This window comes from Cyrtonyx montezumae, unplaced genomic scaffold, assembly GCF_038088225.1.
Source record: "Cyrtonyx montezumae isolate F1298 unplaced genomic scaffold, pur_monq_1.0 scaffold_3, whole genome shotgun sequence".
Lineage (NCBI taxonomy): Eukaryota > Metazoa > Chordata > Aves > Galliformes > Odontophoridae > Cyrtonyx > Cyrtonyx montezumae.
Window position 1 is genome coordinate 77,493,688 of NW_027072034.1, and position 144,179 is coordinate 77,637,866.

The following is a 144,179-nucleotide window of genomic DNA, read 5'->3' on the forward strand; positions in this document are numbered from 1 at the left end:
GAAAGCAAGCTGTTCTGTAGGACTCAGACCCAGTGCAAAATCGACCTGATGCTTTGCCTCATGTTAACTCTGAGTAGTAGCTGTTCCTTCAGAAGGCCTTACCTACTGGATGTACCATTATTTATCATGCTTCTGTGCCTGTCTTTTATTATCTATTACAGTGAGCTGTAGCTTTGATATTGCTTCCGGGGGCTTAAAAAATGGCTGATTTGAGAAGCCTGTGGGGCTCTCCTTGCGGGATGCTGCCTCTGTACCATGACAACCTCTTGGTTTGTTCCAAGCACAGAGGCAGTTCCCTGCACAGCCATGAAACAGACACCACAACCAGTCTTAATTTCCCAACCTTAAAACGTGAGGGTTGGCTTTCTTCCTCTGTGTGCTGTTATTCTTTTAAGCCATTTCTGAGGAGGCATTTTTTTTTTCCTTCCTACGTGTGGTAAATGGAAGCTGAACACCAGACCAATGCACAACATTAGATTTCAACAGGACCTGTATGATTCCTTCCAAGAGTGTTTCTTTTAGCCGGGTTACATGCGGAGACGCGTGCTGACCCCATGGAAGGTTTCAGATGCCTATGAGGCAGCATAGGATAGTTGTTTAAAGTGAGTGCTGATGCTCTCTAGGTCCCGACCCTTTGCTTCAAGGCCCATACCCGCACACAGAACCCCCCAGACCTCATGGGACGTCCTGCACCAGTTGGATTCTGCAGAGGTATATTTGCAGTATTACAGTCGGCAACAGCACGAGCTTGCTGAGTGCCCTACTTGTGTTCATACGTGTTCTTTCAAACTGAGATTTCAGACAGGCAAGTGAAGATATACTTCAGTTTTATTGTTGTTTAGGCATGGATAGAAACATCAATTCATTTGCGCTTCTGGTTCTTGAAACGTGCCTACAGTGAACGTGGAGCAGTGAAAAACGCGGCTCCTAGGACTGACGATTTAAAGTGCATAGGAGATCTAGCAGAATCCCAAAGGATGAGAAGGTGCTCTCATTCCTTTCTCATAGCTGTGGAAGTTGAAGGACTTCTCTTCTTCCACCATGCTCCCAAGACAGTGGTACGTCCATTTTCAACCCTTCCCTATGCTTTCCCTGATGACCTTTGGAGGTTTCTTCTCTGTGTTTAAAAACTTTGTAGTGCTATAAACAGACAGACAGTTGATTTCTGTGTACTCCTTCCCAGCATTATGCTGCAACTTTTCCTGTTTAGAGTCACGCCCACTGCGATTCGTTAAAAAAAATTGTGTATCGCTTGGCAGTGATCTCGCACCAAAAGAAAAAGATATATTTGTATATAAAGTAACTTCTTTGAGTGTTCACGTTTTATTTTGGAAAAAACAGGTGTTTAAAAATTTTAGAATTTTTTTAACAAAATTCTAAAAAAAAAAAAAATTAAAAAAAATCACAATATTTACAGAGATAACAATGGCTTAGCCATGCAAAACAAATCACTTTGGTTTTTTCCCCCATTTTACTTTGGTTTAAATACTGACCAAGATTATAATTATTACTTTTTTTTTCTTTTTGCCAAATAAAACAGTAACAAATCAAAAGTTTAGAGGCATATAACAGGATTTCCCTCTAGTATTTTGTACAGCATAGAGTCTATAGGACTTCTTATGTATTTAATCCATGCCAATGCACTACAGGAAGCTTTTATTAAGACATCAGTCACTACTGCCCAGACATATAACATTTTACAAATTTACAAGTAACAGTGTTTTCTTCCCCCCTAAATAATGCAAAAGTGGCAAAATACATTTCCTAATGTCCATCTCTTTCTTTTATTTATTTCTTTATTTTTGCCTACCAGTCTATAAAAACATACTTTTTCCCTGGGTATTTGTAAAAGGACACCTGATGTTCTGCGTGCTTTGCTGTTCCTCTCCATCAATCCACCTATCACTTTCTTCCCAAAACCATCTTTCCGCGCAGAATGAAACTTCCCTCTCCCTTAAGAACAGTTCTCTATCAGCCATTCACCTGAAACCTTTTTCTTATCAGTACCGTTCTAAAAATTTCCTCAAGCGTAAAACATGTTTATAAAGTTACAAACTTGAATGTAACTAAAGATACATAGACATTTCATTGTTACAGTTATATGTACTGTTTGATAAATTAGGTACCAGTTAAAAACACTAAAATTATCTCAAGGTGCATTCAATATCTGTAGCATAGTTAACAAAACACACAAAAAATATATATATTCTATTCTTGTGGAAAAAAAATGCAGCTTTGATATAACCTTTTTCTTTTTTTTTAATTCCCAATTCTGACTGATATCTTTTTTGAAATGAAGAAAAGGTACAGTACTTTAAGGCAGTGGATAACATAAAGGAATCAAAATCAACCCAGAAATCCAGTTCCTTACTCTAATTCTAACATGAAGGACAACAGGTGATGTATGACTAAAACGCACGCCTTGCTCTAGAAGGAAAGGACCACGGGCCACCATCTGCACGTAGGCTATGAATGTTTCATGGTGTTCCTTTGCTCAGTCCCCAGCCTTCTCCATAGAAACTCTTTATTCCCTTTCTGGATTTTTGCTTTTGCTCGGCTTTCTAAAATTCTCACTCTTATTAACAATTTGGTTTATTTTTGTCACAGCTGTCACCTCCCCTCTTTACCGTGACTACTAAAAATGAAAAAGGAGATCGATATTTTCCTTTAAGACAATCTTACACTTTAGGTATTTGCTACAAAGCAGAGGTTTCATGATAACAATCAGAATTAGACATGTACCTGCCCAAAGGGTGTCATAAAAACAATTGAAATAAAACCATTACACTATACATCAGAATAACAGCAACTCCCAGAACAAAGCCTTACAGTGTATAAAAATAGCTACGTAAAAAATTTACATAAAGGCAAACAAAAAGAAATCTTCAGTGCAGACATTTACAAAAAAATATTTTAAACAGAACACAACATGGTGACCTATTATCATGGCTGTTGCCAAAATTAGTTATTCTGTGGGTTGGGTTTTGTTTTGTTTTGTTTTGTTTTTAGCTTGAGATAATTGTGTCTAAAATCCACTGAAAACTTGGTAGTATGATCTGTTTAATACTTGAACCATGAATAGCTGTCACTTCTTTGTATACGTTTAAATACAATCCACGTTCATGCTTCAATTGGTCTATATGTATTCTCTGAAAACACGAAAGATAAAGGCAGTTAAACAGGTTGAGATTTAAACTTGTTAACCAACACAACTGCTTGGCATCTGACCTCCAAACAAAAAGTAACATTACCAGTACTTTCTTCTCCCATTAAATGAGAATACTTTATGATAAGGACAGCTGCTGCAATGGTAGTTTCTAAAGCAAGTAAGTCTATCTGGTAGGTAATAAGGTAATACACTTATGGATAAGTTTTCATTTATTTAGAACTACTGACCCTACAAAACAAAAATTAGAATACAAGATGGCACTGAAGGCCCCTGATACCATTTGAATCCCTACGGTCAATAAACACATTCAGCTAATTTCATCTCCACCTAATCCCCTCAATACTGCAACGCTGTGGGAAGCACAAAATCCAGGAAATAAATAAATAAATAAACACAGAACGACCCCAAGCAGAGGAGTTTGCAGAATGTTCCTGTAGAAAGGCCAAGTACGTACACTGTGACTTTTTCCAAATCCAAATTTATTTTCTACTTTTAAGTCACTCATAGGGTATTATTTGGGAATTCCCAATCCTGAGGAAGTCCCAAGGAAAGGGCACACAGGAATGCTGCATCTTTCATATACTCTGTAATCATTCTGCTTTAGCACAAAAGTAGTGGGGTTTGTTTTAAAATTTCAGATAGTGCTAACACAGTGAAATGGTGCATAATCAGAGCTGTATTCTTATGTAAATGAGAAATGTAATCATTCCACAATGTGCTTTAAAACCCTGCAGCCCAGAGCAGGTATCCAGCACTATTTAGTTATGCCCCCTGAAAATCAGGGCCATCCTTGGCTTTTCTATTGAGGAACTCCAAACACTGTGCCACTGAACATGTGCTACTCCTCTTTTAATGATCAGTTGATGATTAATTCAAGAAAATTCAGTACAGCGAGCTACCACAGAGTTCATTTAAAATTACTTTGGTTGCTCAGAAAAATGGTTCAAACTCCCACTTTGAGTACCAGCTTACTAGACGTGGCATGTAGGTATGCAGTAGTGGTGTATAGATGTGTGGGCACTGGGTGGTGCTGTTGGTGCTTTGTTGTGCCCAGTAACTCCAGACAACTTCTGTGTCTATTTTTGCACACTTTATTTTATACAGATCCCAGCTGGGCAAGCTTGTATACCTGCTGCACTTTTACTAGCTTAATATACAGTGTCTGTTCCCAAGAGCAAATGGAGAATAGTACCAGTACTACGTGAGATCCTGAATAAAAGAATGATTTTATTCTTAGAAAAGGTCCATGCCTCTTGCAGTGTTGATGAATAAAGCCCACCAAGAAATATTGCTCACAGTAAAGCAAGAGCGCTTCAGTGAGCATTTAAAGTCATAACTCTAAACCTTCTAAATGGTTCCTATACTTCTACACACAAATGCACAGGTATGTATATATCACAGTAGTATAGTATACATTTATTTTTGTTCATCTTCCCAAATGCATGAGTTAAAATAAAGCCAAGTACTAACTCATATCTAAATAGTACATTTCTTTAATATGCATTAGGTTTCTTTAATATGCAGGTTAGAACTCGCAACTGGCTGGGGACTCGAGTCTGTTGTCATACCACCAGAGACAAAACCACTCCACTTCCTACATCCAAAGGGTAAGTAACAGACCCGGGCTAACCCTGTGATAGTTAGACATGGATTGCTAGAGAGAAGAGGTGGCTAGATGTTAAATTTTGCAGTACGAAACACCTACCTGGAATGATGACTGACACGTTTTGTCTCTTAAGTCTCAGATTTATGATTGTTTTCTTCTAGTTTTTTATTTTCTTCTATATTTCCAAGATCTTTGTCTACATGTTTTGATGCTGTCCTAGAATGAGAAATTAAGGTCATTTTTGCACTTCCATAGCACTCTGTTCCATACTCACATTAATGATGCTGCTCTTCCCCTCTTACAGTTCTGTTTGGAGTGGAGCAATAGGCTTGCATACGTTTGTAAACAGATCAATAGCACCAGTTTCCCCACTGCAGCAGGAAATTCACATCTTGGGAAATTCAGAATTATTCTGAGCTATCAAAGTATGGTTGAACCAGTTGTGCAGATCCATGTATCCTGACAAATTAATTGTGTAGCTAGTTTCAATAAACAAGAGTTTGCTTTAAGGCGTACTAAAATGTTACAAGTGTGGCTAAGATATCTTGATCAACATAGCAATCTTTTGTGTACTTGTAGTAATTGGCTTTCAGAGGCTGTGCCAAACAGCAGCTCTTTAACTGTGAAGAAATTAATGAAAATTCAGGCAGCATCAAAAAAAAAGAAAACATTCTGTCTTCCAGATCTGTGCTGGCTCTGACTGACAAGGTTTGGGTAAAGAAGGGATTGTGTAAATGTTTGAGGGGGAGAAAAGAGGTATGCCTCATTTAAAATAGCAGGTTGCCTTTAATACGAGTGGTGGAGATGAATTAATGAGTTAAGTGCTTAGTTTGGCTTAGCACAATAAAACCACTAAGCCATTCATTTAATGTGTGAGAAGCCTCACTGTCTGCCAAGGTGAAAGATTCCTGCAGAGCTGCGATAACATTTTGAAGGCCACAATTTTTAAAATGCAAATGGGCAAATGTGTTTGAGTGGGACAAAGTAAATCCCTCGTGTCAAAGCAGATTATGGTATAGGCATTTTCTCTGTGGATAATTTGTTTCCCCTACAGAAAAGTAACATCTGTTGCGACAGATTTATGCATATGCTCACCCTTGCCTCAGGGTAAAGATCTGTGGTGACACTGACTTGGAAAATGCAACGAAGACACAGGTAGGTAGGCAGGCAAGGCAGTGTGACGTGGCACGCTGACACCATGCAGGTATGTGCCTCACAAAATTGCCAATTTGAATTTTTTTACTGTTGGAGCGTTTCAGTGCATATCTTCCATCTGAGCAAAGGCTGCGATTCGGGGCTGAGCACAGTGCGTGCCCTGAGCTGAAGGAGCCACAAAAGGTAATGTCAGTAGAGCACTATTTAGTCCTTATCTCAGCAGAGCTTCTACCAGGTTCCAGTGCACCTGCTCCTCAGCACCCCTGGGAGTGCTGTGACAGGTGCTGGTAGGAGCAGTGTGTGATGGGCAGCGCCACAAGGTGTGCAACTCCAGGTCCCAAATACCACAGAGTACACTAAATGGGACTGCTATAAAGCAAAAAAAAAAAAAAAAAAAAAATTTGGAGTAGGTTACTTCCTAGGTTTTTCAGATTTGTAATGCTTCCAAGTTGCATTTACCCTTTTATGATGTTCTCAGACTGCCTCTATTCTGCTTGTATGGCTGTCAGAAGGGCAGGTGTCTGTGCAGACCCAGTTTTGCTGTAAAATCTCTTACTACACGGATCCAAACTACCAATCGTCACAGGGAAATCTAATTTAAAAAATGCCAAATTTGAAACTCAAAGTAGCGTGTTCGACAATGGTAAGTTTCTATTGTGATGTAAGCTTCCTACTTTTTTCCAATATCTAAAAGCCTGGAACACATTAAGTGTACAGGAGGAAAGGATGTAAGATGTGATGAAGAAAATCCAATGCTTTGGTAGAGAGTGACCTCCTCCTGTGATCTTAGTAACCCTTCACAAATCTCTTTAATACTAGTTAAAGAAAGAAACAAACAAAACAACCAAGCAAACAAATAAAAGCTTAGGTAGAGCACAGAATCTGTCTTGTCACAGATAGCAAGTCTTTTCCATAATGAAGTCTTATAAAACTGGAGATAGTAAGGAAAGAGATGAAAAGCTGAAAGAATCTGGAGCTGGGCAACTGCCAGAGCTGGTGTGAGCTGCATGTGGAGAAGCAGCACTGTGCTCATCTGCTCTCACAGTGCTTTATGTGAGTGCTTGGGGCTGCTCCTGCAGACAGGTGAGTGGAATGGGCAGACAACTGGCATGGCTCAGCATGATGCTATTTTTGGCCTCTTATCCACAGTTTCATAGGACCTAAAGCAGACTGATTCTTGAATGACCTGACATCAAACGACATAGGAAACTGTAACTGGCATTACTGTTCTTTAACAGGTTAAAATGGATCAGTGACTACAGCTAGTAGGTCCTGCGTTGCTATCAAGGTTTATTTTTCAGGTGCTCTGCTGTAGTCCTGCATTCAATGGAACCATGGTGTTCCCCTCACTAAATGCCATCTCTTTTCCTAGAGACAAAAGGGGTGAGAACGGAAAGCTGAAAGGCAGAGCATTCTGACTTTTAAGGACAGGCTCTCCAGAATCCTGATGGAGTACAGTGAGTATTGCTTGCTGAAATCAGAGCAGCAACAGCTTTCTGTGTCTGAAAGCCAGACGGATTTAGATTCTCAGTGCCTGAGACTGAAACAGCTCAATCCTAGTGGCTTGGTGATCTTGCTGATCACCAAATGCTGATATTGTTGATATGTAGGCAGATTCACCACCTCAGTACAAACTCTATTCCCATGTTTTTTAGTGATATCTAAATAGCACTGTTCAGAAATGTGATCCTAATTCAAAATTTGGACTGAGTTGCAGAAGTGTGATCCATTAGCAGTGCTGTGCCAAGGGCAGAGGAATGGGCAGCCCTGGCACAGCACCAATCCTCAGGGCTCGACAGATGTTGCCAGGGCTTGCAACAGAGTAATGGCTCAAAACAGAGTTTTTGCCACTTGCTGAAGTAGCTTGAGACCTGAGAATGGTCCTCTGCTATCTTAACATTCAACAACAATTTCTTAAGGTTTTTTTTTTTGGCACAGTGACTGCTGACAACTTGCCCCACTTGTAGATCAAGAGAGACCTCCCAGTGACATTTGAGGAGCTGGGCAACTCTGTTTGAATGGACTCGAATATTCCAGGGAATTTGACAAAAAAGGCAAGACTTTGTTCCTGTCATCTCACATACAACATGATAAACAGAGTCAATAAGCCCCTATTTTAGTATACTTTGTCCACATTGCCCCATTCAAGGCCAGGCTTGACGGACTCCTGGGCAGCCGGATCTAGTGGCTGGCAACCCTGCCCCCAGCAGGAGTGTTGGAACTAGGTCGTCTTTGAGTTCCCTTCCAACCCAAGCCATTCTAGAAATTCTGTGACAATGCTCTACGATATTGTGAAAGTTGGATGTATTAATACAGGCTTACTCATATCTCTTGGCTGGGTTGTTTTTTTTTTTTTGTTTTTTTTTCCCCTAACATTTTTTAAACAGATCATTTCAAGCTCTTGCTAAAATCATGACTCATATTTTACATTTATCTATACTCTCTCTTCAGGAAAATAATTATCCTTGGGGAATGCTAATCAAAATGTCTCTATAAGCAGTGCCAAAATGAGGTCTTCAGGTTTCCTTTTGAGTGTGTGTTGAGAGGCCGTTATTTTCATGTGTTTTGTTTAGATGCTCTTGATAACATTATTCCTAATGTAAAGACCTTTTTTCTATCTCCATTGTTTTGCTTGCTTTAGTGTGTACACAATGTGTACAAGTTACACACAAAAAATATATCTTTTGGGGTTTAACTCTTAATTTCTTTTTCTCTCGAGCCTCTAGGCTTAGCCTGAATTCTGCTTAAGAAGAAAATTTGCAGTGCCTTTTGTCCTGTTATCGACCTTGTGACAATGACAGGTAAGAGAACACACAAAAATGTTGTTTGGAGTGTTGAAGCAAGAGGGAAGAACTTCATTGTCAGCAATACCTTTGAAAGGCATGTTAAGATACTGAACTGTAACGCTGTAAAAGATTTTCTAGGAGCTGAGCATCCCACCCAACCAAACCTGGATAATTTGTAACCTCTTTCCATTTACCCCAATTTTGCCTTCTGATTCCTACAATTACTTTCTACTGTCTATCAGTAGGTAAAAGGCAAGAAGAAAAACACTTCAGTGATATAGAGTGATTTCTGTAAATTCAGGTTATGCCATTTTATGTAAGTTTTGTGATGTTAACTTCCAGAGCTGTTTGCAACTTGGTCTTTTCTCTGGAAGGCAATTGCATGAAAAACAATGCAAGTGCTGCACCTTGCTGAAAACACACAGCAAGTTGTCTGTATATTTGCCCTGCTATATTTGGTTTCATATGCTAATTTCCTATAAAATATCGGTAAAGCAGAATTGCTATGCTTCAAGTGTTCAGTTTCAGAGAGAGAGAGACTAGTAACATTCTTGATTACTGTGATCTAAGGAGAATTTCAATATTTTGTTGTGCACTGAGCATGAACAATTTTAAGACTGCTGCTGTGCTTCAATTTGCCCAGCTGCAAATACTTTTGCTGCATTTTAAACTACTTTACTTTAACCTTTTTCCAGCATCGTATAGATGGAGATTTGAATACCTCGAGACCCAAAGAGCAAAAATGGGCAAAGGTTCTATCTACATGCAGCACTTCTGTGCCTGGAGAACAAGGGTATAGGGTGCTAGGTGCACTGGTTTCTTTCTAAAACTTTAATTTGTATAGATCTCAGTAGATTCTGGCAATGTGAAAATTCTGTATATGAAGGATTTATAGAAGATAGAAAAAATCTAGCAAGATTCTTAAGTGCCATATTATATCCTCTGTTCAGTGCTAATTAGTTTAAATATGCTTTTTGGAAAATAGATGAAGCTGTAGAAAACAAATCTTTTGGCCTTCTGCTCAGATGAAGGAGTAAAAAAGCATGCTGGGACAGGGAGCCTCAGCTCTGAATGTGAGAGGGGGCTGGCTGCATGATATGGAACACAGATGGGTCCCTGATTTATGGGATAATATTCATAGTGAAAAGAATACGTGGCAAAAATCAGCTTTTGCATTGAGTGGAGCTGAGACTGTGAGTAACTCTATAAATGATTTATTGTGAATATATTGCAAGGCTGCAAGTGTAAATTCTAATTTGTGTGGATGACAAAACAGTAGAAGATTATACAAACCACAACACTCATAATGACAAAAGTAATATTTTTCTTGCCTTGGCAGACTTGGAAAGTTCTGTGCTGCTGCCTTCTCAGACTTTCCTTTGGCATCACTTTGGGGATAGAGATTAGGTGAGTTATGGTTCAAAGGTGGGTTCAAAAAGTAAATACTACCTGTTGGCCTGCATGGAGATGGACAGCTGTGACACAACTCTTTCTGAAGGTGTAAGGTGCTTTTTACAAGGACTGTTTTTATTTCTATACTACAATTTGTGCTGAAAACTTTGTCAGAATAGGTACAAAGACACATAGGTACATAGACACAAAACTTGCTCTTGCAAATACAGCATGTGCAAGTTAGGGAGGATAAAAACAGATCAGCTTAAACGTATACCCAAAATATGAGATTGTCAGTGACAATTAATGGCTTCAGAAGCCAGCAACAGTGTATGAGATGGGAAAACTATTATTTAACTATGAAGGGGTTTTTTTAATATTATTATTTTGTTCCCAGTGAACCTTTCTAATAAATTCAAGCTAATTTTACTGAATGCTTGCAAAAGAGAAATCGAGCACAAGAAAAAAGAATACAAAATATACCATTTAGAATATAATGTATCCTATATTTGAAGAGGAAAAAGCTATCTTAAATCATAAGCTCATTTCAGCAAATGACATCCTGTAATCTAGGTTTCTCGTCAGCTCTCACCACACTATATATATGGTGCAGAAAAAGATACTTCACCTTCTCTGCCCTCCTTGTATCCTACCACCTCATGCAAAAGCCCAATCACTGGCTCATTTTATGACTGCACATTCTCATATTCAAAACAGATGAAAGAAAGCGGTTCTAGACATTATTACAAGAATAGCAAAGCGTGAGAGAAGCAGCTCAGCATCAAAGGAGTAGATGATTTTAGTTTTCTTTTCCAACCTAAATGATTCTATGGTTCTATTATTACTTGTTAATTTGTAACCAAAAGAAGCATAAGCTTTGCAAAAAAAAAAAAAAAAAAAGTGCTTTTTATTCCCCCATTTATAATATCTGAATCTGGTTTTGTGTCCCGTCATTTACAGCAGTTCTTTATTTGCAGAACTTCCAAAAACTACTCATTTATGTGTGGACTACAATCCTTATGTAATATCCAAAAAACAGTATTTTCTAAGAAAAGTAGATAGAGAATTCCTTGTTACACTTTCTATCACTGTTACATTTGAGCTAAATTTAATGGAAAGTCACAAAAAGAACTTTAATATTTTTTGTATGTCCTTATTATGCATAATTTCTTGAATTTACCTTTTTAAAAAGTAGTCAGAAGGAACCTTTCAGACAGCAAGCTTATTTAAAGTTCTCCCGAGGGACATGTATGTGGTGATAAGGCCAAATAGCACACAGTCATTGCCATCTTAAAACATATGGAGAGAAATGGCTACTTTTTATGAAATAAACTAGATGATCTCAAAGTGGGCCTGAATGATAACATAGAAATTTGAAAGCCAAGCAGGCCTCACTGGCTAAAACATACGCATCTGAATGACTTCTGCTACAGAAGTTCTATGTTTACCATTTTTACTTCCATAGATCTCAAAGTATATGTGAATGAATGGACTAAGGATCTTTCTCCTACCAGAGATAATTTATACCTATTCTGCAATTTAGTCCATGTTTTAAAGCAGAAACATTATCCAAATTTTAAGTGTAGACAGTTTCTAGTAGCTGTAGAGCCACACAGGAGGTAACATCGCACAGTTAATTCACAGGAGCCATATAAGCACAGATGTGGCTGTCAGGAAACAGAACAGTTTCAGGTGACTAACTATGAAAAGTCTCAGAGTAAACTGCCCTTCTCCAAGAGAAGAGTCCTGTTAAGCTCTAGGGCAAGCCCATCAGAAGTGTCAATTTTTTTTCTCTATTAAATGCAGCTACTTGTCCCCAGTCAGACCACTGGAATGCTGCAGGAAGGAAAACAGGTAAATAAATTTTAAAAAATAATCATAAACACAAATATGTAAGTTTTAAATTCTTACTTTGATTTCTTCACATAGAGCCAGTAGACAATGCCTGCAACCAGGGCAACCAACAGAAGACCGACTACAATCCCCACTATTAGCTTCGCCTGGTCATTAACCTTTTCACTATTGTCATCTGAAGCAAAGAAGAAAAGTTAATGAGTTAACCTATGATGAAGAAGAGTACTACAGCATTTTAAAAAATATTTGCATTAGAAACAAGAAAAGGAGTCAAAACATCAAAACAAACAAATAAAAAAACAAGTTGTTTCAGAACAAGCAAGTGAAAAAAACACAACACTGAAAGCTTCAAGAAAAAAAAAAAAGCTTCATGTTGTTAGTCAGTCATGGCACTACCTGCTACAGATGAAGTCCTATTATGAGGGACTGTGGAGATTGTTCAGTGACACTGCGTATGTCTTAATCTGAGACAATTAAGAGAAAGGGCTGTGGAGATGGAAATTCATACATACCATTTCTATCCTCTGGCTCATCATACTCTGGAATACTTACTGAAATGAAAAACGTTAAAATTAAAGATAAAACATCTTATAACCTGAACGTTACTTTTAATTATTGTAAAATACAGTGACACTAAAACTGAATGCAATATTTTCCAAACACCTTTAGGAAAAAGTCATTATTTTATAACTGTGAGATATCCAACTTGATACTCTTGTTCAATGCTGTAATATTTATCTCAGAAATATTTATGTGCTCCTCTTTCTTATTAGCTTTGTACTGTATTTCCTCATTGAAAATTGAAAGACATGCCATTGATGATAAACATTAAGAAATAAAAAATGATTATGGGACAATAAATAAAGACTTTGTCTTTTGTAAATAATACTTTATGTACACCAAATGTATATTCTTTTGTGCCATCATGGTGTATTGTTAATTACATAATACATATAAGTAAATGTGTGTGTATTATATATAAAACTTATGCTTTATAAATACATATGTATTGTATACTAACACAGTATATGTAATTAATACATTGTATACCTGATATAACTTTTGTGGAGGACTATGTGACTTCATCCAGAAAACTGTCTAGACATTGTGTACTATTAACCCAGGCTCTGCTTGCCTCTTAAGACAAATGGTAACTACCTTATTACCCACATTATTATGCACAGCCAGTCTTCATTGGCATGTGCAGTGTGGATATTCTAAGTGAAACTATAACTTCTAGTAAACGGTCTTTAGAAGATACTCACTAGCAGAGACATTCAGAGAGGTCACAGTCCTTTCTAGCTGATTTTCTGCAATGCATGTTAATGTTACATTTTCCTCAGGAGCAATTATAATTTTACTGGAAAATTTTCCATCAACATATTTGGTCTCCTCTGTCTGAAAAGGTAAAAAACAAACAAACAAAACAAAAAACAAAAGAAGGTCAGTGTCCTTGGAAAACACAAACAACAAAACATTTATTACCACCTGTATTTAGGCAGCAAAAATATTCAGAGGGAAATAACAATCAACCATATTTCAATTCTCCAAATAACAGTAGAAATAATTCATTATTTTATTAAATGGTAATGTGAATATTTGGATTGCTCAGTCTTTTCTTGTAGTTATGCAAAATGCAGCAATAATAAGTACTGCAAGAAGACTTACCTATAGAGATATATTTTTTTTTTTAGAAGTTCAGCACACTCTGTATTAGTTTTTATTTTAACAATATATCCAAGGGAACAAAATTCTTCAAGGAAACTCCAAAATGAGAATGCTAAGTTTGCATCTGGATCTTTCTCTTTTATGTTTTTATAAGGGGAGTGACCAAGAGGATTTCCACTTTCCAAGATTCCAAGCCATGAGTTGTTTCCACCCAAGAATCATTTTGCCAAGCTATGTATATTTAGTAATACCTGCAGCATCTATGCTATAATGGTGATATCAAGGTGCTCCTTAAAGCTGCTGTACATAATTCTTAAAATAATTAATTGAAATTATTTCTGGACATTAGTTCTATAGACTTAAAACAACTCCTTACTGATAGCTGCAAAGTAAACACAAATTTTCACAGTTGTATGCAATTAGGACTAAAGCAAAACCTTAGGAAGTAGTGAAATCTACAGGAGCAACACTATACTTCTAATCTTAAACTGCATTTATACATGTCTGATTTATTTTTCCTGTCAAGTCAAAATATGGCAATGCTGTGCATGTGTTTTGCTTATCAATATGAAAATATTCCAGTTTGCTCATTTTCCAGATATTTTTCAAGCTGCTTAAATCTCCTTATTTTTCCCCAGACTGATCTCATTTTGGTTTTGCTTCCAGTAAGAAACAATGAGTATAACTGTACAAAAAATAACTATTTACATTAGGATAAAACTGCAAAGTCCATTAGTAACTACAGTGAGCATATTTTCTGATTTTTTACTTGTAACACTTCACACTTCCCCTAGTTAATGGTTACATCAAGTACCTTATATTGCCTTCTAACACAATTTTCACAGCCCCATCATTACTTCAAATCCTTTATGTATGGGCAAAGCCACCACATCATCCAAGCAAAATGACTAAATAACCTAAAAATATACATTTTTAATTGTAAACTCTTCTTTTTCCTTCCAGCTTCATCTTGTAGGTGATAGACCTTGTGTACCTTTGTCTGTTGTATTCAAAAGCCCTTTACCATCAGATATTATCCATGTAGGTACAAGGTAGCTATTGTCCATGCAGCCTGTGGTATCACTTAACCCTCCTTCTCTCAAATAAATAAAACTGATTACACTTTTTCAATCTAATTGCTTGGAACTTTTTTCTTTACTTGAAATCACATCTCCTATCTTTTGGTGAATAAAGTAGTAAGAGAGATACTTGCCTTATTTATGAGGCTTCCACTACCAGTAACTGTCCATTGCACTGCCGGTTTAGGAAAACCTTCCACGTGACAGACAATTGTTTTAGACATTTTATTTGTGTTGGTTTTCTTTGTCATTTTGATTTGAGGCTTTCCTATTAGAAAAATATCACAGTTAAAGATTTTATCTGAACAGAACAATTAATAATCATAGCTTTCTTGCCTCCTTACCTTCCACAATCAGTTTAAGTGTCTTTCTTTTCTTTAGCCCTTCAACTTCCTGTAGAGTGGTTTCACAGATGTAGTTTCCAGCATCTTGATACTGCAGACTTGAAAATGATGGACTTGTTTTCATTCTGGTATTGTCCTGATGGAGCAAGGAGTTAATCTTTTGAACTCTAATTCAGAATACATTAACCTCTACATTACAAAAGTGATTGACATTAACAGATCAGTGTCTTAAACTTCAAGTGTTTTCCTGTTAGTAACTACATTCAAATAGTGGACAGGAATATCACAGCATGAAAACTGGAAAGTATTGGAAGTTTATATAAACCACTTCTCTTCATCACTTTCAAGTCAAGGGCACAGATGGGAACAACTGTTGTGAGCTTTGCCAGTAGGCTGGTGAAAAACACTACTGGTACAAGCTGACACATCGACAACGCTCCTCTAGTAACTGAGCTTAGGAGTTCCCTACTAAACACCCTTACGTATCAACATTTTTTCTTATTTTCCATCAGTATTGGTGTTCTTCAAATTTGCCATCTACAATAGCTATCTTTTTAACCACCCACTGAACAGCCAGCAGCCAACAACTAATCTCTCAACCTGCCTTGTCCTTCTGCCAAGTTTACTGGGACCAAGATTAAACTTATCAAAAAAACTGATAAATTCAAATTCCTTCAAAGGGGTTCTTCTTCTTAGCGTGATCTGTTTCTAAAGGGCCTTCTACAGACAATTACAATAAAATTGCATTTGTGTTACAATGTTCAGTAGTTCTCTCTGTTTGAGAGTTGAGCCAGTAACTAGAGTAACTAATTTTTAATCATCAATTTAAAATGGTATCTCTTATTTTAGCAATACATGTAACATTCATTTTAACAATAGTCTTCAAAAAGCCAAATCAACATAATTTCCATCCTCCCAAAACACTGAAGTATCAGCAGTAATATGAAGTGATGAATGCACAGATGAAGTGTGAAGTAGATGAATCACTGACCTTTATCCAAAACACAGTTGCATTTCTACTAGAAGAAATTGTGCATGACACAGGCAGGGCCTCTCCAATCTGTTTTGTGACTTCTCCACTAGGAGTAAGCTGCAAATCTAGATCTGGGACACAAAGAACATTTGTCAAAATGGTAATCTCGGAATGCCTGGGCCATTCCATAGGCTTTCCAAGGAAATAAAATGTGACTAATTGCACTCATTAAATTAAAGATTTCATTTGCTCAATAAAATCTAAATCAAGCTTAAAAGAAAGGGAGAAGACAGGATTATTCTAAAATAGGCATTGCGAGAACATTCACTTTTTTGCTGTAATTACAGGCTAAGAGGAAAAGTAAAAACTTACTAATCACTAGACAAATTGATATCTTTTTCACCTCTGTACCACTGAAATAATGACAAAGGGAGATGCAAGAATCTGCAGGAATATTCAGCATAGCAGTATGAGTTTCTTGAAAGAGGAACCGCAGGCTGCTGTGAGGGAATCTGTTTCAACCAGATTTGAGTGCACTTTCAGGGAAGGGCTCATGATTAATTTGAACGGTTACTTAGTAAAATATGAAGAAGAGGATAAGAGGACAAGGGATAATTTTCTGATATCTGATAAAACAAGTTGATTTTTATGCTGACCATATGGAGAGAATGAGAGTGGTCAACACAGTGTGTGATAGATGATTCTGACTGAAGAGACGAGGTCTGAATTATAAGGCTGGGCGACCACACATGAAGCCCTTTGATTTATTTGTTTTCATTAGTAACTTAAAAGTCATTTTTGTGTAACTTAGAGCACAAGCTTTCCCTGACCTGTTTTGGCTTCAGAGAAATTGCAGAGTCAGTGATAGCTGTGTTTGACACTAGGTAGAGTGAGACCCAGTAATAGAAAAGTCAGGAAACGCTGCTCCAGAATTTTCACAGTATATGGATTTGGCAGGCTAGTGATTGCTTTTTCAGGAAAATCCTACAATGAAAGAAAAGCAGAGTTTGCCAAGCTAAGCTTCTATTTTGCTTCCCTTCTCACAGCACCTTGCTTGTGAGCCAAGTTGCCTGGTCAAATAACTATCACAGATGCACACACACACAATAGCTCAAATGGCAAGCATACATGGTTTCACCAAGAATATAGTACCAGGAGAGCACTGTCGAATAGCCTTTTGGCTTTTAAGCAGAGTTTAAATAAAACAAACAAACAAAAATAAAAATTGTAGCAAAATCACAGTTGGTAAAGGAGAGGGAAAACAGCAAGTTTTACTTAGCACAACAGTGAACTTGACCACTACTTCATTCAGTGGTTGCCCTGGGAACACTATTAAAAAGCAGGACTTCAGGGAGACTCTATGGTCCATCCAGTACTATTGCCTGCATTATTATCTGTATTACAAGTCTAATGGCTAGTCTGAGAGGTCCCAGATCTGTATGAGTGAAAGAAACACCTTAAAGAAGGGGAAAAATTGTGGTTTTTTTTTACTTTACTCTTTCGTTCCCTTGCCTTTTCAGCTAGCAAACCCAAGCAAACTAACAAGCTACTCCAGATTTTATACTGGATTCACAAAAAAAAAAAAAAAAAAGATAAAAAGTATGATTTTTGTTTCTTCTTCCCCAGTTCCTTGAGGCAGAAGGGTGGACTGAAGAAAAAAACTACATTTTTTTTTTCCCTGCAGAGGGACTCTCCAACATTTACTTAAACTTTTCATTCTCTGTAGCAAAATAGCACCTCAAACCCAAGAGATCACTGAAGAACATTCACGAGCATCTTCTTTCACATACATTACAGTAAGGAGAAACTCATTACATTTTCAGCCATTATCTCAAGCAAGACTGAAACCGAGCTTCAGTGCAGTCCTTCCACTAGTCCTCTGCCAGAGTAGCAAGCCTGAGCCCCCCCACCCTATCTCTCTGGTACTGTAAATGACACTGCAATCTCTCTCACACGTGGGTCTCTGTTATTACAGATTTTCAGGAAGATTTACAGTATGCAAGATAAACTGCGTAGCTCAGAGTGCTGTTTTTTGAAGTTCTTTTATGAGGTAAACACAGAATTAACCTACAATTTAGCATAGGATTCCCTCTAGGGAGAATCCATAGAGCAATTTGACTTCTTTCTTTTTTCTTTAGACTTGCTATAAAAATGCAGTATTTCCCTGTATTTGGTGGGGAACTCAGATGCCTGAATGTCAGTGTTCAGCTTTCTGTGAAGTTCATAATGGATTCACCAGTGTAAACAAAACTTTGTATTACCTACCTTTTATATGGAAATAAAAAGCCTTACATGCCAAGATCAGAAGTGAGGAAATGAAAAGTCCTGACTCAGAGTGAACGCTTTTACAGCATAATATTGTAGAAAGAAATACTAATCCATACAAGAAAAGTAATAAAGTGAAGGAGGGAAATAAAATTTAATAGGAATGAATACGTATTATTTTAAGGGGAAAAAAAAAGCAAAATAAAACATGAAGTCATAAAAATGTTGAAGATCTGTCATCAAAACTATATAAGTACATCAGAAGCAGAAAGCTCCCCCAAATAGTGGGCTATGCTAAAAAACTAACGTAATAATCAACTGTAAATAGAAAAAGTATATTATAAAGCATTTAGGGGTTTTCTGGCTTTTTCACAAGAATTAACTTTTAAAATATCTTCAGAAATGCTTTAGACCAGCATAAGGAAAGACACAGAAGTAGCATCAAGATGGATTTATCACACATACAAAGGTTTGGGCATTCAGGAGATACAGAACTGCTTTGGGCCTCTAGGCCTCACTTCAGCAAAGGCTTTAATGCACCTAAATGAACCTAAGAGAAACAAGCCCTAAGTGAAGAAAGGAAGCAGGGTACAAGATTGGAGCTATGAGTTCTGAGTAGATGCTCTAGAACACACCTACGTCAAGAAAATACATGCTTCTCTCATACAGTAGAACTCTTCTGACACGCACAGAAAAGAGTAGAGAAAGGAAAATTGGATCCTTATAGATAACCTGAAGCCACAGAAACAATATTTTAGAGAGATTATTTACAGAGAAACACTATTTACAGAGGTACTAGTTATGCAAGCTGCTTGGAACAAAAGAAAAAAAAAATAGGGCCAATGATACCACAGCAAACTTCCAGCAATCCAGCTTTAGTATTGGGCAGGTAGCAGCAGAAGCATATAGTACTTACATATCCCAATTCTTGGTAAAGAAAAGAGAATAGATAGTAAAACAGCAGACAACCTTGTTAAATATAAGATGTTCATTGAATTAAAGAGGGTAATCACAGAACTGTAGGGGTTGGAAGGGATCTCTAGAGATCATTGAGTCCAACCCCCTTGCCAAAGCAGGCTCCCTAGACCAGGTTGCACAGGTAGGGTCATGTACAGATATATTCTAGACATATTGTACTTCTTCCAAGAAAAAAAGTATTGACATAGCATCAAACCGTAGAAGAGCAAAAAATGTGGCACATCAAATGCCATGTAATAAAAAAGTCCTTGCCCTCTGTGTTCCATTACAAACAGTCGATCTTGTTGACCAGGCCTAACAAAGTAATAAAGTCGGTTTAGAAAGGGACAGAGGCACCTCAGCAAGCAGCCATCTCCTTTGCTGTCAGCAAAACAGGTTTTCTCTACTCTGTATTGGGACTTCAAAAGCAAGAAAAACCTTCAACGAGGAAAACAGGACACTTGAGAATTGGGCAGAGAGGCAGAAATACCAGAGTTTTCAAACTGTTTGCAAGTAGGTAGATTCTGAAGTTGAAACACTCTAATCAAAACCACAGTTGAGAGGGAAAATTAACATAGATATTCATTTTCTGTCTACTGTTGTAATACTTTCTATATGAAGTTTCTTTTTCTATGAAGTATAGTTACTGTGTGATTATTTTAAGTCTGTTATTGATTATGCCCCTTTGAACCTGTAAACTATTAGGAGGCATTTATGCTACTGGTAAGAATAGAGACCCTCAGTGCTCCCTAGGAAAACTCAGGACCATTGGACTGGATCTCATTTCACACCCTGTGATAGCATGGTAAGGTTTGAACGAAAGAGGTCCTGCTCTTGCACTTTCCCAAAAAGAGAAAATTAAAAGCAGACATTAAATTAGTCGCTTCAATGGTTAATCCGCATCAGTGGTTGCTTCTAAAGCAATGCTGATGAAGTATGAGTAAATACTCCTGTGTCCATCTAAAGCAAATTTACCAAGCTCTGTAGCTCTCTTGATTCTGAGAAAAGATTAAGAAAAACAAAACAAAAAACAAAAAACAACAACAAATAAACCAAACCCAAATGCTATGTGAACAAAATGAATACCTAAGCTGCTTCGCCTTACATGTTAACCTCGTTGAGATAAGATGAAAGGACATCAGACTAATATGAATTTGACTACAAAGAATGACCTTCAGTGTGAGACGATGTGTGTCTGAGCACATTCTAAGGCATGGCTGGATCAGAATAATTTACTATATCATGACAAGTGAAGTATCAGAATTTTCACTGTACATGACTGTGCAAGAATATATAATATATGAAGTTACAAAAAGTGCATCTCTAAGCCAGGAAATTGAGAAAGCTTAGGCACGAAAGCAGAGATGCACTAAAATGGGAACAAACAAACAAACAAAAAACCAAACAACCTAAAACTACTTCAAGCAAGTCACATCCTTCAGTTCTTCTGTAGGTTAACTAGACTGACCTCCTTAAGTAAGGCAGAAGTGCAAGACAGGTTTTGAATCCTTTCTATAAGTACAACATGCAGTAACTTACAGTGCACAGTGATGGTGGTCGTGTCCATCATGCTTTTGTCCATCAGAGAGCACTTGTATTCTCCTGTTGCATTTCGTCTCACATCTGTCATTACATAAGTATCTGTGCTTCTTATACCTTCTGTTTCTCCCTACAGATGGAAAATAAAACATTTATGCAATGAGCCTGCTAAAAGCTTTCTTTTTTTTGTTGAGGACTTTTTGAAATTGTAAGGCTCCTGAAATACACAAAAATACGTTTAGTTGAATTCAGCATCACTGAAATGCAATTACCTATTAGCAACACTAATGTTTATTTCCTGCATGACCACAGAGTTTATAAAACCCTACAATTAAGAGCTTACTTTTTATTTATTTATTAGAGTTTTAATTGTATAACTAGCATACTTAAGAGAATATGAAAATAAGAAATCCAGCAGTCGATAGAAAGAAGACTAAAGCAGTCTGCGAATAAGGGTTGGAGAAACTGCAACAGCAAAACAAATGCAGTTCTTAATTTATATCTCAAACGGTATGTTCAGTTCAGAAGATTGTGAAGTGAAATTGTACAGTATTACACACATTCAAACAGCACACACACCCCTATCCACATCAAGGCATACACTATTTTACACGCAATTATCCACAGAAATTGGTGCTTTGCCCCACTACCCAGTTTCCACCAGATAACAACTGACTGTCTTAGAACAGCTTTGAAGCATGCACAGAAGAGAGCCTAATTCATATATGTGAATCCAGAAAGCGATTTACCAGGTTTGTCACAAAACCCATGAGTCTTGCAAAGGAATTGCCAATTGCAGCCCCAAGTAGGAGGGAGACTGAAGATCAGACAGACTGCAGTGTTCAGCTTGCTCTCTGTGAACTCAGAGCAAGGAGAGACACCTCACACTTCTTCCCTGGCATGCAGTAAATTCCTACAATGACTCACAGAACCAAAATGTCTGAAGAGGACTTCAACTCCTAGTTTCCCTCGCTAGCCTTCAGCAATTCAAACATGCCAGGAGCCCAAAGTAGAAGAGGATTATATTTGAAAGGCTACACATGCAGTTTTTTAAATACTTGAAAGCATGCCACAGCTTTTGGCCTCTCTCACATTCAGCTCTGCTCAGTGCTGCAATAGGAACAAAAAAGGGATGCAAGATTGGAGAGAAGCAGCACACAGGAAGAAGGTAGGAATCTTAAAATACAAAGCCACATCTGTCTGCGGATTCCAACAAAACTAAGATTAACAGTATCAAGCCCTTTATCTTTCTTGATTTTCATCTTAACACATTTGGCAGATTTGTTCTACACTTTCTCTTGCACCATCACACTGTTTCTTTTTTTTATGATGGTATGCCACCACACAGTTTAATAAATACAGAAATAAAAGAAATTGCAAGGATTCACTGGTGGAAGTCCAAAAAAAAAAAAAAAATCCTGTATTTTCACTGCTGAACCTTTGTCTATTGTGACAAAAATAAGATGGTTTTATTCAAATCTGCTTTTGTCAAAACTTCTTAAAAAATATATATATGATGATGTGAAATGAAGAACAGCAATTTTTACTAGGTTCAAACAACAAAAATCTTTGGATGTGGGAAAGAGGCTCTTTCAAATTATTTTGCCAGCTCAGGTGAGGCATTCTCAGAGGTTGATGTAATGGCCAATGTCTATCTTTCACTGTAGCTATAATTCCTTCCTTCATTTGTTTTAGAGTCACGTATACACTGACATGCATCAATGTCTGTAAGAAGGAATGATACAGAATATTTCACTACACAGTGACAGCAAGGAAGGACTTACTGGAATGTAAAACAGGAACTCCTGTGGAGGAGGGTTGCCATTCCCTGAGCACTTCAGAGTGATGTTATCACCTTCTTTAATGGTATTACTTTGTGACAGCACTCGAATAGTCACCTTCTCTGTTGGATCTGTGAAAACAATGTCCACACTTAAGAGCTTCCACAACAAAACACATAGTAACGTGATATGCATGTCTGCAGAGTTCACAATTTCATCACTGAGCCGGTGAAGTTATTTGCATGTGTTGATCTTTTTACAGAAGAGCTGAAGTTCATCATGCCTTCCATACTTTGGTCAGTTCAAGCAGCCGCAAAGAAGCCATACAACAAAAAAGTCATTTTTCTCCACTAAAATACCCTATCACTGAAACTGCAATGACTACAACTCTATGAAGTGCTTAAGAGAAAAAAATATCCAACCCTGATCAGTGCCAGCAGTTTCACAGCATGATTTCATTATGAGGGATTAACTTGTCCTCTGTGAAGCTTGCTATTTGGAGGACTCCAGCAATCAGAACAACAACAGAGGCTCTCAGTGCCTTACGTTAGTATTAGATATTAGCCTTCTTCCATTAAAAGGAAGAAATATGAACTAAGCAACTCTATTCAGCCTATTCTATATGCTGATCACAACAAGCTTTCACAAAGATAAATTTCGTGAACATAATAGGACCCTTAACATAGTCAACAGAACTGTAAATGTAACGTACTTCTGTCATGTTCAGTGAAGTTGAACTATAACTTACATTTTACTTCAGTAATTTTTTTTTTAAGGCAAAGACAAAGTATATGTTAATAGATGCTATTCTTCCTAAGTAGAAGCCTAAATATAATTTTTCATATACAGAGCAAAATGAAGAGAATTAAAGGAAATACTATGGGCAGATAACTCTCACTGATTTAATTTTAATGAATAAATAAAATTCCAAGGATCTAATTTTCACTGATCTAATTTTAATGAATAAAATTCCAAGGTCTAGCATTAAGACACAGTATAGTGCACCTTATTAGACACCAAAAATAAATAAAATTCTAGACAGCAGAGTAACCCTTGCCTGACAGCTGATTCTCTGTGTTTAGTGAAGCATGGGCTCTATGACCCTTGTGACCCTTAAGGTACTCATCACACTCATCTTCTGCTATAGGATTTTTCAATAACAGGAGCTGCAGTTCATTGTGGCCTCCCAATGAGTGAGAACCCTAGGGCAGATTTGCATCTCTCATCATAGGAAGAGTGGAACCAGACATCAAAAGGCCCCACCCTTTCTTCCATCCCCATCCAGACATCTACCTCAGCAACTTTAGTGCTGAATCACAATTTTACCTACTGAGGAAAGGGAAGTCCAGCATTGCTGTTGTTGTGGAATACAAAGGATGTGCGTGAGCAGTTGGCAATAAATCACAGGCACTCTTCTTGGTAGCTTCTGGGCCAAATACCCTAGAGCCAGTCTACTGCAGGAACTGGTCTCACCATTTTTCGTTATATACCATAAAAGAAGTAATTATAAATCCTGGAATTGCTTAGGTATTGTTTCTGAATTTAAAAGGGATGAATTACACTGAGGAAGTCTGAGGACCTCATCTAAACGCTAACAAAATTTAGGGATTTGATTTAGTAGTTGGGTAGGGATAGTGATAGGAGGATGGTTGGACTAGATGATCTTGTAGGTCCTTTCCAACCTTATGAACCTATGAACCTATAAGTCTTTAGGACTTTTAATTTGGAACTGTTTTTTTCCCCACAGAGATGAACTGAACTGGATTAAAAACTGGACGCAGTTAAGCAAGAGTGACATTCATAAATTCTAAACTGAAAAAAAAAAAGACCAAACAAAAAAAACCCTACAAATGTAAATAGCAAAAGACTAACCAAATTTCTCTCTAAGGTGAACCAGTCAGCCTTCTGAGAAAGAAATCCAGCGAAAATGTTCAGTTCAATGCTCATGCAAAGCAGCACACAGCACCATGTTTCTCCTTCACTAATAAGCATGAGCAGCTTGGTGAAGGGCTCAGGGACACATACCTAGGTCCAGAAGCAAGCACTGAAGAGCAGCTACCTAGTAAATGAATGTCCCCATCCCGGACCCACTGTGTCCACAGCTGATGTAATTCCATATACTTTAAATAAATACACAGATGCTGGAAGCAGCACGAGTAAAAAGCACCTTTAACTCTCATCTGCTGTGGAAAGGAGTTCATCCAAAGCAAGACAGACACTAAACAACAGGGCTTGATTGGAAATTTTGCTAATACATTTTTACACTAATTAACTCTGAGCAGAACCAAACAGAACTGCAGGCTAGATAATTTAGGTACAATCAGACATTATCTAATTGTCCAGTGCCAGGAGATCTTCTGCATTACTCAGGTTATTGTATCCAGCTGTCTGGCTACAGTTGAAAACAAGAGCCTGTAGTTAAGTACTGATAACTACTGCTAGCTGACCTACCTATCTCCAGCTAGCACTGCATTCTGCAGGAGCAAGCTCATTCTTCAGTGGCTGGCTGCTTCCAGGAGGTCCACTTAAGAATAGAACTTGGCACAAGCCTTGAGCTAATAAAAACAGTAAAACATCTCTTAAATACTAAGTAAACAGGTATATTTGAAAAAAATAAAAATAAAAAATCCTGTGTAGTCATGGTTCAAAGTTTCCTAACTGTAATTGTAAGTTACAGTAAATCTCACTAGATATTACAAAGAACAGCAGGCTTTCTTTATGTTTTTTTCCAACTTCTTCAAAAATGCAAAACATAATAGTTTGACATATAAACTGAAAAGGAAAAAAAAAAGCTGAAAGGAAGATTCCCATTTCTTAGAGGTCAAGTCTGGCATTTTTTTTTTTAAATCTGAATTTTAAAAAAAATCACATTTGTTGAGAAAGAAGCCAATTAGGATCACTGAACCAAATTTAAAAACACAGCCAAATCAAACATTACCATTAAATAACACTAGTCAAGCAATCTATCTGTTGAATTTCTGGATGCATGTTCATAAAGAGTTTCAGAAATTCATTTGGAGCTGTGTTTGAGCACAGTATGGAATTAAAGTTACTGCACATGAAGATAAGCAAAAAGGAAATGGGGATTTCCCTTACTATAAAGGTAAAGTAAATCTTGGAAGACCTCTTTAGTAGTGAAGGTTGTGCTTGCCTCCCACTGTTGGCTAATTAGCAGCACAATGCTTCCCATCTCAGGAGGAAGAGCTTATCTTAATTAAATTGCATGTTACTAAACCAGGATTAAAAGAGCTAGTCTAGCAAACAAATCTTTAATACTGTGTGCATGTGGTATCTGATGCAGAGATTATTATTCAGTGCTGTGCAGCTTTCTTTTCTTCATATTGAGTAGCTCTTAATAGCAAGTACATGTAGTACAAGCATCACAGAAATCTGCAAGAGCCTCATCCTCATCAGGTGAAGTACCCTAATGCACGGAAGTGATGGGGAAATGGGGCATAACATCAATAAACCCATCTGACTGGGAAAAAAAAAAAAAAAAAAGTTCTTTCTGCATGTTACAATTATTTCCTGTAGATCTTTTCCATATGCAATAGGAGCTATTTGTGGTCACAGGTTCCAGAGATAAAACAAAATCAGTGGAATTTAGTACACAACTTTAAAACAAGAAAAACAAAACAAAACAAAACAACACTCTAGCATAGCAATGGGATCTGACTGCAGACTAGAAATATCTATATTTCTCAGGATAATGAGGCTTTCTTTTCCATTAGTTCTAGCAGTTGTCATTCTGAAGATACACTTGGTAAAAAGAAGGCCTTAACTTAATCTGGTTTCTTTAGGACAAAACAAGGAGTAATTCCTCCATGATCTGATCCCCTACTTCTGCTACTCAACAAACTATACCTGCAAAGGAGAAACAAGCAATGATCTAGGTAGAAAACAGACTGCCACTTTAAGTCCAAAACTCATTTTCAAAGCAATGAAGCACGCCTACTGGCCGCAGAAATCAGATATGCAGTATACATTTCCTTCATATTCAACTGGATTACAGAGTTGTTAGACTGTGTATACTCAGGTCTCATTAGATATCTAGACCATGTACTCAGACTTTATTATTCCCAAAACAGGGAATTTTATTTATTTTTTTAATAAGCTGAGGTGTTACCTAAAATGCGCAAAAAAACCAAGAGTTGACAGGACATCATGAATATCTCCTGTTTCTCTTCTTTCTGTTACAATCTTCTGCCTTCTACAGTTCTTCACAAGTGTCCCTTTATAGGACTCTGAAACACTTCTTCCACACTCTCTGACAGCTAGCACCTCCTCTGACCTTCCAGGACAACTGCTTGTTTTCTTTATTCAGAGAACTATGATCTCTATGTCAGTCAGTAATACAGTAAGAAAGTTGCTTTGGGATTTACGCCAGCTGAAAGTAATTATTCACACACATTCTCAAGTTTAAAATTAGAAGTCTACCAATATTCTAATGCCACATTTTGAATGTAAATATCAGCATCTTACAGCTGTAGAGAAGCTACTACATTTTGGTGCAAGGTAGTCTGACAGCATTAACTGGCTGGTGCTGATTCTCCTTTGCAAGAAATGAAAAGGATCTCAGTGTACAAATAATTATACAGAGTATTTAATGCATATTTCAAGAGGCACACAGAGTCATACTCATCAGCCCCATCTTCTGCTGAAGTTCTGAAAAACCCATTTCACAGTAAATTTTTTAATTATTACTTTCCTGTTAGCAGTCGCGCCTTGATAATCAGTATTCTGCTTTTAGAAAGGGAGAAAACCCAGGTAAATCTAAAGATAAATAAAAATCACGCTGACATTATATTTAGATCTCCTTGCTGCAAATCATCTTTGAAAACACCATCTCAATAGTCAAGAAGCAATATCTTAATTTTTAAACTGTCAGGATTATTTCTTTTTCCCCAAAGGTAAGACTTTGTGCAGCAATAGATACTTTTTAATAACTTACAGTGAACATCAAAAACAACTGGTTCAGACTGTATTGTTTTCTGGCCAGATGGTCCATAATATGTCACAATGCAAGCAAATTTAGCATTTGCATCTTCTTTTGTTGGCATGTACTGAAGAGATGATGTCATGGTGAAGAGTCCAGTCGATCTGTTCTCAACCTTTCGCAAATTTATGACCACAGCTGTAAAGGAAATATTTCATTATCACATGGTCAGAATGTATAACCTTTTTCCTACTGCAGATCCTTCTTCCTTGCTTGCTCTCTATTCATAGTTATCAGGTAACATGATACATTACCCAAGAGACCACACAAAGAGTTTTCCTCCAGTATTGCCACTCTGACATACACTAGGAATGTTTTTATCACCAGCATACTCCTAATACACTGTAAATTTTAAATCAAATCAAAGCAAAGAACTGCATTTTTTTCTTTGTATTAATACATATCTCTAAAGCAGTAAGAAGGCCTCAGAAATGCCAGCAAAAACAATTTTTAAGATCACATTTATAACTTAATTTTGTAAGCATCCATGCTTTATGAAAACTAAAATGTTGTGGTCCAATTAGCTCGTCAAAATTGAAGTTGAAAACCATGGGGTAAAGAAGCTATCCTCCTAAATAACCTGCTGAATAAATATCTGCATAAGAAGGCTATGATCTATGTGGTCCAAACCACAGTATTTGACAGGCATAAACCTGAAACTACTAGTTACATAGGTTCAATAATTATTTTACAATAACATTAACAAAGTCAACTCTCCTCCCCACAGTGCATTTTGTAATATGTAAAATAGCACAGAGAAATTATATGGCATAGCATAGTTCTCTGAGGGGCACCCAAAAAGTTTCCTTCCAGTTTCGTATTTCTGTATGAATAGTCTTCTTCAAAGGAACAATATTTCGGACTAAAACAGAGCAACTCCAATAAACAGAGTTCTTCAACATACATCTATCTGTGCATTCAGGGACAACATCCATTACCGCAACATACCTTCTTCCATAGGCTGCAAAACTCTCCCATTTTTGTACCATGTAACATTGCCTTCAGGATAACTATCTCTCACAACACACTCCCCAAGCTGCAAAAAAAGATAGGCATTAGTCACTGTTTCTTTTCGCTATGTTTTATCAGATCTGCTTTTGCTTTGGGTAAAACTTCAAGGCAGTTCAAAGGCTTAGCCTCAGACATATTTTTTAAAATGAGGTAAATCCCATAAGTGAGGCTTAGGTACAACTTGGAAGAGGGTTTGGTTGTGGGTCTAGAATCAGGATGAACCTTGCTTGCAGGGTTATTAGGGTACTGGTGAGGAATCCACTCTGTGCAGAGTCTGGCTACACAATGTGATCTCTCACAGCCACACATGCACACACACCCTCTCGCAGCCTCAATCCATCATCTTTCTGTCTTGACTGCAAAGGAACTTCAGGCAGCCTTTAGTCACATAACTTTGAGGGAGAATGCTGCTCTTACCATTTTTAGCTTCTCTGTTTCTAAGAAGTCTGCTTGATGCAAGATTTCTGGTTGAGAGGGTTGTTCTAAAACATAAATAGGATAAAGGTACTCATGACAGAAGCACAAACAGTTTCAGAAAGAAAAAACAAACGTTATCACAAGATGTGTGAACCTAAGACTAATTAGAAAAAGCCTGTACGGATACAGCCTTATCTAAACTTTGCCTTTAAAAGAAGGAGAGAGATACTTCTATCTCAGTATCAGCAAAAATACTGGAGAGGAGGAAAAAACACTCTCTAAAATGTATCCTAATTTCCACAAAATATTCTTTGCATCCTGACAATATATACTGCAGCCAGGCAGACTGTTAAGTGTCCGGGAAGAGATAACTTGATCTGATGTATCTGATTTACAAAATACACATGCTGGAGAAGGAACCAGTGGTACAGAAAATACACCAACATTAAAATAGCTTTACTAGGGATATTACTATAGCTAAGCTATCACTTTATAAAGGAACAAATTCTAACTTATCATTCTCCCAATTTCTCTGTTGTTACAGTTAAAAAATTCAAATGACATATATGTAATTAACTGATTTTAAATTGGTTAAGATTTTCTTAAAAAAAAAAACAACAACACCTTTTTCTTCAGTGCCATTACGTCTTCTTATTTACTCTTATTTATGGTAGACGGACCTCCTAGCTTGCCAAAGTGGAGGATCTATCAGTGTTTCCATCATAAAAAGTGCTTTCTAGAGACTACATAACGTTTGTTAAAACAGGTTGGCCTGAAGCCTGGAATGCAAATTTTTGTATCCAAAAGAGACAGTTTTTCCCACATTTTTTTTTTTTAAGTGGGGAGAGATGAGGGGGCAAAATAAATCAGTGTTTCCACAGTCAAAGAAAGTCTGCACTTTAGCTCTACTGCTGAAGTAAGCATGTGCATTATATACATTTACACACTGAGACATCTAACCACATCAGCTTACAGAACACTTTTTCCCAAAACAAGCTCCCCACGAAATACTGCCAGCATGCCCATCCCCACTGAACTTGAAACCATTATGCCAAAATTTCAATGCACTGATGAAGTTACTCATCTGCAGGTGTACTGCTCCTGCTGTGGCACAGAGAGCAAGCCTACCTATTTCCTCAAAAATTAATTTGCTTCGTGTGTGTGTACACAAATGCACAGATATCCTTTGCTTGGGAGACTATGCCAAAACTGAACATGAAGAACAGCTCAAAAGGGAAATGAAAGGCAATAAAAGAAGCTGTTCATCTGATGTGCTCCAACAACTCATTTGTGGCAAAAAGCACCAACCAAAACAAAAGAAACAGTGGAAGTGATGCATCAAAGCCTCAAAAGGTTAACACAGCAAAAGGTATATACTTTTAAAAGCTACGTGCATGTTTATTTTCCTTTTGTTAGTTTTAAAGGGAAAAGGTCGACCTATTTCTGCAAGAATCCATCAAGGACAAAGCATTTCCATGTCAATTCAAACAAATTAGGTTTTACAAGACAATTAACAAGCCTTCTGGTTTAGATTTTCCAGTTCCATGCACAGGCACAGCTGATTTCCTGTCGTAGTTGCCATCTGATCAAATCACAAACCACACAGCCTTCACCATCTTTCCTTCCTTGAATCTCCCTTTTCCCTCAGAACAGCACTCTGAGGCCATTCAGGAAGACCTGTGATGTGCTTTGTACCCTCTCACACTCTTTGCCCGAAGGGGATTAGAGGGCTGACATGTCCTGCCCCTGGCCATGCTGCTGAGAGGCCTGCTGCCAGACCCCTGAGCTACAGAGCACGCACTGAGGAAATTCACTGCACAAGACTCATGTTGGCACATTGCAGGATGAAATTTGAAGCTTAGCAGTGGCAGGGCATGCTTTCATGGGTCTGCAACTTCAATGCAGCACTCATCTCTTGGCTGAAGAGCTTGCCAGGACACTCTACAGCCCTGCACAGGCATTGCAGCCACTGGGAAAGTGCTCGTGACCTGCGCCAGCCAGGTTCTGGCATGGCAGGGGAACAGCTAGTGGCTGCTGTGCTGCTCTGCTCTGGAAACTGTGTCCACTTAATTCCAGAACAAGATGCTGACAGAATCCATCTGGAAAGCTGGAAGAGCTTGTTTGAGTAGTCCAGTGAGTATGACCAGCAGGTGGGAGCTGTGCAATGAGCCATTCCGGCTCGTTAGTCCTGAGCTAATCAGGTAGCAACAGTTGAGGATGTGACAAGCTCCAGTGAAATCTAGCTTCAGTAAAACCTTCTGGGATACAGCTGAGGTTTGGTTTATGAGGGTTTGCACTATGGTAGCTTAACTCTGCATTTGTGGTTCAAGTTGCTTTGAAACTCCACTGAAGAAACAAAACACTTAAACTCCACTTAGAAATGCCACTGAATAAATGAAGCTTGCAGGCGACTGTTAGCTCTTTCATAATTAAAACAAAAAAGTACATAAGCAAGCAAAAGCAACAAATGAAATCCCCCAAAACAAACTCAAGGAAGTTAAGTGTGCAAATATATTTAATAAATATATTTAATAAAGTTGTGAACTCAAAATGAAACACCAAAAAGGTAATTTTTTCTTGCTGTGTCAAGTCAGTCACATTATATATGTGGCATCCTCTACTCTTGTTTTCCTCAGTGAATAGTAGCATTCTCTATTAGTATTAATGCAGACCATAAAATGCACAAGCTGTGCTCCATGGCTGAGTTAGCATTGTCTGAATATTTAGTACAGTATACAGTAGTTCAAGCAGTTAGTATTTAGTTCACCATATAACACTGTCTCATCTACATATTTACTGCTGTGCAATAAGTAAACATGATCATTCTTTATCATTTCCTTTGGAGCACTGTGCTTACTATGTGTGCAATGAGCTCACTTGCCCCTGCCATCATTAATTCTCTTGTTCTCGTGGTGAAATTCAAAGTGAAACAAGGGAAAGGGAATTACTGTTGACTCCCTGTCTATTTTCACACTCATTTATGCCATTGACAAACTGTTACCAAGATAACATTGAAGTCTCCTTGGCATCTTCTCCCTGAGAAAACGCTAGGACTTCCTTTCCAAAACACTCTCGTGTGATCTGTTTGAAAATGCCCATCTCAGCAAACAACAAGTTCTGATGACAGACACTTACTTTGTCTGTATTTATCTGTATCTGAAGAGCAACAAAGGCCAAAACAAGCCCTAGAAAAATATCACAAAGAAAAAGATATCTACTGCAATTATAGGACAGAATGTACAAACTCTACTTTAGCCTCAGTAGGTCTGAGTCCCTAAAAAGATCAACGTATGTCCCTCCATGAGGTGGTTCAGATTTTGAGGAATTATGCTTCTGAATCACCACTGGGAAGAGCTCAGGATAGCCTGAGAATACAGAACAGGACTGCTTTGGTTCACAGTGCTCATCTGCCTTAGGGCACACAATCTTTTGACTTCATTTCAGTGTAACTAAACCAAAACATGTGCTTCAGAAGTTCACTTAATGCTTCCCACCAACTGACATTTAGTGCACACTTGGTTTTAGTTCATAGTAAAGTTCCCCATAAGGTGGCTGTTGCTGGCTCCTAGACACCTATAGATCCAACTCAGTGGCTGCTAACCTGCTAATCTAGACAAACCCAGGACAGTGGAGAGCACAGAGACCAGTTCTTTCTAAACTAAAATGACTGAAAAGCGCTCACAAAGGTGTAAATGCCACACACTTTCAACAGACCAGATGTTTTGAGACTTTTTGATTTGACTTCAGTCATCAAAAACAGGAGGATCTTCAGAAGCTGCTAAGAAGTCTCAGGAAGTCAGGTTTCTGACAGACTTAGAGCTTCACTTCTGACAAACAAATACAAAAACAAAATCACTCTTGAAAACCTTCACTATGATCTCTAGTTTACCAAATGTTAATAAACTTTGCACCTCTTCCTTGCAGAACTGCACTAGGGGATAGCAGCTGCCTTTTTAGCTCCACTCTCCTTCACTCTGATGTCATGTCATTGCAAGCTGGCTGCTTGGAGCTGCTTTAAATCTCTCAGCTAATCTAATCCTTCAGAGCACACATAGTTAACGCTTCTCTCCTGCAGAAAAAGTTCCCTCAGAGAACAAATGAAAAATAATCAATGCTAATTTTACAGTTTTCATTTCCAAGGTCAAATGACATCACGTAAGTGAGTCATTATCAAAGTCTAAAATTCTCTTTGAGCCAGCACTTATCATGAATAAACTGTAAGTGCAGGCAGTCCTGTTATGTAAATGCACCAGTAGATTACATTTTTGAAAGCTGCAGAAATTTGCTAGCCTTAGTAATATACTCAGCCAAGCTTACTTTCTTGGCTTTAATCTTCCCCTTAAACAAAACTTTCCTTAATTTAAGATTCAGATACTAGGGAATGTTAATAGTTGTAACAATTAGATTACTTACTGAAGACTTTGACTATCGTTGGCTCCTCAGAAACATCATCTTCTGTTACTAGCATACATACAAATCTCTTTTCATCGCTGATTCTTGCATTCTTGATAGATAATGTATAGTTTTCTGAGAGACTCAACCTGTCTTTGTAGTCCGGTACATCGTCATACTGCACATTCTTCTTTGTTGATGATCTGAAGGCAATAAATACTGGAGATCCATTTGGCATTTCCTATAAAAAAATATAAACATCTTTATTTTGCAAAAACTCTAAGGCTCACTTTAAGTCCCAAAAAATCTGGAGTTGGTACAAAGCCACAGTTTAAAAAGAAAAACAATGTTGTAAGCACAGAAAATAACTTTTTTGCTGATTAATTTTTGCTGTATGAGCAAGAAATTCAGTGTCATATCAGAACTGGACTAAGCAATCTCTTGCACACATTGAGAAAATCATCAGCAGAGGTAATTTCAATCCTACAGCTCAACTGCAGCACAACACAGGGCTTTCTAGAGTCAAGGCTGGTGGTTTTGGCACCACCTGATTCTGAATATGGAAAAGTCATATGAAATAGAAGCATTAATGAGCTAGGTTCAGAAGCTTCAGTTTCCTTTTTCATGATTGTTCTACATATTCATATTGTTTGCTGTGGATAGTCTGACTTCATTCCAAATGCAGGATTTAATCAGGTATAACTGCCTATTTTATTCTAAATTAGGTTCTAGGTTTTTTTTATTTTTATTTTTATTTTTAAAGGCCCAAGAGCTTGTGGAATCGGAATATGCATGCCATCAAATATTGTTATTTGTGCATCTTAGGATAATCCACAAAACTTCATTTTCTAGAAATCCTCCTAATATCAATCAGTATTCAGCTGCCATCCTAAGAAGGAATACACAATTGAGAACCTTGCACAAACCTACTGTATAAAAAATTTATTTTTAAGATAAAGACAAAGGTACAGGCTGAGCTGTGCAGGATTCAATTATCCCCCTGCACAGAGAAGGGACAGACAGTGTCCCCTGTAAAGTAGGGTGAGGTGAAAGGTTGAATCCCTCTCTACGTTCAATATTGTGCTGAGAGCTGGAAAAGGTTTTAGTTCTCTTTAATCCCTTGCACCTTGCGGCACTGATAGTAACAATGCTCCCAGCACAATATCTCAGCTTGACTGCAGAGCCCACAAAAGCATGACGATGCTGTGACAGGAGATGAGTGGTGTCAGAGCTAGGGCAACGAGCAGGAGACAACAGCTAATGTGAATCTTGAATTCCCTTATAGTCTTTCTCTCTTTTCCACTTTCAAATCCTGGATTATTCCAAGTGTCTGCCACAGAGGAAATAAGGCATTACCTCAACTTTTTACAGGAGAAGTTGGCTGTTGAGTGCAAATGAGCTCTAAACTACTCAAGCCTGAATGGGGTTCCCCCTTCTTCCAGTGAAATAATCACTGCCAAAAAAAACCAACTACACACATTCACAAATCAACCAATTCTCCTCACCCTAAAAGCCAGTGTTACCACATTGGGAGCTGCCCTGGGAGAGAGGAGTATCAACTTCCCTTCTTCATAACATTGACTGTATAAACAATTACATACAGTTGCAACTGTTTTTTTTTTTTTCTTTTGAACATCAGGTCTGTGTCTCTTTCCATCAACAGCAGACAGTACTGTACAAAATTGTTAACAAAACTGTTAACACTTTTAGTACAAGTGTTAGTGTCGCCTTCTGATGACTGGTGCTCATCACTTGGTCAAGATGAGCAAACCAAATGCATGGGAAACAGATGCATTTTTCTTTCCTCTACCGTTTCATCATCACTTGCATCAATCTTCATAGAGATGGAGTTTTCTCTTCCCAAGGAATGTCAGAAAAACAAAAAACACACTGCAAAATGCAGGCTTTGCATCTTCTAAATGTGTATATGAAACAATTTTACTAAACCTTTTAGGGAAACCTCCACAGACTTGTGACTTTGCATCCCAAAACTTGTTTGCAGAAAAGAAACTCAAGTGTACAAGTTCAGTAAATGTTGCAAAACTCTAGTCATGAGGGAAAGAGGCAGGGTGATGATGGTGCACTAACTGCAGATTGCTCTGCTTTAAAATATGCTAATGGACACCATTTAAAAAGAGAGGACTACATAATTTTAAATCCAGTGTCAGAGTAAAAATCACCTGTTACTGCTGGTAACAGCAGAGCAAGAGAGGAGATTTAGATCAACTTGAAGAAGCAAGGAAAACCAGCAGGAGACCACTGCAACACCACTGAGGTCAGCTCTACACTATTCACTGTGCATAATATACACTCAGCCATGAAACAGTGATGTGCCGGCTACTATCACATCAGCTGAGCACGGGGACAGCATTTTCCCAGGGATGAAGCACACCCTGCCTTAGGCAGCCTGCTTCAAAAGCATTCAGATGTACAGCAGTGGCTCTGTCGAGCAAGTGAGATGCCGCTGGGTAACATGCCAGGTTTCTAACGCAGGTTGGCAGATGCAATTATTTTTCTTGAACAATGAGATTAATTTATCAAACCTCTCATCTATACTTGGCAGAACGATGGGGATCTAGCAGTCTTAGAAACATAGAAACAAGTGACTTTGTATATAAGGCAGAAATCCTATGGATTGAAATCTTGAAGACTCACACACACACACACACACACACACACATTTTCTTACACCGGCTCTAATGAATAAAAATGTAAGCTATACTTACATATTTCCATTTTCCAAACATCAGACCATCTGGTACTTCTAGACGACAAGGCATAGTAATAGTGTCCCCATATACTGCATTTACTGTATACAATCCCAGAGCTAGAAGAGAAACAGATGAAAAAAAGGAAATAATGAATGTGTTTTCTTGACTCCCAATATGTAAAAGCTTCTTTTCACGGTTACTACAAAAGAAGAGCCACCTCCCTTGCAAATGGTTATTTTCCAGCATATAGGATTTATCTCCAAACCTCTAACAAAATAGGATTCCTGACACTAACTTAGTTCACTTAAATATCACACCCTTTCTCAATCTTTTTCCTGCTGCAGTCAGTGGGAGCCGAATGAATTTTCCAACAGCATTTTACTCGTTCAGCTGGATGAACACGTACACTACAATCAGCATGCATTGCTATTGTTCCAAACTCAATACCAGAAAAGGGAAATCCCTATATATTTATTTTCTTTATCTCAGAAATTGGTTACTTGCGCCCAGAGAGGTTATGTTGCAATGCCCTGCTGTGATGAGGCCAGCAGACAGGCATTATTCTGACTGCTGTGCTACATTGAAAACTTAGAAAAGAAAGAAAGAGAAAGAGCACGCTATTTAAGTGCTACATTTCCTTAAACATTGGAAACAAAGTAGTCTGTTCACAGAGGCTTTGGAAAACTGAAGTGAAACGCTCCCATGAATTATTTAAAAATAGCTTTTTAGAACCCTCAGCACAGTGTTACTGTGCTAATGCATACGATTCGCAGGGTAGAACTGACCCACTTATCTTTATTTTCACTGTCCAGAACATGAAGACTGTAAAAAAGCAACAGACCCTGAAGTGCTGTGAGAATGCAGGGAAGTTTAAAGCAAAGATGCTACAGCTCAGTACATTCACTACAACTTCACTATGAGTCACTGCTTTGATTTCATCTTTAGCAGTCACCTCAGCTCTTGGAGAAACCAAGCACTCCTTACACCGAAGATGTCATCTCATAAGAAAGCAGAGAAACAGTCGAACAAGCTAAAGTTTGATAGACTACAGGAATTCAGTAGGTAACAGGCAACGATGCTGGCATGTGCCATAATATTTATTTCCTTCATAGCATGCCACATCAACTAAATGACTACTAATCTCATTCTAATTCTGTTATGTAATTGGTCACAATCATGTCTTGGGTACATTATTATCAAGACTGCCTGCTTGATTTGCTACCGTTTGCCAAGACCAGCGTTTTGCTACACTGAAATAGGAGTTGGTCCACTAGGTGGTGCTGAATAAGTGCACACTTCAGAAAATGAAGCAAAAAATTGTGCTGAAAGCAGCTAGCTTTAACAATATAGGACTGATGTTTTATGAAATCAAACGGCAAATGGAAGCAAAATTCAAAATGGGAACAAGTTTTCTTCCCTTGACCCTCCTTTGCTCTGATCCTCATTCTGATCTTCAGGAGGAGGGGGACCACACAACTTTAGCTTTACAAGCTGAATCATAATGTTCATTTCTGCCAGAACTAGAAAACAGCCCTTTCTTGATCCTCTCTCCCATGGGTGCAAATTTATAAGAGAACTGCAAATACTTACTCCATTGGTAACCAGGTTAGCACTCATTCAAATTCCAGTCAAACACCACCAGCAATTTGAAATTCTGTGATGGTATTTTGCATCACATGGAAAAACAGAAACTGCTCCTTCTGCTAGCAGATACTCCCTGTCATCAGGGGAAAACAAAATAACCCTGTGGGATCCGTAAGACTGTTCCTCACCACTCTCTCCTAGGCAATCGTTTAACCCCTGCAAGTTGCTAAGGTAACAAGCGTATGCCACCAAATACCTGACAAGCAGCCACAGGAATGTGAATGAAACTGCTTCTGGAAAGGATTTACGTTTATAGCATTCAGAGCAGGTAATCAATGAATGCCCTGATAAATGGAAAGCTTGGCCTCTGGTTTTAGAAGAACTCTTTCATCTGAAATGTATTCCTTCAAATGGGTAAAAGCCCCACAAAATCACGTCTTGCCATAAATTACTGAAATTAAAAACACACTGTTTTCTAGGAATTTGTTAACAGATAGTACCAGAAAAACATGAGCTTTACTTTACATAAAAGGAAACAGACTTTAGAAAAATACAAAAGGTCCTGTAGTAAAACTTTCTCCTCTCTTTTCTGTAAGGAAAAATCAAGGGCATTTGAGGAGCGCAAACTAGTTGAATAACTACAAACTTTCATAGCAGAAACTGCAGTAATAACTGCAAAACAACTTCGAAAACCCATACATTAAAAAAAACAAACCATCAAAAACCTCTCAAGAAGTTGGGAAATTCCTCTTTGTAGCTTAACTACATGATGATTCTTATTTTTTTTCTTTTTAAACATAGTTTCCAGCTCGTTTGAAGGCAAATAAAAAGGGATCTACAAATACAAATTGCCATGTGCCCTAACATCACACAGGGTCAATGTCACAGCCCCTGTATCTAATTAACGGCAGTAGGGGGCAAAGGGAACTGTAGGAGATAATACAAAAAGAGGTCAGCAGCCATCACTCCCTGCATTTCTGACACAGCTTTCCATAGCTAATTAAGACCTCAGCCAGCTCCCCTACATAAGTTTCAGATTTTATCTTCTAAAACTGCGCCAGTGCTTTTGATAACAGTGCTAATTCAGAGGCAGGATCTCTTTCCACCTACACAAGGCACAGCTCTACTGAAGTACCTGCAAGTAGTTATAGGTATACTCCAAGTTAATCCAGCTGACTTCCCTGCCCTGCCTTCTCCAGGACCATGCAGGCTCAGGTGATTCTTAACTCATTTTCCCCTTCTTTGACCCAGCAATGAAGAAATTCCTCTTTGAGCCTGATAAACCTTCCCCAGCAGGACACTGCTAAAGTGAGACTACATTTGTTTGCTGGTGGTATTAATTACAATTATTTTTACAGCCCCATAGCAGTACGAACCAGCATCCCCCTTTGTCCAGCTCTTTGTGTGGCCTGCCCAAGGGAAGAACTGAGCAGTTATTACCAACAGACTCGTGTGACAAACCTGAAAATCTGACTTGCTGATAAGAGGCTTAGAGAGCTGTTACTATTTTATTTTAGATCTTCATCAAGACTGCATGATATAAGTCATAATTTAGACTAATTATTAATCTTTAAAACAGGAAGTGTCAGATAAGAGGGATAGAAGGTGAATATAAAAACAAAGAAACAAACAAAAAAAAACAAAAACAGGAAAGTGATGTTTATTCCAACAAAAGCTGCAGGAAAATATTTTCCACCCAAGAATGCTTATCTTGCAATAAACCCACTTTTAACTACTTAGAAGTAACTTTTTTAGACGAAAGTCTGTTTAATGACCCTTCAGAAGCAAGATTCACTAGAGACTATGAATCTGTATCCCAAAACTATGACTAGGAGAGCTACTGCCCAAAACACATCTTCATCTGCAAGCTCAGATGCCTTGAAGTGCAGCTGACTTCTACTCAGTAAAGTAACAAACATGGGCAAACTGTCTCTCCCTCAACACCCAAGTCCACCACTTTAACTGACACTTTAGATGCTTATAGACATCCTATATTTTCCTTCTACACCTGATTATTTACTGCTGATGCCTCTGTCCTGCAAGTTTCAGCAGTGATGCTTTCTGTTCCTTTTCCTGGACCTCAGCAGCAAGGTTTCACTATCTGATAATACCAGAACACACGGGCCATGACTGTTCTTTGCAGCTCTCAGCAGTAGCCCTGTATGTTAGTGGTCAGAGGAGGTAAACTCACAGCTTCCAGAACGGATGTGTCCAAAGTAAGGAGCTATTATGTTTATATAGTGACTACTTCAGAAAGCAACAGTTAAATTTGGCACTCTGAATCTTGATTTGAGGTTTTGGCCCTACAAGCTTATTTCTGGGTAGCTCAGGTTACATTGTGGGAGGCTAGAAAAATTTGCCTAATGAAATTAAGATTTTATTAAGCTGCTTATTGTCAGCTCTGAAGTAGTCAAAAGCATGTTTTTCTCTCTACCTTCCTTTCAATTCCTAAGGGCATTTTAGATACACAGCTATACACAGGTCCTCTTGAAGCATCCTTTTACGTACCACCCAGGAAGCATGAGTACTTCAGAAAGACAGTAACTGTGTGTTCTTAAGATCAGAAAAACACCATTTATTAATGGTATTTTATTTTACTGACAAAGCAGTATTTGAATGACAGGCGGGTGCTGGTACAGCACAAAACGCATTAACAAGGACTGTCCAGCACTGAATGAATGAAACTGAATTTGACAGAAGGTACTTCCTCTCTCAACTGGTGATGCTGACAATTTCCTTATGGTGCTTTTAAGTGTGAAAAGTATTTTTCACTTAATTACAAGCAGCATTTAGAGAGAAAATTAAGAGAGCAGCCCTTCACTGGACTCCGTCCACTACTTCTACCTTGTGCTTGTAGTGGGTGGGCCCATAACAGAGCACAGTACTTCATGTGTGGCCTCCCCAGGGCTGAGTAAAAGTATCACCTCCCTCCACCTGCTGGCAACTCTTTTCCCAGTGCAGCTCAGGACGCTGTTAGCCTTCTCTGCTGCTATAAAACATTGCTGTCTCATGCTCAGTTTGGTATCCACCAGCACCCCCAGGTTCTTTTCTACAGAACTGCTTTTCACTCACACCAAGCCACAGACAGTACTCAACTACTTTTTCTCTCTCTCCTGGCTGGCAGAAATTTGCATCTTCAGAAAGACTTTCAAAACACTTATCATGGGAGCTGAGCAGAGGAGAGTATACTGAACATGTCACAGACCTCATATTTCACCACCTGGGCCTGACTATGTCAGGAGAAAAAAAAGCACAAGTGCAGTGTGGATATAATATGCTTGTAATCATCCTTTTTGCTGAGCTACACCAGTCAGACAGCTATCAGTCTTGAGTCAGTCCCCATGATCTGGCTCACTCTACCAAAAGCAGAGAAAACACAACAGACACTTCTATAAAATGCTCCCATGGATATTCCTTTGGTCACTTTGGGTTTTGCTCCCAGTGTTATTTATACTAACCATGGGCAATCAAAAAGAATACTCTGCTAATCTTCTCACATCGAATGGAGAACATGAATTGCTTTTCAGGACATTAAAAGACAGGTTAAATGAGAAAAAAATAGAACAAAAGTTTGCGTTATCAAAACTCATGCACATGACAAGCCCTTCTGGAGATCAGTGGGTACAATCATTCCCTATTTTGTACTTCAGTGTCACAACAGAGAAGCGGGGCAAAGACTTTAGTGTTTGAATTTTCTTGATTAGCCTCCTCTTTATATATACGAATAAGCACAAATGATTGTATATTTGTTATCTAGTACAGGTTATATAAGCAATATATTTCTTGTGTCTTCTTATTTAAGTACTGAAACAAACCCACCCATTTGTGACCAAGCCTTCAAAAGGTCTTTTAGTTTTAAGAGAATCATCAATATTACACAAGATGGAAACTAACTACACATAAACATATCTAGAAGTATTTAACATAACATACCTTCAAAACATCAGAACTTTAAAGGTTTCCTGCTCTTTACTGCAGCATTCCTTCAAAGATTTTTAAACTCTGAATAACATTAGTGTGCAGACAATTTTAACACCAAAGGACAAAAAAAAAAAATCCTTTATCATCTCATAAGCGCTGACGCAACAGACAGCAATTACCTTTTGGAAGCCTCAGCGCTTGCTTGAACTCTTTGAAGCTGTGAAATAACTGAATGGAAATGCACATTTACCTTTTTTTTTTTTTTCTTCTCTGGAAGACCCAACTCAAAACATAGTTGTGATTTTGGAAGATACTAAACTTCCTTTTTGACAAGCTGGTCAAAGAAACACCTACACTGTTCTAAAGATACAAGCTGTAAAACTCAAACAGGATCACTTATGTGCTTAGCACTAATTTTGTAAGAAAAAGATGTAAATTAGGGAGATGGGACTTGCCACCCAGGAAAATCAAGCCATCAGTCAGAACTGATCAGAAAACAGACAATATGTAACGTGAAGAGATACTGGTAACATCAGAGATAGATAGCACCAAGTGTCAACAGACTTCAAGTATACTTTTATATACAGCAGTATGGTTGTTTAAACACCAGAAGTTTTCCTTATAAATTGGGAAAAATTCTAAAGAAAACACATCAACACTTCCCTTGGAGTAGAAAAAAAAAAACAACAAAACACTGAAAAATTCATTGCTGTGAAAAGGGTGATAACAGCCTTATACTTTATCTGGAATCCAATCACTGAGGTCACAGTAGAAAAGTTGCACATGGTATGAGAAGTTGGGAGAGATCTTTTGTTTTAAGCCAGAAATTGCAAACATTCAAAAAAAAACATTAAAAAAAATAATAAAAATCACTCTGTGGATCTTTAAACCTTCAAAATGTTGTCAAGCTCATGCAAATTTCATTTTTGCAATTGCACATCCTAAAATAACCTGGTCTATATGATTTGAAAATTCTCTCCTGTGGACCCAGTGCTCTTACTTTTTTAAAATTCCAAATAAACCATTCATAATCTTCCTTATCAGTACAGAGAGAGTGGCTATAACTAGAAACTAGCTCAGATAATCTGCTGTACATGACCCAAGTTGCATGTTATCAACAAATAAATCTTCAATTTCTGGTCAAGAGAACAGAGGCTAATGCCTGGTATTTTCAGCCAGCCATGTTCTGCATGGGAGCCATAGTTTTCTATTAGGTAAGCTTGCCTCAAGGGTGAGCTCAGGACTGAGATCTCTCTGAGTTCAGGCAGAAGAGTCATGCAAAATCCCAGTGAGCACTTTAATCGTGATTTTTGAAGCCCTGCAATGCAACCATGTAAGGCTCTGGGTGGTGCATATCTGTTTGCAAGTCAGACTCCTCAACTGCTGTTTATTTCACGGAGTATCCAGCTGCTTCACTATTTGGGCAGCTATTTTCCCCACTTCCCACACATGAATGCAGCTTTCCTATCTGTACACTCTCTTCGCTCAAAGCTTGATTTCAAATGATTTTAGTACAAGCTCTTGAGAAGTCTGAGGTAAATTTCCATCAGCAAGACAGAAGTGTTAGAAAGCTGCATTCTTCCAAGGGCGCAAGGCTTTGTGAAAGATGCTACAGCATGCAGTTACAGCATGCAGTTATCATTACTGTGAGGTTGTTTGCCTTTGTGAGGTTCAAACTGAGCATTCCTTAGAACATTTATACTGTCACCAGAGAATGTACAGAAGAAAGGCTTCTTCAGTTCAAATGTAACAAAACACATAAAAAAATTTTGTTAATTTAGGGCCTTTATATAAGTTAGACAACAATCACAACAGTAGTCGTTCAAGCACCAAACATTTCTAGAATATTTAGTAGGCAAAATAAATTTGCATATATTCATGCTCTTAAAATTCAAGTGCCCTTTATTGAGTGACAACAATAATGTATTTAAAGTAAAATGGACACTCCTTTCTGAGTCAGCAAGCTTTGAAACTACATACAAAAACTGCTCCTAGCATTAGCATCTGCAATGCTTGAAATCAAGTGAGTAGTTCAAAGCTCAGCAAACAATGCAAAATGCACTGCAGAATATATTATTTGTATTGACATACAAACCTTCCTAACTGTTCCACATCAGCCACTGTTCCAGTACACAGTTCCAAGAAGACAAAGGAAATTGCTGAGAGCAATAGCATTGAAATTGGACCAGCAAGGCTCAGGTTTGCTCAGATGTAGTAAACGCCTCTAGGCTTTTTTTAATCTAGTCCCTTTTAAATTAAGAAAGCCCAAAATGTACTGAAGCAAAGGAAAGAAAACCCATGAAAGAAGTAAGTGCCCTTGCATGGTACGGGATAGCAAAATTTTATCTCGAGAGGGAAGTCCTAGACTTCTTTCCACAAAATAAACACCCAAAACATTACTTGTGATTTTAATGGCCTATTATGACACTATTTTACAGAAAGCTTTAAGCTCAGAATTATGTCACGCTATTTCTGGATTTGTGGGTTTAAATTTTCAAATTCCCTGAGTAAATCATACAAATTTAAAAAATTCCATATACACTGTAAGTAGGGAAAATGTAGTGTAATTCTAAGAAAATATCTGTAAATATGACATAAGAAATATTCCTACTTAAACTTCTTGAATTAACATAATGCTAGTAGAAATGAAGCTTCCATAAGAAGCTGATGGAATCTTGTTAAAAGACAATATTGGCAAGTTGTAATTCAGAGGAAGGGGTAGGATGGCCAACACATCTTTTAGTAGGTTCTTCCGTTTGAGATGGAGCAGTGAATAAAGGAACTGATTACTTGCAAGGTTTATTTTTGTTGGTGCATGTGAATGCTTTTTTTATATATTTAGAATTTAAAAATTATTTAAATAGTTATCAACATATGGTGTGATTTCTTAAAATTTTTAATTTTTTTTCTATACTTTTAAGTATTTCAGCACATCTGGCAAGGCAGCGATCTGTAGCTTCCCAAGGTTTGATGATACAAGCTGTCTGCCAAGAGATGAGCAGCAAAATATGGAAAAACAGTTACAGAGTCAGTACTGCCAGGAGTTTTAACTTTAAAGGATATAACTAATTAGGTAAAATGGAATCAGCAAAGCCCCTTCAATTTGATGAAATTTCTGCTCCTTTTTGAGGTTAGCCTGTGATTGTTCCCACAGCATACTTCTCTTCCACTTCTCAGCAACCCTTCCAAAATGCTTTTCCATTTGCTGAAACTACTCCAATTATTTTTTACCTTCTTGTTATGCTAGTCAGCAATGTTGCCAAGTATCCAATAGCTTAAAGGAACTTAGAAGTTTCTATTAAGTTAAATAAAATCTGTAGCTCAAAAATAATAATCTAAAATGCTCTAAAATCCTATTTTGCTATGAATCTCTTATTTATTTATTTATTTTTAAAGGCCAATAGAAAGTGTACTAAATTAAGCACTGGCCCTCTTACTTCTTCATAACCTAATATTGACAGTGTGGATCAATATACCCACAGGCTAACACAGCAGGAAAAGCATATAATTTATATAAAAATGCTGAATAAAAGGCTAAACAGCATTAGTTCTTCATATCAAAATTATGAGATATTTTGTTTTGGTACTGCAAAAATATATTAATCTGCCATCCTAGATTTTAAGTCAATGTCAAGTTGGCAGCATAAAAAAGGAGAAGATGCTTTGAAGGAGGAGGCTGGACTTGTCCTCTTGCATCCCTCTAATTGTTGTGCTTCTTCACCACAGGGAGAAGCCCTGAAAATGAGAGTGCAGCACCGTAGATATTGTTGTGCTGGCAGCAATGGGGATCCAAACCTACTGACTCCTCTGTGGCAGTGAACACAGAGTGATTCCCATTCCATGGCTGGGATTTTGCTGCACTCTGCCATGAACCTCTTTCCATTGGCCTGCACAGGATCACAACAATGAAGAGCAACCACAACACTGCAAGGAGGAGTCACTGCTGTTTCACTTAGTCAACTGTTGTTGCTGTGCAGCCATAGAACCATGCTAAGGCTTCACTATGATCATCATTTAATCAAAAAGGCAAGTAATGCACCGAATTCCTTGACCATGGTGCACTTTTCAAACTACAGAAAACACTGGAAAACAAGTTTTCTTTCATATATATTATGGACCGTATGTGTGAGTGTAGTACACACTAACATGTCTATGCACAAGCACCACTCCTAAGTACTTCCCCTTAGTCCCTTGGTCTGTGGAAACCCATAAACAGAAAAGAGAACAAAGAACATGTCTGTTTTTTTGGTTTTTTTTTTTCTTCAGAATTTTATACTAAGAAATGTACGCTTCAACTCTTCCATAAAAGCAAAGGGAAAGCAGTCCAAGCAAGTTCCTAGCTTTGGAAAAGTAGCCTGTAAGTAAAGTATCATTATCTTTCTCCTGGGATCAAACAGAAGTGAGGATGCATATAAAGATCACAGCATCACAGAGATGTCTGATCCTGAATACACATATTCCCCATCAGTAAATGGAAGGGGTCCATGGCCACAATCACAGAGCCACCAGCAGCATTAAAGCTAGCTGCTTTTTCTCACTCCTCTCTGCACTTTCTCTACTTCCACTTTAGGGAAAATATTGTGGTTAACATACCCGTGAATTGGCAGTATGGTTGACAAAATTTTCCATGCTTCCCTTTATAAAGGTACATAAAAGATACTGAACTTCTTAGTAAGTGACAACTTATAAACTATTTACACTTTATAAAATATTCACTCTCCAAAATACGCACATACTCCTTAAATTTCTTTAAACATGAAGGAATTTCAAGAGTATATTGAGGAAAGAAAACAAATCAGAGGATAATTTTGCAAAGCATGAGTGCAAGTATATATAAAGCACAGACCAGTGTAGTTAAAAGCTAAGAAAAACAAAGAAAAAGATCAGAAATCATGAGAAACAATCTAACACAAAAAACAAAAACAAAACCTATAGTTAAATCAATGCCACCACAGTCCTTTTAAGCAAAGGAATCATGACAACAGGCAAAGCTTTAAGACAATCTCCTCATCTCAATTTTCTGCATCCTGTCTACAGTCACAGCATCACAGAACTGTAAGGGTTGGAAGGGATCTCTAGAGATCATGGAGTCCAACCCCCTGCCAAAGCAGCTCCCCAGCCCAGGTTGCACAGGTAGGTGTCCAGGCGGGTCTTGAATGTCTCTAGAGGAGACTCCACCACCTCCCTGGGCAGCCTGTGCTAGTGCTCCTTCACTGCACTGTGAAGAAGTTCCCATGCACATTTTTGAGTGGAACTTACTATGCATCAGTTTGTGGCCATTTCCCCTAGCTGTATCACCACACACTACAGAGAAGAGTCCAGCCTTGTCGCTTTGCCTCTCACTCCTTAGATATTTATAGGCATGGATCAGATCCCCTCTGAGTCTTCTTTTCTCAAGCCTGAACAGACCCAGGTCTCTCAGCCTTTCCTCATAAGAGAGGTGTTCTGTGCCCTTTATCATCTTTGTAGCCCTTCCCTGGACACATTCAAGGAGGTCTCTGTCTTTTTTTTGTACTGGGGAGCTCAGAACTGGACCTCACTTCCAGGTGAGGCCTCACCAGGGTAGAACAGAGGGGGAAGATCAACTCCCTCAACCTGCTGGCAACACTCTTTTCAATGCACCCCAGGATCCCACCGGCCTTCTTGGCTATCAGGGCACACTGCTGGCTCACGGCCAGCCTGTCACTCACCAGGACACCCAGGTCCCTCTCCTCAGAACTCATCACCAGCAGGTTATCCCCCAACCTGTACCAGTGCATGCAATTATTCCTCCCTATGCGCAAGACTCTACACTTGCTCTCATTAAACCTCATCTGGTTGATGAGGAGTCCTACTTATGGGAAGAGGCACTCCTTCCTGTCTCTCGGAAGTTTTCATGTTAAAAACTTACACCTAACCTGATATCAATAATCTTTTTATGCATACATACATATATGGTTTTATACGTACATATATTAAACCATGCTTATTTCTCTACTTCAAATCATGGTTTGCTCTGACAAGTAATCATGAAACAAGAAAAATTATTTATCTAATATTTGGATTGCCCCAGATTTGAAAATCTTATCTCTTCCGCTATCAAGGGATTTGCTTACTCATGAAAACCTATTCTAAGGTTCACAACCTCATTCTACCATGGGCTTGCTGTCTGGTACCAGCATCTTCTTCTACAGCAAAACAGCCTTTTGAGAAAGTAGAGCAGAATCTGTTTGGAAAAGGTTTAATTTTGTCTTCTATTTCTTAATTGGAAATCTGAAGCATTTAAAAAAGCTGTGACTGCATCGATGCAATAATCAACCCTTACATCCCAATAAGTAAGATATAAAATATTTAGTTAATCTAAGTTTGATTGGCAAGAAACATAGGATGCAACATTCTGCTGACAGAGCCACCTGAAAGCAGCTTGTACAAGGTAGTGTTCAGCCACACTTCCATTCTGCAGTCATAGTTGCCAGTCCAGTCCTGCTCTGCTTGCTGCTTTTAACAGAGCACATTCCCAAATGAGATGGATTCAACCAGCAGAAACAACCACAACCTGTGAACAACAAGCACAGTTCTTTTTCTGTAAATGAGATTGCTTATGGTGAAAAACATGAATTAAACACCTCAAAAAAAAACCCACCAAAAACAACAACACACAACCCCCCCCACCTTATAACTCACAGCTTGAAAGGGCATAGATAAAGGACTCATCTTTCCATAGCTCTGCGTGGATTGAATAAACTATACTTGCTGTAAACAGAATGCGTCCAGTGAGTGGTAAATGGAAAGTTTCAGTTTCCTATGCATAGCACGGCTCTGGTTCAGTGGAAATCCCCCCAGCTGATGATAGGCTTTTGCCTGCTACATCTGTTTTCCAATTGCGTTCCCTACTGATAAGGGAGATGACAAAGTGACATAGATGACATTAATACAGCTTCACTGGAATCATCAACGGGTCTTTGTTACCTAGAGACAAGACCTATCATTTCACTGATGGCACAATAACATAGGTGTGAGGGGGGAAAAAGCTCATTGAAAGTATAATGTGATAAATCCTTATGATTTATGCTAAAATAAGTGACTGACAGCTCCTTTGAGGCCTTCTTTAGATTTAATGGGCTCCTAACAGACATAGCTTTTCAAATTTCACAGATGCCTGTAGTCAGCATTATTAGTGGCAACTGTCTGCTGGTGAAGGAGTTTGAGATGAAACAGATGTGCTCTTCCTTTCCAGAACAGGAAAATATCAGCAGCACCTTTATTTTTGAAAGTTTTGTCTTTGCCTATCTTCATCAGTATCCTGAAAATTAACCGGTGTGCCAGCAGCACAAACTGACAACTACATAAAATGGAGTATTACATATTACACGCTCTTATTCGTTGGTGAAATACAGGATGCACTGACAGGGAAATACTTAAGGCTGGTGTGAATTCTGTGCCTATCATTTCTATTTAAGTTTACTTTGTTGAGGAAGAGATGCTGCCATATACTAGGATTTGTTTCAACCTTGTACACATTCATGTATGTGCACGTATACATAAAGTAGCATCAGATGCCCTAATAAAGAATTTACCCACAAATAAAATTGCCTTAAAAATAAAAAGCTTAAAATAATGCCTCACATATAAAACAACGGTTTGGTACAAACAAAGCTGGTAAGGACAGATCATCTGCAGGTCAAATCTGGTGGACTGGCTGACAGTGTCAAATGATTTTCCAATATAACTTAACATATAGGGACTGTCCACTTATTGAATAAATGGCTGTAGTATAAGTCACAGCTGCCCACTAGAGAACACCATGAAAGGCTAGAGAATGCAAAGTATCATTCCTACTCATTTTTTATTAATATAAAATTTACTTTGGCAATTGCTTTATGCCAATATAAATTTGCTATTAGGGCTACAAGCAGCAATGTGTACTGTAAAGGCTATCTTCTGACGACAAAAAGACATTAAAGATTTACAGGAAGTATTGTGCATACAGAAATAACAGAAGTTCAACTTTTCAAGTACTTATGCATAACAGTTATCTTTAAGAACAAACAGTCCCACAACACAGAGACTGGGGTGCAGTCATAATTTCTGCACAAAACAACACAATTACTATTAGAAAACAATTATGCTGAATAGGACTCTCACAGCTATTACAAACTGGGGTAGCTGCTTAAGCATTCAGGACCACTTTATAAGATAATAAGAGGCACTAAAATAACAAATAAACTAATGAAAAAGTCAACTAGCTAGCCCATGTTAAACCACTGTGGAGCTCCTGAATACCCTTGAGAAGCCACTGCTGTTTCCAGTGTAACTCCTGATGCAATGAGTTCCCCAGCCAAAATCCTGCCCAGGGCCTGCAGGAAGAACACTGGCACCCTCTACATACACTGCACAGGCTTTAGGGAATGCGTTCGTCACATGCCACTAGTTGTGATATAGTCTTTAATGGTATTATCCTGATCTAGTGCTTGACCTAGCAGTCCTCAACCTTGCTTGGGGTGGGGGATGGAACTTTGAGGACCATTCCAGCCCAAGACATTCTATGATTCTATGAAACAATAGCAGCTGTGTAGTTAGATTTATTTACTTTTAGGTTTCAATCTCAGTGGTCAAGTAAACATTAATTCCTCTGGAGCAGCCAGCCTTAGGTAGGTGCACAGCTTTCATGCAGAGGGGACACATTTATGCTGTCATTGCAACTCTGTAAAAACACATCTTGGTCACTGTCAACTGAGTCACCCCTCTAAAGACCAGTCAGGAATTCCCTGTACAGAAGATGGTTTTTACTTACCATGATGGCTTCTGTTGCACATTATGCTCTTGTAAACTGCATTAATACACAACTGCACTTATTAGTACAGTTCAATGTGATGTTTTGACCTACATAATGTGGTTGTAACTACCAGTTTCCTTATCTAGACACTGCTGCTGTCAATAGCACCTCTCCCTGAGGAGGGACACAGAATCCAAGTCCCTTGAGTTGTCATTTGGATTCCCCACAGAAACTTATGAGTCGACAACTAATTATTCATTTTTAGATACTAACAGTGTATTCAGAATACTGTGGTTGTTTCTCACTGTTTTTGTTACAGAATCAGAATGAGAGAATTGTAGGGGTTGGAAGGGACCTCTGGAGATCATTAAATACAACTACTCTGTTAAAGCAGATTTTCTACAGAAGGTCTCACAGGAAACTGTCCAGGCAGGTTTTGAATATCTTAAGAAAAGGAGACCTCACAGCCTCTCCTGACAGCTTGTTCCAGGTCTCTGCCACTCTGACAAAAAAATTCTTCCCTTTGTTTGTGTGGAACTTCCTGTGTTCCAGTTTTTGCCTGTTACTCCTTGTTCTGTGTCTGCACACCACTGAAAAGAGCCTGGCCTCATCCACTTGACTCCTGCACTTTCGTTATTTATAAACAGTTAAGTGATCCCCTCTCAGCCTTTCCTCACAAAGAAGATGCTCCAGGCTCTTAATGATTCTTGCAGCCCTCTGCCATTGTTGAACTGGGGAGCCCAGTACTAGACACGGTATTCGATATGTGGCCTCACCAGGACAGAGTAGAGGCACAGAAGGTATGCTGGCCAAGCCAACAAGCTGCTGACATGCTACCCTGGAGTAGATCAACTGCATGAGGGCAGAACCTCTATGCAAATCTTTATACTGCTGCTGTAAACAAGAGATGCCTTATTACTATCATAGAAGAGACATGAGTCACTTTGTGCTTTCTGTGAATAATCAGCATTCACAGAGCTCACCGAGGGACTGTTTCAGCTTTTGGTACAAGCTCAAAGCACACCTGAGCGGTGCAGCTGTGCTGTGGCCCCACAGCTCTCAGGTCTGAAGGCACTCAAGCTGCCTCTAGCCCTCCCCTACCACAGCTGGTCCACAGGAACTTGGCAGAAAACAATCCAGACAGAAAAACACTGATTCACCCCTGCTGCACACCACTGCCCAGCATCCAGAGGGGTGCTAAAGTGACTGACAGGGAGCAATGGATTTCCCCCAAAGAAAAAAATGTCTTCTTCTCTCTTTTGTAAGAAAGCAGGATGATTTCCTATAGTCTCCAGCTTCTGTAAAAATATGCATTAATTAGCAGACTTTTTTTTTTTTTTTTAATGCCATTACACCTAATTATTCTGAAGAAATCCTGAAAACTAATTATTGCTTCTGGAATCCTTTTTTCCCTTTTTGGGAGCCAGATGGTGCCCTCCCTGAAATACCAAGGCTAGAGAATTATTTATGTGAGCTCTGACCATGTGTGAATGGCTTGGGGAATGATGTATGTTTTTAATGCCCTGATCCTGACAACAGGCCTTTTTACCCTAAATTAATGGGAAACAAATGTCGCACAGTGAAGATAAAAATGACTTTGCAAAGTTTCATTCCTTAGAAGCCATCTTTTTTAAGAGACTGGGATCCTTGCAAAAAACAGTTGGCATCTGCTTGTCTGAAGGAGCTGAGGGGCACCATGACATGCATGAAATCATGGCATATGCTTTGTTTGGGCTGTGTGGGCACTAGGGAGAAAAAAAAATAAAAAAAGTCAATAGTACCTAGTATCAATGTTTCTAATTTTAGGTTGTGTTTCTTTAAAAAACAAAACAAAAAAGCAATTTAAAAAAAACCACAACTAAACCAAACAGAATAACCTAAGCTACTCTCCAGCAAAGTAGCAGCTGCCTTTATTTGTTCACAGATAAAAATCAACTTCATAGCTTCAAGAGCAAATCAGCCTATGAACATGGGCCTTCAGAAGTAGAATTCTGGATTATCTTTCCAAAAGAGGACAATAAGAGCCTAAAAATCCTAGGTTTTCTAGTTATAGATTACTGTTTTTAGTGATGAATCTCAAAATGCTTTCCCACAGACATAACTTTTTATACTTGTTTTAAAGTAGCACAACACAGGGCCACAAAACACAACACTGTGCCTACCAGCTGCGAGGAGGGCTGCCAGCCATGGCACAGCCAGGACCAGTAGGAAGAATCTACAGAGAGCTGGCATAAAGCAACTATGAATCAAGTGACAAAATACCTGGCTGCAGTGGTATGAGAGGGTTTCAGCAGCAGCATTCATTCATGCTATGCCCTTGGCATTATCTTAAAGGTACTATTTAATAAGCATCATGCCTCAGTTTGAGGCTCAAGCACCAAAAAGCTCCTGAAGTAGCTTCACACCTAAACCTTACTTCTGTGCACCAACGCTCTAAGAACTACTTTCCCTCTCCAGTCAGTTCATGCAAGAATCCGAAATTAGCTGCAGTATTGAAATGAGTCGAACATAACATTAATATCCCTCATAGCCATTAAAAAAAAACAAACAACCTCATTATTTTATTCTACAATCAAAATAAGGCACCTTAAATCAAGCTGAATGTACCCAAGTAGTTTTTCATTATCTAGATTTATCATAGGTACATGGCATTTCTTTCTCATTAAAACGCAATACGAGGCATTTTGTACATATAAAAATATGAAAACATATTTTCTTCTCAAAATGACTAAAACGTGATAAAAGCCCACTTACTACTTCCCTTGCCTTGATGTTTTCAAGAGAATACCATATGGCATGTCTGAATCCCTCAACAAGAGACTTCCCAAATTCACAACTAATTTTACTTGGCAACTTCTATTTTAGAAAATGAAAACTTCATCACATACTTTAAATAGTCTTCTCCCTAATAAAACACTTTTTTGGCATAAGCACAAGCAAACTTTTAAACATCTTTCACTTTCATCTGTAAAGATAAGTCCTTCCATTTTTAGAACTGGTGGTATTATTATTTTCTAAGACAGTATTATTAAAAAAACATTATTCCTACATGGTTCCAAGCCTCCCTCATATCTCGTGATATTGTGCACTCCAAAGATACAGAGTCAGTAGTCATCTTTCTTAAACAGTTAAACAGTATAAATAAGAAAAGTAAAGAAGTAGAACTGCCTTACTGAAAATACTTCTTTTCTAAAGAACACTACAGCAGATAACACTGGCAGACGCCAAGCAGAGTTTGACAAGATCACATAATCTCAGGGGTTAGAAAAGACCTCAATGTATCATCGAGTCCAATACCCACACTAAAGCAGGCACTCTGCAATAGGTCACACAGGTAGGCCTACACAGAAAGAGACTCCCCAACCTTTCTGGGTAACCTGTTCCAATGCTCCATCATTCTTACTGTAAAGAAGTTCTGCATATTAGTATGGAACTTCTTATGTTCAAATTTTAGGTCATTACTCCTTGTCCTATCACTACACATCACTGAGAATAGTCTGGCCTCATCCATGCCTCCCACCTCCCTTTAGATATTTAAAAACATTTGAGAGGGGATCTGATAGCCTTCTTTTCCTCAGGCTGAAGAGAGCCAAGTTACTCAGCCTTTTCTCATATGGGAGATGCTCCAGTCCCTCTGTCATCTTCATAGCCCTTTGCTGGACTCCTGCTAAAAAGACTTCTGTCTTTTTTGAACTGGGGAGCCCAGAACTGGACACAATAGCCTAAATGTGGCCTCCAGAGTAGAGTAAAGGATGAGGAGAACCTCCTTTGACCTGGTGGCCATGCTGTTTTCAATGCACCCAAGGATACCACTGGCCTTCTTGGCCACAAGAGCATGCTGATGGCTCATGGCCAACCCACTGTCCACCAGGACACCAAGGTCCTTCTCTGCAGATCTTCTTTCCAGCAGGTCAGACCCTAAACTATACTGATGCATGAGCTTTTATTTTCAGTTCAGTTGTCCACAGTCCTGTTGTGGAAAACCATCCTTCCTAGGATGTGTCTTAAAGACCAATCAAAGGAAATCAACAGCTAAAAGGCTTTTCTGAGTTTATAAGCCCAAATAGAACATGGTAAAATATTCTGAATTGGATCTGGATTCTGCACCAGGCTGAAAATTCTTTATTTCTCATAATATATACAATAGCTACAATAGAAATTACTATTTAGTTCCACTTCAAAGAACAAAGTGGTTTGTCACTGTATGATGTTTTTGTACTCCTAAAATAACGAGGATTTAGTTAGCATGACACCTACTTTAGATATGTTAGAGGTTTTTCTTTTCACCTAAGGAAAATGAAGCTCATATGATTGTGCTGCTGTGGGTGCCCCACAGGGAGCCAAAGGGGTTAGAAACTCGACAACCTAAATTAAAGTTCTATAGAGAAATAAGAGGTACTTATTCCCAGAAGTGTCATGAACTCAGGTAGGATAGGAGGAAAAAAAAAAAAAGCATCTTGCTGTGAAAAAGGCAGAAAAAAATGCTACTGGAGCATTCACCCTGTTGAGAAGTTTCAAAAGTACCCAGTAGGAGACAAGTTTACACCACAACCTCCACTTGCTTTGTCTGCAGAGGACCCACCAAAGGGCAGAAAGTCAAGCAGAAACAGCCATTAATAGCTCCACTACCCCACATTTACTTGGTTAACTCTTCACACCTCTATTTCCAGTCCTTCATAGGTTCATAAGGTTGGAGAGGACCTACAAGATCATCTAGTCCAACCATCCTCCTATCACTATCCCTACCCAACTACTAAATCAAATCCCTTAGCACCTCATCTAAACGCTTCTTGAACAGCGCTAGGGACGGTGCCTCATAGAGAACGGTAACCTGCATTGATCTAGGGGTGGCAAGTGAATGGGAATTTTCTAAGAGGTGTAATAGAAAGACTATAGAGATACTAGAGAGCATCAACACCCACCAATACTGGAATAAGTCAGCAAGTTGAAATGACAGAGGTCTGAAAACCATTATAATAGACCAAGGGAATTACAATTGCTGACCGTTTTCTATTCCCAGTTATTTTATATATGTTACATAGTATTCTAGATCAACGATCACTTCATTTAAAGTATTATTTGAAAATAAGGTATTTTTGCCCATATAAACTTCTCAGATGTTGTAGTAACAAAACAAACAACAAAAATCCAGCATACAGCAATATACAGAACAAGACAACAGAAAAAAGGGTCATCTGCCCCAAATACGACATTCATTCCAGTACATGACACAGACCTGATGTATCAAGGCACAGTCCTAACTAATCTTAGAGAAGCAATTCTAATTAGGTAGGAAATGAAGAATGGTTCTTTTCAAGCAGGCTGGAAGAACAATGGATTGATTCAAATCAAATCACTGATTTTAATCATAGATTTAAATCAACCAAGCAGGACACCTTGATTTAGATCATCTTTAATCTTGCACTTTTTACTTTTCCGTAATGAAAGCTCATTCATTTTGTTAACATAATGCTAAGAATTGTAAAAAACAAATACTTATGTTTAAACAGATTTAAAAAAAGATTATGTTCACTAAACATTGATGATTTGTGACTACAAAGCCTGAGCTGAGCTAAGCTAAATGTTGTTTGTTTCTTGGTGGTGATTTTTTTGGTTTTCAGTGTTTGCTTTCTTAGTGTTAAAAAGAAACACTTCTTACAATCATTCAAATTTAAAAAAATCTTGAAGGTAAACAATTTTAGAGACTGCAATAAATGTAGGCCTTAAAAAATATAAAATATTTCAAAATAATTTTGTTCTAAAACTTTCCATGTAAAACAGTCCGAACCACATCATCATAGACTTTTATCTACTTATGTTGAAGAATGTTAAGATTGCAGTAAAAGGTTATTTGATGTGATTAATTTCATTATCCTTATACTAATGACCATATTATTTAAAGATACCTACCAGCAGTATGAATCCTGATATTAATCAGCTTTCTCTTAAAAATGCACAAAGATTTCAAGATGATACTGTGGCTTCTATTAATAAAGAAAAAAAAGGAATGTATTGTTGGTTGGATCACAGTGCTGAACGATTCAGAGTAATTTCAATATGAGATAAAAGACCAGATTAGATACTACCTGGAAAATAGAAGGCTTCATTACATACTGTGGGGAAAAAAAATAGGCCAAAAAAGGTGCCAACAGAAAGGAAGAAAATATATACAAGAATATTGATGCTAGAAAAGACCCAGAGATGACAGATGAGAACAGGATTTTGTGTCTTGGTACTTGTTGGTAATGCAGCAGTAGGATGGGAAACAACAGTGTATTAAAAAGAATGAAAAAAGACACTAAATATGATTTAAGGGATATTTCAGGAGAGTGGGCTGAGAAATATACTGTATATGGTATGCTTAAGTGTACCAATGTACAACAGTTGTGTTTTTCTTCTTTATTTAGAGCTTTGTCAGAGATAAAAATAATCAGAAAATACTCCTCCTAAGCATGCTGAGACATATTTCTCCATATAAAAATCAGCAAACCAAAAATGAAGTTACAAGAGCTAAATGGAAGACAAAAGCACACAAAGCTCACAGTTGGGTAAAATTTCATGTTAATTGTACATGCAAGTGAAAAATTCTGACTGGCTTTGTTAGGGAAAAATTCCTGATGAAGGACTATCAACTGTTAATCTTAGTGAGTCACTACTTAATTCTTTAGCAGAGTATTAAGGTTCTGCCAAAAATGAGCAATGAAAAAATGGTGACACTTTATTCATTAATTTTGCCTTTGGTGTGCATTCAAAGCTTGAATTCAGAGCTGCTTATTTCCATGTCAATGTCTCAGGCACTTTTCCTTACACCTCCTGTTAGCTCTGCAAAGCTTTGGCAGAAAGATGCAAAGTAGATCTGAAACCACTCAGAGAAAAAGCAAAACTAACAAAAACTTACACTCCCCCATCCTAAAAGGTTAAGTATGTTTGATTTGCTCTGCCATATTGCACCTCTTAAATCTCTGAGGATAATTTTTCCTTTTTTACTGACAATGTTTTTGAATAAGAAAGGTTTACATTTGAATTTGAAATGTTAAGTAAGTTTGTGGCACTTTTCCTTACAAACTGCAGGAACCTGAAGCATGGAGTGGCAATCTGCTAAACAAAACAGATGAGTGATTCTACTGCGATTTTCCTCAACACATGAAAGAAGAGAAGGACCTTTTAAATAACACTGGAAAGCACACAAGTGATAAGAACAGTCAATCTAGTAGGAACATTCCGAAGAAAAACAAGCTGCAATGATGAAAATTTAACCACCTCTAGACTGTTGGTCTTTTGGCACACACTTGTCAGATAAATTAAAGAACAGCTTAAAAAGCAATGCAGAATTTCTTCTGCTTCATTATTTCAGCTATTTATGTTTTACTAAAGTTATTTAGCGTAAGACTTCAGATATTTAGTTTCGTGCACCTCCTTGGGAGACAGCTTTCTGAGGGCCAAGCTGCAGAATCCACGCTCTAGCAAGTCTAGATAATGGAAATTATCTGCCTCCAAAGGGCTAATGAAAAGCGCAGCTGAAGTCAGGTTTGTTGGGTACCAGTGGCTTGGAAGGTTTCTGCAACCTTCTGTAACTGGAAAGCTTTGCAACACTTTCAGTAAGTCCACTTTTCACATAATAGCTTCACGTAACTTCAGCAAAAGAAACACTTCCCAGAATCATGAGTAGGACCCGAGTCAGTTAATGGGGAAAGTGGTGGCACTAAGTGACAAAATAAATTGAATCAGCTTCTAACAGAACGAGTATTTTCATCCCAAAGTCAATTTTACACACTTTTCCCCTGCACCCCTCTCCCCCACCTAAGATTAAATAGTCCTGTTCAGCACAAATCAAAAATGTTACTGAATGCTGGATTTATTTACATTATCCTTTAAAGTTCACATAACTTGGTGTGGATCACTAACCTAGGTTTCCACTCTCAACACAGAGGAAGAGGACAGAAAAGTTCTCTCACTTTCTCCACAGTCTCCACATCTGCACCTTTCACAAGTTCGGTGTTCCAACTGAATGTAAATACTCAGTGCATTTAGAATTGTGAAAAAGAAATATTGTCTATCCTGAGAGAGACTCCATAAATCATATAATTAGAGCAGGACAGAGAATCTTGTTGTAATGCTACTTCTCAGGTCATCGAAGACACCTCATGGGGTACTCTATCATCTTACACTCAAATTCATCACTCAGGAAAGAAAAGCAAAATGCACACCAGCGTCCTTATTGACTTCACCATGTAGAAGCTTCTCTGACAGCAGGCAAGCTGCATAGTTCTACAGCTGATGAATGCATCTTTCAACCCACAAGCTTGTTTTTGAAATATAAATAAGCTTGTTAAATTTATCTACTAAAGAGAAAAAATATCAAACCTTTTGGTAACTAATATAGGTCCAAAATATAAGAAGCATCTACTTAGTAAAACTGTAACTGTTATGGCTGGTTTTGGCATTCATAGCTGCATACCATTATGCTAGTTCCTGCAGTATGTGCAAGCAGAGGACAGCCTTCAGAGTACTTGTTTTCCATCACAGCCAAAATGGCTATGTGTAGTCACTTACCATAACAGAAACACCTGCTGCTTTGGGAAAATTGCTAAAAAACAAAAACAAAAACAGCAACAACAAAACACCTTACTCTGTACTTTTCACCAGAAAGTACTTTGTAGATTAATTTGAAGCATAAAAGCTAATGATAAGATAAACGATGTACCTTGCTATTTTCTCTTGAGAAGGATCCTTGCTATTTGCTGACACACCTGTTTCTGCACCTCTTCCTTACTTTTTCCATTAATCTATCAAAGAAACAGACACATTCTAGTCTTCTGGACACAGCCACAGAGAAGTGTACAATAATGACTTGCCTTTTGGCTCCATGGCATTCCAAGAATGAAGATGTTAAGGATATATAGTAGTACTATGATTTACTTTTCTATCTAATGTCATGTTGTAATTTTAGCAAAGAAAACATTTACATCGATTATCTTCAGCACTACGGCATCTTAATTCTAGGTAAATTACTTTTCAACAAGTCTACATATTTATGCATTAAAGCCTGAAGCTAACAAAAGAAGTCTTCTGAATAACTCCTAGAATTGTGGTTCATCACCTTAATTTATGGTTTGTCTCTCACTGAACATAAAATGCATCATTTCTTGTCTTGTTTGCAGAGGACATGAGATCTTAAAAGAGTTTGCATCTTCCTGTGATAGTTCTTGCTTTTAAACAAGCGTATAAAACATATCTCTATTTATAACTTGTTTTGCTAGTTAAAAAAAGAAATCCTGCTAAAGGATCCTCTATAAATCTGAAGTTATATTAAAGCACTCATGACTCCTAACTGGAAATAAAACATAAAAAATAAATTAAAAAAAAATCAATTCCACCAGAACTTATTAGCATTAGACAACATTACCAGCCAAATATGAGGTCTCTTATAGTTGTTTATTTCCTAAATAAAAATGGCTTAACTATAAGAAGTATTAATTCAGTTTTAAGTCAAATGAATGATTAAGATTTTTCAGATATTGAAGTTCTACCTATCATCTTTCTGCCTGGATAACATTAGAATTTGTATCTGATACGAGCCAGACTCGTTGGAGGAAAAAAATCTGATGTTAAAATAAATTACATTGCAAACACTACATTCAACTAAATACTAAGTTAAATATGTAATAATTTATTATATGTATATTTTGATTTGAAATGTTTTCATACACATGCCATTAGGTGTACTCTTATTTCAAAGATTACACAATATAATTTATAATCCTGAAAAAGAAGTATAAGAAAGATTAAAAATTTGAATGTTGGAATATTTTGTAACCACCTTAACAGCCTTACTTACAGGCTAGAAACTTAACAGGACTTGTATGTATTCTGTACCTTTCATTTTGCTACTCTTGAAAAGCTACACGCCTTCATCCCCATCTGAAACAAGTGGATCCATATTCAATTCTTCCAAGGCAATACATCTGGCAAGTGGAAGCTAAAGACTATGCAATTCTGCAGGTCCCCGCATGTAACAAAACAGAGGCCTATAAAGGTGTCAGATCTTTGACCTATTATGATTCAGTCTCTGCATTATTCCTTCAGCTACATATTCTTACAAGATTTGATGAAACGGGGAGTAATATGGTATAAAAGATTCAAAATACTGGAGAAAACTGGGACTCAACCAAATATCAGGAAGTTGTTATATGCACTCTACTGAAAGTAAATAAATTAATTAATTTAAAAAGACTTGATAGACTAGATAGAGATTTTACTTCTGTAAAGAGAAATGGGGTTACAGATAGTATATATGCATGTAGCAGCACACCTGTATATGTATATATATAATCATACTCCAAATAAGAATCAATTTCACTGGGAAATCTTTTTCTATCTCACACTTACATGATACCAATGCTCTAAGTATAACAATTAAATTTAAAAAAAGGTTAGCAAACTCATTACTATCTCTTCAGATTCCAGCCTTCAAGTTCCTTCTTTTAAATGCATGAACAGAAGATAAAATGTAAAAGTTGCAGCTTGGGTTCTGTCCCCATTGCAGCTGCACACATAACTGAAATTTCAGTTATTTCAGATCCATACTAGAGCAACAGAGATTACATTCTGTCTCTATATACAAATTTTGTCACATACGTTTTTAAAATCATGATGGAAATTTTTAGTTTGTTATGGCCACCAACATAAAACATGAACAGCAAATTACTTCAGATCTATCTATCCTTGCCTCCCTTCCTACTCGAGCCATTCTCAGTCACTGAACATCCTACAGCATTATCTTCTGTGCTGCCTTTAAATTAATTCTCTTAAACATACCAGTCAAGTTTCATGTAAAGTAGGGCAAAGAGTTTATATAAGACAAAAAAAACATAACTTGGAAGATTTGAAAAATTGTATATTCTATTTCTAGTGTAACAGAGTATCAACAGAAAGTTATGAGTATCACAGAAAGGAAGGTATTTCGGCTAAAGATTTGGACAAGGACACTCATATTCTTTCTCTGCCCTTTAGAAATATTAAACATTGTGCATACAGCATCTGGGGCATACTGCACTCAAATACATGGTTTTTTTGTGCGTTGTTTTTTATTATTATTTACCAACTCTGTACTATTTTGTGATTTAATCGTGATACACACTATAAAAAACACATTATTCTGTTGGTGCATTAAATGACCTAACACTCAATTACTGACAGGCAGTTCAGGTCTTCACTCAGTATCAAAATACTGAGATTGCATACTCAATAAACGATGATAAACTGTGTTCTGGTTTAAAGGCAAATGTTTGGTTTTAATTAATCTAAAACAACATGTTTTCTGAACCATTAGTATTCCAATATGAGGGCACTATAAAATCAGCTCACAAAAAGCCATCCACAAAGTATACCCAAGTTAATGTGCTGAAAAAAAACATGTTGCTAAAATTACAAGCTGAAAAGTATTAGTAGAAGAATGGTGATACCCACAGTGAAGCTCCTGGGCTTCCTTCACCTAATTTGAAGAGTACTGCTACCCATGAAGGGCTTGCTATGGCTCTGTGTACCTTTCTGACAATGCCTTAGGTCTATCTGCTTTTGACTGCATGTGCTTCAGGTACTGTACCTGCCACTGAGAGCTTCCAGTTAAGAGCTCTCTATGACCCTCTTGTCTTGCCTGAATGTATCTCTGTGGTTAAAACATGAGATTCTCCTTCACAGCTTGACTAATACACTCACAGTTCCTCCTATCTACAGGAATTTTAGTTGAGCGTACAACGAAGAGTTAAGCATCACTAAGCTGTATGATAAAAATCTAAAAACAAAACAGAACCACAACAAAACAAAAAACTAATAAAAAAAACCCAAACCTTGATTATTTTACAATTAAATTTAGGTGAAGAAAGAAACACAATTCCAAGTAGAAAATAACTGCCAACTTCTGTATTTTTAGTCTAACATTTTCCTGACATGTATACAGTCAACTCACATATTCACTATGTTCAAATGCTGGTTTTACCTTCAGATCATGAGATGGGTTGGATAAGTCATACAACATCCCTGAAGATCAAAACAAACTATCAGATTGGCTGATTTTAGGACAGAATGTCCACCAAAGCCTACAGAAGTCTAACTTGCTAATGCTCAGATGTGTTGGCCACCAAAATTATCTCTTGATCATTCACAGTATAAAAAAATCACCAATTTCCATAGAAAAATATGGAATTGATCTGAGAGGTTCTACAGAGTCATCATGTTCTGCTTTCATTGCTTTGAAGTTTCATTCATTTGTTTTGTTTCATGGCAAAGTAACATAATATATCCGGTAAATAGATAAACAGAGCAACTACAAGAATAATTTTTTGAGTAATTCTATATTCATGAGAGGTTTCTGACTTTATATCTCAATTACATGTGAGATTCTGACCACTAGCCTTTATCACAATCACTAGAAACTAATAAAACTTATAATTTGGTGCCCAACTGTGAAAATGAAAAGCCATTTTCTGTTTTGGAAAAACAAAACAGAATTTGCTTTCAGCTCATCCTTCGTGAAATGTGAGGTGAGAAGAAGCAGCTTTAAGCTGCCAGCTTGTAACTGTCACTTGGAAGCATGGCTACTTAGAAAATTAAAGCCATAATATATTATATTACAAATGTGATTCTAGGTCTCCTAGGTATTAACCTCATGTTCTAAACACAATTTAATTTGACTGGGCTGTCTGTCACAACACTATGGAAAGCAAGATTTCATAATATTTCTTCTACTGCACATTGATCAGTTCTTCAAACAACTCATTGCTATTCCACTTACACATAAAATCACTGTGTGCAGATACCAGAATTACTACTCTTCAGTGGCTTTTCTATTTTCTCTTCAAAAATTATGTGACAGCAAAAAACAGTCAGCAGAGTAAGCATTAAAACACACACATAATCTACTTGATTTTATAGAGATGTCAGCATATTTTTTATCTGTTATTACAGATTTGCAATCTTTCATGCTGCTTAGATAAAAGATATAACAATTTCTCTGCATTTCAGATGCTGGCATTGTTAGTACTTCTGTTAAACCCTCAAGACTTAGACTCCATTATACCAAGTACTGCTGAATCTGGGGCAGATGGCTGACAAATCAGGTATTAAGAGTGATAGTAATTTATGCTTTCTAGATGTGGCTTACCCAAGTGATGCCTCCATGTATAATCTCCCATTAGCACAGCCCCATAGGTAACAACACCACCAAGGGCTGCTGAAAAATGAAATATTAATACAGCACAAGACCATCAGTTGCAAGCAAATTATTCGACAGAAAATCCAGTGACCTACTATTGTTCAGCTTTACAAGTCTGAAAACTCACACCATATGCACCTACACTACTTGTAAAAACCACATCCATCTCAACTTTATGATTTCAATCAGAAAAGTATACAGAAGGGAAGCACAGTTGGCAAAAACATCCCCAGACAACTTCACCGTTTCTTTAACAGAAAACTTAAAAAATAAAAAAATAAAAAAGTAAAAAAGCAAAAAACAGGAGGCCACAATAATCCACAGATATATTTTGATTCAGATAAATAATTAATGCTTAGGAACCAAACTCCTTCTTGAAAGTGTTACCTCAGTCACAGACATATTTCTCTACAAGCATTACAGCACTACCATTAATGTAAATTAGGAGAGTTGCTACTGCTTTTTTGGTTATCTATAATAGAGAAGTCTGATTTCTGAAGTTGTCCCTCAAACACACTCTGTGAAGGTAACCAGCTTGGCATTCTGAAGTTTAGCACAGCTACTTAGGAACACTGAACCTGTACAAGACACACCTGTGAAATGCAGTTCCTGTGAAAAAGTGAAATTTTGCAATCTGGTGCATAGATTCCTCTATTAATTAATATTAAAATTGCAATTAATACATTTAGAAATGGAGAATAAACACAGTCCACTGCAACTCAGCAAACTCCAAGCTGCAAATTTTTCTACTTTTCTCATTTTTTAATGAGATCTCAGGTTACCAGAAATATAGAAAAAAAAATCTTTCTACATGTTCAGAAGCAACATTTTTGGAATCCAAACATCTGAACAATGTATTTAAAATACAATTTTTAAAATACAGCCAAACTTTACTCAGGGGTTTCTTCAGCTTGCTCCAGGGATTTAGGCCCACTGTCTACCAAAATAAGTCAAATAGAGACAACTGAGAAGCATGAGCCCTTCACAGAGTATGTCAAACAGCCACATGTGCTGTAAATTAGCTCTTTCCACAGCTTTTATAAGGTATCATCAGATAACTCCCAACCACTGCAAGTTCTACAAGACGAACTGTCAATATCCATAATCCTCCTTCTTTTTTCATTCAGTGTATTTTCATTGCAGAGAACTGTAGAGCCTCTATAGTTCTCTGTAATGAAAATACACTGAATACTCTGATTGTGTATATAAAAGTTCAGTATATAACTAAGCCTATATTCCCCCAACTAAAATACAACCTGAATTATATCTATCTCCATTTAGAAAGAAGCCATTATAGGATACTAATGGAAAAACAACACAGCACGCTCCTTACAGACTCGACCCATCTGCTTTTTCAATAACATCACTCTTACCACGTAATTTCACTGCACTCTAAAGATGGAGTGTTATGAAGGCAAGCTGCATAAACACAGTCTTTTTCTGCTGTTAAATGCATGTGAAGTCCTCCATGTCACATGAAACAGTCTTATAGTCTAAGGCCCATCACAGAATTTTTAAAAGGAACAAAGTAATAAATAATTTCTTTAATCCCACTTGGTTGTACTTGTTGTCACGTTTGCCAGGAGATCCATTAATGCTCCCAATTTCCTTTGAGTTTCCACACGTTGTTTAACTACATGCTAACAGTAATAAACTTCAAAAAAAACCAGCTTGTCAAGTTCAGAAGCAGCACTCCCAATTCTTCTGATGTGCTTCACTTGTCACTTCATTTTATGGCAAGATTTGCTCAAGAGGTGGAAATACAAAGGAGCAGGAACAGAAAGTTACTCAAAGTCACATCTTTATTATAAGCCAGTTCTATGCAGATTTATGCACCTGGAAATACTACTGAATCAGAGTCCAGGTGAGAAGTGAGCTCCTGAGGTCACCTAGTACAACCTTCTACTGAAAGGGGGAACAAGATTAGGTTATCAATGGCCTCATCAAGCCAGTTCATAAATATTTACAGCAGAATACCGTATCCTTATGTAACTCTCCTTTTTCAAGTTAGGCAATCAAATGCTAGATATGTATTGTTTTTAGCAGAAACCATTAATTTTGATTGATTTTCATTTACTACTTAAGGAATAATAACTTCTAGTACAATTCCAAAACAGAAATTAAAGGCAAGGTTAAGAAGTTGCTTCAGAGTTTCATAACAATGTAGAGACAATACCAATAAACAAGCAGCTCCAGAGACTTCAGCAAAGTATCCTAGAGCCTTTGTTGTCCAGGTGCCTTTTGGTGCAAAATACCATCATGCTGTTTTTCAGCAGAGAAAAGCAGCTGAGCTGTTTTATAATTATTGTGAGACAGTGGATGCAGTATTTCAACACCTCTTTTCTGTCAGACTCAGGTCTATCTAAAGCTTGCTGTCATCAATCAGCTTCAGTGAGTGTTGGATTCAATCCACACCTGAGAATATAACCAATTTAATTAAGGCTTTGTTGACCTAAAAAGTTTGTTCAAAAAGCAGTTAGCCATTAACTGAAGAGGACAGGCTGTTCTTTTAAACTTTTGTGGCTTTCTCTCTGAGACTAAAACAAACCCTTTAGGACCTTAATTTACAGTTAAGGTTAATCTGTGTTTTAACAGTTCTTAATTGGCTAAGATTTTCCAGATAACAGCGAAAACAAGCCAAATACAGCCTTGATTAACTGAAGGCAAAATTAAGGTTTCATGTGAATCTTGGGACAGAAGAAAAATTTGGTGAACCAGGAAAGTTTGTCTCCTGAAGAATAAGACAAAATTTGAAACACTAACTCTGAGCAGAACAAATAGGCACAGGAAAGGCACTTGGAAGTGAAAATTACAACAAATCAAGAGCGGAGGGCTCAAAGGGTAGCTCCATTAAGAAACTCAATGTCAGATTAAGACTACAGGGAAGAAAGATCTTCTGAATGTCAGTTTTGTTAAAAGGAATACTTAAAAAAAGAAAAAGAAAAAAGAACAGAATGAAATGTGACTTCAAGTTGTGAAAGAAGGTTTTTTTTCCCCCTTGGACTATGCACCTGATTGCTAAGATAGCTGTTATTTGCACTTTAAGCACTCACCTCTACAGATAACTTTTCTTTTTTTCTATTTTCTTTTTTTATTATCAAAGATGCTTAAAGGAAATCCAAGATCACCATCACTTTTCTAGAAAGAATTACACCAGTAGCAGAAGAGGCAACTATATTGCCAGCCTCTAAATCACATAAGCAAGTGCTCCAGAGGGTACTTCTGCTGTTGAGTTTGTGAAACTGATGTTGGGGAGCAAAAGGAACAGAATTTTTTCAAAAGTGGATTTCAAGAACATAACACTTTATATGAAAGAAATCAGTATCTAGTACATATGCAGACAGAACACAATCTACACTAGCATGTCTATAAAATAATGTGTCATTTGATGGGTATGACAATTTATCGTTGGCCACTGTAGCTACTACGTAACATGATCTACAGCAAATCAAATGAAATGTGTCCAAAATAATAATGAGAAGAAAACTGCTGTTTTACTAAATAAGTAATATTAATCTGGAGGCAACATAAAATTTGCTATTCCTATTAACCAGGGTTCCTCTCAAAACTAACACTAAAAGATGCAAGTATAAACTTATCATCAGTAAGAAAGATATTAGTAGGAAAGATGCAGAAATGGACGTAATTGAGTAATGATAGATTAGATAGTAAAACATTCTAATTACAGTGAATGTGACTCAGTATTCAACACTGGCAAAATTAAGAGGTCCCATGAAAAAGTTGTTTCATGCTTTAAAAAAAAATTCTACTGACACTGAAGATAATTGAGAACGCGAATTTGTTACAATTCTACTTTCACTAAATACTTCAAGCTTCCTAAACTTCATAATCTGCAAAGAAACTTTTGGGTACTAGTATGACATTACAAAGCTCTATGTTATAAATTGGGTGGGTTTTTTTGTTTGATTGTTTTCATTTTATATTTTTTAAGGAAAATTAGCAAGACCAGTATATTTTGCAGTATCTATCTAAAGCCTGGTTTAGAGAAAGTTGGGTTTTGTGAATGTTATTGTTTGTATTGTAGCAGGATCAGAATATATATATATATATATTTAAGGCATATAAATTACTTCCACTTTGTGAACAGTTATTGGGCTGTACTAGTACCTTTATTGTACCACTATGTGAAGCATACAGAAAATATATGACAAAACACAGCTGAACACACTACTACACTTGTCATTTTGTAGCTTTAAGCATCACTATCACTTTTATCTCTTTAAAAGGTAAATATCAGGGTCAATATTTTTCACCTCTTGGGAACTAATAATGAAGACTTTTCTTTACAGTGAATCACACCCCGTTTCTCATTACTGTGTGCAAACACCGTCTAGACAACCAGTTCAAATATATGTATCCCTTTGTGGTCAGATAAATTCTCATGACCCACACTAGTTGAGTATAATATCCCTAAGCTAACAGAAGTCCTCCATTTTGTAGCAGAGCTACCCAACCCAGTGAATCTGCACTTGCCACTGCCACTCATGCTCAAGGCTTCTTCAGTGATCTGTTTGACCAAGCAATTTCGGATCTTCCAGGAGGTCCACATACATACGTGAAATTCACCTTGTCATAGAGACAAAATAATACAATATTATGGAGCCGGAAAGACTGCTCACAAGTTTATCAACTTTTGGTTCACATGCCTGTGAAAAAAAAAGCGTCCTCATTTCTGTCACACCGATACAAACAGTTTTGCTGGATTTTGTAGAATCACTTGTTCGCAAGCAGAAATGCTGAATACACAGCTACGGTATTTTCCAATTTTTGCAGATAAAAAGTAAAGGTTTCTTGCAAAACTGCTGACATGAAGTTGCTGCAAGTGCTACCAATATCTTTAAAGTTACAGAACTAGAGAAAAGTACACATTTGCAAAATCATTTAATAGATCAGTGTTGCGGGTATTACTTTTCACTGATAACATAAGTGATGGATTTCTTTTCCCAAAGACCAGCATATATTTGCAGACATTAATACAGAAAACTACACAGACACTTTATGCAGACTTTGGCATTAAAACATATCAAACTGTTTAGAAGATGTAACAATGACATCATTTTATAAAAGTTAGTCATTGAGACATCCATACACATGCACCGATGTACAAAGATTTTCTATACACGTTAGCTTGAAAACACCTAAGTTTTTGAACAGGTACATTCATTGCCGTAAGCCACTGAGATCCAAAAATGTATAACAGCTTATGTTAATTTCTTCAGACTAGTTTAATGACTTCAATTAATAATAATTAGAATTAATAACACAACTGTGCCGTTAGCAAAACACCTAAGAAATTTCCTAGTGAATCTTTGTGGTACTGCAGATTTCACTCTAACAGTGAATAAGCATAGTAAAGTAAATGAGGAAAAAAAAAAAGTGTTCATGTCTTTATGACTGCAATAATTAAGAATTTTTGAACAGGAGATTTTTAAAGGGAGATCTGTTCCCATAAGGAGGATAGGATTAATAAAACAAGTCCTTTCTCCTGCTCACTGCTCTTTAACACACAGGAAAAATAAATAAAGTAAATAAATAAATAATTTTTAAAAAAGACTGTATCTTTCTGACTAGCCATTTCAACAGAACAATTAAATCTGTTTCTATCTACCATCCCAAGCAAAATCTTCTCCACTGTCTGACTTTAGCACTGTAAGCTTCTCCTCCTCATCAGAGCAGTTGACTGCTGGTGATTTCTTCACAATCTTTTCTTCCTGATCTTGGCTTCTTTTTCCAATCCATATGATTTCTCCAGCTCCTTAGCATTTCTTCAAATAATGATAACCCTTTACTGAATAGCTGAAAGCCCATGTCTCAAAGTGGCAAAGAGCTGAAAGAACTTGGAGACAGACAAGAAACATCTAGTTTCAAAGTTTAAAAGCATTACTGTCTCTCACATACAGACAGCAACACATTTTTTTTGTTTGTTTTTGAAGAATGTGATAACATGACATATGAACATGTTTCTCTTGCTAATTAATCAGTGTTATGTGAATTGGCATCCTTCGCACTTTAGAAAAGAAAAATATTACTCAAGTTTTTGGCTCTTCAGAACATCAAGAGTATTAGAACCTATTTGGATAGATGCACATCTTTTCTAAAGATGGGAGGAAATTAGCTGATACTGACCACAGAAATGCTCACATGAATTTTACCTTCTCGCATCTGCACTGAGTGACCATTGCCACTGGTATTTATAACCTGCTGTCTTTCAATAACCAATATGTGACTCTTCACGTGGAAGGCAAATGCTACCATTCTGCTGCTTTGGAGAGATCAAAAAAGTAGCCAATAGAAATTTCCTCCTAACAAAAATATGGATAGCTTATATGGTACTGTGTTCTGACAACTCTTTAGCCTGATGGTAGAGAATAATACTGATGGGATGAAAATCAATGGTCTCTAGAGGTCCCTTCCATCCCCTACAATTCTGTGATTCTGTGAAAATAGATTTTACATGCTCCAAAATATGTCTACATTTACCTCCTACAAGGAACAAAGTAACAATTTGGATAAGTTCATTCAAGCATAAACAATACCTCCATTTAAGAATCAAGGTTGGGCAGAAGTTAAGTTGGTACAGATTATATTAATATATTGCATCAAATTCACTAGATATGTACTCTCTCTTGAGTTTTATTTCCTATTGCCCTGTTCCTTTGCAGCCATTTTGTGGAAACTGCACGAGTTAAGAGCAAACAAATCCTTCTTATGAATGCCTTCTTTATGTGTCTTCCATAGTATGAAAGCAGTCTCTGTAAGAAACATGACAGCACACTGTAAAGCTTTAGGACTGTGACTTTATCCTGACTATCTTCTACAGCCACGTTCAGACCTTAAATCCAATAGCTGAAGTACAGCTTAAAAGCAGTTTCTTCCAGAACTGTTTGATGCACAGAGAGTCGGATCCCTCTTCCATGCACTGGGCAAATAGCAAGTGTAACAAAATAAGTTAATTACTAAGGCTAACTCACTGGATTATAATGATTTGCATTGGCATTCATTTTTTTACTGGGTTCACAACTGTTTTGTAGTCAATTCTTTATTATTATGATTAATCAAATATTATATTGCAAAAGTGAGATATATGCTACTGAATATGAAATGTGGGCAAACACTGGAGGCTTTGCCACTCCTTCGCTCTTCCAGTGCAGCACCATGAAAGATGATTAAGGAAGTCAGACAAGAGAAAAGACAGCACTCTATGATAGAGATCGAGGTCATGATCATTTTCCCCTTATAAAGAAGATTCCAGAAATCTAATAGAAGTTAAAATAGCTCTAGTAATAAAAGAAAAAAAAAGAAAAAGTTTGGAGACAGTTTGACTGCTCCTTGAGAGTAGTCAAAAAAGCAAATTAAGAAAAATACCGTACACTAACCAGCACACTAATGGGATCTGGTCAGGATTATTTTTCTCATGCGAAGGGACAAACTGAATGATCAGTTCTCCAAGAGTCCAAAATCCTAACAGGACATATGGTAATCTTCAAATCTATAACTAATCTTGGCTGTGTTCCTGGTCAGTAAGTGCTTACCCTCCCAACTCTCTCAGGGAGGAAACAATAAAAGCATTAGCTGATCTGGTCACTTAAATCTAAGGAACTATGAGTCATAGCTGGGAACCATTTGCTCCCATGCTTTCCAATGCTTTCCATCATACTGATCAACCTTCTGTCTCTTCTCTTATCTGAAGACAAGACCAGCCCATATTCCCCCCCAGGTTTCAAGAACTAGAGTGGGAAAGTCGAACAAAACCAAACTCCAAACTTCATCTGGCCACATTTCCTCTTACTCCCATCCTTTGCCCTTCCCAAGCAACAAACTATATGCTCTGAGCAAAATGAAAGCCAGTAAGTCTGATGTCTTGATTCCACCCAAGAAAAAATACACACATACACATTTAGAGCAGCAAATGACCCAAGGATTTCATCTGATCCAGAAACCAACTCTGGAAAGATTCATCTTAATTAATTACACCCTGCCTTGCAAGTCTAACAGACAACACACATGTGCTACACTGGTTCTGTTGATGCTGTAGGAAACAAATTAGCTGACAAAGAGAAAAAAAATAGCCTTTTCATCTCTTTTCTAGTTGAAATTAATTGCACCAGTGCACCAGTGTAAAAATGCTGAAGTCAATATAAATATTTGCAAATGTAAGGATGCCCATGTATTAGATATATTCTTCATACTATTTTAAGAAACAGAAGTTTTCCTCATTTTAACAAGGTGATTTATAGGCATTTTCGCTCTACACCTATATAAGCTATCTACCACTTCTACTAAGCTGAAAAAAAGAGTTGTCTGAACTTAGAGAGGCAGGGCTTCCTATCCACCAGAGTAACAGTCAACCAAACATGGAATGGTAAGGGTCAAATCAGACCAGAGTTCAGAATGTTCCTGATAGAGAAACATTTCTGCAAACATCTCAAGTCACCAGCTCAATAATGGTGGGACCTGCAGGCAGCAGCAGCAACAGAAGCAGATGTAGCTGAATCAACTTGGAAGAGTCAACTAATGTAATGGGGTGAGCAGCATCTTCTTGCAGTCTGGACAGCCCCAGTCCTTACCATCTTCAAAGTAGCAGGAAAAGGAATGGAAACAGTGACTGCAAATTGTTGGTAATAAAAGATGTTACTTAGACTGAAATTTGTAAGGTGAAGGACCTGACATCAGTATGTTAGTTCCATCAGTTACCAGATCCTTTAACTTCACTCTATTCTAAATGGAATAAGCTACTCATTGCTTTGTAAATAGTCACAGTAATTAGCCCAGAGTGTGAAATCTCCTTTCAATAAGCAGGCACAAGAAGACAACGTAGAATATGTAGTTAACCAGTCTAATTTGTGTCTAGAACAAAAAAACCCTTGGTTAGAACTTAAGAACTAGAGAATTCAGGCTTCCATAGTTACAATAAATGATAGATGTGTGAAGGCGAGGGTGGTAAAAGACTCTCTGGACTGTATGTTCCGTGGCAATAAATTAATTTACAGTTCAAAATAGTCTTCTAAATTACAGTGCTGAGACCTTAACTAGAAAATACATTTATAGAGTGTTTCCTATCTATGGGTCTCATCAACAGTGAGAAAATCTGGCTCCAGTTATTCAAAAGCTGCAGTTCAGTTTTGGCAGACCTTTAGCAGTGAGGTACAATACTTGCTAACTTATAATGCTGAATCTAGATGAGAGTCAAACGTTGCAATTGAAATACACTTCTTCAAAGCGATATCCCTGAAAAACAAGGTGAAAATTACTGGCACATTCACAGAATGGTGAATATCATCTGTAGTGATGATATTTCCCACTGCAATTGTCAACAACTTCTCAGATTCTAAAGTGACAGAAGTGGGAATCTAACAACAGAAAAATTAGAGATTTGCAAGTTATACTTGTCAAGCCATCCAGCTCAGAGACTTTCAAGCTGTATATGCTAAATGATTTTTGCCCTAAGAATCTAAGTTCAGGAACAGAAGTCTCAGGTCATGAACCCACAAAAAAGAGACAGCAAAGAACTTTCCAATGTACTTTTATTTTATTCTCTTAGAAGAACAAAACACATGACCTACAAGCATTATGGTTTATTTCAGTGAAACTACTTAGATTGCCTATTTGCCAGTGACAGTACAGGCTTTAACAACCTCTGCAGACTAAATACATGTAAAGGCATATGGGGCTTTCCTTACATTGATGTTAACATCTACTGTTGTTGGAGAGGAGTACAAAGAAGCTTTGGCTGGCTAGGAGCAAAGACCTTATGATTATGTAAAATGAATTCATATATTTACATACTTGATATGTAAAATAGAGATCATGCTGAAAAAAAAATATATCAATGATTTAACCCCCTTAACTTGACAAAACTCAGCTGTCTTGTGTAGTATATAAGAAAGTACACTGTGCATAGTTTCTGTGCTTTAAATGAAACAAGTGACCTGGCTGCAGTGATCCTTTTTCTGAAAAACTCACAGCTGAGAAATGATTCCTGATAAACAGAGGAAAACAAAAAATAAAAAAGAGCTGAACATTATGTTCAATTGTCTTGTATTGCCATTCATACTGAATGAACTTTTTATGAAAGTGGATCTATATTGAGGATTCAAGACTCACATTACAGCTCTCTGCATACAGCATACCCTTGGAGGCTTGATTTCAAAAGCTAGACATTGTATTGTACATTCACTGCTGATGAGATGTCAGTCAGAGCATATTACATCACTCTTCAAAGAGATGCAGAGTGGTAAAGCAAATGCAGGAAAACCCCTGAAGTGATCTGATAAATGATTTTCTTAGTTAGTTTGGCACCAGCATGTCTGGTATCTAATTCTTACGATACACAGTCTATCAAGTACCCCATATTAGATTCCTGATATTTTGTGCCAACAAGAAATGTATGCTGTGACACATGCCTTTGTAGCAAAGTATGGGAGGACAGAGAAGTCAGGGGAACACAATACACTTCCCAAACATGTAAGGAAATAACTGAATTGTACTGGTATTGTATGTAACTAACAGGCTGCCTTTAGAGAAAAAAGTCACAATTCAGACTCCCAAATCCAAGCATATCACATTGCACTAGTACTACCTAGTTTTCAAACATAATTTACTATTCTACTAATAGAACTCTCAAGCCAACATTTCAAAAAATCCTTTTCTCCTCCTGGAACACATTTAATGTAATTTTCACATATATTCAGTATCAAGATTACTAACAAAGGCAAGTAAAGAAGGGACAAAATTATAGAGATTGATTAATCTATTTTACAGAATCATCACTGAGAAGTTGAGGTTGGACCGGATCTCAGTGCGTCTCTAGCCAGCTCTCTGCTCAAAGCAGGCTCAGCCTTGAGATGAAATCAAGCTGCTCAAAACTTATTCTTGCTGATCTTCAAATCCACTAAGGATGGAGCCTGCATGATTGCTCTACCTGCTCCACTGCTTCTTTACCATCCCAGTGAAAGTACTTGCTTTCCTTTCTATGCCCTTACAGTTTATTATCACTATCTTTCATTCTCTCCCTAGGAACCACAGTATTGAGAAATGATGTCCTATCAGCAACCTCCTTGTATGCTGAAGGCCACTGTTAGGTGTCCCCACAATCACCTCTTCTCCAGGCTGAGCAAGCTCCACATACTCAGCCACTCCTCATAAGGCAGGTTCCCTACAAAAATCACTCCATTTAATTGATTTCTATATCTTTTAACAACAGACCCAAAGTTAGATGCAGTATGTAGTCTAGTGAGTACTGACTACAGGGAACAAGCAGTTCTCTTGATCTAGTGCTATTCTCCTACTAATGCAGCCTAGGATATCATTGGCCCTATTTGCTACAATAGCACACACACTACTGTCCAGAATTGAGCATGTCTATCAAGGCCTCAGAGACCGTGACAAAAGGTATGGGAAAAAGGCCTCTGAGTACTTCATCCTTACTAAATCACTAAAACCACTAAATCACTTGGTCTGTGCAGGAACAGATCTACATCTTGCTTGTCTATTCTTTTACTACTCACGTAGTGGCAGAAGACTGCACACACAAGACAGTACAGTGAAGGAACATTTCAGAGAATGAGAGTAGCTTTTTTTCTACAGCAATATTAAACAGTATCAGCCCTGACTATCTGGGTGTTCTTGTCTGCCCTCTAGGGAAAAAAATGCAATTCTAAGTCTATTTCAATATCAATTACATATTTTTATAGTATTAAAATTGTGTAAATGACAGATTTGTGAAAAATGCATTTAAGCTGCCTCTAGACTTTAAAGTCTCTCAGCATTTGAATGATTTGTTTTAGCTTCTTTGCTCAGTCATATACTTGGGGACATAAAAATTCAGGTATGAAGCTTCAACATGGTCACTGTATTCAGACTTGGGGCAGTAATTACCTTTTCAGTGTCTTGAGATTAGTCCAAGCATTAGAAAAATAATGTAATATGAACTTACAGGCTAAGAAACATTCTGGTATTGAAGCTTAATGCAAGGCACATGAAAATGAAGACTGTGCTGAAAAATACTATAATCAGTATTTCACCTATTTTTACTTAGTCTATCTGAAGCAACCAGATGCATGCAATGAATAAAAATGTCTACTTTACAGCATCACAGTGAGTGCTTAAAAACATTAACTTGAGTACCCAAGTTAAATACTAGCAGAGGGAATCCCATTTTTAAATATATGGTAGTTTTAAGGTCACATTAAACTCAAAAGAACAAATTCAAAGTATCTGATTCTTCTTTATATTAAATAGCAGTTTTGAATAAGAAAGTGTAAAGGAGAAAATATTCTGCAGTTAGTCTAGTCAAGTATTGCAAGCAGCTCCATAATACCTGTGAGACAGCTGAATTGATTTTGCAGGAATAACTTTCCACTGTTTCAGTTCAGAGTCTGGTAGTTTTGTCAGTACTACCACTTACTCCTTTTTCTCTTCTGGGACAGATTCCCAGCTATAGTCCCATCTGATGAAAAGAGCAATGGATTTTGCTCAACTGCGATTCAGACTATTTTATACAAAGCTTAGTGTCCTAAGGCAGTAAAGTCTATGTTGTCATATTCAGCTGTGTACCTGCCTGTACGTCAGCAGAGTTCTAACTATTTTGACCTGAAAATACGTCAAAGTTCAGACATAGCCTCCAGTCTCAAAGATCATAAAAGCTTACGTATTTCCATGCTTAACAAGAAAGAAGACTGCGTTAGTCCCATAACCATTATAATTTGTTGCTCTTTGCAGAAATGAAGCTAAATATGATTGATTCTCACTGGAAGTGGGCCAGGGTTATCATGAAGAGAATCTCAAAGTTTCAGCAGTTTGAGAAAGCAGATGTGGGATATACAACAGAAAAATGCAGGAAAATAAATTTCATTATTTCTTCTGCCAAATGATGAATATTTTGATTTAGGAGTATATTTTAACTAGTGCAATCTAACCAATATGATCAAAATGAAGAGTTGCTGGTCCTCAGGTGTAAAGTCTGGGAATGACTGTCCATGACAAATATCGTTAAAAAACTTGTATGAAAGTACTTGCATACAAGTTGATTATTCCTACCATATTCTCCAAGATTTCTTTCACTTACAATCTTGCAATCAGAGACTTAGAAGTATCAAGGCACATATGCTCAAGTGGTCCAGACAGGATCTCTTGCATGCAACAAAGATAACACAAGATGGTGAATGCAAAGTCCTTTTTGTATCTCAGTTGTGATAGCGGTGAACTAGCTTTAAGACAGATCTATCTTCTTCTTCAAGGATCAATAGTTACAGCACTGTCCTTTTCTTCAAAAATGTTGCTTACTCCACCTGCCTTAAATCTTAGGATGAGTAATTACTCACTGTTTGTTTGGAATGTATGTTTTTCCCTCATACACTAAGAAGAAAGAAAAATCACAAAGGTCACAGCCGTCATTCAGTTGTAAGCAGAAGAAATTGTGTTCTGTGTAGTCATCTATGTTGTGGTCTCATCAGAGTGCAAGCCTTCTGGTCTTAATATCAAGTGTGTATAATATCTTCAATTTTACTGCAATGGCATATGGAGGTAATATCCTTAGAGCATATTTATCATTAACAGAACAAGTTATTCTTACAGCCCTCATTCTCGTCTTTCTTTTGGTTCTTTCACTGACGAACACATACATGCAGCACCTCTGTTCATATTTCCTTTGTACAATTTTCATAAATTTAATTAAATTCCAAGTAGCAAGACTTAAGTGTGCAATCTACCTCCCAAATTCACATAACTTATGATGTAATCAAGACACGACCCCTTTTGAAACCAGTATTCGTTACATTTCTTGAAGGTCTGAATAATATTACAAGTGACAGAAGCATTAGCTTTGGCAGATGCCTTCATTGTAAACCCCCCAGAAACAGAAACTATGCCCTCACTCACGATAAGTTTCATAGATGAACTTCAAAACCTCCTTCATGCCAGACATATACAAAAATCCTATACTCAATGTGCATCAATACCTGCATTTACTGTAATTACCTGCAGTGCCAAGATAAAAAGTCCCCATGCTTACTAAATCTATCTGCACGTGGTCTGTCTATGGAAGGTAAAAGCAAATCCTCACATCAACATTAATGAAATATATAACCATTATAACATAACTGAATTCCCTATTTTTCTCATCAAAGTACTGCAACTTAATAAACTCGTGATGACCAGTACACTTGAAAAGACTCATGGTAACAGTTAAGGCACAATACCTTTCTAGCATTTATATGACACATTGTTTCCATGGTTTTTGACTACTTTTTAAGTATGCCTCTAGATCCTAAAAGGCTGATTAGTTCAATTAAGCTAATAAAGAAAAAAATAAAATGTTTCTCAACCTTCACTTGACATTAACAAAAGTGTTTACATGGCACAGTTCCTGGCTTTCCCAGCCAACAAAGCCTCCACAACACAACCGATTAATTAAATAGTGCTGAGAAGTTAACACTGAAGGTTACTGATTAATTGTATGTTAGAGCTGTCTAATCAAGTACCCAAGGCAATAAATAAACACAAAGATAAATTATACTCTGATTAAGACAATTATTTATAGTGGGTTTTTTTTAACTACTTGCTTGCCACAAAGCATATTTCAACCTCAATAACCTGAATTGGTGGGAGAGGGGGGTAGAAATTGGGATCACAACATATTTCCCAACTGGCTACTATGGCTGTTTTCCTTTGAAGTGAAATACATTATTATAAATCCTGTTTCATGCATGGCCATCACATAAGCATATATGCTGAATGAGCAGCCATACAACATTTATTTATCATGTATTTTTTAGTACTACTGCTTGCTAATGCATGTCTCCAAGGGTTTAATTCAGCACTGCAAACAGCTGCTAGCCCTCATTAAGAAAAAGCAAGCAATCTACTTTAAACATTACATAATTATAAAGCAGACAAGATTCAGACCAAGAGATGATGGACAGCTTTTTATCTGATACACAAGCTCTTCTAAGAACAAATCTCTCTCCTTACAGGGACTTTTGCTTCAATACCTGAATTTCAGTCATAGGCCTTTCCAACCTTGAAACTGCAAGACTTCTCCACACATTATGGTTATTTTCATGGCCTTCTCCGTATCACCATAACTCATTTTTATATTTGACAATATCAAGGCATGAATACTAAATTCTGCCTTTGTACCATAGTTCCTCTAAGCAATGTTAACCATATACACAACAAAATTCATCTTGTGCACTGGAACAAGTTTATTTACCCTTACCCACCACAGTTCAGAGTCCTTTTGAAGAAAATGCTTCAAGGAGGGCTCTGTTTCTGGAGTTTCCTTCTTTCATTCTTATTTTCCGTATGTAACAGAAAACAGATGTTTGAGTCCTCCAAAAAATGTCAACAATCTCCTCCTACACCTGCAAAACCTGGCTGGTACATACAAAGAGGTCATTGAGATGATCTTGTCCCTTTTGTGCCTGCCATCTATCTCTCTCTTCTAAAAACAAAATATATAACAAAGATTCGTAGAATACTCTGAGTGGGAAGGGACCAATGACAACTGAATCCAACTCCCAAATCCACACAGGGGAACCTAAGAGTTAAACCATGTATCTAAGGGCATTAGAGGAGGAAAAAGAAAAAAAGAAAGCAACAACAACAACAAAATAAATATGTGCCTCGCAAGAGGCAGCAGTTAAGGAAAAAGTCCAATGGCATTCACCCACTCCCTGATAATTTTCCCAGAATTTTCACTGTACTGTAGGAAGATTTATTAGTCATTTAGTCATTTTAATGGGCAAAATCCTTTGTCAGTCTGTTCAAAATACAGTCATTACCAAATTCCAAGTTTATTCTTGTCCTTCTTGATCTTTTGTTTTATCATAAGCCATTGCATATGTAATATAACCACAATAAAACTTTTCAGTTATAAGCATGACAGCATATTTTTCCTCTGTACATTAACAGACACATTGCCCATCCATATTACGCTAGCTTTAAAGGATTTTCTGCCATAAGATTGGCTTGAGACAAGAGGTCCCTACAATCACACGCTCTCAAATCCACTATTTTGGCACCATGGGTTTCCACGTATGAAATGTATGTGCATTCTCAAGAAAGGCTTCAATCTGATGTACCTGCTCTGCATGTGCTAACACACACCCAGCACTAGAAAACATTTCCTACCTTCAACAACAGTTAACACTCATTAAACAAAGTGCATTTAACCAACCAAGGGATGGAACGCTTCTGCTGTGAGGTCAGGATGAGAGAGCTGGGGCTGACCAATCTGGAGAAGTTGGAAGGGACCCTTAAAGGTCAACTAGTCCAACTCTCCAATTCTGGATGACACACCATTACGGACCCCTTGCCCAACCATTCAACTGATTTCCCTTGAATTTTCTCAGCAAACCTGGCTGGACAGGTCCATAACAAGTAACCATTTGGTAAGCTTTATGTTGCATGAGTCAAAGCTGTGCAGGAAGGATTACAAAGCTATACCGTTCTTTGACTAAATATCTGATAACATCATTAACCCTGTAGGCACATTACTATGAAAGCGTGCAGCAAAATAATCCTCAGTTCAAGAGTTTGCATTAAGAAGATGGCTTGGTGTATTTAAGAACCAACACAAGGTACACAGCTTCAGGAATCTCACATGCAGACCTCTCACAACTATCATCTGAGAAGCAGCAACAAGGCCTTCACTGTCCTTCAGCAAAGAAATATGCTAAGTGCCTCATCCCCAGTGGTAAAGCCCAAATATTAAATCTGAGAGTACTATGACATGCACATGGATCAAAAGGCAGAACTTTGTCTAAGGCTCCACTTATGCTAAAGTATTAAACTTTCAATATTTGCACGGTGGAATTTCAAAAGAGCATATCTATGGGCATTGTTGTTTTTTTTTTTTTTTTTTTTTTTTGTTGTTGTTGTTGGAATTTGTATCATAAATAAGAAGGAGTTGTTGAAAAAAAGCTACAGGTGAACTTAAGCTGTGCTTTTCATCAACTAAAAATGACCCAAAACTTAAATTACTGAATTCAGTGTACTGTAACCCAGCAATATCATCATAATCTTTCTCCTTTAATAACAGATCTAATTATATGTCTTGCTATGAAATCTAGTTACTTAAAAAAATTCCTTGAACACCAAATAAGCTTCATTGTTACCCTTATCATATCATCTCTAAATTACACCTGTGCAAGTGCCTAACTGCTCTAATTGAAGGTTTATAGGATGTATGCCACAGAACATAATGATCCAAACTACATAAAAATGATTAGGGCAATTACTCTTGGGTAAAAATGTTTAACACCACATCAAAACCATATGTCATTGTAGTATTTGTTAGACATCGTTCCTGTGCTGTTAGATGCTGTTTCTGTTGTTGCATACAATTTCTCAATTTCTCAAAGACTTTTTATTCCTTTAGTTTAAATGCCAGTGGCTCAACTCCCAGAACAAGTTTAGAAGGTGTATGCCATGGTAATTCTTTTATATTGATGAATCACAGCTACTTAAATTATTTTAAATACTTTTATTCCACTGGCACATATCTAAAGGTATGTCTAGTGGAAAAGTGAAACACCAGGCTTAATCTTGGAAGAACCTAGGGAGATGAAAGCTACTAAACTAATCATGCAGCTACTTATACTGGGCAGCTATGTAGGCTAGCTATCCATTTTCAAAGAAGAAATAATTTACAAACAGAAGTTGCAGGAAAATAAATAAATAAATAAATAATCTGGCATCTTCCGTAACAGAGGCTAAAAATCATAACGAAAATCCTACTATTCACTAAGAACTTTGACAAATATTTGAGATGAAGAAACTTATCCTCACTGAAGTCACTGCAAATCTCTTAATGCCTTAAGAGACGTACTTTGGGAATATTTTGTCTGGACAAGATTCTTATTTATTTATTTTAAATGTTAATGGAGCTGTATACTGATGGGTTTGTATGACCAATCCTCTTCTCCAGCCCTCCCAATCTGTTAGTCTACAGCAGTGTTGCTATTGCAAGTGAATACAGTAAGCTCATATACTGAGAGTCACCGGTCACACTGAGAATTCAGCACTTCATCCTGTTTATTAACAAAAAGCTTTACCCTGAATAGTAGCTTACTGTCAAGACTGTGAGATTAGGTGTTTTAACTTAGCTAAAAACTGTTTCACACATTTCTGGTGAAAACCCACCGATGTATTTGATTAAAGTAGAGTCTGCTGACATGTCCCCTAATTCCAAAGAGCAGTTACGATGAGCATTAAGAGCTCAGCCTCTCCCTTAGCTGCCACCTCCTTCATAAGCAAATGATATCCTTTTCTTCTCAGACCATCCCAGTATCTTCAACCAAGTAAAATGGCATGCTCAATCAAAAGATATTTTTCAAAGCATCATTCTCAACTCAAGCTCTTCTGTTGAAAACACAAGAAGCTAATCTGTTCCCCCTGCTCTGCTCTCCCTTCCCCAAGGCTACTGTGGATCTGGAAAGTTGTATGCATTTTGGTTAGGACAGGTGCAGGCATAAACTCAACATCAAGATGGCTGTAGAAAAGAGTGACCTGTGCATAAGCCAAAACAACCCTGCAGAGATCTACTTTGAAGAGGGGTCACAAAGTGCTATTCAAGTAGATAATCAAAAGCACTGAGTCTGCAACAGTAAAATTAATTACTAGTCGAACTTTCTAAAATGAAAAGTTTCTGTTTCAGAACAGCATAAACTACAACAGATAAAAATAGCATCATAACACTATTTGAGCAAATTCTCATCCACAAAACGCTGTTTTTCAACGTAGCCATCGCAACTAGTTATACATGTTCACCAGCAATGAACAAGAGCCCATATGCTGTGTTTGTCAAAAACTGCACCAGTGGAGGTGACCCACTGTTGCCACTGCTGAAACACAGCACCCATCACTTCACAGGGCTCACTTCCATTGTTTGGTTTCCATTGACATTCTGCAAGTGTCAATGAATGTCAATGGATGCAGTTTTTTGCCACATGGAGGAATTCAGTGACACACCTTTGCTCCATCTGCACTTCCATGTCAGACACCATTCTGTCAGACTGCCCCTCTGCTGCCATCTGTCACATGACAACAACACATAAGAGAATACTGGTCAGAAGATTGACCTTCTACTGCCATAACCACCAACATTCGCCTCTGATGTTCTGGGTCAACAAAACAGGAGGTATTGCTTTTGGAGCAGCCTTCACAGATGCACTGAACTACACTTTTTGTTAATAATAAACTATAAACTAAAATAGCATATTCACTTTGCAATTTAATTTACTACTTTGCAAGCACAACAGTGAGATCTTCTTAGCAGGACCACTTCATCTGTTGTGTATTCCCATAAGTAGGGCTTATCAAACTTCTAGACTTGGCATAAATTAACACAGAGAAGATTTACCAGCTTAAAAGATTTTTTCTAGTTTTTAAAGACTTGATAGTAATTGTACTTCATTTTTTAGTACATGATATTTTTGTTTATTTAAATTTCTTTTACAACACAATTAAAAAGACTAGAAATACACAACACTTTAGTGGGCTGCGATTAAAAACTTGTAAGTATCAGAAAAGCTAAGTAGCCCAAAAATTTTACCTGTAACCCCATATTTGCTAGTATTACACAAAGTTGACATCCTGTTCCAACACAGTTCACCTTCAAACAACTAACAATTCCCATTAAATGCTGAGTTGCTTGAGTGCCTCTCCTTGTAATTAATTACTACGCACTTGTTAACAAAGGAATCACAAGAACACATTCACAGCTTTATCAAAAAGTAAGAACTCTCAGACCTACTTTCATATGAAATGCATAAGACTTTTAGCCAATCTATCTTTCTTAATGAGCCAAGTATTTTCACATTATGTATAAGTATCAAACTGTTACTGCACAGAATTACACTTATGAAGACCAGGCAGTTGAAGATGCTGGACAGGGAAAGTTTATTTTCAGTGCTCAGAGTAGTGCATGCCCTTCTTCTCTCATTCAGTAACTGCAGCTAGAATGTAGAAAGGTACTCAGAATCTGTTAGGACAACAACAAACTTGTATTTAAATTTTCACACTGCTAGTTTGCATGAAGTCAATCATCAAGGAGCAGATTTTTTTTTTTTCTGAAGTATGTTTTGCATTACAAAAAAATGCTAAGGTATGATTTGAACAAAACAAAAATTCATGAGATTATGTTAAACAAGGCTTTTTAGGCAGATAAAATTCTCTGCCAGGTTTCTTCTGAAGTGAAGTAAAATTGAGTGGCATTTCATTATGGTTACCTTCAAAAAGGAGGGTTGTGTTGTCAGAAACGCACAACCTGTTCAAATAGATTGTTATTCACTGTCATTTGTAACCGGATTATAACAACCACTGTTCCTCTTATGAAAGTCAGCCACTTTTAAAGGGTGGATTTGCTTTTGAGGTGGTTTTTATTTTTGGTTGATTGGGAGCTCTTGACATGCAATAGGATAGTTTTAATCCATGATTTATTTGCAGTTTGGGATACAGAAGCTAGAAGGAGTAGGAGCAGCACTTGTCCATGCTGGAAGCCAGGCAGCTATGTTTGGCATATATGTTTATGTTTATGCTTGCTTCCATATTTCTTGCTAAAAACAACACCCCTAGCCAATCAGAGACTGCCCAAACCCATACAAGAGAAGGCACAAAAGTTGTGCCAGAACAGCTACTTTAGAGTACAAGGAAGTGTTTCCCTGTCACTTTCCACCCCACAAGTTTGCAGCACTCACTTCAAAAAGGAAGAAAAAAAAAAAAGAAGAAAGAAAGAAATGAATGCCCCCTCTTTTCCACGTGATAGCATTTCCCAACGCTCTTCCCTTCACAGGTGTTGACCACTTCTGCAATCCCGTCAGCTACGCAGTGAAACCCTGTAAGAGAGTAACACTGCCCATGGAAGACATATGAGGGTAACATTTCCAAGCAGAAGCACTAATCAAATTAAGCATTACTCACACAGAAGAGATTTTGCTTTTAATCAGTCTTAACCATTTGCACGCTAGAAACCAACTTTTTTTTTTTTTTTTTTAACTCAAAGAAATGCAGACACTCATTACTTGCATGCACCAGAAAAACAATGCCTTGAAGCACGTTAGGGCACAGCCTGCCTGCGTGTTTCTCAGGAGTCATTTTTTAAAAAACAAAGAATGAGAAGAAAGACACAATTATGTGAGTGCCAGCAAGTTGTCTTCAAATATCTGTCAGCCTCAGTTTCTTTTGCTTACCTACTGAATATATTTACTAAGAAAAATACCTGAACTCCAACAACCACACAAATACCTGGAATTGGCATTATATATACCCGATCTTCCACAGGCATATAGTTACAAAATAACCAAGCACACCCTTTAGCTATATCCAAAGCTGTTAACATGAGGAGGTCAGGTTACACAAACCAAAATTCCCTGGCTTTGTCCAAGGTCATAGCCCCATCCCCAAGGAAAGGCCACTGCAACAACATACCAAGATGCATCCTTGGAAGTACAAGCAAACAAGAAACTGTTGAGATACGGGAATGTTCCCTTGCTTGCCAGCAGCTACGTTCTTTCATCTCTTGCTCATTGTGAAGTAATTCACCAAGAAGTGGCCACGGCAATCACCATACAGTCTGATCTGCATGCCAAAGTATCAAACCACATGTCTTTCAGAAGGCTGGAAGTGCACTGAAACATCTGTACCTCACCCATAACCCTTCAATGACCTCAAGGCTCCAATTCCTTTCATTTATAACGCACAGTACACTTGGTATGTTTCTATACTAACACCCATTTTCTCTACTCTAAAACATACTGCACTTTTCTAATAAAAAGAGAAAGATTACACTTCACTATTTCCTCGGTTAGAGAATATGAATATTCAGCATTTTTACCAGACTAAAATTTCAGGTAGTATGAAAAGATTCCAAATGCATTTGTAACCAAAGCACACACTATTTTTAAAAAGCTATAAAACTTAACCTTTGTAGGAAAAGAATAATGCTTCAGAATCAGTTTTAATATGGCTGTTATTTCTAAGCCCTGTCATCTCTTCTGCACATCACTAATAAAGATGGATGCCAATTAGAACCTCACTAGTATTTTAAGTTTGTGAAAAGCTTTTTCTGCAACTTTCAGATGACAGAGGAAGAAATATCTTCCTGTCACTTCATCAGTTTGTAACAGCATCACCAAATCAGTCTTCCCCAAGCCACAAAAAAGATTGCCAAGGGAAAAAAAAAAAAGGAAGCAAAAAGGAGAAAGTGAACTGGGATTCCTTCTGATACAACTGTAGGCTAGATTTCCAAAAGCTTTTTATTGACAAAGCACAGCCCAATTAACTGATGTGGAATCCAAGGTCATACCATGTTTCCATGTGTAAGCATACAAGTTTATCAGGCTCTACTATGGGTGGGATAAAAAAGTCAAAATTTGGTTCTTTAGAATGTATCAAGAAAGAGATGGGGCTTTTATCTTCAGAATGACCCACAAAATAAATAAAAACTTATAGAGCTCCTGAAAGACAGGAGCTGTCTCCAAACAATAACTACTTTCATAACTTTTTGAGCAAAAGCAAAAAACGGCACCCACTGACATTCATAAATGCTTGCTGAACATTTATGGAGACCAAACAGTGGATGTGAGCACAGTCAGGCAGTAGGTGGTATGTTTTAGCTCTGCTGACAGCGGGTCACCTCCACTGGTGCAGATTTTGACAAGCACAGCATGAAGGTTCTCGTTCATCAAAAAATACACAGCTAATAGTGGTGAGTACATTAAGAAACAGAGCAAACTTTCAGCTACAAAATAACAAGAAAGTGTTATTAGAGCCTTTTTTTCTTTTATAGTTTCCATGAAAATAAAAGAGAGGCATTACTTTCAGAGCAACTTATGTACATGAAGCGATTGCTCAGATCTCCTGCTCTGCCACAAGATGCCCTGCAGGTCACGTACTAGACAAGGGGACCTGGAGTCACATCGTGAGTTTCTCAGAAAATTAGATCACAACTCTGAAAGGCAATTACCCTAATGGCTCAGCTGTTCATCTTTAGCTTCTTTGTGAAGTCAATTATTTGTTTTAGTTTTGTTCACTTTCTTGAAATGCTTTATTTCTAGCATATCATTTTATTTTCATGAAAGAACAGGATTTTGAGTTAGACAGCAGACGCTTGAAGTCTTCATTCGCACAGGTATATTCCTTTTGGCAGATCGATTTCTGAGGCAATTCTGTGAAGTATGCTTTCCGTGGGTTTTGATCTCTTTATCTGTCCTTTCCTGCCACATCCCTCCCACACAAGGTAGGAGTGGGAAAAAGAAGGAAAGATGTGATTTTTCTCTTATAACTGTTTCTTCCCACATAAGAATATCTTCACTTAAAATCTCAGCGTTTAAATATCTACTTAACAAATTAAAGTTGAGTTGTTGTCCAGTTTCAGCCTTTCAAGATTTTAGCACAATTTGAAAACACTATTTGAAACTCGGTAGATTAATAATACTCTTATTATAGAGGTAAATTTTATTTCCACGTGTAGAGCCTTATCCTTCCATCTTCTCGTGATTCATCATGACTTCAGCACAGAGGGAAAAAAAAAAGCCAGTGCTACATGTTTACTAGCCAGCCCCAGAAATTAAGAATTCATGCTGTATAGATACATGCTATTTCATTCAGACACTGAGTATAAAATACAGAACTTTAAGGATTTTTTTTTCTTCTTTACACATTTTCCTCTTTTTTATTGTTGTTAATCTGTTAGTGAAGAAAGCAAAATCATTTACTACATTGTGTAATTATTTATTTATTTTTACTTAGAGCGATCTCTTATCATTTCTCAAGGAAAAGCAGTACAACATTTTTTTAAATACTTTTAAACAACAAAGAAAACCACAAAAGCATAAAACACAAACCCACAGCCAAACAACAAAACACTAAACTGATTAAACAAGTCAGAACAGTTCAGCACTTGGAGACAGTGCATTCTCTGAATTTGAAGAGAAATTATAACACACAGGCTGCCACTACCTGCTACAGAAGAAAAACAGGCTTCTACAACCAAGGAAGCTGATTTCAGCAGGCTCAACCAACACTGGTCACCTTCTGTTCTATAATCCAAACAACAATTCCCTTCTGCTAGGGTGATACAAACAGAAATACCAGACATTCTCAGTTTGTTCCATTTCCCATATACCTAAAGTCTAATATTATATTCCCAAACATATTCACTATTTAAATCAATTATAATGCAAGATATTTTTTCCTTTTTCATTTGAAATGTGACATCAGTAGCAAGAAAATGCATACTACAAAGAAAAGAGACACTATTCTTAATTTTGTAATTAGGAGGGAATAGATAAGGGCTGCATGGAGTCAGCTCTTCATGTTGGTTCACGGGTGCACAAAATGCACACTTTCTTCCAACTAAGTGATAAATAGCAAGGCATGGCTTCACTGACATTCAGAGAAGCGACTGTGTATTTTCAGTAGCACCAAGTACAAAGGAACTGGTGAATGTACATATGTTGCTCCAAAAGTAACGCCTCCTATTTATTTGCACGGAAGCTACAATGGATACAAAGAGCACAATAACACTGTTTGATAAAGCAAATTCTCAGCTACAAAATACTATTCTTCAATATAGCTGCCAACATTAGCTATGCATTTTTATCAGCAATGAACAAGAGCCTGCACGTCATGCTTGTCAAAATCTGCACCTGCAGAGGTGACCTGCTGTCACAGTTGCCACTGCTGAAATGCACCACCCACCACTTCACAACACCCACTGTTTTGTCTCCATAAATGTCCAATAAGAGTCAGTGAATGCTAATGAGTGCCACTTTTTCTGCACAGGGGAATTCAACTTCCCTCTTTTGCTTTATATGCACTTCCATGTCAGATGCCATTTTGTCAGACTGCCCCTCTTCTGCCATCCATCATATGGCAACAAAATGTAAGGGAACACTGGTGGGAAGGTTTTACCTCTACTGCCATACTGCCAACATCTACCTCTGACACTGTGGACCAACACCATATAATGGGAGGCATCTCCTTCTGAGCAGTCCTCGCACATTGCAACAGGGGGAAAAACAATTACGTTCAAGACTCCAGTTGGAAATCACTGTCCTTCCACAGTCTTTTCCTGCTGTTACCTTCTCAATCAATGAGAAACCATTACTGACATTTTCAGCCATTAGACACTTCTGAAGAGCGGAGTACGTAAATCCTTTGGAAACCAGGCATCCTTCAGTCCAGCCTCCCTGCAGTGAATCACAGCCATGAGCACAGTTTCGTATCAGCACTTTACTGCTCTGCTCCCTTAAGGTCTAGTTACTCAACAAAGAGAATTTTCTTCTCTTTCCTGAAAAGGTGTGGGTGGGAAATACTGGATGTGTGCATGTGAGATAGAAATAAAAATAAAAATGAGAAGAAAGCATGCCTACTCATAGAATTGTCACTGATACACTGGGAAGATCAATTCTCCCTTCTCCTAAGTGAGACAGTAACAATAAATCAGTCTCCAGGCCGCTTAGGTGCCTTCTCCTCTGACCTTGAAATAAGCAGATCTGACGCTGGTAAAATAACATTATACATGTATTTGCGTGTCACAAGAAATCACACAACACTGACTTTTCACGTGGTAACTTCCAGCTTTCTCACATACCTTCCTTTCCGATTAGCTCCTTCTCTCTCTCTTTCAACACCTTTTTTCACTGAGACTTCATTTCATACAACATTCATCCCTTACTACTTATTTGTACTCAATTACTCAATTGGTATCCATTACTACTTATTATACTGCTCAATATAACATACTTTAATATGTAAAAAATTATTTTACAGAGCAATTATTTTTCACTCGTGAAATACAGTAAAAATTGTTTATATCTTTACCTTTAATATTCCTTTAAGATTTTGTCTTAGAGAACTTTGTCATACCTTCTATTTCCAAAATGTATGAATTAATCTCTCTTTTGTACAGATTAATGAAAATAGTCATCTTGGACATTGTAACATCAAGAACAGTGAGCTGAATCGTATCTTAAAGTATTACATATTCATTCTAAGAAATCACAGATGCTTAAGGAATAAACCAACCCTTTCCTCCTACCCAAAGCTAGCTGCACATTTATAGTCATTTCAATCAGCTGTAGTACGCATATACTCCTGCATGCATGCCAACTAACAGAAAAACTATACTGATGATCAACAAAAGGGAAAGATGCATATACAGTAACATGTAAATGAGACAGCTCTGCAGAACTGTATTTAAAATAAAATCACATAAGGGGATACAAAAGTCTTTAAAAAACAGAAGTCAAACATTTTCAGGTACCTTACAAATACTCATCAAGTTTCCTATTTACATCCATCACCTTGCTGTATTCTTGGAATTTTCACAGATCAGCCATTTTTCTCCCATTATAAAACTTTGCTCCCGCCTCCCTCCCCCCCCCAAAAAAGCCACTGCATTTGTATTAATGCTGCAAGCATTTAATACTAGAAGAATGGACTAACCTTCCAAAGCTAACAATGTTTCAAGATTTATGACACAAAGAAAACCTATATCCACATTTGGTATCAGCTGCCACAGATCTAGCCACTTCAGTAGCACTACACATCCCATGATCAAGTCAACAGCTTGGGCAGCCTTATCACTAGGTTGATTCTCAAATCAAATTTTGATGAGGAAAAAATAACAAAGTTAACTATTTAAGAAAGGAAGCCTTAACACAATAATAACACTAGACTTCTGGAAGTAAACGTCTTAAGACCATAAATCTTTATTTCAGCTTTCACCAATACTCTTTGCAGATCATACCCACAAACTGAGCAGTGAGATCTTACCATGAGGAAAAAAGTAGGAGAACACCACTTAGTAAAAGCTAAGGCTTACTTGGGAGCAGAGAGGCAGAAACATGAAGAAAGTTATCAAGAAGTTATCTGGAGTATCTCACTTGGAGAGTACTTTTTGCTGTAAAAGCAGACAAACCTAGGCATATATGCAGTAACTCTATGCCAAAATTTCAATGGAAACAAAAATAGGAACATAAATTATACCCAGTATTGACTTCATCTTTACAATTTACTGTACAATGATCTCATCTAAACAGCTCAGTTTTGTTCAGGCATTTTCAAGAAGACCTTGATTCAACTGGAAGCAGGAAAATAACGCTTACTTGCAAGAAGGGAGAATCTATCATATGTGAGGGCATAGAGAGAAGACATTGTCTGCTCTATAAACATATGGGAGAAAGTTGTTTGAGGAAAAGTTCAAATATCAGCACAAAGCTTTAATGTATTATCATTGCATTCTGAGGATCTAAAGTTATCCAGCCCTTGGAAAGGGAAAGATAAAAACAGAAGATTTGATCAGTTTTAAAGGGAGTCAGAGTATTCATAAAATGAATTTATATGACCATCTGGGATAATATAGGTCTGGACTTAGTGATACAAGATGTCCCTTCCAGTCTTGATTGCACACCTCTTCCTTAATAATGCCACTATAAATCTTTCCAAAGAAAATTCCAATGTGGGCATAAACCACATGCTTAACCTTAACACACTGTGCCCCTTGGCCTGAAATTAGCAGCAGGTGCTTGAACAGGAAACACAGGACACCCCTGAGACTACTGCTATTTTCTAGTTTGCTGAATTTTTAAAGAAATTCTCCTATAAGGAAATCTTTGCTGCCTAAGCCACCATACATTTAATACAGATCTAGCAACAACTTATTGCTACATCTCACAGCTCTTCCACATCTTCCACATTTTCTTGCTTAAAGTATCAATTGTTCCCTCTGTGTTTGTTGGGCCCACAGTAATATGCTTGAGACTCAAGCGAAGCTTTAATGGTTATCAGGAGAGCATTACGTATCTTCCACCCTGATCTTCAGTAGCACTCACGCTCTTCTTCTCTTCTGGTCCCATTCTTTGCTCTATCTTGAAATAAGTTTCTGAAAGGAAAGTTATGTGAGGAAGTGACATTTTAGAAGTGTCATGCTGTTGCTTTTTAGCATTTCATAAACCAGTTTAACAGAAAGTACTTATTTGCCTGTATCTTCCACCTGCAATTTGGTGCTGCCAAGTTGTAAAATCTCTTCCAAGTGGTATTATGCTAACTTCCAAGTTACATTCTTTTGTATATTTTATCTTAGATGTTCTCAAAATATATACAATTATTTCTTCTGCTCTGTTGGAGTAAATCTAATTGATTTCTATTCTGTGGATTTGGGCTCATTAGTGTATCATCTCTGGTTAACTCATACATCTCACATACTGGATATTACTGTTTTTCAGGACGACTAATGAGCACAATGCTAAACTTGTTATTCTCCAAGACAGTGCAAAGAAAATAACGACACTTTTGAAACAAAGTACCAATTCCCATGTGTGGAAATTCTAGATCTGAGATTGGTAGAAAATAAACAGAATAACATAACACTTAAAATATAAGCCTAGATTTCCAAGAATGAAGCCTAGAACTTGGGCTTACACAGATAGCCTGCCTCTGGAGACTGCAGTAAGGACTCATGTACCTGCATAACATTTTCTAATTGAGCATCCAATTCGAAGTTTCTACTTGTTCATTCAAATGCAAATTAAACCAACCACAGCACAAATGCCCAAATCACAGACACAAATTCAATTATAACAAGGCAGTTGCTGAATCCTTAATACGGACACTTTTCTATATTTACGTATTTACATTTTAATGTAGACAGAAGGAAAAAAACTGGCAAGAGGCAAATGCAAATTAGGCTTCATGGCTCTTGATGTATATGATAAATTAAAATAAGTAACAAAAAAAAAAAAGAGAGAAGGGAAGCAAGAGGTCTGGGATTTTGTTTTATGCAAGTGTTTTAATAATATCATTAAGAGACAGACATGACCATTTTTGTCACTTTCTCTGAAGAGTTCTTCTCTGAGTGAAAGAATTACAACCCCAGCTGTCAGCACAGAATGATGATCTTGGACTGGTATTCACAACATGTCGACAGGTAGTTGCAAGGAGAGAAGAGGTTCTTAATCTAAACCATGACAGCCTTTATTCTACTTTCCAATTACTTCATCCTCTTGGCTTTTGTAAATACCTTTCAAGTTTCAAATAATTAAGAGCTGAAGGTCTTCAAGTGATCACTTCCTCACACACTCAAGTCACAAAAGGCTTTCAAGGACTTGTTCTCTGCCCAGAAACAGGCAGCCTTGGCAGCATTTGGACACAATGAGCCACCCACAAGCAGCTTAATGCCACACTCAAGAGATGCAAACATGCAGAAGAGCTCCCATACCTCCATTTCTGGCAGATGCCCACAGCACAACAGTGAGCTGCTTGTTCCCACAGGTCATATGGATGGTCCACAGACAAAAGCTCTCCCCAAGGGATACTACTTCTCTACTCTGCAACCAACTTTTCACAGAGAGTTGCATCAGCACTACTGACCTGTTGGAAGCTCATTTCAGAGAGGAGCAGCAGTGCTTTCATGACACCTTATTGTATGCTTTGATAGTGATGAGTCTAGTCAGTGCAGTAATTTAAATAACCTGTAACATAAAAATAGACTATTCTTCATGGTCACATGCTCACAGGCAAAAAATAAAAAAATTTTAAAAAATCCATCAAAGATTCCTAAAGATGTTTAATTCTTATTGATAGCAGCCAGAAATGCTATGATCTTGTTCTGGAGGCATAAAGATACTGCAACCATTTGTTTCAGAAAGGGACTTAAAATTAAAGGCAAAATATATGTATCTTTCCCCTTCACACATAACACACTCTCCTTACTTCTGCTTATAATGTTATATGAAGACAAGCTTCAAAAACGTTTTTATATGCCAAACACCATCACAAGCCAAACTCGACCCTGTAGTGAACATGAGCTTTTAGCAAATTGTACTTTGACAGAAGAGTCCAGATGCCTTATTGAACAAATCAGATATACTGTCCTATATGTTTTCATTGACCCAAGTATCAGATTCAGGAATGTACTTCGAGTTAATTTCTGCTGTCCTCTATATGTTATGGATTTGCACAAGAAAGACCAAGCCTTCATGGTGTTTCTTAAGATGAAAATTTGCATTTTTTCCAAAGCTGTATAATCTGTCTGCTTGTAAACAAACAGCAGCAAGACTCGAGGTGCTGAGATATACGTAGTGCAAAAAGGTAATGAACTTTGGTTTGTGGCACTGCATCTTTTGTTTGAGTGCTACATGGTGAATTAAAATGTGCATTAAGTAAAGCGTAACACTTCTGACAATACATTTATAAAGACCTTTTGTGCTTAGCTTTAATTTTATTTTACACTAAATATTGTTAGAAGGGCAAATACCAATAAAGAACATATGTTAATAGAGCACTCAAGAGTATCTTACATACCTACGTAAGTGGCACTGTAGTACTTAGAGAACAAGCCTAGTAAAACTTCAGAAGGGCAAAGTGAAAACAAACACTCATGAGAACATAAGCAGTGAAATACAGCGATGGGTCTTACACAAAATTGCCAATCTTTTGCAGCCACCAAAACTTTTTCTTAAATATATTAGAGCAGGCTATAAAAGTCTAAGCAATAAAAGGAACTAAAGGACTGTCACACCATTGCCAAAAGCAATGGAATTAATTTATAATTTAGTCATTTTTCATGTGCCAGTAAAGAACTTCAGTACTTTAAAGTTTTATTAAAATAAAGAGCTATGCATGCAACATGCATGCAGACAGTAGGCCACAATGACATTAGCTGCAGAGTGATAACCGAAAAACACAGCAGAATTAGTTATCCATCGTTATAAACACTAAGATTTCTCTGGTTCTTTAACATGTTTAAAAATAATAGTAGTAATGTTAATACAGACAACAATCATATTTCAAGGGGAAATTTAACTTGAACATTTAATGAGTCACCACAAAAATTCAAAGTAATAAAAAAAATAAAGCAACTGCTAAGATCAGTAAAAGCAATTAAGTTGAAGAGTTCTTAATGGGACTTAAGAGAACAAAAGCTCAAGTAGGCACGTTGATTTGGTTTCAGTGGACAGAAATTACACGTTACCTTAGTAACAGCTATGGACGCCAATGCTTAAAATAGTCTCTGTAATATGATACTGGATTACTTTGGAATGACCAGTATGTTAGATGAGGAAATCACTAGTTTTCTTCACTTTCTAAAGTTTCACAATGAATACCAAAAGCACATGTGAGGCTTTAGTCCTACTTAAAAAAAAAAAAAAAAAAAAATCAGAAAAATAATCCTGTTCTACTGATGTATATGTTTTAATTGGAAGAGTTGCTAAAGTGACCTTCTAAATGATGAGGTGTAATTAGAATGTCCCACTTACACAGAATATAAATGAACTAAAGCAAGAGAAGAAGGTAGTGGACAGCTTCCTCGGTGTTCAAAAACACCTTTGGGTACTCTAAGCACCATCTGTGAAGGGATACATAGTCCATCTTGGAAGAATTCTCTTAAGAGGACAATTCAAGCACACACAATTAGCTGGAAACTATGCATCATGAGAGCAGCCTGATGTGTCTCTTCATTACCTTGCCTGATGAAGCAAGGCTATAAGAGCTATACGGTAACAGGGGAATAAAACAGCTAGTTTGTCAGGGACTGGGAGGGAAAGTAAGGAAGGGAGAAGAGGAAGAGTCAAAATTGTCCAGCACCTGTTTCCTCAAAACATAGAAATGAATAACTCTGAAATACTGAAATGTATTGCTTAACTACAAGCATCTCCAAAGCATCAGCTCTAACTTCAGCGAATAGACTCCCCTTACAACGAATAAATGTTCAGAATTTTGACACAGACTGTGTTGATGCAGAAACCACTGCTATGCCACTGGTATTTTCATTGTCAATTTCCAACTCAAAACACCTTCTCTATTGCATTTTCAACGTAAAAAAACCACCACAGTAAATTACAAGTAGTATCAATCATACGCTAAAGTTATCAGGATTTTGCTCATACCACTGTATTTTGCCTTCCATTAAAGTGTTTCTACTATACAGTAACAGACGCAGCAGTTTCATTAACAGGAAAACACACTCGCCTCATCAAAGACTGTGGAAGTACTCATTGAAGAGTGCAGCAGAAGTCAGGATTTTTGTACACATGCCTTGCTATTTGCATACAAAAAAGCAGTTCAAACATATCCTTACCCCACATAAAACTACCCATTGGACAACAGCAGTGAAATTGAAGAGTATGCTCCAGGGAGACCTCATTGTGGCCTTCATAGAATCATCAAGGTTAGAAAAGACCTATAAGATCATCCAAGTCCAATCAACTACCTATCAGCACTAGTTCTCTCTAAACCATGTCCCTTAACATGGTGTCTAAATGTTTCTTGAACAAAATGTGGCATTTAGATCTTTGCAGTGACTAGGAAATAATTTAAGCTCATCTTTCCTTAGTTTGTGTAATCCTTTACAAGTCCAAACATGGAAATAATTTTCAATCTCCCTTTTAACTGAGAAGAAATACTAAGGCATTTTGTCACTTTGCCTTATTATTTTTGACAGATCATCATACACTAAGAAACTTGAAGAACTATAGGAGACTCACATGGTCATTCCAGAAACAAGTCATCCATAACTAAAAGCAAAGCCTAATCTAACAAGTCCTCACACTTGTTCCTAGGGACATCCTCCTGTCAAGGGATGGATTATTTGGAATAGGTGAACTAAGATTCTTCATGGATAAAAGGGCTGAACTGACAGATGATACCATTCTACCTTGTGCCTCGTTAAGGAAAACTACTGAACTGCTGTGAAAAGCTCCCATCTTGCAACATCAACCTACATAGCTTTGCCTGCCTTAGCCTGGATCTCTACCAGCCAGGCTAATCACTCTTTTGAACTCAGATATTCATAACTCCACAGATGGAGTTAAGAATATCTCTGAGTTGCTCAGGGGTCAAAATGTCCAAGTCACTGTACTTCTGGATCCACCTCTGACACAAGCTAATGGAAATAAGAATTGCTTACAGAGGAAGAGTGGCTGTACCTGAGGGAAAGTTGCAGAAAGAGAGAAGCAGCACAGATAGTCCTCAACACCCTCGGATGTTGGAAGTCAGCCATGGAAGAACACATTCTGAGGCACATCACAGTCAGTCCAGATTTGAGACTGTGAGCACAGCTACAGCAAATCTTTTTCAGCAAAGGCAGTTTTATCACAGTTTGAAATTGTATTAGGTACAATGCAGGCAAAACCTATTCACCACCGCATCTACACCAAACACCTTTGCTGGTAGAGTTCTTCATTTTAAGCATGTAGGTTTTTCCATCTGTCAGTCTGACTTTGCTATGCTATGAAAACATTAAAGCACAAAGTAGCCAAATAGATCAAAGTTCAACAATTACACAGAGATTAGAGGATAAAATTATACCGTGTAACTTTCAGTTACAACTTGTCTTTCTGCAAAGACATCAAATCTTCTTCAGCGCGACTTAGTAAGTGACCTTACAGGGAATGAAAACCTAAAGATTAAAATAATACCTGCATTTCAATTACATGTAAACATAATACACTGGGGGTTTCAAGTGTAAAGCAGATTTTCTTTCCCTTATCAAAATTATTTTTCTTCCAATTGCAAAAAAAAAAAAAATCTTTACATTCATCCCAAGTTTACTGAAATGGAAATAATCTGAATATTATTTTGAGTCAAACTGTCATCATTAGATCATAACCCCATTTTTTCTTGCCAACCAATTAGTTTCTTTGTTTTTAATACTCTGAAAAAGGTAGATTTACTCAATGTCTATTTTAAAAACATGAAAAAATTAAGAATAAAAAGTATGAAAAGAAACAAAAAAAAGAGACCTCTTTTTTTACTGAATCATCCTATATAAAAACACTTTCCTATACAGTTAGGTATTGTAAAACACCCATCCTAACACTCCCCACACAAACTGCCCTATATCTCACGGACAGGACTAGATGAGAAAACACCTGCAGAAGTACACATTAGTCTGCAGGCACCAGTTTATGAAATCTTTTCCTATAACTTGCTTTCCTTGCATTTCTACTTGCACATCTTTTCAGGAACAAAGCAAACCACTGAGTTTACATGTAGTAACACTAGTGAAATTTTAAAACATCTTCAATCAGCATGCTTCCCACCAAACCCTCTTTAAGGATCAGAAAGAAAATGCTGCATTTCAGTAAGATCTCAGTGAGATTAAAAAAAAATGATCAAGATGGCATAGTTCTTGGATGTTGTATTATTTTCTTCTACTTTGTATTCTGAAAAGAAATGAATTGCCAACGAAATGCTTTATGTCATTGATTTTTAAATTAAAAATACTTTCATAACTGATCATCAGAAGAAACTCATAATATAAAATGGGCTTTAATAATAATCACTACATAGTGAATCATAAGGGTTTATTGGTAATAAAACATTCAATTACAAACTCAATTATTGATGGACATAAATGAAGTAGTTATATCATTTTTATAAGCTGTGCAAAACATAAACTAGAAAGTAAAGAAACCATTCCTAATTTATATTGCCTAATACTGTGTTTTGAAATACATTTAAATATATATATATTAATAACACAAGGGCTATTCCAAAAGTAGTGCCTCCTCTTTTATGATGCTGGTCCACAATATCAGAGGCAGACGGTGGTGGTTTGGCAACAGAGGTGGAAACTTCCCACAAAATTCCCTTACATTTTGCTGCTGTGCAACAGATGGCAGCAGAGGTACAGAATGACACCTGATGTGGAGGTTCATAAAAAGCAAAGGAGTGGAACTGAATTTCTTCATACAGAAAAATGGCACCCACTGACACTCATCGACACTTGTTCAACATTTATGGAGACCGAACGTTGGATGTGAGTGCAGTGAAGTGGTGGGTGGTCTGTTTCAGCAGTAGTGACAGTGGTTATTTCTGCTGGTGCAGATTTTTATGAATGTGGTATGCGGGCTCTCATAATCACTGCTGAAAATGCACAGCTAATAGCAGTGGCTGTGTAGAAAAATAGGGTTTTGTAGCTGAGAATTCACTTTAACAATCAGTGTTACTCTTCTCTTTGTATCCACTGTCATTTCCATTAAAATTAAAAAGAGGCACTATTTTCAAAGCAACATATATAACAAAAGAAAAAAGAAAAAAAAAGCCACAAAATAATTATCACCAACCAACAGTCCTCATTCTCTCTACTTTGCCTTTCCTTCACCTTTCACTTTGGTTTTCCATCTCCACCCTGTTTGTCCTTTCACTCAGTAAGAGTCCTTCATAGGCTTCTTCACTTGCTTCCACTCATCAGAAGTATCCTGTTTACCTCAAACTGTCTCTGCTAGCACCATCATTCAATTAGGTGGGAACAGCTTCCAACTGGTCTTCTCCCTGGACAGACTGCAGCAGCACTGCTGTTCAGGTGTTGAATTTCAATAGAAACCAAAACCTTCCTCTCACTGCTACATACAGGCAAACCTGACTGCGGTGTACTTCTGTTCACGTGGGTCTTTAAGAAACAGCCTGAGAAGTCTCCAACCACTTCTCTGCCACTCAGGCACTTCAATAAGTGTTCAATAAGGCAAAATCAGAATAGGAGGAAACCTGCTTCTTTAGTGCTACAGCTGTGCAGCACCTCACGAACCAGCCCCTAGCACAGCACCATGTGAAGGCACCTACTATTACCACACCAAAGTGCTGCGATCACACGAAGGTCCTCACTCCGCTCCAGGCAGCACTTAGCACCCCAGAAAGCCACTGTCAGAAGAAACTCACCCTAGTGTGTATCCCCCAGCTCAGAAGAGTTTGTTTGTTAAACAAACTGTGTTATATGGGTTCCCTGCTGCAATTTGTGCACAAAGTCAGGGCAACTTCAGAAGGCTGCCATGATCTTGGAGAACAGAGGAAAAAAATAGCCTGGCTAAAAAGAGAAAATGGAACTTGAATGAGTACCAAGCTAGTCAGGTTGCTATTCTTAGCACTGCTTCCAGTTAAATAAAGACTTCTGGTTAAACAAAGATATCAAACGTACCTAGGAAATGCTTTCATTTTCCCTGGTGCTGCAATCTGCAGCAGGCAGTCAAGTCTCCCAGTGAGGACCCGGGAAATACCAGAAACAAACAACATTTAGCATGCAGAAAACAACCAATCTCCACCACAGAGACTGAAATAAAAATTATCTGTCAGTTTAAAAATAGAGCAATCAGAAAACTTTAATTTAGCCTGTTCAAGAAAAAGATCAGATAGAGACAGCAAAAGTAATTAACGAGAGCCTGACAAGTGCCGATGAAAGGCTCTTTGAGAAACAGGAGTCTAAAACGCACTGTGATCCAGGAACTAACTGGACTATAAAAGTTGGCCTTGAACATGAAATAACAAATAGTTATGTAAATAACTATGAATTAACCTGGCAGGATGTTTCACATGACTGGAATGTGGCTATTGACAGCCATAAGCTGCTCAGAAGGGATAGGCAAGGAAGGAAGGTAGAAGGCATTGTCCTTTATATCAAGGAGTGAATAGAGTGTGAAGAGCTGTCCCTTAAAAACAGCCAGGAATGAGTTGAAAGCCTCTGGGTAACAGAGACAGAGTCAACAAAGGGTGACTTGTGGTCAGGGTCTACTACAGGCTGTCTAATCAAGCAGAGCCTGTTGATGAAACCTTTCTCTTACAGCTAAAGGAGGCCTCAGGTTCACAGGCTCTCCTCCTCTTGCGAGACTTCAACCACCCTGACATCTGCTGGAAACGTATCACTGAGAGCTGCAGGTATCTGATCCAAAACACTCCTGAAACGTATCGAGGATAACTTCCTGAGCTGAGTAACAGCACCACCAGAGGGCAATGCAATGCTGGACCTGTTGCTCACCAGCATGAGTGAACTGGTTGCTGGCATCAGGATTGCAGGTTGCAGGGCTGTAGTAACCATGCAGTGTTGGAGTTGACACTCTTGAGGGATATCGGACTGGTCAAGGGTAAAATCTAAAACTAAGTTTCTTGGAAAGCCAAATTCCAGCTCCTCAGATTGTTGGTCAACAAAACCCCCTGAAAATCTGTCCTCAAGGACAAGGGAGTAGAACAGAGCTGGCAAGCCCTTAATGAAGCTTTCCTTGAAACACAAGAGCTCTCCATCCCCAGGTGGAAAAGTCAAGAAAGGAAGGCAAGAGAATGGCATAGCTGAACCAAAACCTGCTGGCCAAACTGGAGAGCGAGAAGAAAATGCACATGCAGTGGAAGTGGGGACAGGTACCATGAGGAATGCAGGGATAGGATCCAGGGTAGGGGTAAGAAGGGCAAGGCGCAGCTGGAACTGGAAAGGGGAGCAAAGAATGATAAAAAAAAAAAAAGCCTCCTAAAGGTACATCACAAGAGAGTGTACTCCCTCTAGTGAGCAATACAGGTGGGCTAATAACAACAGACTCAGAAGGCTGAGTACACGACATTACTGCTTCAGTCTTCACTGGGAACTGCTCAACATAAAGCCCTCAAGTGGGTGGTTCAGAAGGTGTGGATTAGGGGAAAAATGCCTTGCTGCGAGCAAAGATCAGGTTCACAACTGAATGAGGAACCTGAATGTCTTAAATCTACAGGTCTTAACAAGATGCATCCCAGAGACCTGAGGGAACTGGCTGACACAGTCAACAAGCCTCTCAATGATATTTTAAAAGTCATGGCAGTCAGAGGAAATCTGTGGTGAATGAAAAAAAAGGCAACAACACACATTTTAAAGAAAGGTAGAAAGAGTGACCCAGGGAACTACCAATCTGACAGCCTCATCCCTGTGCAGGGGAAGATCATGGCGCAGATCCTCCTGGCAGGTATACTAAGGCACATGGAAGACAGGGAAGTGTTACGGGATAACCAGCATGGCTTCACCATGGCCAGATCCTGCCTGACCAGCCTTGTGGCCTTCTATCATGCCATAACTGTCACTGGACAAGGGAAGAGCTCTTACTGGACTTCAGTAAGGCCTTTGACATGGTCCACTATAACATCCTTTTCTACAAATTTGAAAGGCATGGATTAGATAGGTGGACTGTTTGACAGATGAAGAACTGGTTATGAAATTGTACCCAGAGAGTGGTGGTCAATGGCTCAATGATCAGATGGAGATCAGACACACACAAGCGGTGTCCCTCAAGGATCAGTACTGGTACCAGTGCTCTTCAATATCTTCATCAATGACACTGACAGTGGGACCAAGGACACCCTCAGCAAGTTTGCAGAAGACATCAAGCTGCAGGGTCTAGTCAAGGCATATGAGGCCCAGGATACTATCCAGAGAGAGCTAGACAGACTTGAGGTGAAAGCCTAGTTAACCTCATGCAGTTCAACAAGGCCAAGAGCAAGGTCTTGCACCTGGGTTGTGTCAACCCCTTCTATCAGTATGAGCTGGGGGATGTAAGGATAAAGCACAGCCCCACTGGAAAGGACCTGAGGGTACAGGTAGATGACAAGATGGGCATAAGCCAGTAGTGTGTAGCCAAGAAAGCCAGCTGTATCACAGGTTGCATCAAAAGAAGCATGACCAGCAAGCCAAGGGAGATGATTCTGTCCCTATGCTCTGTGCTGGTGACACCTCACCTGTAGTACCGCACCCAGATGTGGAGTTCTCAGTACATGAGAAACATAGACTTACTGGAGCACATCCAGATGAGGGCCACAAAAATGATTCAAGGGATGAAACACCTCTTCTATGAGAACAAGCTGAAAGAGTTGGGTCTGTTCAGTTTAAAGAAAAGGACCTGGGAAGACCTGTCAGCAAACTTTCAATATCTAAAGAGGAGTTGTAAGAAAGGAGACATACTCTTTAGCAGAGCCAACTGTAATTTACAAGGGTTTCAAAATGGCTTCAAACTAAAGGAGAGAAATTTAGATTAGCTATAAAGAAGGAAGAAGTTTTTTACAATAAGGGTGGTGAAGCACTGGAACAAGATGCCCAGGGAGGTGGTGGATGTCTCATCCTTGGAGGTATTCAAGGTCAGGCTAGATGGGGCTATAAGCAGCCTGATCTAGCAGTAGGTGTGCAAACCTGTTCATTGCAAGGGATTTGAATTAGATGACCCTTAAAGTTCCATTCCAACTCAAACGATTCCAAGCTAATGGAATGAGGTTCAACAGAACAAATGCCAGGTCCTGCACTTTGGCCACTACAACACCAGACAACGCTACGGGCTTGGGGCAGAGTGACTGAAAGACTGTGTGGAGGAAACAGACCTGGGGGTATTGGTCAGTGCTCAGCTGAACATGAGCTAACAGTGCTCACAGATGGACAAGAGGGACAATGGCATCCTGGCTTGTATCACAAATACTGTTGCCAGCAGGAGCAGGGAAGGAATTGTCCCTCGGTACTCAACACCTCAAGTACTGTGTTCAGTTTTGGGCCCCTCACTACAAGAGGGGGGCCACTCTCACATCAATGCCCTACAGCATGTCCAGAGAAGGCCAACTAAGCTGGTGAGGGGTCTGGAGCATTGGCCTTACGAGGAATGGCTGAGGAAGCTGGGATTGTTCAGTCTGGAGAAGAGGAGGCTCAGGGGAGACCTTATTGCTCTCTATAACTACCTGAAAGGAGGCAGTAGTGAGCTGGGGGTTGGTCTCTCCCCTTGCGTAACTTGTGGTAGGACTAGAGGGAATAGTCTCAAGTTGCATCAGGGGAGATTCAGGCTGGATGGCAGGAAATAATACTTTTCTGAAAGAGAGGTCAGATGCTGGAATAGGCTGCCCAGGGAGATGGTGGAGTCACCAACCCCAGAGGTGTTCAAAGAACATTTGGACACTGTGTTGAGGGATGTGGTTTAGTGAGAACAATTTGTGATAGCTGGACTGTTGGACTGGATGATCCTGTATAACTTTTCCAACCTCGGTGATTCCATAATTCTAACATAAAGCAGTATTTTTTTCTTCATTAGTAGGGAACAAAAAACAAATAAGAACTCAGAAAAAAGAAGGCAGTTTCAGTACAGCTTAAAACACTTGTGGAAAAATAAATCAATAAAAGTTTTTAAAAAGTATAAGACTGCCAATTTTATGAGAAATTAATTTCACCCTAAGCAAAACAACTGAGAAATAAAAGTAATTAAATTCCTCACTGCTAAATTATGCCTGAACTTGTGGCTAACAGAACAAACTAGTGCAAATAATTTCCGATAGTTACAGTTTCAGATATTAGGAACTTCATAGAACTGATGAGTATTCTGCATCTCAGAACTTTTTAAAAAAACAACTCAATGAAAGAAGCCATACAGAGGTAGTAACTGACAGAGCATTCTGCAGTCTACCCAAAAAAGGACCTGAAACACACCCTGCAAAGGCCTGCAGAAGCCTCAAGACATACAATGCGAAATGAAAGTAAATATAACAAGCAACTAGGGTAAGACATTTGAACAAAAAAATAAAGGAATATTTGATAAGAAGACCTCTCAAGAATAGGAACATGAAAGCCTGTGTATGGACAGTGAATGTGGTCTTAAGTGGGCTAGTAGGACAGGAAGATGGATAGTTTTCTGATGCAATGCATTCATAAGCTGTCACCTACAAGAAGTAACTTCTGTCAAGAATTTCAGCTCCTTAGTGGGAAAAATCAGAGGGCAATAGAAGTAACAGAAAAGAGTTATCTTAGTTACACTCTCTCCCCTACTGGGAGAGATTTTGACCACTCAGGGATAAACTAATCCCATAGGGATTCAGCAAAAGGTTTAAACGTTTCCCTCCTCATGTTAAGAAGAAAAAAACTTTTAACAAAGTAACTTATATCCACCGCAAAAATTAGCAAGTATGTAGCTCATGGAAAAGATTTTGTCCTTTCACACCTGCCTAAAACACAGTACGTACGAATACCTGGAATTCACATGCAGGCTTTTAATGAAGACTGCTATATTTCCCAGCTTTTGCTAACAAGGGTAATTGAATAGCAAATGGTAAACAGCTTCATTATTTTAACTTCTGAGAGGCATCAGCTATATAGTTGATTCACACTACCTGTAATGCATCTTCTTCACTGGGAGTCACTGTTTCTGGAGATGTTCAAGACACGTTAGATACTGTACTAGGGGATCTGGTTTACAGGGGAAACACTGGTGGCAGGTGGACAGTTGGACTAGATATCTTGGAGATATTATGGTGATACCTGATTGTATCTTGGTGATACTATGATTGCACCGACAGAAAGTCTGTATGTGAAACACATATTTCAACATTTCACCTGTTTCACTGCCTACTTTCTCTCTAATAATGAAGACTGAACTAAAAACATCACCAAAAATCCATATGGACTACTGCGGTGTATTTGGCATATTTTTGGGCACGTTATCCAAAACAAATTAGATACAAGGTTATCAGACATTACTCACAGGAGTATTAGGAGTGCCCTGGAAACAGCCCTACTTCTATAGGAGTTGCTGGGTTACTAAATTCCTGCTCAGATTGCTCTGACATCAGTATACTTGGATATTTCTGAACTCGTGGAAAGATTTAAAGTATTTCAGAGGAAACAAATCTTAAGGGTTTTTGTTTGTTTGTTTTTAATTAAAAAACATGTAAAGATAGAAAAGAATTTTTTAAAGCAAAAAAAACCCACAAAACATTCTAATTGAAAGGAATGTTTAAGACTTCCTTCATTAACATATAGAATTCACATTAAAAATGTTGCAAGGTTGAAACCTGAAGTAGAGAACCTGCACTTCTGAATTATTTTTCAACAACTGTGAAAGAGCACACAAAATGGTCTCAAATCTGTTTAAGCCATCAGAAGAAATAAAGTAGCTGAAGATACTCTGTAGCCCAGAATTGGAATTTGGAAGTCACAAATCAGTATGGACAGTTATACAACTGAAACTGTTCTGCAGCAAAGCTCTATGGGGATGTGAAAGTCACTTCTGGAAGAATATCATCTTATTTTAACTTTTGAAAGAAAAACTGCAAGTAAATATCTCCCTGGTGAAAGAACAGAAAAAAAAAAAAAAAAGAAAGAAAGAAACTCTTCTGAAAGAGAATCTATGAGTCAGGAGTACCCATGAGTCATTGCCCCACAAGACTCAATCCACGCTGCAGAAACGTGGTCACATATCTCTGAACCCACTGCTTCTGTTAGTACCTCCACGCAGCAAGCACCTGGAGCTCAGACAGGACAAGAGGGAACAGGGACCCTGCTTCCATCTGGTTCTGAAGGCACAGCCAGATGCCCATTTCCCCACCACCTTTCAATGCCCTTCTCCCAGGAGACACATAGAAAGATTCTCTTAAAAATGTTGTCCCCTTGCTCCTCATTTCAACTTCCATTCTCATTTTTTGCTTTGACAGATTACTCTCCATAAGAATTAGCAACAATGAGACTTCACTCATCCTGTTTTCTCCGTCAACATCTGCAAAAGGACTACAGACTCTAAGGCACAGTTAAGCAGACAATTCTGATTAATTAGCTACATCAGAATAGTTTGCTAATGTTAACACAGTACCTATCTGGATGTGCATTACTGCCAGCATACCAACCAATTATCCCTCACTTTTCTTCCCTGCTTTGTTTTTAATGCTAAGTTTTCTAGGATAAGTGCACCCACAGTATTGCTTGGGCTAGCTCATTATAACTCGATCAATGCGACCCCTTTATCTGATGGTGTCCTTCTCCATGTCTTTACAAAAAAAGAAAGTTTGTGTTTAACAACCCACAGGGAGAAAACAAGAGCATCCTTCCTTCCTTTCCATAGCCTCCTGCTGGCCTAGAGCACAAGGCTCTCCGCACGGTCATGCACACAAACAAGTCAAAGTACAGGGACTTGGAATCCTCTCCACGTTCCCTTCTGATAGACTCTGACATTCTTTGCAATTTACAGCTAATCACTTTTCTCCTTGTGTTATTTATTCCTAGACTGTAAAATTCTGAATTAAAGGACTTTGAGGCATCTGAGATGACAGATAAGCCCATGATTAAAAGATTTGTGATGTCATGATATTAGAGGCATGCTTAGAACAAGGCAAAAAAAACCCCACATTCATTTAACCTAGTAGAGATCTTTCATTTTCCTTCAACCTAAACACAAGTTCAAGCAGAAAGCACCACACTATTTAGGCATGGTGCCTTATGGCAAGACCTCAGCTAAATCAATCTTCAAAAGACACACATGTCCACATGTGCAAAGAGAACATGTCACTTAATAGCATGTATAATAAGTTTCCCTTTCTTCCAGTAAGCTTTCTTGTTTCCTAGCACAAGTTTATAAACCATGGGCCAAGATTTTACAGTTCTCCATTTAAAAGCATCTCAACATAAATATCTCAAAGTCAGACATGGTGATCCTTCTTCCACTCTGGCTCTGAAGTCTTCCAGTCTGCTGAAAATGTATTTTCAGAGGGAGATGGAACATTTTAGATTATCATTGGTCACAATTACCTAACAAAATATTATTCACTGAAAGTCAACATTAAAAAACACATGTTCAAATTAAAACTATTTGGGGAATTTAGTTTTAATAGCAATTATAATAGATAATTACAATATATCTTTGAAAAGTGGGGCAGAAACAACACACAAATGGAACCATAACTGAATTAAGCTACACTGCAGAACAAACAAGTTATCATCACAGGATTTGATAGCTGTGCATTTAAACATATCCTAATCTGAAAACTAATAAGAAAGCATAACTATAAAATGGATCTCTCAAGTTAAGTCTCATAAAAGTCTCAAAACTGCAAATCTGTTCTAAAGGATTTCCTCACATTTTAATTAACAGTCATAAAAAAATTGTGATGAGATAATCTCAGTTTATATAGAAGCATTTTCTCCATTTAAAATTATACTCAAGAAAGCTTAGTAAGCTGCATATTCCCTGCTGACAGCCATAAAAAAATCCTCTCATATATTATATCTTACATATGGAAAAACCATGTGTGTGCAATTTAAACACAGAAGCTTATAAAGTCAGCAAAAGAGGTGAACTACCACTTGCATCATATTTTGGAAGAGCGACCAAAGCAAGATGAGAGCTGCTTGCCTAAACTGCTTCCCCTGTGAGTAATGCTAGCCAGACGTCCCCTGCAAGGAACAGAGCCACACTACAGCTCACACAGAACATCCAGCACCCGAACAGCCTCCAAGCCATCAACTCTGCTTACTGTGGCTTTGAGGGCTCCCTCTGCAAGGATTGCATTACTGCTAATTTATTAAATTCAGTCTTTAAGAAAATATTGAGATACCTGAGTAATTTCAAATCTGGATGTTCTAATACGTGCATCAGCTTCATTTCTGGATTTTGTGACTTAGCACAGTTTTGGTTACAGGCCTACAATGCCAGCTAAAACAACGGACAAGCAAGCAGTGTGATAGTCCCCAGTTCAACTACACTGAAAGGCACAGACTTGAAAAATGGTTGACCACTGCAATTTCATACAGCTGTATTTATTATATTCCTCATATTAACCAATTAACACTACTTCAGAATTGGCAAGAATGTATTGCAAAATTAAAGCCTTATTTGCTCAGGATTCTCATCTCAAGATGTCTTAAATAATTGCAGAATACGATGTCTTACTCAAGAAAAAATCCAAAAACTCACTAAAGACAGAGTTATGCATATAGGTCAAACAATGCTTATACTTTGCATGTGACATCCTTTCCTGACATTTTACTTCATACACCAAGCCACTTGCAAAGACTGGAAGAAAACGTAAAGGCTTTCCCCATCTCTCAGAAAGACTCTGTCTGTTAAGTACAGCAGGTAGAAGGAAAGTAAGTAAGCAGAAGAATGGACAAACTGAAGATACAGATGGTTCTCCCCTGCTTTCTGGTCTCTTTTACATGGTTTTCTCCTCTCTCTCAAAATTCTCATTTAATAGATTCTCATTTTCATCCCAATTTTTTCCAGAAAGCTCTCACAAAGTGGACAGCTCACCCTCTGCAACTTGCTTCCCATGCAAGCTAAAGGCCAAGAACTGCTTCTGTGCAGAAGGCTTACCTGCAAGTTCCCTCAGTGGAACAGACATAGGATTTGGATTCTGGGAGGCCCTTTATGGAGCCTGGAGTTAGACTCAGTGGTCCTTATGGGTCCCTTATAGACATTCTATGATTCTATGAAATGTAATTCATGCAAGGGGAACTACCATGGACTCACAAAATGCATGCTGGCAACAGCAGTTATCAAGGACATACATGCACTGAAGGAATAGCTCATAAAATATATATATATATATATATAAACTAGCCTTTCATTTTTATCTTTACTGAGGAGCAAGAGGCCACAAAACATTCATTATTATTGAAGTTGCCACAAGGAACATATAACTTTGATAATTTTTTTCAGCATTTATATGCCAAGTTTGTTAGACCACTGAATATATGAATGGTACCTCCCACCCTAACAGTATGGAAACGCTGAGAAGGGGAAAAACAAAAAAGACAAAAAAACAATTTACATAGTGACCTCTCCCAAGCCACTATCAGACCTACCTCAAAGCAGCATCCCTCTTCCTACAAACATCATCGTTTGAAAAATGTAATGTGCAAAACAAAAACAACAAAAAACTATAGAACTTCAGCTTACTCAAGGGATTGCATTGCTTCTTCCTTAGTGAAATAAATAAAAAAAAAAGTTAAAAAATAAGAATTAAAAAAATGCCATATTTCAGCCAATGGAATTAAACTGTTTTGTTGGGTTTTTTTTAATTTATTTATTTTACTTTATCACTGCAAAAGGTACTGGGAAATTGCTAGAGTCCAGTGCTTTATTAACAGATGGAAAATTTGGTCCTAACATGTCTGCAATTAATGCATGCATGGATAAAACGTTTGTTTTTCTAGTACTTTTCCTGCCTTCCTATAGCGTAACTTTAAATACAGAACAGGGAAAAGAAAAAAAAAAAGCCTCCCAGACTTAACTAAAAATTTTAGCAGGAAAAAAAGAAAGATTTTCAATGCAATACTCCCTTTTAAGGTTCTGTTAAAATCTTCACTTCAAGATTTATGTACAGTTTACTATGCTTGGTTACAGAACACCCAGACTATAAGCCACTAATCTCCTTGTGTGGTTATGAAAAAAGGCTGTGTCGTAAAGAACACAGGAAAAAAGTAACAAATATTTATTCTTTGGCAGGAAGAAAGCCTTCTCACAAGGAGCCATGGTCCCTAGCATGCTCATGTTCTGCTCTTTCACACTCACATGAAAAGACTCATGGAACTGTCACAGCTGTTTACAGATGACAACATCTTGAAGGAAGACTAGAAACCAAGTCTAAAAGCAAGAAAACAAGTGATTTGTAAGGCTTTTTTGAATTTGAAATCACACCTAAGGCAATGAATCTGCCATACTAAGGGTAGGGTTTTATATATGCTTATGCAAAGTACTTTCCAATTCTGAAGTTAATGTCTGTCCTGAATTTGTTCTGAGGGCCAATCATTTGTTTCAAGAAACAGTTGAAACGTAGATCTTGCCCATAAAAATTAATAAGCTTTTAGGGTGAAATATCAACTTCAGGCCTCAAAACTGAAGATGTACTGAAGTCAAACAGTGAATCCCAGCTACAAGTGATTCACCTGCCTCTCCTACCACGTGTGCGGATGTCAGCCCTTAGAACACCCCACTTCTTTCTGCAGAAAGCTTCTGTCGGCTCACACTCACCCATTCAGTATTCATTGAAGAAATACACTGCTTTATTCATTCCTCTTTGCCCTCTGCATCTGATGTAATGGAAAGAGAGCCAGAGATCGTGAGCGTACTGAGCATGCTGAAGCTCATTTTTCTTTATCACTGCTGTACTCACAGATGGAAATAACGATAAAAAAAGTGACCCATAGAGTGCTCTGCAAACCATTCAGCGCAGGAGAACAAAGTGACACCCCTAAAGCAAGCTGACAGCTCTTTGCAGCAGTTCAGAGGGTAAGTATGCCCCTAGTAAAACAGGGACATTTCTCCAGCTTAAGAGGGATACAGACCTGCTACAGTGGACACCAGAGGTGACCACTGTTAGAACAAGTTTCTGCTGTCTGGCTTTTCATCTCCACACTGTCCGGGATTACCTCTACGCTGGCCAGTGGGTGCAAAGATGCTCCAAAGCATCAACTGTGTGGGAGATGACAGCCAGAATGCCCAGCTTCATTCCCACTCAAATCCCCACAAGACCAAATTCCCTGCTGCTCTCCCATTTACTCTCATACAGACATGGTAAAACTCGTACAGCCATTGGATATATCAGCATTTTGATACATATAGAAATAGATTCTGTGAATCTCAAATGAAAAAGGGTTCACCTGCCTTTTCTACCTTATGTATGGATATCACCCACACAACATGCCAGTTATTTTCCTCACCACCTCAAAAATTTTAGACTTCTTTCCCACAGAAACTGGACAGATGTCTCCAGTGTAACCCTGCAGGGTGCTTGGAAAAGTGATAAGGAATGACAAGTAATGTCCTGCAGACACAACTGAGTCTGGACAAAATACCAGACCCTGACCCTTATCAAACCTTCAGGTGAACTTTCAGGAGACACACTGACATCAGACATGCACGTAGACAATTAGGAATTTGCTGCTGTGGGGCACACATGTTAACCAGGGTTAAACCCTGGGGTAAAGGTTATACTTATGGACTTACACTTCAAAGCTAAGGCAGAATACATTGCATCATTCAACAGTAGCGTGGTGAGTAAGGTCACACTGAACCGTGAAAGCGTCTGCCTCTCCAGAAATCAAAGTCCTGTTACAGAAGGCTAGAGCAAAACAATTCCATTTGGTTTAAAATATTTTATAATATAACAATAACAACACCATTTATTTTGACAACCTGAAGATGCAAAATGCAACTTCATGCAATGTGAAGTCGCTGTCATTATTTGCTTATATTAATGGTGGCGTTTAAATCCACAGGTCTGTCTGCACAACAAGCCCTATACTAGGAAGAATTCATGCAGGTGCAACAGTAAGAAAGGTAACAGAAATTTAAACTGGAAACTAGGGGGACATTCATAGTACTGACTTCTGCATAGATTTCATTTAGAGAGGGTTCAAGATTAGCAGTAAAAACTGCTTGAGAACTGCAAGGTATTGTTAAAAAGTTGCAGTAATGAATATTCAAGTTGGAAAAATTATCCTCTTGCCCACTTGTCAAGCTACCAAGCACAAGAGACAAACAGCTTCTTGATTTACATGAGGTAAATCATGTCAGTATCAGAAACTTAAATCTTCCCCAGTTTCTGAAGGCAAATCTCATAACGCTGTGTCAATATTCATGAGTTAATTTTAATATGTAATACTTATCCTATCATCTTGTCTATATGCAACCACTCGTTATACTACTTGATTCCTTCGTGCTTGATACTGCGCATCAACTCTGATGTCTTCTCTTCTGCAATTAAACAGCTGTACCAAAGTTCCCTAGGTACTCAGTTCTTTTCCTTTCTTTTTTTGTTCAGCACGTGGTTTTGTATGTGAAGGTTATTATGTTCATCTCCGCTCTCCAAAAACACTAGAAAAAGCCATCTAAGACAATTTTATCTGAACAAGTAACAATTCACAAGTAACAAATGCACTGTGCTTTCTAGATTTCATGATAGAAAACTGCATCCTAAAATCGAGTAATATCCCAGGCTAATACTCTACATAATCAGCAGACAAACATTTCAGAAACTTCTATTGAAGAACATCAGTTGCCACAGAGAATATTAAAACCTTGCATCTGCATTCAAATATACATTGTTGTAATTCCAGTTTAAACCGAGTATTCTCACAGTCCATTCTGTAGAAGTTTACCATGTCACTCAACAAATAACCTTCTCTTGTCCTAATATATGAACCTTAGCTACTCTTCCTGGACAACACAGTAAGCTCGCTCAACTCAACAGTGAAAAACAAGTCATTCCACTTCTTAAAAACAAACAAACAAAAGGGGATATATATATATCAGATTTAAATCTAGCTGTAAACAGTCTATTTTATAATCCAATATCTAGTTAAATTGAAAAAAATAGGGAAAAATAGATTACACGTGGAGTAGAAAAAATGCAGGATCTGCAAGAAATACAAGATCGGAGATTTGCAGAACAGTTACCGGCTTTCTGCATTTACCTGTTCGTAGACATACTTGAGCTAGCTTTCTTTTGCTATAACCCTGAATCCATGTTTACAGAATGGCATACATGTTCCAGCTTTTCTTTATGATCCTAGACGAACTTGTTTTTTGTTAAATAAAGTTCCTACTTCATCTGTGTTACTGTAAATGCTTGTGCTTTCTCTTGCCCCAACAGTCCATCAAGTGCAATCTTACCCTGTTTGTACCTTGATTCATCCAACATCGTTCTTGTTGAAGCTCATCCCTTGAGAGTACCCTCTCTTTATTCTAAATTCATTTTGAACCGTTCCATGAAGCCCTCTTCAGACAGACTTCAGCTGAAAAACAGATTCTGTAAAACACCCATTTTAAAAACCTGCAAAGCCTTGTTGCAAAGGGAATGCTCTGTAACTGAGTCACCTCTTTGGATTTGCCCAATTGCATGACTCAGATTCATTCTGCTTCATGCAACAGGAAGGCTGTGAACAAAGTAAGATGCACTCAAAAAACAAACCCTTTGATACAGAGTACGGTTAAGAAAGATTTTTTTTTTCAGTGCATCTCTCAGACTAAAGCCAGAGGTCTGAGAAAAAGCACAAAGATGTTCCCTCTAACAGTAAGGTAGCGGAGCTCCCTCTATTGAATTAGCTGCCAAAAATCTCTTCAATTTAAAAATAAAATGAATCACAAGAAAAAAAAGAAAGCACAACAGTTCCCAGACAGAACTCACGTACCAAAAAGGCAAGTTGTATCAAACAGATACCTGAAGGCAGGGGAAGAGATAGTTCCCAGTGAGTGCTGAGGGGCTACTGGCTCACCAGGGCTCCAAACATGGAGATTCCAGCAGTCCACAAGATCCAGGGAGATGCTTGAAATTTGACTGATGTTTAAACACTTTCCCTTAGGGCTGAAATTGCTACAGTTAATATCCATGTTTAATAATGCTTGGGAATTCTACAGACTGTACTAGTACACCACACAATGCAACACACGAAAGCTGTTCAAGTATTTGCAGTTTTCCTTCTACAATAAGAGGTTAACTATACACAAAACAACCTAATTGAAAACAGGTGACACAGATACGTAGGTTGAGGAAACACTCATTAAATCACAGGCTGCACTTTTTGCTTGTTATCAGGGGAACAGCTTAGTATTTCCATTGCTATTGAAAGCACTTCAAATGCTTTCTAACCAAACATTACAGAACTGTTCTAACCCCTGATAACCTCCAAAAATCATACCCTAAAGCTGCTGCACTCTCCATCTCCACTGTTTTATCACTTTCTCCTTTTTTACTTCCCAAAAGAGGCATATTTCTTATCAAGAAAAAGAAAAAAGAAAAAAAAAAGCTCAGTAGAAATAAGAGTTGTTTAAATAAATAAATACTTACTTGCCTTTCTAGAGACATGCATGTACGATAAGGAATGAAATTTTATCTTAAGCTAGGCAGATATTCCTCTGCAGAACCACCACCTTAGAGGAGTGGATTAACATCCACTGGGGATGGGCTGACACTGATTCAGTCTCATCAAAACACATTGGGGAAAAAGAAAATCACAACAAAAACAGAAAAGAAAGAAGGGACAGAAAGTTGATCTGATCACTGCCCGCTCCAGCTGTTGATTATACTAGCTGCACTACAATCCCTTCTTATATAAGAGATGAGATTCATTTTCAAGCACGTTGGAGACAAACGCACAGCCTCCTTCAATATTCATACTGTTCTTAATAAGAAGATACCAAGATAAAGAATGTGTAGGTCAAAGCCTTGTCTTCAGGGAAGATAATTTCAAATCAAGGGGAGTGTTCAAATGAAATGATGTTCACTTTTCCCTAAAAAAATCATGCTCTGCTCAAGACAATTCTAATTATCACCCCACAGCATTTACAGTTCTTGGAAGGTTCTCTCATTTGAGCATTGGTGCATGGAAGCGTAACTATTTTTCTTGAAGGCAAAAGGTCTCAGGAGAAATCAGCATGCTGCAACAGGTGCTCAATTCTCTCTTACAGGAGTGACCTTACAGTTTACATATATTTTCAATTTAAAAAATTACATCACAAAAATAAAAAAGTAAAGAAAAGCTGCTAACCAACCCATAGGAATATTGAGGAGCACTGAACACAGAGATCATGTTTTTTATATTAAAAGCCAGCCTACCCTGTATTGCAGTCTGCAGAACTGAACAAGATCATATAAAAAACCTAGATTAGTGATATGAAAAAGCAATTTCTGCAGTCAGCATGGTAATGTGAAAGAGAAGCCCGCAAGTGTGAAACAGCACTGCAGAGCCAGCCTATTGGTGACCATCATGCTTGTGGTCACACAGTGCAGGTCACAATCAGGAAAGACTGAATATGGATCATCTACTTGTGGGAGATTCAGCTATGGGCTTGTTCGGTCTTTCAAGTCTTAACAGTTCTGAAGTGCAAATAGACAGGCCTGGTACCTATCATAATGTTTCCCTTCTTCCCAATCTGCTTCTGTTTCACTACAGGATCAATACTCAGACCGAAAGCACTTTGACAAAAAGAAATTTATTTATTTATTTATTTATTTATACACACACAAAAAGTCCCTGTGGTAGTATTCTAATAAAAATCCCGTGATAGTATAATGTGGTACGACTGGCAAGCACATTAAAGCCATTGCCACTGCAGTAATCCTTAGTTTTAGGTCTACCATGCATTACTAGGCAGGACATTATGCAAACCTGTAGTGAGCACTCAATAGCACAGTACTATAAACCACATTACAGAAGCAGGGTATTTGCAAGAAAATTGAGAGGATATGTTTAACCTTATCACAAAGGTGCAATTTGCATTGTGTAAAGCAATGGCATTTTCATTATTTTCCCCTCCATGTATCAGGTTACACAGATAATTAGAGATTCAGCTCCCCAAAACCTACAGCTGGAGAAAAGCCAACCAACAGTTTTACGCCTGGTACTACAAGAGCTGAAGCTATTTACGCTGGGATTACAGATTAGCACCCTAGGTTACTTTCTGTAAGGAAAATGGATGGACCTATAACTATTTCCTCTTACACAGGTTGGGAAGTGGAAATAAGATATCGTTGAATTAAATCAGACTTACCACAAATATACGTATTTCATGAACATAACAAAATGTATTTTTCCCAGTAAAAATTGATTGTTTGGTTCCCCTAAGGAGATGAAGAGCTTATTGTCCTTCGGTCTGAAATTTCAGAAATGTACAGACCTGGATGCTTGCTGTTGTTTCCCTCTGTGTGCCAGAAAGCCAACAGATGAGGGGCAGCACGGGAAAAAGAATTTCTAATATATTCTTACCAAAAGAACTTTAAAGAAGTTTATAAAGAAGTAATGCTTCCCAAAACAAATCATTCAACAGCTTGTAGCTTCACTTGAAAAGAAGTCTATGTGCCCTGGACAACAGAAACACAGCACATCGAAACAAAATATACACAGCACAGAGGTCTCCTGACCTCAGTCTTAGAAAAGCCTTGTGAACTTCAGGTCTTAATACAGAAAATCAGTTTCCTTAGATCAATTTCCTGCTAAATATACCAGGAAAAAAAAATAAAACAACCATAGCTACCAGTGAGAACAAAGTAATCATCATGTGAATAAGAAGGTTCTTTCACTACCATGACACAGTTATCAATCTTTAGTAATAAAACACCCAATGAGACTCAGATCTTCAGAATTATCATATATCAGAGGCCTTGGTTAGCTCATGACTAAACGTGGACTTTCCTTCCACATGCAGTCATCTTCTTAGAAGAGCCCAAGCATTTAACTGGAATTCTCATTCACTCAGCCCTAGAGTTAGCCTCCTAGCCCTACACTTGAACTACGTCATTTATAAATACAGCTCTTCCAAGGTAATATCTTATGCAAAGAAAAGCTCGATCTCTCTCACAGGAATCTCCAACCAGACTGAATAATGCCAGAGAAATCTATACCTGATGCACATCAACTTTTAATACGCTTTTAATAGTTCACTTTTTGCTTGCCATATGCAAACCTGAAGTGGAACTCCCCAAAGCCAAGCACTATGGTAGCAATACATCCAGAATTTGTGGCAGATGATGGTAAATTGGCATGACACAACTAAGACTGCAAGGAGTAATGAATGTGAAACAAGCAGTAACGACAAAAGCTTAACAAATATTATTTTTAAGTATCTTTTGTTGTCCAGGGAATAGATTGAGAATTCAAGGCTTCAGCTGTAAATCGGGCTCTCCAGGCATTTTCTGTAGGCTGGGAAAGTTTCTGACCTGAGGTGGGGCTGTGTTCTCCCCCCATGCATTTCTTTTGCCCGATCTTTCCATTGAGAGGACAAGGAAGAAAGGAGAGCAGAGAGAATTCAGTAAACGGTGGATGTTTTACCTCTAAACTCTTTAGGTAATAGCTGGCCAAATTCCATCTTTTCATAGACCTCCATCAGTGCCACCCTTGAGATAAATTATTTTTATTACTTCAGGTTTCCTTCGGTGGATTAGGGATGATAGTCACAGTGAGCGAAATCAATTCTTATTTATGTTAGCAGAAAGTGGGACAAAACTCTCTACGGGGGACACGTCTTGCTTCGTTGCTGGGGTGCTTATCTCTCTGGATACTCCACATGCCTTCAGCATTTCATAACATGAAAAATCTTTTCTGAGGAGCTGCTCTACACCACGGAGATCGGCACTGACTGCAAACTCTGCTGCTGAGACATTTGTAAGCCTTTCTGAGATTAGACGCCAAAGCAAAACCTGATCAGAACAGGCTAACACAGTGCTTATGCTTCTATTCCTTTTGGGTCCGTTTGGAAGCTTGGTTAGTTTGGTAGTTGAGGGTTGATTTTTTTTTTCATTATTAGTTTTTTACTATTCTAATAGAGATCAAAGCTTGAGCTACTCCAACAAGGTAAAGCTGACAGTTCTCCACTACGCGCGGTTATACCGCAGGTGAAAAAGAGCTCCTGAAGCGCTGTTCGTATCTCGCTGCTGCCTAGAAGCGGTTAACCGAGGAGCGCGCAGCAGTGAGGCAGAGCCTGGCAATGAACGAACGCCAACTCCACGGCTCCCGCGGGCGAGCCCGGCGCTCCCGGCACACACGGGCAGAGCCTTTCCTTCAAAGCAATACAAACTACTGCCACAGGCTGACGCTCTTTCTACAGGAATAATGAGACGCTCTCCGTAGCGAATGCTCAACTCCTCACTTCCCAGCTTCTCCCTCAGACTTCACTTTCACGCTCAATATTTACAAAATAAAGCCTACGAACGCCTGACGGCTGCAGCGCTCCCAGCACCAGTGGGGGACGCGGCGCTCCCCGAGGCGCAGAGCAGCCCTCGCTGTCCTCCGGACCCGCCCTGAGCAGCGCAGCGCTGCTCCCCGACCGCGCTCCGGACCGCGCGGCGCTGCGGGCAGAGCGGCCCCGGCACCGCTCCCGCTCCTCCCGCCCGCTTCCCGGTGGTTGCGGGCGCTGCCACGGGGCACGGCGGCTCGCTCGCCCGCCCGCCCGCAGCCGCCGCCGGGGTGAGTCGGGAGGCGGCGAGTGCCGGGCGCTCCGGCTGCGAACGGACGGGCGGACGGACGGACGGAAGCCCCGGGGGGCACGGCCACCTGCGGCCTCGGCTTCGCCCCCGACCGGTCCGTCGCGGAACGGGCGCTCACCTGGCGGCAGGCAGAGGGCTGCGAGCAGCAGGCAGAGCAGCGGGCGGCGGCGGCAGGAGGCGCGGGCGGCGGCGGCGGCGGCGGGGGGCTCCATCATCCCGCCTGCCCGCGGCGGGACCGGGAGGCGACGGAGCGGGGCGGCGGCGGCCCGCGGGGCTCTTCCCTCCGGCTGCGGAGCGCGGAGGCAACTTCTCTCCTCGCACGGCCGTCCGCGGAGCGCGGCGAGTGGCGGGGCGGCTGCTCTCCCTCTCGGCGCGCGGCGAGGAGCCACTCCGCACCGGAGCAGGTGGCGGCTTCCCTCTGGCAGCCGAGCGGCGCTCCAGGACTGAGAGCGGCGGCAGGAAGGCGGAGCCGGCTGCGGCGGCGGAGCTGGCCCGGCCCCTCCAGCCCGCCCGGCACACGCAGCAGGCGGCGGGGCGGGGGAAGCCCCGGGTGCGGCCGCCCCCGTCGGCGGAGCCGCGGTCCCCAGAGCCTCGGGAGGCGCCGCCGAGGGGGAGCGGGACCGTGGGGTTGCGGAGCGCGGCGAGATCCGTGCCAGCCGCCCCGCCCGGCCCCGCGTTTTGGGTCCACCGTCAAGGTGTGTGTCGGGTGGGAGTGTTGCAAATCGCGAGCTTGAAAGATACAGTCGCCCGTTCCGCTGGGTGCGTAGCCAAAAGAAAAGCTCGCAGCGGTCGGTGAAGCTGGTGGAGCAGAGGGATTGGAAGGGAGGGAGATTAGGGCGCTGCTGGCTGCGTGAAGGAATGCACCCAAGGATGATGGAGCGAGTGTTCGGCTCGTCTGCCCCGAAGATGAGAACGGCGTCCGCAGCAGTCATGGAATGCGGACGCCTCTGCCGCTGCACGGCGAGAGCGGGCTGGGAGGCGGGCGCCCCGAAGACACACGGCGAGTTCTGCCCGACAGCGCGGCGTGACAAGTACGCCTGGTGTCCTAAAGCTGAAAGCGTGAATTACGCGCGTCATGTGGTCCCTCCAGAGGGACTTTACGGTAGCGAAATCCGAAGCGACAAGAGCTCTGACTTGCTTCGTGTGACAGCGTGAGCTTTTAGGCAGGAACTTCCCCCAAAGTCCTGGAAATCAAAGGCACGCTTCAGTAGTTTATTCTGCAGATATATTTGCTGTTCTCAAAACAATTTTCACGATGACTTAAAAATGAGAACGCTTTGATATTGCCGTGGTGCAGAGTAGGTATAAAATAGCACCGTCTGTGCGCGTCTTTCCCCACGTACTGCACTTGTTTCCAGTAAAATGAGGCAACGATGTTTCACTTTAAGAACGTTAAGTCTAAAGCATTGTCTTCAACTCACATCATCCTTTTATTCTTCCACATTATTATTATTATTATCTTTAAAATTGCATACGTCACACTATGCAATCAGTTTTTAAAAGACTTTTCTTTCTCTACTTACTGCTCATCAGAGCTCTGTCTTCCTTTGTTTTCTGTGGACATTTCTCTTAATCGGTGTATTATTAAGCAGATTACAAAAAATAATAAAAAAAAGCCCTACATTCGAGATCAAGAATCTTTTATATCTTCAGCTGCTTTCAGAGCATTCAGTGTTCCCATTCAGTTTTTTCTTGCCTGTTTAAAATCAGCACTGAGTACACATTAGTTACAATATTTACTAATTTTATTTCTATAGAGCCTGGGGATTCCCCTGAAGAGTCTGGGACAGGACAAGAGGAAATAGTTTCAAACTAAAAGAAGGAAGATTTAGATTGGACGTGAGGAGGAAGTTCTTCACAATGAGGGTGGTGAGGCACTGGAACAGGTTGCCCAGGTGGTGGATGTCCTGTCCCTGGAGACATTCAAAGTCAAACTTCACAGGGCTCTGAGCAACCTGATCTAGCTGTAGGTGTCCCTGATCATTGCAGGGGAGTTGGATTAGATGGCCATTAAGGCCTTCCAATTCAAACAGCTCTGTTCTATGAAAATCTTCAGAGGTGTTATGTAGAGTTAGATGCAGATAACCACCTAATCCAGTTCAGCATTGTATTTCTCTCTTTTTTTTTCTTTTTTTTTTTTTACTTCTGGTGTGAGTTGGTTTTTCTACAGTTTTGTCTCCATTACAAATGGAGGGCCTAATCCTGACTTCTTTATTGGTATGGACGAGCCTGATAAAGCCACTGAGATTGTAGTTGGGGGAAGAGATTGAAGAGTCAAACTCCAAAAACAGTATGAAAGCAAACAAACATATGAGAGAGCTTATAGGGCAGAATGAATCATGGTGCACTTAATGTATGTTTAGTTTTGAACATGGTAATAGCGAGTTCAGTTTGACAGTATCCAACTAATAAATGGTTTGCTGGATGAGAAAAGTAAATAATGCCCAAGCACCTTGTGTTTTTAGGAAGATGAATAGCTGTACCTTCATTTGAATAAAAATAATGGGTAGTATATGTTTTCTGTCAGTGAAAGCGAGGAAATGCTTGTGCATGTTGCAAGTAATTTCTAGTGGCATGGTGCAGACTAAAATGTGAGCTAGACAATGGTTCATTCCCAGCAGGCAAACATTTTAAAATGTATGCTTATGATACTATTAAAAAAAAATTATTTGACAACTTTTGCTCTCATGTCAATACTGAATGTGCTGTTAAAAGTCCATAATAAACATGAGAAATGCAGAATATAATATTGTGGACATAACAGTGAAATCAGAAGCATGATCTGTTATGGGTTTCCCTCACTACTTTATCATTTCTCTTCAAAGCTGTTTCTACCTTTCACTTGAAAGGAGTTCTTTGAATTCTGAGTAAATAGAAAACATCTCAAGCTCAGATTACTCAAATGTTTTGATAACTTTAGAGGAATTTAAATGTGATTACAAATTGTCATGATAATCATTAAAGATAGGTTTATGTGCTCTGTCATTTAAACTGTTCTTACTACTGAGATTTGTAATTAATTCCTTTAATGTCTGTTGGGGTGACACAATATAGATCTGTTTTTTTTTTTGTTTTGTTTTGTTTGGTTTGGTTGGTTTTTGTTTGTTTGTTTGTTTGTTTGTTTTTTAACAGATTATGTTCCTGGGGCATGCTCCTGTTCCCCTTGAAGTTAATAGCAGTATAAATGAGTCACTGCTCTACTGGGAGAGCAGCAACTGCCTGGCTTTAATGTCCAAAGTAAACATTTTTTTGAAGAAGTTAAAACAGTTACCAGTATATTTATTTCTTCTGTAGAAAATAACTGTATTTCAAAAGCACTACTAATAAAAAAAGCTTCAAAATATGCTTAATCCTATCAAACCATACATTTTTTATGTATGTGACAAAATGGATTAAAAGTGTAATCCATTAATAATGGATTGTGCATCATAACAATGAGGTTTTGTTAAACTAAAATATCATTTTCTGTTCCCAACAGATGTTTAAAATAGTTCTTTTGGAAACAAATGCCTAGCAATAATAGTAGAGAATGCTGTCGAAAAGAACACTGCTCAACACACCTCGTAATTTAATCCATTGTTAATATTGAGTAGGTAGGCTTTAGTGTTGGATGGAAGTTAACATCATGTTAATGAAACTGTTTTTGCTGTTTTGGCTCTGCATTCGGAAATACACTTAACATAACGGGAGCTTTCTCTTGCTTGCAACTGCCCTTGGGCCACAAGCAGCCATTGCAGACTTAGTGTTTCTCTAAGTCTGGTCTGCTAGCTTAGATGGACACTCTAGGTTAAAGGTGTTCTAACTGTAGATGTCCTTGTTCGCTGCAGGGGAGTTGGACCAGATAACGTTTAATGGTCCTTTTCAGGTCAAACTATTCTAACTCATAAGATGCATGCATGAAAGGTATTTACATGTACTCACTGTAACATCTTTTCACACCAAGGATTAAGCACCAGTGCAACCTACCCTACCAGTTACAACTCTGCTGAATGACTTGTCAGTGAACTCCTTGGGATTTGGGTCACATTTTTATGACAGCTGGGAATTCCACAAGTCACTTCCTGCTCTCTCAGGCACCTGAATGCCTTTAAGCACACTTAAGTCTGAGTCAAACACGATGAAGCTGAGGGCAGTCTTTCTGGTGACTTTGCTTGATTAAGAAACAACCCTGGTAGAAGAACAATCATGTGTGACAGGAATTATTTTTCATATCAGCACATGAGGATAACTGATAGCAGAATCTGTCCAAATCAGACAGGCTGTTTGAGGTAGAGAGTATCTTTAGCTGGCAAAGTGTTTCAAACAGTGCAGAACACCAGTAAATAAAAGACTAAAACTAGATTTGGGCAAAAAAACCATCTGTGGCCAATGCTGGCAAAGAAGGAAGTTTGCTGAGCTGGGTTTCAGCATTTATTTGCAGATTTAGTTGATTTGAATCAAAGCAAGTAAGACAAAATCTTTTAGAATGAGTGAATAAATAAATAATCAAACCTAACAAATTGCAGTGGAAGAATAGCTGGAATCTGTTTCCAGAATTTCTTCATTGCAAAAATGATCCTACTCAAAACAATCAGCAAATGGCTGACGGTATTGTTATTATAGCCATCAGCATAGCAATTAGGCTTCTGAAACAAACTTATTTTCCTATTACTCATGTCCAATGCATCTGTTTTTACATAATTTAGCTAAAGGACCAGTACTGTACAAACATTCATTAAAATGACATTACACTTAAATTATATTCAGAATTTCCACGATGCCTTCAGCTGAAAGTTTTTGTAAAACATGAGTGGGAGGTGGGAGGAAGACATTTGAAGAATAGAGGTGGTTATTGTATTTAAAAGTTTGTGATTAAGAAAAAGAAAATTAAAAGAAAAATACCAGATTAAAAGCAGCTCAAATGCACAAAAAAAATGTAAGATCCAAAGTGGCTTGATGTGTTAACCAAGAAGCACATAAAGAAAATTAATCCAGCTGTTCAAGTTGCAGAAAGCTGATATATAGCCAGCTTTGCTGACCACCTTCTTGTCTTCTACAAAGTCTTGCAATTGTCTTTTCTTCAGTCTTTTAAAACCAGTTTGAGACAGTGTCACAGTTAAGCCTGGTTCAGTCTGGTTCCATGACAGAGGGGCAAAGGGACCCATGGGTCCATGCACCAGGAAAGGAGAGCAGAGGGGAGAAAGGGAAAAGGTAAAAGGATGAACCTAGACAAGGAAAGCATTGGCAACGAGCTAAGGAAACACTTAGTTTGCTAAATATAGTGGAGGAATGTGAGGTAGCACAATATAATACAATATAATTGAAATTGAAGCTAATAAATCAAATAAAACGAGAAAAAACAGAGTTTCCAAAGCTGAAGTTCTTACTCCAATGCTGTAGACGAAGCATCCAGGCAGCAAAGAGGGAAGTCTTCTGACTCCAAATCTGTTTTATCTTTCTCTCTGAATGGAAAACAAAAACCAGAAAAATGAAGTCTTCTGAGAGTTGTAGTTCATTCTTCTTTTCTGAAACCAGAAATACCATCAATCCACAGAACTGCAGCATTAACTCTTTACCTCCCCATGCACTGCATGATGTGATGTGAAATACTGATGAAAAAACACAAAACCATGACAGGCAGGTCAAAGTGAGCAGTTTTGGGGTCTCAGGTCCCTTTTTTTTTCATTGTGAAAGCTACTCTTGAGGGCAAATAAGCATTTTTGTATGAAAATCCCATAGCATACACATCGGTAGTAAAGCATAGTGTGAAGCATAGCTCTGATAACATACCTGAAATATAAAATAGCTTTAATATGGAAATGAGATAGCTAGCACTGCTAAAAGGATCACTCTGTTTTCTCTTTCTCATCATCCATAAGGCCAAATTATGTGACTCTTCATGCTTTCTAGTCCTTAGTGGTACTTTCAGGAAAGTGCTTCAATTCTACAGGAATTGCCTGCCCCCATCCACTGTGGAGCATCCTTGATGCGACGTGGCCTATTCTGCTAAAAGCCACCCTACAGGCACTTCTGCAATATCTGGCTTGCAATGATGGCATGCAGTGAGAGAGCAAGGAAGAGCAAAATGTGATTTAAGAGCAAATTTGGTTTCTTAGATACAGCTCCCGCCAGCTCTTGATGCTTGCCCAAGTCTGGACTTCTGTGTGTCTTAAGTAGTGAGGAGCACAGGTCTCAGAAGAGCTCAGGTAAGGCCTGGATCTTGTGCACAGGAGCCCAGGGCTGTTCATGATGGAATGCAATGGGACTGGTCTTTATGTCAGCCTTACCCAGAAACAACTCCCCACCTTTTCCATCACTGTCATTCATGGCTAAGATTTGTATTAAACCAGTTCTAGCAAGGTTAGCTCTGCAATAACGGTGCTGCAAAATTTGGGCCTCTGTTTCCTGATCGTGCCTGTGCTGCCAGCACAAGTGCAGACAGCATTCTGGCAAAACAGCAGAGAAGACTGGAGGCTTTACTGGCCAGCACACTCCTTTTATCTCCTCTGCCATGTTCATAGAGAGCCCTTTCTGTGATGCTGTCATGGAGCAATTCAGCAGAGTGACAATGGACATGGTCACAGGTACCTTCTTCCATGCCAACACCGAAAGAACTTTTATGTGTTGCTATATTCACTATTAATTTTAGCTTCCTTTTTACAGAAGCTATGCCTTGTTTTGATCCAAAATTTCAAATTCTTATTGGATCACTGGTTTCTGTATGAGCATGTAATTTTAAAAATCTGCTCAATCAAATCTAATGGTACTGATGGTGAGCAATTTTTTATCTGAGAATCTTATACCAATGAAGCCTCAAATCATGACACCTTGATAAGATACTCAAATAGCTTTTACATTTGCTCTGTTTTTCATTTGAGGAATTCAGATACTTGGGAGAGCATTAAGTGTTTGGCAGCATGGGACAACGCAGAAGAAACTGAAGCTTAGACAGATAAGCAATTTACCTGGGTCTACTTAAAAGAAACAATGATGAGTTAAGGACAAAATTCATAATTCCTGAGTTTCCATCCCCTACTCCATGGATGTTGAACCCTTTGGCTTGCCTGGGTTAATGAATACGAGTTGTCTTGGTCTGCAAACATGTAGGTTGCCCCAGAAGTAATACTTCCTATTTATTTCTACAGAAATGATGACAGATCCAAAGAGCACAATATAATTATTTGATAGAATAAATTCTCACCTACAAAACACCGTTTTTCAACATAATCACCACCATTAGCTATGTATTTTTACTAGTGATGAACAAGAGCCTCATAACACCTGACCCACTGTCATCAGGGCTGAAACATACCACCCACTGCCTTACTGTGCTCACATTTTCTGTTTGGTCTCAATAACAACTAAGAAAGCATCAATGAATGTCAATGGGTGCCTTTATTTCTGCATGGAGAAACTCAGTGACACACTTTTGCTTCATATACGCTTCCATGTCAAAAGCCATTTTGTCAAACTGCCCTTCTGCTACCATCTGTCACACAGCAACAACATGTAGAGAAATATTGGCAAGAAGATTCCACCTCTAGTACCATAGCACCACCATCTGCCTCTAATGTCTTGGGCAAACATAATAAAACAGGAGGCACTACTTTCGGAAAAGCCCTTGCAAAATATACAGTTGCATTAATATATAAGTAACAAAACATTTCATTTTAAATATTTATCTTAAAATGTTAAAAAAAAAAGAGGAACAAAAAAAGTCTAGTTGGATATTTGTTTTTGTGAAACTAACACATCAGACTGATTCAGCGGCAGCGGTTGCAATCCATATTTAGGTCTCAAGGGTTCAACAGAGATTTTTTTATGAAATTTTACTCTTTCTGTGCTTCATCCTTGACGATAATTGTTCAGAATAAATGTACTGTCAAAAGGTGATGACATGAATAAAGTGTGATTGTGAAGCAAAGGATATTTTTCTCTGCTAAGGTAGGCATTATGAAATTTCAATAAAGAGACACGGTCAGATTTTATACATTCCATTTGAACATTTGTAGGTCATGTATTTGCATCAACTGAAAACGGTCTTGCAAATGTAAATCGATGTTTTTTGTTTTTTTGTTTTTTTTTTTTGTTCATTTGTTTTTGCTATCTTGAAACTCTGAGCTGTGGGATATGATTAACATGCCTAAAGAATGGGATGCCATCCAGAGAAACCTAGAAAGTCTTGAGCACTTGTCCCAGGAGAACCACATGAAGTTTAACAAATCCAAGTGCAAGGTCTTGCACCTGAGTTTTGGCAACCCCCCACTACCAGTACAATCTGAGGGATGGAAGGATAGAGCACAGTCCTGCCAGAAAGGGCCTGGGGGGGGTTCTTCTGGTTGCAAAACTGGCCAACAATGTGCCCTTGCAGCCCAGAAAGCCAACCATATCCTGGGCTGCATCAAAAGAAGCATGGCCAGCAGGTTGAAGGAGGTGATCCTGCCCCTCTACTCTGCGCTGCTGAGACCTCACTTGGAGTACTGTATCCATACGTGGAGTCCTTAGTGATATGGACCTGTTGGAGCATATCCAGTAGAGGGCCACAAAAGTGATTCGTGGGACAGAATGCCACTCCCTGTGAGGACAGACTGCAAGAGTTGGGTCTGTTCAGCCTGGAGAAGAGAAGGCACTGGGGGGGACCTGACAGCGACCTTTCAGTATCTAAAGAGGTGCTGTAAGAAAGGAGACAGACTCTTCAGCAGGGTCTTTGGTGACAGGACAAGGGGAAATTATTTTAGACTAGAGGAGGGGAGATTTAAATAGGATATAAGGAAAAGCTTTTTACAGTGTATGGTGAGGCATTGGAACAGGTTGCTCAGAGAGGTGGTAGAAGCCCTGTCATTTAATACATTCAAGGTGAGGTTGGATGGGTCTCTGAGGATGTCCCTGTTCATTGCAGGGGAATTGGACTGGATGACCTTTAAAGGTCTCTTATAACTCTAAGGATTCTATGATTCTATTCTCAAATTCCTTTAAAAACTAGAAGGCATGACTGCGTATTCTTCTCTGTTCAGAAGGCAGACAATTGCAAGTGATGCTGGGCCCACTCTACCCTAAAACTAAACACACTGTTTTTACACATCGTATAAGATGTTACTTGTAAATGTTACATTTACAAATGTTAAGACTGCAGAGTAAAGCTAGTAGTCAAGCCTGAGAATTGCAGCTTCCCTTTGAAGTTTCTGTGCTCGTGCTCAGTTTTCAAACTTTAGGAAGGGGAGGAAAGTGGAGGCAAGTCATTCAGAGCACTCATACATCAGAGCATGTTGTGTATGCTCTCCTTCCCATTATTTAAAAAGAAAAAGAAAACTACAGAAACAATGTGAAGAAACTGGTATACTTAACAGACAATTGTGAAGTCAAGAAGTGAAAGAAGAGAAAGTAATCTGCTTTACAGTTCATTCTGACCAGTAGACCACTGCCATGTCCATAGGGGAAAGAAGGAGAACAATGCTGTAGTCCCATCTCATCTCCTCATAATTTGCAGCTATGTTTGATAAAGAAAAAAATACACAAGGACATGATGATCAAAGAAGCAAGTTCTAAGTGTAGAAATCTGAAATGGAAAGTGGGAGTAAGAGAACAAAAGAGGAAAGGTTAACTTAGAAAAAGAAATTGTGTTTTTTAAGGGCTATTTATTGCAACTTTTTCTCAGTGTGTTTCAGCATATTGCTTTATAAATAGTACAATCAATACAAGTGAGATTCTTGACAGTATATAATTTTATAGAGATGGAAAAATAGGTGATGTGGGGCAAACCCTTGGCTGGTCTGAGTCTGCACTTGATCCACCTAAGGAGAGACCAAGTGTTTTTCCAGATCTGCTTCTGACTGGGAAAAAAAAAAAAAAAAAAAAAAAAAAGGAATATACGGTGAAAATCAGAGCAGCTTGTAGGTCTCTGTGTGAAAGATGGACAAGACAGTAGATAGCTTGGAGCCTTTTGTGCCTACGCAGGACTTACTTGTACCAAAGGAAATTAGTTACCTTTCCCTTAGAAGCTATTTTCTTCCCTTATTGTTTTGAGTGAACTAAATAACCTGGATCAAGGTCTGAAGACTGATGAATTGGTGTTGAATAGTGCAGGTATATTGGCTACATTGCACTGCAGAGCTCAGCTATTTCAAAATATTCATTTTCTGAGAGATGCAACAAAATAAGAATTGAAAAAGAGGAATTAAAATAGTTGTAATACTGGATTCCCACTGGTTTGCAATTCTAGCATATCCCAGTTCTGTATATCCTAAATCTGTACAGTTTCCCCATGCAACGGATATTGCATTATATCATCCTTATCAGTTTCTCCCTCTAGTCTTGTTATTAGAATCAGAACATCTCATGCTGCATGCCTTTTAACATGAGTAACTTTCATTCATTAACTTGGAGGAGAGGGTCAGCAGGAAATCAATGATGCTTTTTTATCAAGCCATATGTGGAACCATTTACATGAATCCACTGACTACGTTCCAGCACTGCAATTTCTTCTCTGCAACCTTTATTGCAGTGTGTCTGCCCCTGCTTGTGCAGCATCAGCATTTGCAGATTAGAAAGAGCAATTCCTGAGTAAACAAAAGGAGTTGCTTCTTCACAGTGTGCCAACTGCCCAGGGAAGGGATAAGCCTGCCCCAGGGGGCTGGAACACCAGGCGTCCATCACACATGCCTTAGAGCCTTGCTGTTGAACTGTCAGGTTTATGAAAAAATATCTTTGATATCCTATTCTTTAACTAGAAATCTGTGCCAAGACTAAATCTGTAATTTATATATATATATTTTTAATGCTTGAAGTTTGAAAGGCTTTTAAGACACCAGACTGGATTGCAGGACATCTTAGGGAGAAAGCGCTGGAATATCTCTCATATATGCAGTACTGGTTCCTTGGAAAGTAATCTTAGCCCTCGGAAGGAAGAATACAATGATTACAAATGCTGAAAATAGTTTTTTTATTACTGCATCAATAGAAATGTGCTAACAGATTTGAAGGAGAAGAGGTATAGGAAGTGGAATGTGGGAATCAGCCATGTAGGAGTGATTATTATTATACAATACTTTGCACCAGAATGACAACAAAAATGTCTGAAGTGACTGGACTCCCTTTAAATAGATTTTGCAGTTCCAAAGTAAGGGAAACCTCCTGCTACAGAGATTAAACACACAGGATGAGAAAAGAGTAGCTGAGGGGAAGAGAAAAATGTTATTCTTGTTTTACATATGGGGCAATGAGGCATTGTGAGATTGACGTGATTCTCTGGAGAAAGAAATATTTAAACTTAAATGGCCCTACAGCCTGCATTTTTGCATATGTCAAAAATCACAGAAAAGATGTTCTATAAAGTTTTACAGAACTGTTCATCCTTAAAAAGGAAGAAAATTGTAGGATCCGTCTAGATCTAACAAAAAAAAAAAAAAAAGTGTAAACCACTGTCACTCTACTGCAGCAAATATTTCAAGATTAAATAAAAATGTGCCCACATTAAAATGAAGCCAATAAAATATTATTTTTTAAGATTAAACTATAAGAAAAGTACAGGAAAATCAAATCAATGTTGAAGAAACCCTTTATTTTCAGAAATTAAAACAGGAGATGTATTTTGATAAAAGTTACCTTTTCATTATCTTCAGGAAACTGAAGATGTCTTCAGGGTGGAAATTTATAATGGGTATACTGGTGGAAGAAATAAGAGCAGGATGTTAGATTAGAGACTCGTGTTAAGTTGTGTCATAGAAGATAATGCCAGTGACTGGTGCATCCTTATTAGATAGGCTAACTGGGACAGCAACCCCTTGTGTTTACCGTGACTAAAATAGTATGACTGTAGAAGCAGCACTGCAGGGGCTTTTTTCATACAGAGTGCTGAGAGTTTCTGATAATGATGGATAACGAATAAACTTATTTTGCCAATTCTACTTAGTAGTGCTCTGCATCTCAGCAGCTGGAAAACAGTTGTTGGTTGTCTCAAGATCAGGTTCTGAAAGAGGTGGCATATTGTGGATTCAAGACCCCATTCACTTTTTCTCAGTATATGCTAAAAGGTTCTTTGCCAGGGACTGCAGTCAAAGAATTCAAACCTTCCTGGAACTAATGTTCTGAAAAATTGCACTTAGAAACAAGGCACATATTCTACCTATTTTGCTAAGGGTAGATTCACCAAGAACTCTCTGCTTGCATTCAAACTAACTTTTTTAGTCCATGACATTTTTTCAGAGGGCAGTTAATTCCCCTGATTCTACTATCCAGATTTCAGACCTTTTCAGACTTACAGCTCGCCCTATCCTCCCTTTCTCATACAGTCTCTGGTGTCTCATCTTCACAAGATGTTCCTCTTGCATCTCATTATCTCTGCTGCTGTTTTCTGTCAGTCTCAGTCCACATATGCACTTATCTCTTGGTTCTTCCTGCACTTTTAAATAATTTCTACCTGCCTGTGTATCATTCGTCTCAGTACACAGAAAGGTAGAAATGATTTAAAAGTGCAGGAAGAACCAAGAGGCACCTGCCTTTGTTTCTACCTGTCCACAGACAGGCAAACTTTGTCCTCCCACTTAGTTCTCTCCCCACTCTTTTCTGTGCACCTACCTCTGTCTGTCACCATAAGCACAAACTCCTTGTCTCTGGTTACCATCATAATATCTAGATGGCGAGCTCAGCGGCATGACATTCTCCTGTTCCTTGGAAAATCAACTCAAGACTTGCTGCTTCCAGAATAACCTGTGAGCCATTGGCTGATTTTCTTTTCTGCCTGGAGCTTTTTCAATTCACTCTACGCTAAAGATGCTGTATAGACAGTACAGTAAGTAGACTTATTATGACTTTATACAGTTACATTGATAGATAAAGCCATAAACAAATAGTAGTCACAACACCTATTTACCAACAAAATTATATATCCAATACATAGTTCAAGATATGAAAATGCACCTCTACAAGGATAAAGTTGTTTACAACTATAAGATGCAAAGTAAAGATCCATTTGATCCTCAGACTAAACTTTTGCTTGTTCTATTTCAGACAGTCTTAAAATCTATTTAAACAAAAAAGACACATCATCAAATGGGTGCATTAATCACATTTCTTCTAAAACTTGCACACATCCATTTACCTGCTGCTTCAAGAATAAATTTTTGAGTACTGATATTTCCTCACATGAATGAAGGTTAAAAAAAAAAAAAAAAAGAAAGAACTTGGAAGAGGATAAATGTGATGACAGTTTTTTTTATGTGCTAGATGAGATGGGAAATTAGAATTTACTTTACTGAAACAGGACAGTGTTGTACAAAATTTCAGCTTTCCAAGAATTGAGGTAGGGTTTTGTAGAAGCATAAAAGTCGTAATTACTGAAGGTAATATTGCTGTTAAGTGGACAACTTTTCACTTTCTTTTGAACTACTGCAACTAGTCTTTGCATACATTGTGGGCTCTCTTTGCAAATCTCTTTGAAGAGGGATGAACCCCTTGAAAACAAAATCCACTAACAAGGCAACCAGAAGGATTTTAGTCTCTAATCGAGGTCATGCTGAATCAATGTTGGATTTTTAGATGTTGCTTGATGACATTGAGAATGGCACAGCCACGTCATTATTCTAATGCATAAACCAAATTCTGAGATCTTGAGAGGTTCTTGGGGATGGCATCTATTTCAAATATGAGTACCTCTCAAATTAAAAAAAAAAAAAGGGTAATAATACTTATGCACATCTTCTGTGAAGTGCTCATCATACACAGTCTTAACAGCACTTTTAGAAAGGATGACACTATCACTGTCTGCATTTTTCAAGTTGGGAAGCTGAGGCAGCAAAGGCAGACAGCTTACCTAAATGATTCAGTAGGTACGTAGAAAGATAGGGGAACAGCTGAAGTGCCCCATGAATCTTAATACAGCCCTATAATCTTTACCATCTCATTTCTTCCTTTCAGTGTTTAGAGTAAGCTATACTTGAGAGAAACTCTTCAAATAGGCCACATCTCTAAGGAATTTTAAGAAGTCTGAATCGTGGTCTATATAAGTTCATAATGGGAAAGTCCTATTTAATGAATTTCATTGCTTTCTATGAGAAGTTTACCCACCTATCTGACTGAGTGAAGCTTGTTGCTGTAATCTATTTAGATTTTCACAAAACTTTCAATACTATTTCTCACAGTATCCCTCTGGACAAATGTCCAGCTAGACAAAAACACAGGTGATTAGGCAGAAGGGTCCGACTCAAAGTGTTACTGTAAATGGGGTTATATCAGGCTAGTAACCAGTCAGAAGTGGGGTTCTGCACAGCTCCATTTTAAGGCCAGTTGTCTTTAACGTTTTCATCAATGACTTGGATTCAGGACTTGAAGTTATACTAAATATGTTTGCAGATGACACTAAATACAGAGTAACTGTTGACTCTTTTGAGGACAGAGAGAGTTTGCAGAGAGATCTTGACAAATTAGTGGGATGGATGATCATCCATCACATTAAATCGAGAAAGAACAAATGTTGGATTCTGCACCTGGGTTGAGGCAACACTAAATGGAGGATGAGTGGCTGGAGAGAAGCCTGCAGAAAAGGATTGTAGGATTGTAGAATTGTAGAATGGCTTGGAAGGTAAGGGACCTTAAAGACCGTCTAGTTCTAACCTGTCCTTGAATGTCTTCAGGGATGGGACATTTTTGTCATTTCTGGGCAACCTGCTTGTACACTTGAACATATATATATGTGTGTGTGTGTATATATGGGAAAGCATAGATTGGAACTCATTTTGGAAAGTTCTTCCCCTTCTGACTGGAGTTAATAAATAGATTATGGTAGAGTTTAATATGAAATTATGACTTTTAATTGTTACTGATTTATCTATAAAAAACTTTCCTGGGTCATCAAAAGGCAGAAATATTTTTTGCATAAATAGCAGCTGACCTGAAGAATTCTTTATACACCTACTTCAGACCAGTCTGTTTGTCTTGAAAAAAGAGAGAACCACCTTAACAGCTGACTCAAGGCAATAGATTTTTGGAAGAATATGTATTATGTCTTCATTACCTTTTAGCCTGGATACAGCTAACATAGGCTGTAAAAATTATTCAAGAAATTTTATAACTACATAATGAATCTGCTCTTAGCTTCTATAGTTACATTGCTTTTGGTACTGAGTTAGAATAGCCATTGCTGTGATAGACACACAAGGTGGCTTTCCTTTTGCCATATTCCTAATTAGGAATAATTAAGCTTAATCCTATTTCCATCTTCTGTGCTTTTAATTTCTAATAGTCCAAATAATGTCCCCTTACTTCAGAGGGATGTCCATTTTGCAGTACTATCTGCAGGCTACAAACCATTTCTCATGGACTTTTTTTATTGCATATTACCTGGCATGCCTCTGATACTTCAGAAGTTATAGTAGTATTTCACTGTTTTTTAACCAAGTAAAACTTTGTGACCACAAGGTTATGGCATAATTAAGGCCCAAAAAAACTGATCTTGTATTCATTTCAGTACCATTTCTATCTTCATTTTTTTTCCCTTGATTTTCCTATGCTATCACCATCTGTTTGGGAAAAAAAAACAACAACAAAAAAAACCCATAAAAATCATATGCAAAGCAAAGGACTTATATCTGTTTTTGACCTAGTAACAGATATAATCTCTATTTTCTGAGACTGAAACTTTATTTGAACTCTCCAATAATACTAAATCCATGGTTATCAAACTTTTCTGCAATACTGTAGGAGTGAATAAGGCAACTGTTTTTTTTGTTTTTTTGTTTTTGAAATATTGCTTGTAATTACTGGAAGAGGTAGGGATATTAGTAACAACATTCAGAAGATTTATCATTTGTTTGCTGATGCATTGAAAAGTAAGTGCAGATCACTAAGGTTCTCTGTTATGAGGTCTATGAATTAAAGTTGTTATCCATAATGTATTATTCTCCATATGCTTCAAATCTACATTTAGTTGGTGTAGAGACAGACAGAGTAAGGAGGAGTACACTTAAAAACATAGGACTTGCTTCATATAACAGTAATTTTTGCCCTGTCTCAGAAAACAAAGAAAATCTTGTTGTTATTTAAATACTTGATTGATATATTGTTCTAAAAACTTGGATACACATTCATTAAATGGAAAATTCCAGCAGTTCTCTTGCTCAGCTCTTGTGCCTTTGCCATGGAACTCGTGGAAATTTTGGAAGTTTGGTAAATGAGATATTAAATTGTGTAATAAGGTCAAATATAGATATCAGGTGAGTGTAATCAAATAACATTATTTTTGCTAGTATTTACATACATTTTTCATGAACAGTGCTTCTTAAATCTAATGTGCAGATCAGATCTACTACACTTGTGCATTTGTTTCTGAAGTTGAAGAAGAAAAAGGTAGCACTAGCTTTCTTTTTTTTAGGCCCCAGTATAGTTTTCTCATTTATTATATATGTATTGACATAGAGATGCATATTTAGAAATAAAATAATTATGAAGTGCTTGACATTTCACGAGGAAGAAAATGTCTATAGTATCTTTTAAGCCGGGTTCAGGTGAACTTGGTTATCAGAGCACATCATTTAATACTCTAGATTATAGACCTAATCCTAGTAGTACATCAGCTTTGCTCTACTACATTTTTCATTCCCTGAAATTTTAAACTAGTAATATTTATTACTTATTATTTATTCTAATTTATTATTTTTATATTATCTATTTATTACTTATTTAGTCATAATTGAAGGAAAACATTTCCTGTGCATCTTCTTCTTTCTCTGTTTACAAATTAGCTTATGATTTTCTGTGCTTGTATTATATGTCTCAGGTTCTACAGAAAATGAGTAACTTCATCTACATACAGTCATGTTTTCTAGCTTCTTTGTAGGTAATCAAGATGTAATCAGGTTTCAGAATTGTGAAATTAAAGTCCATCTAGGTAAGTTGAGCATTAACATTTTTTAAATTGTCATTTATGTTATAAAGTGTTGATATAAAATTTTATGGTGTGGCAGAGATTTGTTTCACTCTTATTTTCCAATCGTTATTTCCTAAACTAATTAAAAAACGTAACAGAAAGGAACTTGACTGAGTATTCCAGATGCTTCTGAGATATCTGAAAATTTAATCAACATTCACCTAGGTAGCATCCTTATAACATGATAGGAAATCATTGGGTAAGTCAAAAAATCAGCTGAAAGGATTATTTCCTATTTAAATAAAAAATCACAAATATATATGCTTTTATAAAAACTGTTCTGATAATGTAGGTTTTATGTAACATCCTGATGCACATAGAAAGTGGTGTTTTTCAGTACTAGGCAGATCATCTTCAAGTGCAATTACACAAATGTGCAGAACAATCATGAGATCGTCATCTAACATGAGTTCATGAAAGGCAGTTCCTGCTTGACCAACCTCATTTCATTCTATGGCCTGCCAAGTGGATGAGGTAAAGGCTGCAGGTGTAGCCTACCTAGACTTCAATAAAGCCTTTGAAAGTCTTTCATAGTGTTCTACCAGAGAAGCTGGCAGCTTATGCCTTAAAGAAGTATACCCTTTTCTGGGAAAAGAGATGATTGGAGGACTGTGCCCAGAGAGTGGTGGTGAACAGAGTTAAATCCAGCTGTTAGCCAGTCATGAGCAGTGTTCTCCAGGAGTCACTACTGGGGCAGGTTCTGTTTAATAGCTTTATTGATGATCTGGATGAGGGGATTGAGTGCACCCTCAGTGAGTTTGCAGATGACACCAAGCTGGGAGGAAGTGACGATCTCCTTGGGTGTAGGAAGGCCCTGCAGAGGGATATGGGTAGACTGGATCAATGCTGTGGCAAATTCTATGATCTTCAAAAAGACCAAGTGCCAGATCCTTCACTGTTCTCAACTACTCCATGCAGCACTCCAGGCTTGGGGCAAAGTTTCTGGAAAGCTGCTCATCGGAAAAGGATCTGAGTGGGGAAGGTAGTCAATAGTTGGCTAAACTTGAGCAGGTAGTGTGCACATGTGGCCAAGAAAGCCCAAGACAGTCCTGGTTTGTTTCAGAAATAATGCAGCCAGGAGGACCATCATTCCTCTGTACTCAATCAGCATTGATGAGGCCACACCTCAAGTACTATGTTGGGCCCTTTGCTACAGGAAAAACATTGAGGCCCTGGAGTGTGTTCAGAGAAGGTCAGTTAAGCTGGTATAGGGTCTGGAGCAAAAGCCTTAAGAGGAGCTTCTGAGGGAATTGTGTTTGTTTAGTCTGGAGAGGAGGAGGTTCGGAAAAGATTTTATAGCCCTTATCAGTGATCTGTTAAGGAGACTGTGGTGAGATGGGGGTTGGCCTCTTCTCCCAGGTAGCTACTAATAGAATAATAGGTAATGGACTTAAGTTGTGGTGGGGGAGGTTCGGATTAGATACGAAGAAAGAATTGTCCTCAGAAGGACTGGTGAAGTATCAGAACACTGCCCAGGGAAGTATTGTAGTCACTAACCCTAAAGATATTCAAGAACCACATACTGAGGGACATAGTGGGCATGGTGGTGATGGGCTGATGGTTGGACTAGATGATCTTAGAACCTTAATAATTCTATGATTCTGTGATTACTGAGGAAGTCATTCAAAGGAGATCCTAAAAGCCTTTGCCCTTAATATCAAAGGATGGAGTTCAGCTTCTGAACTACAAACACGTAGATGATCAGAAGAACTGAGAGTTGGTCACGGCTGTAGTTCCTCAGATCACAGCAGTAAGATTCGTTTAGAAGATTTGTTACATTACTAAAGAAGAAAATAGCTGTTTTCATTATTAACATGTATTTCTGAGTACCACATGCACTTTCTTTATCCCTATATTTGTTGCCTTCGCATTTTTACTTGCAATATCTTTCTTTAATTAATAGTTTGAAAGCAGTTACATATGTGCTCATTTTAGGTTTAAAATTATTCCAAAGGTATTTCCTCACATGCTTGCAGTAGATTACTTTGTTTTCTGGACCTTTAAGGGCTCAGATTGCAGTGACTGTATTGTTTTTTCTTACAATGTCATGGGCAAATATGTGAAAATACCTAGATAGCTGGTTTCCACCAAAACTAGTGGAAATCATCTACCTTAAGTACCTTTAAAAATCAGTCACAATAAGAAGCCTTATTTCCCTGATTAGCTGTGGAATAGCATGGCAGCTTACAGCTGTGTTTTAGGAACAGTAATAAGAATATCTGCACTCAATATTACTATTCATATATAAATATAAAGCCTTTTTTGCTCTGCATTATTACTACTGAGCTTGCTCAATCTGGAGAAGGACTGGGAAGATTAAATAGCAGCTTTAAAATTCAAAGGTGATGAAGAAAGTGGATCCAAGTTCCCACAGCAATGCACTAGGAGAGGACAAAGAGGCAGAGGACAGAAGGCTGAACAAGAGAAGTACACTGAGACTGGACAGCAGGAAAAACCTTTTCCCCCTGAGGACAGTAAGGCAGTGTAGCAGGCTACTCAACAAGTCTGTGCAGTTTCTGCCCTTGAAGGTTTTCAAGACCTGAGTGGACAAAGCTCTGAGCAACCTTGTCTGCCCTCACTAGAGATCCTGCTTTCATCCTCCTGAGACCCCTTCCTACTGAACTTGCATATGGTCCTATGGTCACCACAGTTTTAAAATAGAAATAGTAGATCAGATGAAAATAGATATTCCATTCAGAATGTAGATGAATTTGTCTAACCTAAAAATTCTATATTAATTAAAGAATCAAACATATTCTTCATATCATGAGTATCAGTAACCTTCCAAATCACCGTAGTGATGTCATATCTAATGGCTTCCAGGTGCTTAAATATATTTGCTAGAAAGACAGATTGATTATGTTTTCACTGTTTGTTGTGAAAAAGAGTTTGGCAATGTCTCTGTAAACCATAAGAGAGGGAAACCTAGGATTGCTAGGGTTTTAAATGTTAATAAGTTCTTAAGTTTCTGACAACCAGCAAATAGTTTTTGAAAAGCAGAACTTTTCTAGTCTAGTTTTCTAAATGAGACTTCTAATTCCACAGATGTATTCTACTGCAACTTTTTTTTTTCACATTGGTATTTCTTTAAATCACATATTGTGGAAAAAGCCAGATATATCTTTATTCCATAGCGCATAACAATACATATTTATATTACACCTTGAATTATAATCTACTTCAATCTTTCAATTCAAAACATTCCCACAAAATGTGCTTGTTTTTGCTTTGGATTAAAATAAATTGAGGGAGAGAGAGAACCTATAGCTCCTAGATTTTTTTTTAAAGAACTCTGATTTCAACAGCTGCAGAAAGTAATTATTATAAAGGCTTCAGTCCCAATTGTTTTTCAGTTGATGTTGTAGCCATACTATAGCAGCTACTCAGCAGATGCAGGCTGAAGCACACAACTTAAAACATATGGCAAGATAAAATCTGAAAGCTATGCTAGCTAGCTACCATAAAGATTTTGTGAGGGAAAAGAACCTTAAATCAACATAGACTTTTAAGAAAGGACGGCAAAAACGTTATAGGATAGAAATGATGATACCTCTCTTTCACTTCTGCATCTGTAGCTGAAGTCAATGGAAAATGGAGTTGCTGTTTTATTCTAATTGAGGGAAGCTAACAATAATTTTTTCAAGACTTTGAAATAGTGTGAATATATTCTCAAAGCTCAATTATTACAAATTCTATTATTTCAAAGTCTTTCATGCTGGTAGTATGTATCACTTTTGTGGTGATACTCCAAAGAAGGCAGAATAAAATTTCATATGGTAGTAACAAGAAAATACATTTCTACTTAAATAGACCTTATTATCTGAGTCAACCACTGAGAAAATGTCTGCCTTTTGGAAATTGTTTAGGTGATTTCCACTTGAAACATGCTGTAAATAGCATAGCATCTGCCTTTTTCTTTGATGGACATGCTTAGTTCTACGAGTAATTTCTATGGTAGAATACATTGCTGAAATATAATCTTCATTCACTTCATTCTAATTACTCCAGAACAGAAAAAAATTCAGTACATCTTAGAAGGCTTGTAAAAAATTATATTTTATAAACAACATATATTTTAATGGTAATTGATATAATGTCTTAAAACTGAGACCATTCATTCCTCTCAAATATATATATATATATATATATATATATATAGCCCCAATTACTGTACACACATATTAAATATACACAGAGTCATTTACACTCTGCTATTTATGCTTGCCTGCCTACTGTCTTGGCTTTCCATTGCCAGCTATTCAATACTCTGTTCTGCTAACCATTGTCACTACTCTGGTCTTCCATCTTCCATCCTTCCACTACTCATCTTCTGTCAATTTTTTCCCCAAAGTGCGACTGATGTCATATTGAAGCATGTAGCAGTGGTCAGCTCAGAAACACCTTAAGGTGTAGAGAACACATTAAACTATTCTGAAAGAATGAACATTCTTTTCCATATATTTTGCTGACTGAATTTCTCGTTTCTATAAAATATTGACGTATGTGTAGGAAGTGCTGAGAAAATGAGTGCTCCTGTCTACCATGTAATATTTTTTTTTCTTTCAATCTTGTTTGTATATCACACTTGTGATTGTAGATCTGTGAGGGTTGCTTTGCATGCAGCTTGCGATGACATCTTCCTTTTTCATATGAGCCTTTAGGATCATGCTGTTCTGGGTAATGTTTCCAGCACATGAATAGGAAAGATCTGATAATGTACCGTCCTTGTCTGTATATATTGTGTATTAAATGCATCTCCTCCTTACTACACCAATTGTTACAGAAAAAAAAAAAAAAACACCTGCTATCCATTGGCTTGCTAACTGTTACTCTTTTCAGAAATTCACCCTCCATAGCTAACACAGTATGGCTGTATATATCTCAAACACGAGTTCAGATCTTCAGAGATGAGAAACAGCATGCATCATGACCAGCAGATATTTCATATTGGCAAAGAATAATTTTATGTCAGATTGGAAGCTGCTAGGTGCTATGAATGGCAACAATATCTCCAGCTACCTCTTCCTTAGCAGAAAATATAAAATAAGATGGGAAATGCATACACAACATGTCAGAAATACTTACAACATTCAGGGAGTGCATGTAATTGAAGTGAAAGGCACAGCACACCTGCTGTTCAATTGAGAGATATACCACAAGATAACAATACTACGGCAGAGTGCGATAGCATGGGAAAAGCTTTTGCTTCAAAATATTGTAGTTTTTATTGCTTACTCTGTAACCCCTTCATGCATCTTCATGACAGGGAATGGAATTTGACTGAATGAAAGATCAAATACATGATCTTTGATATGGATGAAAAATCTGACTTTTTAGGAAAAAGTAGTCTAGTATTTGGACAAATAACCCTGATTCAGAATCACCCTGATTCTGTTAAGACTTTATTATTCATAATATAATATTTATCTATTTTTTAAGCCTGAGCAGAAAATAAAACATGAAAACATTCACTTTAAAAAATTCCATGACAAAGTACAAAGAAATGGTCTTTGAAACTATGAGTAGAAAAACTAGTCAGGACTCTGCTTTATTCATAACTAAGAGAGGAGTTTGGGTTCAGCATGCATATGTGTATGCATTGACATTATTAACACTATTGTTGTAACTGTCATAATTAGTATATATATATTTAAGGTCACTAATAGATTTATTACTTTAGAATTAGTAACTATTAGAATAGTAACTTTAGATATATTTTTGAAGGTTTCTTGCTTCATAGAATCATGGAATCATTAGGGTTGAAAAATACCTCTGAGATCAAGACTAACTCACCACCTATCACCAGTATTGCCCACTAAACCATGTATCTCAGCACTACATCCACACAGTTCTTGAACACCTCCTTGGATGCTGACTCTACCACCTCCCTGGGCAGTCTGTTCCAATGCCTCACCACTCTATCAGAGAAGAGATTTTTCCTAATATTGAAAATATTTGTTTAGTATTTAATTACTAAGTATCAGTTTAATGTGGGAAAAAAGCCTTGATAAAGATGAAAAAGCAGTTAGAGAAAAAGGAAATGAATATAATTTCTTCATAGTTTGTCCCAGGTTTCCTCATCAGAGGAAACAGAGGCCACAGATGTAACGTTCACTGAAGGCTAGATCAAGTATTTCGTGACACAGAAATATGTCCTACATACAGTGTTTTCTGTGGTTGAGTTTACTGCATGGTTAGAAAGCTGAATACAAGTGGTTCATATTTTTCATTGGTTGGAATTTGCATCTGTCCATGAATCTCAGAGGAAAGCCCATGAGTTTCTGAACTGTGCATGTCTATGCTCTTTTTGTGATTCTGCTTTGGTGTAGCCACAGTATTAAATAATGTACTTTGGAGGAAAAATTGATACCCCCATCCTCCACAAGTCATATATTTATCTGGAGCTGGTTCATTTGTGGAAGTGTAGATTCTCAGTGTCTGCATTGCATGTTTGATTCAGGCTCAGGAAATGACAGAGGTTGTATTGCAGCACTGAATGCAATATGGGTAGGTTGCTCTGGAAGTAATGCCTCCTTTTTATTTCCATGGATTCTACAGCATATAGAAAGTGTATAGTAACACTATTTGATAGAGAAAATTCTCAGCTGTGAAACAGTATTTTAGCAACACAGTCACTACCATTAGCTGTGCATTTTCAGCAGAGATGAACAAAAGCCAGCATGGTGTGCACATCAAAATCTGCATCAGAGGTGGTGACCCCCTTGTTTCTGTGCCATGGCTGAAATGCACCAACTATCCACTGTGCTCACATTTATTCTTTGACTCTGGAAATGGTCAGCAAGAGTTGATGAATGTCAACAGGTGTCATTTTTTCTGCACAGAGGAATTCAGTGACCAGCCTTTCCTTCATCCACATTTCCATGTCAGGCACCATTCTGTCAGACTGCCCCCTGCTGCCATCTGTCACATGGCAGCAGTATGTAAGGGCATATTGGTGAGAAGGTTCAACCTTTACTGCCGTACCACCAACATCCACCTCTGGCATTGTGAGCCAATATAATAAAATAGGAGGCAATACTTTCAGAGCAGCCCTTATACCTTCATCAACATGCTCCTGTCAGTCAACAGATGCATACAGAAAAGGTACAAGTATTTGAAGATTAGATAAACAGTCATTTTTCTTTTTCTTCAAATCTTGCTTTTCTGATGTCTGTGAGAAAAATGTCAATCAGTGAAAAATGAAATTAATAACTTCTATTGGAAAGGTCATCTTAAGTAGTACATGGACTTTTACATTATTTTCTTCAGGTGATCAAAATCTTTTCCATTAACATAAATAAGTAATTTCTGTGTTATTTGTGCCTTTGTTTTCCCTCATATTGAAGACAATAGAGCCTTGAAGCTCAGACCTCATTTTCGGAAAGAGGTTCAGGCATAGCAACATTAAATCTAGTCATGTAATCAGTATGCTCTGCAATATTACTACTTTAGGGGTGGTGGAGTTTATAAATCAGAGAAACTTAGTAGTAAAAAGCAGCAGGTTTTTAAAAGGGAAACACTGTTTAGAAGAATAATGATTAAGTGAGATGGAAATGATGTTACTCTTAACAAAACAATTTACTGAAACACTTTGAAAATGGAAATGCCAGCAGGCAATTTGTTTTGCTTTGAAATAGGCTTCAGCACTGCCTTTTGCATGTCTGATGGTAGAATGGGGGAAGTATATGTACAAACACACTCTTATATACAGATTTATAAATGTACACAGACTCACACATCCACACATACCCTTATGTGCGCATATATTTGTGCAATAAGGTGACAGTGCTTTCCTTTACATCACCTATGTTCAGCTCTTTAAACCTGATACCTGCTGAAATAGCAATTCTGCTGCAGAGCCACTCAGCAGTTTCACAGTGAAAGCAAGGCTCTTAGAAAATAATAAAATGTATTAAAATATGGTATTGAAGAGTTTTGGTAATGCCACATTTAGCTGGATGGAGCCTCTTTCAAATTCTTTTTCTAAATATGGGGATTCTTGTGCAAATGTCAACATTTTTTTGTTGCAAACTGTACTGTAGGGGCTATTTCAGATTGTAGGCAAGAAACAATAAATTCATCATTGAGGTGGGAAAAGATGTGGAATGGAGTGCAGAGAACACAAAGCATAAAATTAGTTTCAGAGAAAAAATGCAGGTGTAAAGTTTGCTAGCATAGAAACTAGGATTGTGTAAATTTACCTTTCTGCACTCTACCCCACCCCTCCACCACCTTTTACACATCCTCGGTAGTGAATATTAAAATCCTTTAGTCAGTTTCTTCAGTGCTTGTGCTTACAGGCTAAAGACATATTGGATATGATCCAGCCCAGTCACTCAAAAGTTGTTCAGAGTGTTTTGGAAAGAAAACAAAACACATCCGAATATGCATTTATATGCAAAACATACATGAAAATAATCCCTTAATGAGCTGGGGATGTATGGAGGGTCTCCTGACAGATAAAGAAGGGGAATGGGGTTGTTAGGCATGACTTCTGACCTTTTGTGGCTCAAGCCATATCAATACCATTATTCTTGCTCTTCCTCTCAAAGCTCAGATTTATGAGCTATCAGTTCCAGTATTTTGGAGTTTGTATCTGTGTGAAGGGTCTCATTCATTCATAACCATCTAAATTTACACTTTGTAGCTCATTCTCCTACTCAGAACTTTGATAACAGGAATTTGGAAGCACTCAAGCTATACGGAAGCAGCCAAATATACATTACAGGCTTTCACATCCTAGGAACAAAGAAAAATTGTGTGCTGCCCTGCTAGCATGTATTCATCTCACCCGGCAAAGAATGTCACTCTGGAAAGGCTATACTTCCTCATGTCTTCAGGAGAAACTCTAGAGTTTAAACCTGATTTTACTTGTCTCCTAAAATATGTGTATTTTTTTTATTGCTTGGGATACAGTAGTACATTTGTGAGTAACAAGGAAGAGACAGTGGTCCAAGTGTAGGAATGTTTGCCTAAGATGTACCAAAGTGGTGGGACAAGAAGGAAGATGCTAGCTGTTCCAGCCTATGAGCTACCAGAGAGGTATCTAAAACAATTCAATTGAGGTTTTTTTCTGTCAATTAGTAAGACAAACCATTCTACATCTCAATTAAGAAAAATTATGTTAAAGGAAGGTAATAGGGCATCTTGTAGAATATCTGTGCAGGCCCTCCTACCTTTATGGCATAAAAAGAACTTATAAAATAGTTAATTTTAGTGTTAACCTTTACAGCTTCAAAGAAT

The 144,179-nt window shown here is 38.1% G+C and overlaps 1 protein-coding gene across 3 annotated transcripts; it reads right to left on the reverse strand.

Annotated features, from left to right (window-relative positions):
- Window positions 1–1,504: 1,504 nt before the first annotated feature.
- On the reverse strand, window positions 1,505–118,463 carry ALCAM (activated leukocyte cell adhesion molecule). Of its 3 annotated transcripts, XM_065741979.1 has the most exons (17): window positions 118,158–118,463; window positions 36,111–36,211; window positions 33,406–33,625; window positions 28,993–29,057; window positions 28,513–28,600; window positions 27,520–27,702; window positions 22,572–22,699; window positions 20,788–20,917; window positions 16,045–16,157; window positions 15,054–15,189; window positions 14,844–14,977; window positions 13,228–13,360; window positions 12,475–12,513; window positions 12,020–12,137; window positions 10,048–10,173; window positions 4,875–4,991; window positions 1,505–3,149 (listed from the first exon to the last, which is right to left on the reverse strand). In XM_065741979.1, exons 1-16 carry the CDS (start codon window positions 118,252–118,254, stop codon window positions 4,904–4,906), a joined length of 1,899 nt encoding a protein of 632 aa, XP_065598051.1. In that variant the 5' UTR covers window positions 118,255–118,463; the 3' UTR covers window positions 1,505–3,149; window positions 4,875–4,903. The 3 variants fall into 3 exon arrangements, with proteins under 3 accessions (XP_065598051.1, XP_065598049.1, XP_065598050.1); XM_065741977.1 differs by lacking the exon at window positions 10,048–10,173; XM_065741978.1 differs by lacking the exon at window positions 10,048–10,173 and having other exon boundaries at window positions 13,228–13,356; window positions 14,840–14,977.
- Window positions 118,464–144,179: the final 25,716 nt, after the last annotated feature.

Excerpts from the sequence above, each read along its gene's own strand:
- ALCAM (XM_065741979.1), bottom strand. The coding sequence starts at position 118,254 with ATGATGGAGCCCCCCGCCGCCGCCGCCGCCGCCCGCGCCTCCTGCCGC. Across the intron at positions 33,626-36,110 it reads TGTTTGGAAAATGGAAATAT|GAAATGCCAAATGGATCTCC; the intron begins GTAAGTATAGCT and ends ATTTTTTTATAG. Across the intron at positions 16,158-20,787 it reads GACCACCATCACTGTGCACT|ATCTAGATTTGCAGCTTACT; the intron begins GTAAGTTACTGC and ends TTTGTGTCCCAG.